The sequence below is a fragment of the Toxorhynchites rutilus genome, chromosome 2, assembly GCF_029784135.1.
Source record: "Toxorhynchites rutilus septentrionalis strain SRP chromosome 2, ASM2978413v1, whole genome shotgun sequence".
Classification (NCBI taxonomy): Eukaryota; Metazoa; Arthropoda; class Insecta; order Diptera; family Culicidae; genus Toxorhynchites; species Toxorhynchites rutilus.
Window position 1 is genome coordinate 136040978 of NC_073745.1, and position 144179 is coordinate 136185156.

The window sequence follows — 144179 nt, forward strand, 5'->3', positions numbered from 1 at the left end:
ACTCAATTCGTTCAATGCAATTCGAAGCGAAAAGGCTCTATGTAACCAAATGAAATCAGGTTTACGATTGAATGAGTAAGATTTGCAACTGTATGTTGAGGCGTAGAACGCATCGATAAATTTAATTGAGTTCAATGAAAAACTGAAAAACTTGTCAATATCTCAACTTTACTCAAAGTTATTGGAATTTCTTCCCAAAAAACATGCTCTTTTCATTTGTTTGTCATTCTTTCTGGGGCAAACGTAAACAAAGTTTATTGGCGGCATTTGAAAGAGCATATTCCACTCTATATAATATGTGATCTTCAAAACTATATTATTTTTTGTGTTTGAGTAAATTAAAATTGAAATCATGAGTTTTTGGGTAAAAAACCATCAATAACTTTGAGTAGGATTAAGATATAGACAAGTTCTGCATCGCGAAATGTTGGTATCGATAAGCTCTAAAAGTCGTACCAAGATAGTTTTTATGTAGAATTTGAAATATAAAAGTTAAAGCAAAAAAACACATTTTTTTCATGGTCACCCTAATGCAACATAGAAAAAAGCGTTAAATCGATTATTTTAAAAGATAGAAAAAAGCTTTGTTCTACAAAGTTGTATAAATTAACTGGGGCTACAACATTGTTGAACTATATTTATCTTTATCTATATAGATAAGAAAGTTAGATTTATCTTTTCATCGTCAATTTTGGTCACCCTATTTTTGATAACATAAAATATAGCGCTCTATCATATGTAACAACTTTGTCTAAGATAGTTTTTGTCTAAACAATAAATATCTCCCACAAAGTTGTTTTTAGCGCCTTCTATCTGAGTAGCAATAGGGTAACTATGAAAAAACGGTTTTTTTACTCTAACTTTTATATTCAAAACTCTACATCAAAATGGTCTTCGTATGACTTTTAGAACTTATCAATACCAATATTTTGCGATGCAGAACATGTCAATATCTTAATCCTGCTCAAAGTTACTGATGGGTTTTCATCCAAAAACTTATGATTTCAATTTTAATTTACTCAAACACAAAAAATAACATAGTTTTGAAAATCACATAATATACAGAGTGAAATTTGTTCTATCAAATCCCGTCAACAAACATTTTTATGTTTGTCCCAGAAAGATTGACAAACAAATGAAAAGAGCATGTTTTTGGGAAGAAATTCCAATAACTTTGAGTAAAGTTGAGATATGGACAAGTTCTGCATCGAAAAATGTTTGTATTAGTAAGCTCTAAAAGTCTTTCGAAGACAGTTTGCATGTGAAATTTGAAATATGAAAGTTGAAGCAAAACAAAAAACAGTTTTTTCATGGTGACCCTAACGTAACTTAGAAGAAAAGGCGCTATATCGGTTATTTCAAGAGATAGAGAAAAACTGTTTTTTCGTTTTTGGGTTATAATTGTTCAAAGTTAACGTGTTTTCAGTTGTCGTTCAATACTCCCATGCGACTAGAATCCAATTTTTTCGCAAGTTTGCATTATTTTAAAGAAGATTCACTCATTTTCCTTAAACTGATGTATCGATCGTCTGAATCGGCCCAGTCGTTAAAAAGTTATGAATTAAAAAAAGTCATTTTTGGAAAAAGTGAGGAAAAGTATTTTTTAGACCATCGGTTAGTTTTGAAGCTCAAAAACAAAAAAAAACACCTATCTAATTTTTGGATATGTTGTGTAAAAACCTCAGCTTTCAAGAAACAATATGAAAAAAATATGGCGTCCTTGGTCCCGAGACCAAGAGATGTGAACTATGAAAAACAAATAAAATCAATAATTACGAAAATAAAATCCATTTTTTTTCGCAAGTATAATATTTTTTCGAAAAAGACTAGCTAATCGGCTTCAATTTGATATGTCGATTATCGGAATCGGTACAGTGGTATTGAATTTCTGAAAACAATAATTTTAGGAAAAAAGTGGAAAATTGATTTTTCGGACCACCCTAAAATGGAAATGTGCACCGCATTAAAACAATAAAAAAAACCATGGGTCTAATATTTTGCGATAAAGAATAAAACAATCAACTTTCACGATAATCTGAGAATCACTATATCGGTTTGGCATGGAATGGCTGTTTTTCTAAACAGCATTTCAGTTTTCGTTTTTTAACATTGTAAAGAAACATATTTTCAACACTTCCAAACGATATTTATAGATGCTAAACATATTAATTCACGCCCAGCTGATTCTTTAAGAGTTGAAACAGTAATCAGATAGTTACAATTACTATTTAAAAAATTAGAAAAAAAAATTGACAAAAAACACAATGAAGACTTTTCTTTCAACCAGACAACCAATGAGCCAAATTGAACGCAAAATTTGAGTATCATTTGAAGGAAACATCGGTATCATTTGAAGGAAACATCGGATCGGTCCACGGGTTACGGAGATATGGTAGGAACATGTTGTGGAACCATAGATTCTAGAATCGAAAACTACAGAAACCCACCATTTGGAGTATCAAATTCCTGATTTTTCAAAATTAACCGGTAACCATTTCAATAATTTTGACGTTGGACTACGTCTTTCATTTCTATACCGGGGTCAAAGTTTCAAAGTCAAAGTTTCAAAACCGAAAGCGTTACGCCGGAGACCGAGATTTTGAGCGTTAATAGCTCCTATACAACTGAACGCAATGGCATGATGAACACTTCATTAGAAAGATAAAATGTCTACACGTTATCTACTTCTTACTTTGTGATCCAAAAACTCGTTTCAATAGCCTTAAAATTGCTTTCAAAACAAGCTATTGAAATCACCAATCGGTATATAAGCGAGCGCCGCTTGGAAATGCACTCAAAAAATTTCAAATAATACCATAAAGGTGATGCGCTCGTGCCAAATTAGAAATTAGGAACATTAGCACAATAGTATGATTCAAATTAACAAAAACAGTATCAAAGATGAAAAGCTCGGACTGTATCACTGTAAAAATATGTATTGCCAAAAACAAACAACTGAACAAAAATGCATTTAAGCTGTAAAAAAAAGAAAAGCACTCAGTTATTATTGAACATTGGAGCATGTTGTCGCTGTTGTGGTGAAGTTTACTTCGTTCATAATGAAAGCGCTGTTGAACGGTGTCACCAAGAGCCTGAAGACTGATGCCACTGAAAAGGCGACCAAGAGAATATCAGCATCGAAAAACGGTTCCGCTTGAGACATCGGAGCAGCCGCCACACACACACATACACGCGCGGAACTTTTTTCGTATGGTTGCCATCCAGTATCGAGAAGATTCCGGAAAGATGTCATCGTTGCTGGAAAATAATATGCCAGTTTCCCTTGGAATTGAAAATTACATTCAAGCGAAAGAATTTATTTAATGTTTTCCATCCATATAATACTGCGACCAAATACATTTGGTTTTGTGATTTTTCAATCAAGTGCAATGAACAGGTGGTTATCGAGTTAGCATTAACCACTGGTGGGCTTAGAGTATCGAGGAGAATCTGGAAAGATGTTATCGTTGCTGAAAAAAACTGCCAGTTACCCTTGGTATTGAAAATTACTTTCGAGCGAAAGAGTCTATTTAATGTTTTCCACCCAGATAATACTGCGACCAAATACATTCGGTTTTGTGATTTTTCAATCAAGTGCGATCAATGTAAGACCACATGCAATGAATCTTAAGAAGAAATTCCCGGTCTACGCGCACTGGCAAACGATGTTTACTCAACAATTGTGTAAATGTTGTAAGAAAAGATGAGCGAACGCAAAAATTATGTAGACTAATTTGACGCAACAGATATTTTGTCTATTGGAAATGGAATACAAATCATATCACAATACAAGCAATGTATTATGTATTATACAAATTTTGTGTTATTGATTCTTTTGCTGAATTTTGTGCTTTCAACGTAACGCTCTCGTTTTCGAAGTCCCCAAATTCATTCATTCAGAATTGATTCAGATGCAACTAAAAACAAATGATCACTAAATCAACGATAGTCCTATGTCACCCTTGCGGTTGTAACACAGATATAACCCACTTCCTGTATCTGGCTACATTAATATAACCCGGGTGGTCTCCGGAAGACCTGCAGATCAAACTTTAGATCGACATAAGAGAAATGCACGTTTATACCTTTAGGCGGATTAAACCAGATTTTGTATTTTCAAATCCTTGAATTATCATTAAAATGACAGTAGGTAAAGATATCAGTGAATTTCTATACATTTTTTTGCATATTACCCTGGAAAATGATGAGAAAATAGATTGATCAATTTCACCCTAATGCTATGTTTTGAAAATTCCCGAAAAAAATTCCAATCTAACGTTTAAGGGAATTTTTCAATTAAATATTTCATAACGTTTTGTGACCTCAGCACCAGTACTGATTTTAAAAATAATTTGGTAAAAATCTAACAGAAAATTTCGGAAATATCTAGTCGAGCCGTGAAACAAAGCGGAACAATGGAACATCGATGTTTTAAATAAACAAGGAGTACAAATACATCAAACAAACTAGACGACGACTGACCCCGACCGAACGGTCGAGTCAGACGAGCTACTCGTCAATTTTTGGTCAAGCTCGGCTTCTGGAACATGAAAATAAACAAGATGAGCACTCGTCTTTTGGAATATGACCCTATATGTATACTGGTTCTTGTATCATAGAAAACATTTTACTTCTATTGAGGACAGTTTCGGAGTTTCAAAGAAAAATGAACAAAAGTTCTGTACAAACTCTAGTTAACTCAGGACCATTTATTTAGATTACAAATTTACAAATTAGACAACGTTAATTAATTGAATTTTAGCTTCGGTTCTCCGAACATAAGCGAAATCCTTAAAAAATGAGAACATGTACGACCGTATCGCGTATCGTTACATTGTGAAGTTTTCCCATTGTTGACGGAATGTTGTTCCGGGATGAAGCCGCTGCCTCTTTCTTATTAACACGGTAAGTCCCGCGTCGGTTCATGTATCAATGAATAGAACATAAATTGAAGTCGTGCTATGACGAACACTCCGCTGATTTTCGTCATAACACGGTACAACGCACAAACCCCTCGGTCGCCTTCTTGTAGTTGGGGAAGGCCATCATCTCATTTCTATTCATAATTATGTTTATACTGTCTCGAATTCATCATTCATCATACATTGGACTCCTGTCTATGCTGTCTATGTCATTCTGAAGATTTTTTTTAATGAATTTTAAGGGAAACATACATGAAAATTATTCGTCAGCTGTTGAAGTATTTGATGGCTAGGATGCGCTGAATTCGACCCATGAAATTGGACTTTTCTACACGACAATGTGCCGGGTCACAAGTCACTGCTCGTGCGTCAAATTGTGTCTCGAAAACTCGTTTGTGCTGTATATCATCATGCCGTATTCACCCGAATTGGCAGCTTTTCACTTTTCCCAAAAATTAAAACATAATGAAAAATACTTTTTTCCGACGATATCAGAGCTATTCAAAAGGTTTCAACCGAAACGTAGGACGCAATGTCTCAAACTTAACTGACACACTGCTCATGGTTTCTTTAATTAAAGTTTTATTAGTTTTTTGAAATAAATCTGTTGAATTCCCACGTTCAACGGTACGTCTATGGATTGATATATGGATAACCGCCTCGTTGGTTCTGTAACGATCCACAACTGTGACTGTATTACTACTATACTACATCATCCACGGGCCTGCACGGGGTGCATTCTTCCGATGCTGTTCTCCGGGTTTGACACCTTGTACTACGCGTGGTCGAACTCAGAATTGTATTTTTCGCTGCACAGTTGTCGAACTGCAAGTTCTCCGTTACAACATAAGAATTCAGGGTGTTAGCTCACAGCATCGTCTGTAGATAATAGAGAAAGAAAGAGAAAATGGCCGATTAGTTTGTCACATTCGTAATAACATTTATTGCTGTATTTATTAAATAATATACACATACACATATTATTGGGCTTGGCTGGGGAGAAAGAAGTTCATTATCCAAAATGTCGATAAAATCAAAAGCCTCCCACTAATTGGAGAATAATGATTCTCTTTTTCTATTGCCTCAGCGAGAGCTACAATGACAAAACAAAAAACAGAAAAACAAGCAGTAACATCGAATTCATTTTTAGTGAATTTTGAAATGCTGTAGCTTCATGATGAACGAACTTTAGATGAAACATACAAAATACAAGCTACAATATTGGGAAAGAAAATAAACTTTTCTCTGTTATTTCATTGTTTTTGGAGACTATGACAGTATCTTTGTAACCAAACCGATAACGAATCCAAGAATTCAATAAAGTTCGATTATCGAAATAATGATCGTAGCTAGTATCGCAGATTAGAAAATTTGTTAATTTGATTTAATTATGTACAGTATTGCTTAGGCGAAAAAAAAAAGATTTTTTCATCTATTTTGAAAAAAAAATCAGAAATCTTATTTATCTTATTCATAATTCTTTCTCGTACGTTCAACGTTGTGCATAAAATAGAGGAGCAATTTATTCTCTCACAGGAAATAATGGTCATAATGGTAGCAGAATCACCATCCAATTAAAGGATCATATTCGCGGTCCATCGTAATAGTCCTAGGTGAGCAGAAAACAAAATACCTCAACAAAACAAAAATGCTCAACGAAACGACCTGTCTCTGCGGGGATTCTAGGTCGAGTGTCACGCCGGGTTCGTGTTGGATTGAACGTGAACGTAGCGAAACTTTCCAGTCAGCGTGGCCCGTGAGAATTACATCCCCAGCACTTCTGTCTGGACGATTTTCGTCGCTCCAACATCATGGTTGTTGTCACTGGCGACGACGCTTGATGAGTCGACAGAAAGAAGCGAAGATGAATGTAGATTCCGCACGAAAAATGCTGATGTATGCATATTTGAAAAAGCTCAGCTCAGTTGCATTCTGAAATCTCCATCTGCATTCGGGTCTACTACTGACCTCGTACCACACTGCTAGCATTGTTCGTCCATGATTGAAACGTTTGTTGGAGAAAATGCTCGGCTTTGCCTGTGGTGATAATGAAAAATTCACTCGGAAGTTGCATAAATGCCTGAGTTTCTCTGTTGGCATTTCACCTATTTGGGAAGCGATCTGGCGTAGTGGTAACATCCATGCCTCTCACGCTGAAGGTCACGAGTTGAATTCTCACTCCCGACATTCTTCCAAAAATGGAAGTAAAAGTGACGAACCAGCCAAATGAGTTGAAAGTCACTATAATACAGATATTAAAAAAAAAAAAAAAAAAAATTCACCTATTTGGTCAATCTCACTGGTTCGGTTGCGCTCGTATATTCCGTTGTCGACTTTAACTTTTGACCCACTGTTTAAGATGATCAAATGAGCCCATATTTATTCACGGATCAGAACAATTGCTCACAAAACATAAATAATTTTTTACGATGATTTAGATCAAAAGGGATGATTGTTCGATATTTCTTTCATCTTTCGTCGTCTTTCCAGCCGCACGTTCCTTCATTCCATCAGAATTTTATCATTGTGATGGCAAATGACCAAACGCAGGAAGTGTGTGGGAACAGTGGCAAATTAGAATTCAAATGATGCACACATCAGCTACTTCAATCACAGGCATTTTTCATTTTAATCGCTACCATTTGTAGCTGCACGCATCGGCTGTGATTTGTACATGATGATTTTTTGATAACGCTTCACATTCTTCAACTATTCAATAGTTTGCTTTGAACACTATATAATTTTCATTATTGTTATAGGGGCGTACAAATATTTCCGTTCGAATTTAAAGAGTTTGATTTTACACCTACCCCATTAAGCATAGTTCCTCATTAAAATCAAGATTTTGTGTCCGTCATTTGTGTGAGAAAGCATTTCTTTTGTACTTCAGTTCAATTTGATTGCCATTCGTTCTTGACCCAATGTTAGTCGAATTTCCCAAAGAACAGTTATCAATTGAATATAAATTGAACCATTCTATCCCCCCCCCTCGATACATCTCTTTATTTATAGCTGCGATACGCTATCGTATTGCAGTATTCAATTTGTCTTCCTGGAGAAAAAAAGTCTTTTTGTGGAAGGAACTTTTTTTTTAAATGGTAAAGGTTGCATTCAATATTAAATAAAGACATAAAACTTGTTTTACATGTTTGTGAGATGTGCGAAAACAAAGATACACGAGAATTACAAAGCAAGATGTTGGTTTTTTGCTATAATCTCGTTAATGTAAATTTTAATTAGAGAAGGACGAAAATTATTTTTCACGTTTAATTGATTCTGCTTAATTAAATCGGGCAAGAATAGACCATCGAACGGATCTTCGCCAGACGTGTTCATTCGAAAAGAGAGACGAAAAGGTCAACGGAAAGTTTTCCATCCCTTTTAGATTAGCTTTGTGGTTTTAATCTTACCATCATCAAGCCAAACCTGCTGATTTGCATTTCTTCCACGTAGGCAAGCGTGAAAGTGCTATTTCACGATTAATTTCTCTCAGTCTCTGAAGACGTTTTTTTTGTGAAACAACGCTCTATTTATGGTTTCTCGAATTCTTCATTAGAAACATTGATTGATATTTCGATTCGTACAGACTAAGCAAATTTATTTGAAAACTAGGTCTTATTACTATTCTTATTTCAAAAATGCTTTTCGTCAAATGTAAATAAAATTTGTCACAGACAACATTGCACAGGCATGTATTTATATGAGACGAATTTCATGCCAACTCGCCTAAAGAATTGGCAGCACCATCTCAGATAGCAGTGCAACGTTGTTGGTGTAAAGATGTTGGTCATTCAAGCAGCTTTGCATACTTGAAATATTTAAAAAGGAACTAACTGACCCACCCACGATTTTTTTAATTTCAAACATTCTAGCATTGACGATTCCTTCTTAAATTTCTTTTCTGATCGTACTTTTGTGAACAACTCGAATTTGATTCATAACAACGAAAAATTTTGTAAATTCACTCGATTTCAATATCTGTAAGAACAATGAGTAAGTAAAGAGGGCGAGGAAATTTCATGTTATGGGAATCCAATATGTGGACGAAAAGATTGACAAATGTTGTACATCGATAGCATATTACTCTTAAATTATTGCATCTCTCTATGGTACGAAGTCTTCGGGCCGCGGTTTGGTTTGATTGTAAATTAGACGCTCAGTCTCTAGGTTTGACATGCATGATGACCACGTTCTGTTTGAACAATCATCGAAATCGCAGCAAATAGTTATCCACATCCACATTCATCAAACAGTACCCGTTGAATTTCAGAGAGCTGACCTTCTTATTTGTTTCGTCACCTCAAAGCAGAACATGAACTTTGTTCTGAAGTTGGAAAAGAAAATGAATTACACATTTACTAACCTGTCGATGGATTGATCATCCTGATTTGAAAGTGTTGTCCATCCTATTCTTTGTAGAATTTTATTTTATTTTTTTTTCAATGCGGTCGTATGTGCGATGGGTCACAAAAACAATGCGCCATCATTACGCCTTCTTAGAGCTATATCACGGGATTTAACATTTCAACCAAAGATCACAAAGGCAATTGCATAAATCGTGGGCCAGTATAATGACGTTCACGACTAGGGATTGCATTACCGTGCCAAAATTTCAATTAGGGCTCTGCATAGTCATAGTCAACTGAGGATAGTCAGCTGACTATCTGACTGACTATATCCATAGTCAGTTAGTAATGACTCTTGGCTTCTTCACACAGTTTTTCCGCCAAAACGACTGAACAGTCAGTCGGGCGTTTAGTTGCTATATTCCTTCATTCTTCCCAGTCAAATTGTCCTGATTGCATTTTGAAGTGACTTCCCCCAAAACGAATTCGTTCCTCCCTTTCTCTCTCCCATGTACATGTGCATGCACCGATGTTTGAGTTCATGTCTGACTTACGCTACAGGTGAGCTAGATTCTTTTGTATCGTACACGAAAATTACTTCCGTATAAAATAACGTGCAATGTGTGTGCGCTATTTTGCACGCCTAATACTAACTAATACTAACACCTTTATAGCATACATGATAAATGTCTAGGTTCGTTGGTTTGAATTCACGATGGGTAGACAATAAACCGTCCATTGATGGGGTAACTTCTTTTTTGCATCAGAAATCATGTTTTCGTTCCTCTTTATATGGACGTAAAAATAAGATTGCGTACGTGGGTATAAAATTAGTGTCAGGGGGAAATGGAAGTGTGGATTGAAGTCAGTTGAATGAAGAGGCAGATTTGTTTTCATTAGTCGAATCAGTTAAAATAACCACTGACTGGACTAGTGTACCAGTCATCCTCGCTAGTCAACGCTAGTCAATTCATTTTTTAGTTAAGTCACTTTTTGTTGGCGGCGACTGCCGAAGCAGTTCTAGTCGAAGCGAAGCTGCTGAGAGTAGAGTCGGTCCTCATTTTTCACCTTCGAAGATTTCGGGCCCTGATTTCAATAACCGGTTATTCGGTAATGAAAATTTCATTCCCGGTAGAACCGGTGAATTACTGATAAAACCGGTAACTTACCGGTAAAAAAATACTTCAAAATTAAACGATTTTTTTGAAGTAACGGCTTTAATTGATAATCATTAGTTTACAAAAAGTTGGTTAACACGTTGAGTGCCACGGTTTTATAGCGATGGATGGACCTTTTTAAACGTATTAGGACCATCGTTTCTTATCGCAGTGGAAGGTATTTCCGATCGAAAGTGAATGCTTATGAGTCCTGCAATCCTTCCAATCATGGCTTCAAGCAGCTGTTTCGAAATTTCTGATGATTGCTCCGATAGCTGTTCTAGCATAAATTGCAATCTGACTTCAGCTTCATAAAGGGTGCATTTCTTCGAGGGCATCAACCAATTCCTTCATCGCTGGAACTTATCTCGTGTTTCGTTTTCAGATCGAGCGGCGATTTTTGAGCTGAAGTTCGGAGGTCGTAGAATCGGCGGAACACTGCCATTTGTAATTTTTCGATCTTATTTTCATTCTCGAGTCATATTTCAAAGCGGCATAAAGGCAAATTTTATTTATGGTGTAAAAATGAAAATTACCGAAATTACCGGTTAATGATTGTAAAATTACCGACAATTCGGTAAAGAAGAATGACCCGGTATTACCGGTTAAACCGGTTAACAATCCCTATTCATGACGGACAGTCGTACGTTTATTAGCGCTGATAATGACTTCACGATCGACAGAAAGCATATCTTCGAATTCCACTTTGTATAACGGAACCAAAACGTTGTGTTCGTGACGAATTGTTTTAGTTGTCCAATTTGGTCTATCTTTTCGTAGGGTTTATCGCATAACATTTTCGATTTGAACATGAACATGGTCGCCATAAAGCATATCTTCCAATTTCATCTGAATAACTGAACCAAACCGTTGGGTTCGTAAAGAAATCCTTGAAGATATCCAGTCCGATTTGTTTTTTCATATGGTTAAACGCACAACGATTTCACGATTTTCAAAATTTCCAACGAAAAAAATGTGAAAAATATGCGTTCTTCATTCGCTGACAGCAACAAAGATCTGGGTGGATGATGAATTTCTTTATTGCAAATATCAATGCCGAAAAACAAAATTAAATTTGATATTATATTAGAATTGTGATTAAAAAGAAAAGATCACCAAATGTTTTTTGACGCTAGTGATAGTGAAGAAAAGAGCACGCACGTGGAATAATCCACAGAGGCGAGTGTTATGGGATAAAAGTAACTCTCTTTCGCTAAGTGAAAATGAGTGAGTTTGTCTTATATACGTTTCCGATATAAATGATAATAATTATTCTTTTGTTTCAAGGTTTCGGCAGTATATCAGACTTAGTCGAGCAGCATTTCAAAATATTTCGAATGCAACCGTGTTACAATCAATTTTCAGAAGCACTGCTATTCATTCAGCTCTAAAATTAGTGGCCGTTTTTTAACTCTCTGGCTTCTGATCCTACTAAATCAATGTAATAAAAGAGGAAACTTCTTACTTGGTATGGCTCAACCAACAGTTTCATCAGTGTTCAATGAATTGATGCCACTTCTGGAAAGAAGCAAATTCAAGATACCTGGTGTATTGGTGGTACTCATATACCCATTCTAAGGCCTATGGAAAATGAACAACTGAATTGTGATTTAATAGTGCTGAAATAAAAGTATTGTATTTATACTCACATACTTGTACAAATAGACGTCAAGACCAAAAGAAATACAATTGTAATTTTCTTTGATGTAAAGTTTAGCATTAAAATCAACGGTTCACTAGCATTTTCCCATACGACGATTCAACCATATTTGTTCTGGTTTCGAGTTGAAAATTACTCGAACACAATGTTACGAAATGTCAAACTGTGCTCGAAGCTCTGCTACTTTCTTATTCATTTCGCTCGGTTCGAGCTCGCTTCGAGATTCATAATGGCAAAAGTGGTCGAAACGAACAAAAATCACTCGTTTCGTAATGCGAAATGCCACCCCTGTTTTGGGCACTTTTTTGAGATCGAAGCAAAAAATTTAAATAATGTTTTATCGTTAAAGTAATAAATTATCCTTGCACAGAATTTATTGGAGTTTTCAAAACTGCCTTTCGATTTGCGGTGCAACGATTATTTATTGAATCATCCATCAGCAAAGACGAAGGGGTAAATTTTCATTCAAATTGAAATATCCTTGTATGGAAAGGTCCTACAGGAACGTTATAGGAATCAAATGAAAGCTGATTGATGAGGTTATTTGAATTTGCTATTGAGTTGATTAGCAAAAAAATTGTGTTAATCCAAAAAATATTTGAAAAAACAGAGAAAAATCGATTTTTTATTTCTTCCCGATACTATTGCCCCCTACACCAACACACACCAAGATAAAAATATGTACGTAACATATTATAATACCTAAAAGTAGTAGCTTCAAAGTGATGTACATCCCATCGATATGTGTTAATTTTTCACAAAGTTACAGTATGGTAAAAATCGCCAAAAATCGTCAAAAACTTCCGACTTCGCACTCTGTTCCTCCAATTTTGTGTCGAATTTATTTAAGGTTAGACTATTTTTTTAATAGGGCCAAAGTTTGTTTCCTTAATTTTTTTATAAAAATTGATGTCCCTAAAACTATAATACCTACAAAATTTTGATCAAACCATGAAATGTAGAAAAAACTTAATTTCATAAAAAATACAAAAATAGTTTTAAAATTACACTTAAAAAAATATTTAAAGAAATGAATTTCATTTTTATCTCAAAAACGTATTATTTTTAAATTCACAAAAAAATATGAATAGACCTAAAAATTTCCAACAAGTCATCCATGCATCGGAAGATCTGTACTTTTACTGGGGAAAAGTTTTTCTAAGTTTCTTCCTTTTTTAATGATATGGCATATGAGACATTTCTGTATGGAGACTTCTGAAAAACTCCTCGTTACATTTTTTTTTTGTATAAATTCTCGCATTTGACTTGTTCTTGTAGTGTTGATAAATAAAAAAAAAATTGCAGAATATGTCATTCGCGATAATTCACACACCAAAATGATACGAGATATACATTAATGCATTCATACCTCGACATAACGTTTACATTTTTTTGTTACGTTAAATCGAAGCAGAAAATATAAATATTTATTAGAAGACTAGCTAACCCGGCACACGTTATTCTGCCGTTGTATTCCTAGTGAATATTTCGATTGTTAAGTAACAAATTACGAATACCGTTCCGAATCATATTTCGGACGCTTAAGGCATATGATGCAGAAAACAGATGTAAACTTTATGCACAGGTATTATTTGGTTGATATTTACAATAAATTAGTTCAATATGTATTTAAGCTTTCTACTTCGGTACCTATTTGATTGAAAACATAAAAAATCATCAAACAAAATGCTTTTCAAATGAAGCGAATAAAAATCAAACACCGGACAGATTGAATTCAAATTTCGAACACTTTATTTTGTGATTTTTTGGACGAAAATTACATTACACTGGATTCTTTTTATAATCTACTGCGAAACACTTACTATGCAATCACAGTAAACTATTAACGATGATGAAAAATGATGAAACATGGGAGAAATTTAAATATTCATGAACGGGTAAATTCTACGTTCTCACGCTAAGTAAACGTCAAACACAAACGATAATGAGTAGTGTTGTAAGATTTTTGCCGATTATGTTAAAATTCAAATGTAGTTCTCATATGAAATGATAGTGAAACCAAGGGAATACTCTGAAGAAGCAATTGTGATATTAATTTTATAGTTATATCATCAGTGCATTAAGCATTTCAAGATATTAGAACAAAGTGTCCGAAATATGATGTTGTCTGAAATATGATTCAGAACGGTATATTCGAGGAAAGTTAGAGTGTTTTCGTTCAGATCCATAAAATTGATGTGATTGGTGATTGTTTTAGATTTTTTAGAACTTCCCTCTTGATCTTTGATAATCTCCAAAGTATTCTATCATTCTAGTGGGAACAATCACAACGCTATATAGATGACTCAAATCTGATCAGCTGTTCTCTTTTGATGAACTGTCATACGTAAGTGGGAAAAACCTTGTTTTATATATAAGATTTTTTTTTCAAATCATTTGAGAGGATTTTATTGAATTAAGAACCACCTAAATTCTATGTTTTTCAAATACCATAGAGTAATTTGACAGCTAGTTCCCCGTTACACGCTCGAAATACTAACATCGACATTTTCAGCGCTTTACACTGCGGTTCTCGACTAAAAAATATGAAAATAATATTGAAAACTAAAAAAGGTAACACCAAGAAAGGTACTTGATATCGAGGAAAAAGTTACGTTATATCCAGTAATATACGTTTGAGAAAAATGGATTTAAATTTTTTAAATATTTCTTTTCAAATTATTTGATATTTTTTGATGAAAATTTAAATAAATTCCTTCATTTCATTCTTCAACCAACATTTTGTAGGTTTCATAGTTTTTGAATTAATTTTAAAAAAAATCAAAATTTTAAAATATTTCTCACATAAAAACCATAAGAACTACAAAATGTTTGTTGTAGAATAAAATGAAGCAAATTATTGAAATTTTAAAAACTAATTCCTAACAACAACTTTCTCATGTTTTCTGTGAAAAATTGCTTTTTTTTGTTCAGCTCGCAATATTTTAGTGTGTAAATTATGGCGAATGACATACTCTGCAAACTTTTTTCTATTTAGTAACACTTGACGTGTGAACATGTTTTACGAGAATTTACACACAAAATGTTTTTCAGGAGTCTCCGTAAAAATATGTCATATATTTTAGATTCCATAAAAATAGAGAGTTGACATCTTCAACAAGATTTCATATTTTAATAAGATTTAGAACTTTGTCGAACACACTATATCGCCATCTTGGATCAGTTGTATTATTTTCAAAGAAAGAAAGAGTTGTTGGTTTCCCTATAAAAGTGCTCATCTTCCGATGTATGGGTGACTTGTTGAAAATTGTAAGGGCTATTCATATCATTTTTATTTCAGAGATTAAAAAAACAGTTTTTGATGAAAAATTATTTGGATTTTCAAAATACTTTTTCAGTGTATTTCCTTTAAAAAACAGTATATTTTATGAAAATTTAAACAATTGCCTACATTTTATTCTTTAACCAAAATTTTTAGGTATTATAGTTTTTGAGTTATAGTTTTTTGTGAAAAATTAATAATAAAACTTTAACCTTTTTCAAAAAGTAGGCTAAACCTTTTTCGAATATTTCAAGCATTTTTGATTGTTGATCGAATGACCAATGTATTTGCACTCATAACGTTCCACTGTAATCTGAGATATTGCAGCCAACGACCCGTCGAGTCGACATGAAATTGGTCATGAATCGAAATGTCTAGAGTTTATTCTCTGATACGGGACTGCCAATAAAGATAAGTTCCGAAAACGACAGGACTGAATATTCAGAGTTCAGAGTTGTCAATTGATATTTGCATTATGTCAAAAATGAACATCCGCTTGGGACAAAACCAATCCTGTTAGCTCGTTGGAATATACAGGAATATTAGCTGCATGGTTCCATGAAACCATTCGAAACTGTTCCTGCTAGTTGAAATGTCAGATTGAATTCTATGTAATGGAAATCCATATTGAAGCAAACACATCATTTGAAGTGGAATTCAACTTTCCACAAGGCGGAAAGCCTGTAAAAAACAAATTCTTTAACTCAACACAACAAAACTTTCTTTAAATCAATCTCTTCGTGCTCATTCAATCTTCAATTTTGTGAAAGATACCTTTTATTTAGAAATTTCGTTCATTCCTATCGTCGGGTGTCTTTGTCGTGCTTCATTATCCCCAAAGTGGCAACCAAATGTGAATCGAACGAAGATGAACCAATTCACTCTCCGCTACTAAAGAATTCGATATTCACTAAATCGGAAACCATGCTCTTGGACACGGCATCTTGCTGATAATAGTTTACGTGAAAACCCACTCGTGAAGCCCAAAGACCGGGAAAGATTTGAGATTAGAACGCGACACCAAAAACAGCTGGCGCCAAACGTGACGGCATTCAGCGCTTCCCAGCCATGAAGTTCTTATCTTTTTCCACTATCAACGGATGGAAATGGCGAAAATGAGCCAGAGGAAATGAACACCGTAAATGCGTTCGCCAAATGCGAGTGCCAAATAACTCCCCCCCACCCCTTCCCACCATCCCTGGGTTCGTAAATCAACTTATGGCTGAGAACAGCACCGTGTGATGTAATCAATTCGCGATATACTTATATTTTTGTGGGCGAAGCAATATCTCATAACTACAGGATATAATATACATTTAATGTGGGTTTGTGATCTAGGTAGTAAACAATCACATACAATCACTTTTGTTAGACTAACTGTAACTCTTGTCATAAACTTATGTACATAAGCAACTGATAAAGTTGCACGTGAGCATTCTACATTTATTTCATTTGAACATTAAATGGTACAGTTACCCAAACGTTACCGCTACATTTGATGAACTATACTTCCGTAATAGCATGCCCGCAACTATTAAGACTTCACTGTGCATGTCACCGTCAGCTGGCACCAATTGTTGGTAATTAAATAATTCTCCAAGGTCGGCAAAGCTTTCGCCATTCGTCTACATCATTAAACAAATCTTCGTGACCAACGCTGAGATCGCATTCATGGCAGTATAAACTCAAATTCCAGCCCCAACTGGTTGGTTCACTGAAATGTGAGTATTTTCTACATTGAAATGATGAAAATAATTTGAACGATTGTGTTCATATGGTCGTAAACTTTACCGCTGGCAAGCACTGCTTCGCCACCGAACCATTAAAGCAGGCTAATTTTGCGTCTTTCACAGTTTTCCTCGAAGAGCTTAAATTTATGGCGCTAAATGAGAGAACAAATGCACTTCGTGAAGCTTAATTTCCACACATGGCGCGCTCATTAAACCTTCCAAATATTCTCCAGTGGGCAAAAACTCCGCAAGACTTTTCTCTAGTATGGTTACAATCATAAATCACATCAGTGTGCAGATATAATTACTCGTAATAGTTAAATATATGATTTGCATGAACATGCGCATTTTGTCTGTGCGCTTCGTTCGGGAAGATTTCTTTTGACGTAGTACTACGTCTTTGATTATTTCTATACAGAAGGTCACTCTATGAAAAATGTAACGAAAAAATAAGGGATTTCAAATAAATATTACGCTAAATCGTTATTGATATACACTCGAAAAAAAAATGGAGGAACAGAATGTAAAGTTGAAAGTTACGAGATTTTTGACATGCTATAACTTTGTGAAAAATCATCGTATATAGATGTAATATCCGACTTATACTGTGGTCTGCCCTATAGGAACGTTTCAGGAACCAACTGAAATCTGGTCGATAAGGTTAATTGGATTTGTCATTGATTTGGGTAGCAACAATTTGTGTTAGTTCACAAAATCTTTGAAAAAACCAAAACAAAATCTTCCAAATTGTTGTCCACTACACCTTCACACATTAAGATAAAAATGTGCACGTAAAATATTCTTATACTTGAAAGGAGCTTTAAATTATATAAATCTCATAACACCAAGAGTGAAGATAGTAAAAAAAGATAACAATTTAGCGAATCAGGTAGGTTTGCTTTTTAGATTTTACTCGCTGCTTGCACTGTGGGGGAAGAGCAACAAATAATATGTTTGCTCACGATTTGAGCTTTAGCTTCCGTGGATCATGTAGAAGTTGTCATGGAATCATTTGATGACCTGTTAGTAAGAATGCAGAAGATGATCGACGAGGGAAATCAGCGTATCGAGTCAAAAATTGACGCCGGTAACAAAGCTCTAGTGGAAGAAATTGGCACGGCACGTTCAGGTGCGAAGTGGAAAAGTTGAGAGTTGACTGCACTCGTGATATAAACCAGCTGAAGGAGAAGTGCACAAAAACTGAGTTAAATCAAACGAAGATGCCATCGTCAGACTCGAAAAATCTGCTGACCTTTTACTCACTAGCGTCCCATACAGCCCTTCAGAGAAAACGAGCACCTTTCTGTCCAAAGTTGCCATTACTCTTGGATACTGCGATTCCGATGTTCCCATCGCCATTTCAAAGCGGTTGGCGCGTATCCCCATTGCTGTTGGTTCTTCACCACCGATATTGCCATATATCCAGTTCACCGTTAGAGCGGCAAAAGATGACTTCTTTCAGCGTTATCTATCTAAAAGAAATTTGAATCTATCTCAACTTGGTTTTGACGTCAACCAGCGAGTATTTCTGAACGAAAACTTGAGTGAGTCAGCTCGGCAACTGAAAGGATACGCTCTAAAACTAAAGGACGGCCGAATCCACACCGTCTTCACAAGGAACGGAAAAGTCTACATTAAGCCAGATGCTGATCTTTCAGCTCAGGAAATCTGCAGCAAGGACCAGTTAGAGTTGTTAGATTCGAAAAGAAAATAACCTTTCTCTGCTAAATTATATTCCTTCCCCTACCATCCGTGTATCCGCTCCCTTATTTTCCCATGATCATTCCAGTTCTGAAAGTAATAAATTAATGCTACCCTATCCTTGAAATTGTTCTTTTTTCCCCTCATATTACATCCGTGCTTCCTTTTCCCCCGATATCCGTGTATTCTTCAGTCCTAAAAGCCAAATTATTGAATGTTCACTAATTGGTGCTGCTGTTGATGATACGACGATTGCTGCTGCTGCTGTTACCACCGGTGTTGTTTTGCGGACACTTTAGAATGCGTTTTGTTCTCGATGACAGCTATTGCTCGCACAAACATTGGTAATTCTGACCAGCATCGGCTTTGGTTCTTGGTGACATACATGAATTTGTAGACAAGAAAGGCGCAGTCATTCTACTTCTCATTGACTTTTCGAAAGCTTTTGATAGAGTGTCCCATGCCAAATTATTGAAAAAACTCTGAGATCAGTACAACTTTTCCCGGGAAGCAGTTTACCTTATTGGGTCATATCTTTGTCGGTGCACCCAAGTAGTTGAATCTCAAGGAGTTCTATCAAATTCGGTCAACATAATGCCAGGATCATCCCTAAACTAGACTAATTCAAATTTTTAGATCACAGTTCTAACTGTGATGTATTTTCTCTCTGTGAAACATGGCTTTGTTCAGCCGACGAGCTGAATTTTCACAATTTCAACATTATTCGCCTCGATCGTAACGACTCGTTTGGTGGCGTACTATTGGGGATCAAAAAACGTCACTCCTTCTATAGAGTCACTATCCCATCGATTACAGGCATTGAAGTTGTCGCTTGCCAGATACAAATCAATGGCAAAGAACTGCATTGCTTCGATATATATTACTCCCAGGACTACGGTAGGCCGCCATCAGTTCTTTGATATTATCGAGGCATTGCCGGAGCCGCGGTTAATCTTAGGTGACTTCAACTCCCATGGAACAGCATGGGGGTCACTCTACGATGACAACCGTGCCACGTTGATTTATGATCTGTGCGACAACTTCAACATGACAGTTTTAAATACTGGGGAAGCAACTAGGATAGCCAACCCTCCTGCACGGGCAAGCATGCTAGACATATCTCTCTGCTCTTCTTCATTATCCCTGGATTGCACATGGAAGGTAATCCAAGATCCCCACGGTAGTGATCACCTACCAATAATTTTATCGATCGCCAATGAATCAAAATCTAGTGAGTCAGTCGATATTGCGTATGACCTCACGAAGAATATTGACTGGAGAAAATTTGCAGAATTAATATCTGAAGCAATCATTTGGATGCATGAACTTCCTCCCCTTGAAGAGTATAATTTTATATCAAGTTTGATTTACGATAGCGCACTTCAAGCTCAAAAGAAACGTGTACCGGCTACCACTTTCCGACGTCGTCCTCCATCACTTTGGTGGGACAGGGAGTGTTCAAAGGTCTACCTTTAAAAATCATCCGCTTTCAAAAAATTCAGGAAAACTGGATTAGTGGAATGGTTTCGAAAGCACCAAGCTCTAGAAGCCAAACTAAAAGGTCTGATTAAAGCAAAAAAGCGTGGATATTGGCGAAAGTTCGTCAATGGTTTGTCAAGGGAGACCGCTATGAGTACTCTTTGGAATACGGCTAGGAGAATGCGTGGCTGGAACCATACCAATGAAAGTGAGGAATACTCTGACCGTTGGATTTTAAAATTTGCAAGGAAGGTTTGTCCCGATTCTGTTCCTGCACAAAGCGTCGTACACGATATTCCGCTCCAATGCGATTATGAGAATTTTTCGATGGTAGAATTCTCAATTGCCCTCCTCTCATGTAACAATTCAGCTCCGGGGTCGGACAAGATTAAATTCAACTTGTTGAAGAATCTTCCCGACTTGGCAAAACAGCGTTTGCTGAACTTGTTCATCAAGTTTCTGGAGCTGAATATTGTCCCGCATGACTGGAGACAAGTGAGAGTGATAGCCATACGAAAACCCAACAAGCCGGCTTGCGATCATAACTCGTATAGGCCGATTGCAATGTTATCCTGTATTCGCAAATTTTTAGAGAAAATGATTCTACTTCGTTTAGACAAGTGGGTCGAAACGAACAATTCGTTGGACAAAACCAAACATTTCGAAGTAAGAAAAATCTATTGTAATAATAAAATGAAATATAATAAATACAGTGCTATAATAGAAGTCGATGGAGATACTTATAATAAAATGATAGAGACTAAATCAGTATTTTGCGGGTTTGAAAAATGTCGAGTTATTGATAGATTGAGGATTCTAAGATGCTTCAAATGCTGTGAATATGGTCACAAAATTGTCGACTGCCAAGCAAAACACAGCGTGTGTCCGAAATGTGGCAAAAATCATGAATTCAAGAACTGTACATCCGAAGAAATTCAATGTTCAAATTGTAACAAAATTAAAAACGAACGAAGAATAGACATAGATACGAAACATTTCGCGTGGAGTACAAACTGCCCTATATTCCTCCGAAACTACGAGAGGAAAAAGGAACAGGTGGACTTCTCTATTTAGCCACCCAAGAAAGGAGAATTGAAAAAATATGATGCGCTTTATCTAAATGTGGCTGGATTACGGACACACTTCGACGAAATAGAAATATTGTTGTCCAATGAAAAACCGAAATTATTAATTATGGTTGAAACACATTTAACGGCATTGACTGATCTGAATGGATTCAATGTAGTTGGATACACAATGATCAATTGTTTGTCGAGATCTGCCCATACTGGAGGCGTATCTATGTATATTTCGAACATTTTATATTTTAAAGAAATTTTCAATGGAACATATGGGGACAATTGGTTTCTAGCCGTTGAAGTCAGAGGATGCAAAATTTCAGGAATATACGCTGGAATATACCATTCGCCTAGTGCTAGTGCCAAGGACTTCTTAGAATTTTTGGAAGATGCATGGCTACAGCACATACAAGTATATGAACAAAAAAGGATTGTCATAACTGGTGATTTTAACATTGATTGGAACGAGCATAGGAAATCTTTTGAACTAAAAGCAATCACCCAAGCCGCTGGATTCAGACAAAGAATAAATGATCACACTAGAATAACCAGAACATCTTCGACGACCATTGACTTAGTATTTACGAATTTCGACGATGGTGTGATTGAAATTTTTTACAATAGCAAAATCTCGGATCATGAAACAATTGGAATGGTCTACCATTTTTCTGATGTTGACTTTTCTGAAATAAAAAAGGAAAAATCATATAAGTGTTGGAACAATTATTCAAAACGAATATTGCAATCTGTTTTACAGAACAAAATAACTCCGATTGGAGAACGAATCTCTCTTCATGATGTTGCAAAAAATCTAGAAGAAGCGCTTTGTTCTTCAATGAAACAGATAATTGCCGGTAGTCAGACTGCCGTTCCAGTACTCAGAAATATTAGTAACAAAGCCTGGTATAACTCTACGTTGGCTAACATAAAGAGACGAAGAGATTATTACTTAATAATAGCTAAACGCACAAAAACTATTGGAAATTGGAGCACGTACAGAATATGGAGAAATATTTATGTACGTGAACTTAAGCATTCCAAGAATAAATTCATCCAAAATGAGATAAATACAATACAGCATGATCCGAAGAAGCTATGGAAAAAAATCAAATCATTATGTAATCCAGGCGGCAGCAAGGATATCGACATTGAGTTTGACGGTAAAAAGGAAAATAACAATATAACAGCAGAGAAACTTAACAATTTTTTCACTTCAAGTGTGGAAGAAATCCACAATGGTATTGTAGCTCCATCAAATCGACTGAATTTTGTTTTCCCTGGCCTGTCTTCACAATTGGGATGCTTTAAAACTATGAACATGGCAACTCTTAGGAAGGTAGTAATGGATTTGAAAAACTGTGCAGGTGTTGAGAATATCAATAAAACCGTATTAGTAGATGCATTTGATCTAATCAAAGAAAATCTACTATATATAATAAATGAATCTATGCTTCGGGGCGAATGCCCTCATACTTGGAAGAAATCTGTTGTTATACCGATTCCAAAAAATCCGAAATCGTCCAAGCCAGAAGACCGGAGACCAGTGAATATGCTGCCATTATACGAAAAGATCCTCGAAATCGTTATCAAAGACCAACTGTTGGAACATATAACGGAAAATGGAATTCTGGTTGAGGAACAGTCAGGGTTCAGGAAAAACCACTCTTGTGAAACGGCTCTCAATTTATTACTCCTGAAATGGAAACAGGCTATCGAAACGAAAAAAATAGTATTGGCTGTATTTATTGACTTGAAGAGGGCTTTTGAAACAATAGATCGAATGAAATTACTTGATTTGCTTTCCAATTATAATGTAACTGGACCTGTATTGAACTGGTTTGAAAGTTACCTGAACGGGCGAACACAAATCACTATTTACAGGGACAGTGAATCATCGGCGGGACCAGTGAATCTGGGTGTACCTCAAGGAAGTGTTCTGGGGCCGCTGCTTTTCTTGCTTTATATTAATGACATTAAACAGGTGTTAAATGACAGTGACGTAAACTTGTTTGCTGACGACACAGTGATATTCATTGTTGCTGAGACATTGCAAGATTGCTTCGTCAAGATGAACCGTGAACTGCAAAACTTAGACGAATGGTTGAGATGGAAAAAACTTAAGTTAAACATTAGCAAAACAAAGTATATGGTAGTATCGACACGCAATCTTGACAGTGATAGTCTTAGTATAACTATCGATGGGCAAACTGTGGAAAGAACGACTTCAATCAAATATCTTGGCGTTATTCTTGACGAAACGCTGCGCTTCGACGAACATATAAACTATACTATAAAGAAGGCAGCTCAAAAATATGGAGTGCTTTGTAGAATTAATCGATTCTTGACCTTTGAAAGTAAAATTACCATCTACAAAGCATTGATCGCTCCACATTTCGATTATTGTGCATCTGTGCTATTTCTCGCAAATAAGAGGCAAATGAATAGAATGCAAATTGTTCAAAACAAGGCCATGCGCTTGATATTGAGATGCGATCGACTTACTCCACGAAGATTTATGCTTGAATGCCTACAATGGATGTCAGTGGGACAGCGTATCAAATATTGCACTCTTACGTTCATATATAAGATGGTTAGCGGCATGACACCGAACTATTTACAAAACACGATAACGTGTGGAAGAGATATGCACCGATATAACACAAGGCAAGCAAGTGACCTCAGAACCATGAACTTTCGAATGTCATGTACCCAAAACTCACTTTTTTATAAAGGATATCGCCTGTATAACACATTACCAAATGAAGCAAAGACAGCAACAAGCCTTCGAATATTCCGTAGTATTTGTAAAGAGTTTTTGAAGCATGATTTAGATTTTTGATCCTGCATATAATTAATGTTAGTGTGTAAGATGACGAAGTTTAACGGATATTTGTATTTTCTTATCTTTAGACTATAATGATGATGGTTAACTTAAACAATATTTGTGAAATCTTCAATAGCTTGAGCCCGCGCACGTTAGCACACATAGACAACTTGAGATAGAACATATGCAAAAACAATTCTTTTTAATGAAAGCATTCAAATGGGTTTAATGTGGAAACCAGAGGTAAGCTAGGGATAGCTCAATCGGAATACTTGTAAATTCATCTTCTCAATAGATAATTATAACAAGATTTTTCTGTGTTGTGGCAGATCTTATTGCAGATTCAGGTTGACACGTTTATACCCCAGATTGAATGTAGGGCCTGAAGTATCGGCTGGAATTAGGCTTAGGTTTGCTCAGCTGTCTGGTCTCGAAAACGATTAACAGACCGTTGTCGGGTATCCAGTGAAGCGGGAATTCCTTTGTAAATTCTAGGCTAATGCTGACATAGGTATTGGGTTCAATTCCTGATCGGTCAAGAATTTTTTCGGGTTGGAAATTTTCTTGACATGCCTTGGGATATGTGAAGTGATGGGCCTGAAGTGTCGGCTAGAATAAGGCTTGGGTTTGCTCAGCTACTAGAACTCGGAAACGATCGCAATTGCAGGCCGTGGCCGGGGATCTGATAAAGCGGGATTTCCCTTGAAAATTCATGGCTAATACTGACATAGGCATTGGGTTCAATTCCCGATCGGTCTAGGGTCTTCCCGGGTTGGAAATTCTCTCGACATGCCATGGAATGAATACTTTAGACAAAGGCTTAAATTGTTCTATCGATTAGTAATCTATGTCTGCGGGATAACCAGTCCGTTTTCTTTTCAATTTAATGTGCTCACTGGTTAGTATGATGTAATAAACTCAGTAACTCAATTATTATCAATAAGATAACTCGTCCCGCTCAAGCCTTTGTAGGAGAAAGAGGTGGGACCATCATCATCATTCTATAAAAAAAAAAAAAAAAAAAAAAACAATTTGCTGTCAAATACGCAGTTTGGCTTCCGCCGAGGTAAAGGGACGAACGATTGTCTCGCGCTGCTATCTTCTGAAATCCAAATCGCATTTGCTCGCAAAGAACAAATGGCTTCCGTTTTCCTCGATATCAAAGGGGCATTTGATTCAGTTTCCATGGAAATTCTCTCAGAGAAACTTCATAATTGTGGACTTTCACCAATTCTGAATAATTTCCTGTATAATTTACTGTCAGAAAAGCACATGAATTACTCTCATGGCAGCTCAAAATCTTCTCGTTACAGTTTTATGGGCCTACCGCAAGGCTCCTGCCTAAGCCCCCTCTTGTACAGTTTTTACGTCAATGATATGGATGATTGTCTAACTAGAGACTGCACGCTGAGACAACTTGCAGACGATGGAGTTATTTCCATCACGGGTACTAATCCCGTCGCTCTGCAAAAGTCGTTGCAAGATACCATGAACAATCTGTTCACGTGGGCCTTCAAGCTGGGTATCGAATTCTCTACGGAGAAAACTGAAATGGTCGTTTTTTCTAGTAAGCACGAACCCGCCCAATTCCAGCTTTACCTATCCGGCAAAACGATCCAACACTCTATGTTTTTCAAATACCTGGGTGTATATTTTGATTCTAAATGTACCTGGGGGAGACACATTGCGTATTTGAAACAGAAATGCCAGCAAAGAATCAATTTTCTCCACACAATTACCGGAACATGGTGGGGTGCCCATCCAGGAGACCTCATTCAGTTGTACAAAACAACGATATTGTCAGTGTTAGAATATGGCAGTTTTTGCTTCCGATCATCTGCCAGGATTCATATTCTCAAGCTGGAGAGGATACAATATCGTTGCTTGCGTATAGCCATGGGGTGTTTGCATTCGACACATACGATGAGTCTCGAAGTTTTGGCAGGAGTACCCCCGCTTACTCTTCGGTTCACAGAATTATCCCACAGATTTCTCATCCGTTGCAAGATCATGAATCCATTGGTGATTGATAACTTCGAAAATCTACTACAACTGACTCCTCAGTCAAGTTTTATGTCTTTATACCATGAGTACCTTACCCACGACGTGCACCCTTCACCAGGCAACTCCAACCAAGTTTGCTTCCCATACTTTTGCAATTCCTCTGTCATCCATGCGACAAAAAATCCATGGAATCCCAGATCATCTACGGTCCGATTATATTCCGCCGATATTTTCGGCAGAATATGGGAAAGTTAGATCTGATAAAATGTTCTTTACTGACAGTTCATACATAAACGGGTCCACTGGCTTCGGCATCTTCAATGAAAATTCCAGTGCCTCTTTCAAACTCAAAGATCCTTGTTCCGTGTATGTCGCTGAACTGGGTGCGATATACTACGCACTGGGGATCATTGAAACATTGCCCATCGACCACTATTTTATTTTTTCAGACAGTCTCAGCTCATTAGAGGCAATCCGCTCAATGAAGGTTGATAAACGCTCATCTTATTTCCTAACTAGAATAAGACAACTATTGAGTGTTTTGGTCGAAAAATTATTCAAGATTACCTTAGCATGGGTTCCCTCTCATTGCTTGATTCCGGCGAATGAGAAAGCGGACTCGCTAGCTAAGGTGGGCGCTTCAGAAGGTACACTTTTTGAAAGGCAAATTGCTTATAATGAATTTTTCCACATTCCTCGTCAGTACACGCTCGTAAGTTGGCAGCGCATGTGGAGTGAAGATGAGTTCGGTCGTTGGTTACACACGATTATCCCTAAGGTTTCGACGAGTGCTTGGTTTAAGGGATTGAAAGTAGGTCGTGATTTCATTCGCGTGATATCTCGGCTCATGTCCAATCACTACAACCTAAACGCACATCTCTATCGCATTGGGCTCGCAGCAAACAATCTTTGTGATTGTGGCGATGGCTACCACGACATCGAGCATGTTGTCTGGTCGTGTATCCGGTTCCATGCTGCTCGCTCTCAGCTCTCTAGAGTACTGAGAGCACAAGGCGGACAATCGGATATCCCCGTGCGGAATATCTTAGGTAGCCGTGATCCTGATCTTCTGCTTCATCTATACCTGTTCCTCAGAAACGCCGATGTCAACGTTTAATGATGTTTCCTTCGTTGTGTCCCCGTTTCATATCCCTCCTATCCGAACGATAAACTTTTACTTAGTCGCGGCAATACATACACACACTCTTTACAGATACACGGGCCAAAGGTTGTGCAGTCCACTGATGATTCAACAAGAGCCAAAGGTTGTACCGCTCATGACAACTCTACACGAGCTGATGATTGCGCCGGCTAGTGACCATTCTATCCTGGATTCCTCGAGTCGAGAAGGCGCACCACGCTAGATACGGGGTACATACTAGGGGGCGTTGCTGATTAATGGTCAGCTGCATCCCAATAGGAAGTATCCCGTGTCGGGCACACGTACAGAGCATTGGAGACAGCAACATCTCAATTACGAGAACACTTGTAATACTAACCTCGAGCCGACCGCGAGTAATCGGTTAAATATTACTCACATTGATAATAAGAAAAATTGTCAAAATATTGAACTCCGGCCAGTCAGGCTAACGCCATATGAGCCTTGATAAAAATATATATTTCGGAAAAAAATGCCAGGTGTACCACAAGGGTCAGTGATTGGGCCATTACTTTTCTCACTATTCATTAATGATTTGCCCAATATTCTCAAATATTGTATGATCCTCATATTTGCTGATGATGTTCAGCTATATTTTTGCTCCCTTCGATAGCGCTGTCGATGAAATGGCACGGTCAATTAATTCTGATCTTGAGAATATCTGTCGGTGGTCAGAACGTAACCTACTCCCTATTAATACTTCCAAAACGAATGTTTTGTTCATAAGTAGACGTCAGAGACCACATTCATTGCCAAATATTCTTCTCAACGATGAAGTTCTAGAATATGTTGACAAAGCTTCCAACCTGGGAGTTGTTTTTCGGTATGATTTGGGGTGGGATGCTCATATTAATATACAGTGCTCCAAAATCTATGCTGGCCTGCGCCACTTGAGGCTTCCTGCAAGTATGTTGTCTGCCACGGTTAAAATAAGATTATTTAAATCTCTCCTACTCCCCTTCTTCACTTATGGCTTGGAATTAACATCGAATGCTTCTGTAGCTGCTCTCGAGAGATTGAGGGTTGCGCGAAATGGGTGTGTTAGATGGATATTCGGTATTAGTACGTTTTCTCGTGTTTCCCATCTTCACCATCAGCTATTGGGATGTTCTTTTCATAATTTTCTTAAAATGCGATACATCATCTTTCTGTTTAGAATAGTACATCATGGTCTCCTTTATCTTTTTAAAAAGCTTATTTCTTTTAGAGGCACGCGAACCCCAAATTTTGCTCTGCCAAAAGTAAATACCTCACATTTTAGAGACTCATTCTTCGTGCGAGCAATTATTCTGTGAAACCAGCTACCAGCTGAAATTTAAATCATTCGACCACGCGAGCGGTTCAATCGTGAATGCATAGATTGGCTAGAGGGAAGGAATTAGAAATTAGAATTAGAAAATAGCTATTCATCGAATTCTGATCCAAAATTTGAGAAATGGTCGTATTGAATCCAATTGCAGAATTTAAAAAAGGAGAGTCCTTACTCTGCAAGTATTTATGAATGAATAAAATGAAAATAAAATGAACTAGGCAGCCGTTCATGAACGATACGAAAGAACTGATTCGGAAAAAAAGATCGAACGAACGGTCGTTCTTTTTTTAAAAACGGCAATTCGCCATTCGAAATTATTCCGAGCGAACGAACTGAGAATTATTCTACATCTGCCAATGTTAAGCACTTATGAGAATCAGAGGAGATGAGATGACTTTGAAGATATTGGCACTCTATATCCCCAAAGCTTTGACGAGAATTTCGTTTAAAGGGTTAAACCTTGATAGTGATTTTATTAGAGAGGTTGTTGTCTAATCATATCGAACTCAATGCACGTCTCAATCATGTAGGATTAACAAAATAAAAATAGGCGACTGATCGATTAATATTTCTGGAGGTTGTTTTCATCAATAAGGATTTTTATGTACATTTATGAGCATCGGATACAAGAAAACCTGAGAATATCGAGTTTTGCATGTTAATCTTCGAGTATCTATCTAATATTTTCTCCAACAGTTTACGATTAAAAATATAAAGTATTAATAATTAATGGTTCAGGATTTATTCCACCACTACTACTTTTATAACCCCTTTTCAAATTCAGCATAACATTGATCAACTGCTATTCTCAATCATTCCCAATAAAACTGTCAAGTACTCTCCTTGCAAACCGGTTGTATAACGTAGTCATATATTTCAGCCACGCTCAGGAATCTACCAAATTAACTGCGATCATTTATGAGAATGCGGTTCGAACGCTCACCGCACTTCTTATAAACCCTTTGAAACTGCCGCCCAGTGGTGAGAGATGTGCATTGATTGAACTAGTTCCAATTGCTTCCTCTATTTCGCCACTTGATCTTTAGTCGGTACCTCAGCACTGTTCTCCATCGCACTTGTACATCTCTCCGAGTACTGACGAGATGCGGTACCATTTCCAGCCTACGTCAGTATGAGTGTTGTATCAAATTTATGAGCAATGCTGGCGCCGATGCTTTGAAGTCAACTTACAAAAGTGATCTATCGATAGATTAAATCTTCTGCAAACGGAGAGAACTCTAGGGCGAGGTCAATTTTTACGTCGGCTTCCACGGCTTCACGTTATAGTGTGTCATATTGATAAAATATTACACTCTGACTAATGCTAATACATATCTGGATGATTTTATATTAAAAAATAAATTCACGCGACTTGCGTGTTGTACAATGTCAAAACCCGGTCAACACAAACAAAAACGGTGAAAGCTTAACGGGTGGTTGTGTCAAACGATTTGTGTTATCGTCAAACGGCATCAACGGCTACTTCCGTTGATAATTATAGACTGTCAAGAAGTGTACAGCTCAATCATCTCAATCAAACTTTTTCACTAGAACAGCACTTCACTCGTATGATTGCCTTCGAGTGTTCTTTTTTCTTCTATAATATCTTTTGAATTTCCCTAATTCAGTAATAATTATAAATCGCTGTTACTGAATATCGAAAAATAATAGATACAGTGATACAAACTCGTAATCGTACTCCACCATGCTATCTTTTGAAAGTCGAAAACATGGTTTCGGAACATTCTATTTAGATGAAGTCATAGTGTCATATGGGAGTTAAAAGGTTTGCTATCTGTTTTCAGAATAAAGGTTTTTGTTTTTCTAGCGAATGCATGTGCGAATATATGAAAATTGACTCAAACTCATATTCGTTATTTGTTTACTATGACTCTACATCCCATTGAGATTAGATCTGATTCACCACTCTTCTCCAATAAACCCGGTCAATGGCTGCTGTTCTCCAACTCCCGGCTGCACCGATTCTTGCCAAGTCCTGCTCCACCTGGTCCAACCACATCGCTCGCTGGGCTCAACTCCTTCTTGTTCATACCGGTTGCGATACGAACACCTTCTTTGCAGGGGTGCTGTCCGGCAATCTTGCAACATGCCCTGCCCATCGCACTCGTCCAGCCTTAGCGACTTTCTGGATGCTGGGTTCGCCGTAGAGTTGCGCCAGTTCGTGGTTCATTCTCCTTCTCCATACTTCGTTTTCCTGTACACCACCGTATATTATTCTGAGCACTCTGCGTTTGAAAACTCCGAGCGCTTGTGAGTCCTGAGAGTTCAAAAGCAAAATATAAATGTTTGACTTTTGTATAGTTATTCGCTGAATAGAATGGTCATACATAGACATACTTGCGAAAGAATTTCACTTGTGGAAGAATTGTAAACAGTAAACTATAAACTAATCGGTAGCTTATACTAATTTTTAACAGTTACAGTTTCGGGGATATTTTTTTTACACAACAAGAAAAAGAAAAGGAATTTCCTAGAAATCCTTTTATATCATCTCTTTATGCCCCATTTAAAAAAGGCATTAATTCTTAGTTTACCAAGAAAACATAGACAAATAATATCAGAAATATGCAAATTTTATTTTCTAGAACCTTTATTATCTGGTAATTATGTGAAAGGTCATTATACATTCTTCTTTTCGATCAAAAACCCGAAAAACACGCAACAACTGCATGAAATGTAAAAAATATGTTTGTTTCGAGCATGCAGTTATGCTATGTTCTGATTCTTACTCCAATGAAACCACAATCGATTAATACGTTTTCATGTTATTTTATAGCTCTTTATACTTCCTTGAATTATATTCAGCTGCTTACTTTTAATTAAAAACAGTGAAAAATTCGAATTTCGTTATTTTCGTTGGAGTATCAAAAATTAATCTATTTTGAGGAAGCTGAATTAGATGACTATTAAAACATAATAAAGACGAAAAAAACATATGTTTTGGAGTTTTTTCATTCAATCATACCCTCTTCTTCAAATAAATGCAAACAAAGACTGAAAAATACACAATGACAACATTACAGAGAAGTTCAATTTTCGGTCTGTGACACCGTGCGCGAGTATTCGTGTTATGATTTTGCACGCGAGTACAGGATGGTTAAGCATCGTCCATGCTTAGTGCCCATAGAGAACAACCGGTCGAATTAGGAATTTGTACAGGGTACACTTCGTACGGGGTCGGAGCTTGTTGGACCTCAAGGATTTGCAGAGCCCATAGTAGGCACGACTTCCATTGGAAATGCGTCTTCGAATTTCACGGCTGTTGTTGTTGTCAGTTGTTATCAACGGGCCAAGGTAGAAAAATTCCTCCACCACCTCGAGCTCGTCGCCGTCGATCACAACACTACTACCAAGAAGAACTCTGTTGCGATTAGTCCCTCCAGCTAGCATGTATTCAGCCCCATGTCCCCAAGCCCAATCAGCCCTGCTTCGTGTTTCAGTCGGGTATACAAGTCGGCTACCGTCGCATGTGTTCTTCCGATTATGTCCACGTCATCGGCGAAGCAGATAAACTGATTAGACTTGTTGAAAATCGTGCCCCGCATGTTGAAGCCCGCTCTCCGCATAACACCTTCCAGCGCCACGTTGAAGAGCAGACATGAGAGTCCATCGCCTTGTCGAAGTCCCCTGTGAGTCTCAAATGATTCCGACAGCTCACATAAGTTCCGCACACTGTACCGTTCATCGTTGCCTTGATCAGTCTTGTCAGCTTTCGGGGAAAGCCGTGTTCGTCCATGATCCTTCATAGCTGTCGTCGGTCGATTGTACCTTGAAGCCTTGAAGTCGACGAAGACGTGTGTAGGGACCTGATACTCGCGGCACTTTTGGAGGATCTGCCGCAGTGTAAAAATCTGGTCCGTCGTCGAACAACCGGGCATGAATCCGGCCTGATAACTTCCCACAAATCTACTTACTATTGGCGATAGACAGCAGATAAGGAAATGAGACAAAATTTTTTTAGGCACCGTTCAGGATTGTGATGGCACGATAGTTCTCATAATCCAACTTGTCGCCTTTTTTATAGATGGGACAGATTACCCCGTCCTTCCACTCCTCCAGTAGCTGTTCTGTGTCCCAGATCCTGACTATCAACTGGTGCATACACTCTACAAGTTTTTTCGGACCTCCCTTGAAGAGTTTCGCTACGAGACCATCCTTACCAGCTGCTTTGTGGTTCTTGAGCTGATTAATGGCCTCCATAACTTCACCCATCGTCAGGGGTGGTACGTCGTCGTTGTTCATTGCACCGGTGTAGTCCTCCTCAACGCCGTCTTAGTCTCCTGTCTGCGCGCTGTTCAGGTGTTCATCGTAGTGCCACCTCCACCTTTCGATCACCTCGCGTTCGTTCGTCAAGATGCCTCCTTCCTTGTTTCTGCACATTTCGGCCCGCGACACAAAGCCTTTGTGCGAGGCATTTGGTTTTTTGAAGAACTTCCGCGATTCAGCTCCATCTCCTCACACTCTTTCTCATCCAGTCGGCGCTTTTTTTCCCGAAAGAGATGTGTTTGCTGCCTTCGCTCCAGTTTGTATCGTTCCACGTTTTGTCGAGTCGCTCGTTGCAGCATGGCTGCGCGTGCTGCATAGTTCTCATACAGAAGCACTCGACACTCGTCGTCAAACCATTCGTTCCGTTGTCCTCGTTGTTCATACCCGATGACGGTTTTTGATGTGCTGCTAATTGCTGCTTTTGAGGTGTTCCAGCATTCATCGAGGGGAACAGCATCCAGTTCGTCTACCCCCGGTAACGCAGCTTCAAGACGCTGCGAGTATGTTGCAGCAACGTTCGGCTCCTGTAGTTGTCGTAGGTGGTACCGTGGTGAGCGCTGGTGTCTTATGTTATTGACGACTGACAGTTTAGAACGCAGTTTGACCATCACCAGGTAGTGGTCTGAATCGATGCTAACATCGACCGGTTGTATAACGGCACGATAGGTTCTGACATCGATGATATCCGAAAACGACCGTCGATCAAAACGTGGTCAATTTGTGTTTTTGTTTGCTGTGTTTGCCGCAGCTCTGATGGATGGTATACCCATCATGAAACGATCGCGCCATCGAACCTTTCCAGCATACCTTCTGCAGCGCTACGGTGTTGAAATTGCGGGCTCTCAATATTTCCGAAAGAATTTGGGTACTCGCAAGAAAATTGAGAGACTTGCAGTTCCATGTTCCGAATTTCCAATCTCTAGTCCGTGTTCTTTGCGTGGGTCTAGTCCGATTGTCCTGTTTCATTGTGAATTTTCCTGTGCGTTTTATTTTTACGGATGGCTTGCAGGGCCTGCACCAACCTCCTGTCTCGCCGGAGGACCGTCTTGCACAGCTCTCTTTAGAGTCCCCGCTGGCACGAAGACAGTGATCAGCCGCCCCTAGCATGGGGATCAGACGCTGTTTTGAGCCGCACCTCCATGGTGAACAGACGCTCGGATAGGACCCCTTTCCTGTCACCATACGACCAAGATCCCATCGGGGTTGGTTACTCGATTTTCACTATGGTTACTCGTACCCCAGCCGGCACCACGGGGAGGTAGGGATAGACAGGAAGCTAAGGACCACGAATGGGGTCTACTTTATGCCTGCATGTACGCGAAGTACCGATGGTACGCTTAGTCCAGTCATTTACCAACCAAACTCATATTCGTACTCTGGTTAAAATTTCAACTCGATTTATAAGGCGTTCATCAATTCCAGGATTCCATCATTACTATGGTATCCCTTGTTCATTGCAATTATCTTTAGCTGTCTTTAGCCGTTATCTACGAGTTTTTTTGGTGTATTCGGAAGGAATATTCATCCATTTTTTAATCAAGTGGTTTTAAAATCGTTATTTTTAAGGGGGTCTCCGTAGCCACATTGGTTGCGCGTTCGCTTAGTAAGCGATCGATCGTGAGTTCAAAACTCAGGACCCTCATTGACCATCTTTGTGTTGTTACAGAAGAATAGCTACGTCCACGCAACAATCATCAGCGATGGAGATCGATCCACGGTCGAAATAAGATCGATTCATCCATACAACTGCTCTGCTCTGCAAGACACATCGGGCTGCTGTTCTATAAATAACTCAACAATGATCAATCAACTGTCTCCGCTGTCCGGTGGTGTCCAACTGGATAATGGAAGAACAGAAAGAATACTCTTACGCCTAAATGGCTACTGTGTGAATGTACCATATGTAATGGTAAAGAAGGAATACTGGCGAACGGCAACTGTGTAATGTGCTAATTATAGATATGATAACCATGTGACATGTACACGATTAAAATTCGGCTCTGTTACAGCTGAAATGCTAATGAGCCTTAAATAAATAAATGGGATAAAAAAAATCGTTATTTTTAGAAATTTGATGGTTTCTAAATTTCCTACACAGATAACATACATAGTTTTTAACTTGCCGGGAGATTGAGGAGGCGATCAATAATTTTTGAGTAATCGTGGGTCATTGTCTTAGTAAAACTTGAATCCTCGATTCAGACTCATTTTGTTCACACTTTGCTATATATTTTCCTTTAGGATGTTCAAGTAAACAATTAGATTGCATAACTACTGAGCTGATAGTTTGCATAAAGCTTCAGAATGGAATCAAGATACCTTCAGTGCTCTGAACCGATAAAAAATCTGAAGTTTATTAAATGCCAAGGATTCTGTTGTAAAGTTGTGCATTTAGAGTGCATTTCCTTATCTCGCCCAAATATAGTATAAATGGGCACCCGAATCTATTCTGATTTTGCAACAGTTGCGCAGGAATTATGAGCTCTAAACACGTTCGCGATACATTTACGGCATTAACTGATGCCATTTAATAAATTGAGCGAAACGCACCGATCAGCATTGGAAGGAGTCAGAACAGAGCTAGAAAACAACAGAGAACAAATTGAGGTTCTTACCATGAAGATAACTTCTGTATCTGTTACTGCTCCGATGACTCCTGTTGTCACAGTTCCTCCTATTAGCAGGCCTGGTCTGAAACGTAACACCAATAAAAGATCTTTTGATACTGCTGGTGCCTAGTTTGTCTTATGGCACAAAAAAACTACCGGCCATCAATTTCCACAGTCCCTCCCGAACCGCAACATTTGTTGGTTTATGATTTCGGATATTATTTGCAAATACGTCGAATTTTCATAAATAACTCTTTAGTAAAAAGTTCCGAGGACACTGAAAACGGTTTAATGGCTTGCGTGGTTTTGTAGAATCATGTCGAGAAGCAACGAATTTTCAAAAAGAGCAGAATAAGTGACATTTGTTGTTTCGGGCACAGAAAGTTTCTGAGAATTTTCCTCAGTGGAGATGCAATAGTTATATGCTAGCGACAGCCTACTCACTATGCAAGGGTGGTGTTCACTTCGACAATATTCTCTTTTCGCTATCCCCCTTCGTTGTTTCTATTTTAGCGGCTGCATAAGTTACCCGTTATTGAAATCTCTGTTCGGGGAAGTACACAAATGGACAGAACAAATGTGTGAGAAAATGGGAATGCTTCCATTTTTTATCAATTTAAACCATATACAGACTATGGGATTGTAATGTATAGCATGTCATTATCATGTAGTTTGGTATGCAAATCGTTACAATCCGTTCGCAGCAAAAATAGTTAGCAACGTTAACTTTATTTCATGAAAACGTGATCTGTTATCTGGCACCCTTGATGTAAGACGTAGTACTACGTCAAAAAATCAGAGAGAGTCGGGTCAGCGACTGACTGATTCTGCGTGGAGTTGCTCGATGTACAACCTCTATTGCGCTCGTGAATACATCGAAATGCAACAAAACTCTAATGAAAAAACCATGCTGGCTAGTAGAAGGAGGCCACATAATGCATCAACATTATATTTTTGTATGCTTGCTTTGCTCAAGTGCACCGTGAGCTACGTGTGCACTTTAACGGTGGGATGCTTTTATTCACTACTTTCTAGTATCACTCATTTCCATACGAATATTCGCGTCACCGATGTGATTCGTACCTGAGTATGAAGCTTGAGACCCATAAAACGTGAAAGAAGAAACTCTGACAACTGTCACACTAAAAAGGTGTGGAGACAGCATGTTTACTTATACCGGATGGTGTACTTGGTTCGCAGAGTTGTTGATGAAATTTCCACTTTTAACAGAAACTGTAGAAGGAACCCATTTGATTGGTAAGATTTGTTCGGATTCCGTTCCCCAAGCAGGTGTTTCCTTAGTATGTGAAATTGAATCACGTTGTCCCAGTTAGTTTCCTTAGTTGACGAACATTGAGTGTCTCTCAATAATGCTCGAGCTAAGCATATATGTTAGGATTTTTTTTTTTTATTTCCACAAGTGACGTGATTGTAAAATCATGACAATTTTTCATGACAAATCTGCCATAAAAAGAAAGCTGCACAGCATCGCTCGTATTTACGACTTGTCGCTTCCACTTTTACTCGCTCAACGTCAATGTTTCGATGATAGTCCCATGGATTTGTCGAGCTTTGTGATGGATCTAAGATATACTCCTAAGCAAGAATACGCTGACGCTACACTAGAACTGCAATGGGAATAATTTGGTAAGAGGGATTATGCATAGAAACAAAAAAATAATGTTTCCATTTTTGCCGCTAAGGATTTTTTACTGCAGAGATGTTTTCGATTGAATGTAAAAAACCTGATTGCCTCTCAAGTTCTGAAAACAGTAAATAAATATACAAAAATCGATTATCGCATTTACAGAAAAAAAAATATTTCAATACTCCACATATATTTCGAAAAACTTCCGAAGACAGGTGTTTATGAAAAGTTTGAGAAAATCGAGTGTAATATTGCAAGTTCTTACGATAACAGGTAAATATTTAACCTAGTGTTTTCCCAAAACCTTTCAAAAAGTTGAAGGAATGAATCCTACGTTTATAAGGAAGGAAGGAAGGTCTTGTATTATAGAGACTTTAAACTTTTGCAGTTCATTCGTCTCTAGCCTCGAGAAAGGCCCTTTGAAAACTCTACTCTACTTTATTACTCTACTCCAGCGCTACCACCTCCGCCCTCTTGCCTTGAGAAAGGCACTCGATGCCTCGCCGTCCAGCCCGTCCAGCAACGATGTTGTCCAGTCGGTGTCCACACAAAGAATGGTTTATAAGGCTTCCTACAAAAACAACACACAACAAAAACAAAATTTTTTGGCTTTTTGACATATTTCTATTAGAATTGTATAACTATCAGAGTCCAGGGTCCAAATCACTTTGTGTAAAATATTCATTAATTCGTCAAGTTTTTTATTTTTCACAAGAAAACAGTAATTTCTATTTCACATTGTTTTATTGCTCGGATCATCCAATAAAAGAGGAATTAGGAGTATTTTTATATTTTAATTATATTTTGAAAGACGCTTCAAGAGGTCAATATTTAATACGACATGTTCCGCACTCTCGTGATCGTTGTACACGAACACCATTTGTACAACTCAATAATCTGGACGATTCCGACATGTGCCACTCGACTACGTGCTTGGAACATACAAAGGATAAAGCAGGAGACCAGTTGAATAATTTTCGAGTGAACTGCAAATAACCACAAATTCCAGCGCATAAAAAGCACAAGAATGTAGAGAGAAGTACTTCAGCGAATCCCGCCACAAGCGGGAAGAAAAGAATGCTGACGGAGCTGATAGAAAGGCAATATTTCGAGGAAAATGCTAAGAGCTTAAATTGAGATGGAAATCACTTTTGGCGCACGGAGAAACAGAAGGAAACTGAGCTTCCTGGTCAAAAGGGCCCTTGGGTGCACGACAGTGACTTCTTATGTGCGATGGCTCATTTCAAAAGTAAGCACAACAGTTCCTGGGGACCGAGGGAGGTCATTTGCGTAAAAAATCGAATTCAAACCCTCGGGTTGAATATTTTCATACCATTCGTATAGAGGTTTTATAGCATTTTTCGTGAGGCAGTGAGCAGCAACTCTGCCACACAAATGGCTATTATCCTCGGCAAGACGAACAACCAATGACCCGAGTCAGTGAAACGACCTAACAGATTGCAGGAATTTCAGACAAACGCACAAACCACGGCGTGAGACGGACGAATGTCTCGCTTCACCCCGCTGTCGTTTAAATTAATGATTCGATTTCGATCGAAGCGAATTTTGAGCAGCTTGATGAATACATTCGAAGTTGAGGCTCGATTGGAATTATTTGCTGAAGGACATGTGTCTGTCGAGGAAGGTTTACGGTTAAGCACGGAGCGTGCAACAGATGGTTTTAATAAGGCGTTTTATCTCAATTTTCACAGACAGAAAATTAATTGAAATTTTATTTGTATTTCTTGACATATATTTTAAGGCACAAAAAATATTTTTTAATTGGAATATAGCATAAAATTTAGTTTCCACGAGTTTACCAATGACGTTAAAAATTTAATTCGAAGTTCTTGGTGTTTTAATACGTAGAACTACGTATTTCATTAAGGGTGCCAATTCAGAAATCAGGTCACGTTTTTATGAAATAAAGTTAACGTTAATAACTATTTTTGCCGCGATCGGATTTTTACGATTTGCATACCAAACGAATCTGAAAATTCCTAAGATTTGTTTGTTATGCTGGATATTTAAATCCCTTGATGTGCAAACGGTTTAAATTGATAAAACTAGAAGCATTTCCATTTTCCCATACATTTTTTTTCTTAAAAATAAGGTTTTCTATTTTTCCATACATTTGTTCTGCTCATTTGTGAGCTTTCCTATCCATGCTGCCAATAACGAGTAACTTATCGGCGATCAACGAAGGAGAAATTTGGTTAATTCCAAAAATTCTATATGGGGTAAGAATCTTCAGCCGAGGTGGCGAAAACCGCTTGAAACTATCGAACCGGTATATAATAAGGCATTTACAATTCCTACTTTCTCTGTTATGGTAGAGTGTGGGCAGCTACCATTCGATCGGCTCGTTACGAAGATTGTAACCGATAAAGCTATCCGTTACCATTCAATTCCTGACCGCATGCATGATGTCCCATTAAAATCTTAAAATCAGGATCTTCCCGATACATGTGTACATTCGACGGTTATGGAAAGGAATTGGAATGTAAAACCGCCGAATGTTAACCTTGATTTACTCAAGGAAGTTCATGCAGGAGATCTCCAATTCGAAGTAAAAGCCTGTTTCAATCACCTTGTAGAAACAAAATTCTAGATTAAACATCAAGTTTAAACTGATGGTTCAGTAAGCACTGATGGTGTCGGTTGCGGAATTTTCGAAAACCGATATACTGGCAATTTTTCGCTTCCTTCCCAATGCACAACTTTTAGCGCAGAAGCTTTTTCGCTTCTAATTGCTACCCAAGAGTGCACAAACAATTCTCTTCCTGTTATATTTTCTGATTCCGCGAGCTGTCTCCAGGCTCTTCAAAATGGTAAAAGCCTTCACCCATGGATCACTCAAATAGAAGAAGCAGCTTTTAATGAAAATATCACCTTCTGTTGGGTTCCCGGTCATACCGGAATTTCCGGAAATACTGCTGCCGAAAAATTATCCGGTAGGGGTAGTACCCAAGAACCCCCTAATATTCCCATTCCTCGCTCTGATGCGAAACTTTGGGTAAAACAGCAGATCCGCCAAAGTTGAGGCATAAAAACTGGAGAAACAGTAGAACAACTTTTCTTCAAAGAAATAAAAACACCACTCTTCCATGGCATGATAGAAATAACAGAAAGGAAAGACGGCTTCTCACCCGTCTTAGAATTGGCCATACCAAGGTCACAACATGAGGGGCTTAGAATGGAATAAAAAAGGGGTGTAAGTGATTTGATCGATTTCTCTACATCGACTCTCTCTTTTGGTCATAACTTAGCTGCAAATACATTCCCAGCTGTATTTGACAATGTTGAAGATAGGTCAGAACCTCATCTATCGGATTGTATAGCAAACTTAAATTGGATCGTTTTTGCAGTTGAGTTATTAACTAAATAAAAAGTTGATGAAGAGAAATCGATCAAGTCACTTACACCCCTTGCATTCTGAGCCTCTCACATATATTTTTCAAAGAAATAAAGAAAAACCTCAATGCTCTTGCAATGAGGCCCCCATTTCTGTAAGTCACTTACTACTTTCCCAACATACAAAGGACGCTAGAATTAAAAATAATATAAAGAGAGATTTAAAGTATTTAAAGTAATTTAAAGTATCCGTTAACAAAGAAAAGAAGAAGAAGAAGAACGATGGAGAATATTTGCCTAGAGCATAAATATTGGATCTCGCTAAGACAAACCTTAGAGGCGAATGAACTGCAAAGTTTAAAGCCTCTTAAAAACAAAGAAAGAAGAAGAAGACAAACTTTCAGTATCGTTCTAGATACGAAGCAAGGAACATCGCTTGTTCTTCCTTGTTTTGCGTCGTCACATATTTTCGTTTCGGATTGAGTTGTGGACGCGACCGAATTACTTACCCGCTACTTATCCGCACCGCGGATAATCGAGGTTCTACTGTATATGGTTTTGTATGCGTACTTGCACGCTTTATAACCCATATGTACAAATAGCACCTCTTCGCTAAGCTGAAACCCCATTTGTATCTGCTCCCGTGTGCGTTGGCCCTATTGCGATGCAACGATCACCTAATATTTTGATGTCTTGATGGACGATTCTTTCGTGGTGCAAATTATGCAGCCGCGATAATAGATATAAACAAAGAGGGAGATAGCGGAAGAGGTATATTAGCACTTGGGTATGAATAATGGATATCTGTTGAGGCAAATATTCAGACTTTTTCTTTCTTCGAAGCAGTTAACATCGCTTGTTTTCCGTCATCATAAGGGCTTTGTTGATGCATTTGACATTATATCAATGCATCGAAGTGACGCTATGGGGAAGCAGGCGTTATTGTTGTGCGCCACATAACTATTTGAGGAATATCAAGCTAAATCACAGTGAATGTAGTGCTGGAATGTTGTGAGTTATTTGGGTTCGCGTGCCAATCGCAAAACTGCATAAAAAAAAAGATGGCACTTTGTGCTAATCATGATCATAATGAAGAAATGCAACTTGCGATTAACAGACAGAACTTATTTCGTTCATTCAGACACCAAGAAAGTAAATGTCGTACTAGAGTTTTGTAGATGATTGGGTTTCGCTGCCCAGTAGCAAAACTTTCTCCACTAAGGATAACATCTGCGTTTACCTCGAGTATGAGAAAGTAATGCAACTTTTTTCGAGACCAGTAATATTAATAGAAGCGTTTCTTTTGAGAATAGTGCAAAATTATGAGAAGTGTTTATATTCCTAGTCGCTTCGAGCCACCAATGTACGGCTCTGTATGCATGCTATGTTGAACGCTTGTTTGATGCTGGTTGGTTTTCGTTGTACGAACGATGGCTAGAGGTGCGATTCCAATGAGACAATACTAAATAACATGTAGCATGATATTTGATACATGCAATTACTGTCATTGATGTTGTTCCCATTCGGTGCCAAAGAATGAATGATTTGGAATAATGATGCTGGAGCAACAAGTATATAACCACCTGTAGTCGGATAGCTCTCGAGGTAAATTTTTAATGCATTGACAGAAACAAAGTGTGACAAGTGATCAGTGACCATTTCAGGGCGACCGAACCATTCTATCAAACACTTATATCTAAAATTTCGCAGCATTTTAAAATAATATCTGAAGTTATAAACAAGCGACTTGAACAAAATAACGCCGTAGTTCTACGTCAAAAATGTGGTCGTGTCTTGGACACAACCTACTATAATTTTTTCATCAAAAAACGTACTATATAACGATATAAAGCATAAACATATTTTTTTCCAATCTGCTATTTTTTCGGCAGGAATAAAATTAAGTGAAGAGAACAATCTTTATTGTCTCTATTCTAAAATGTACTTAAGTTTTAGTTTGCGTAAATTTCTAGCCCGGCACAAATGTAGCGCATCATGTGATACCATGACTGACAACGTATAAATTTGCTACAGTTACAATTCTAGCAGATTTATCTGTGAAATTTATGAATACATTACATTGATACACTTTGATAACTAATGTTTCATTATTATATGGAAATTTATTTAGATTGAAAGTGAAATTTGTAAGGAAATTTTATTTCACATTCTGATTTTATGTGCACAACGTGCAATCAAAATAACAGACATTCCTTATAAAAATGTTCATAATTATTCCACAGTCATGAGATTAACAGATACGTTATACTTTGTTCAAACATTTCGAGCAATGCTTCGAAGTGTGTCTCTCAATCTAAAAGACATTGTTCCGACAATCTTTATATGATCTTTATGGTTATCGTAGTCATTAAGCTTGAAATGTCCAGCAAATATAGTGAAGTGCATAAAAAAAATCATTTTGTATTGTTTCCATGGGGCCTCCTCAATACTGTAGACATATACAACGAAGATGACTTTTTTTTTCTATCGATCATAAAAAAAATCTTAAAAAGCGAACGACATCTATCATCAGACGAGCACTCGACCCAACCTTTGGGGACGATGAAAATATTTTCTCCACTTCTTGCTGCGGAAGATGACGAGAACCATTATGACGAGCTGACACTCTCTGGAATGCCTGTCAAAATGAAGCACCGATCATTGCCTTATTAGGATTCCACTCAGACATCCGCCATCCCCCGGGAGGGACGACATTCGTTGCCCTGATGGGAACCGGGATGCCTTTCGGAAGTAATTGAGAGGAAGCGGAAACCTTCAAACCTTCTTTTTCTTATTGATGAGTTCGAGTGCGCAAATGTGTTTTGTGGGCTTTAATTTTGGTTTTTCAGAGAAGAAATATAACTAAAGAAAGGAGAGAATCGTTTCTTAGCTGTATCTTAACCTTTTATGGTCGTATGTCTGCCTCCAGCCACCACTGCCACACACTTTTTTTTTCCAAACGAAAATAAATTTTTCGGTACTCATTATAAACAAAAGTTGTCACCCATGATGCTTGATGAGAACTTATGAAACAATTCATCTACTGCGTCACTGAGTAGTTTGTTCTGTATGTACATAAAGGTATGAGGAAGCCGACAAACTTATTATGATTATGTTTATGTGTGACAACATTCATGATTTTATAATTTCTGGATATTTTACATAATTTGATGTCAACATTGACATCCTAACAAAACTCTATTAACTGGATCAATCTAATGATATACTGATACTGAACAACTTCTGAAACTAACGCAAACACTGCTATTTAGCGTTCGACAACGCACGGACCTGCCCAAAACCAGACACATTTCCATGATTTTGGTAATTGCAAGTTATAAGATCGTTATTTTGATCCAATTATCATTCAAACGGAATAACTTTCGTCAAAGGAAGATAATTGATATGAATTGATATAGTCGGAAAATCTTTTCCCCTCACAATCCGACGAATATAGAAACTTTAGCGCCAAAAATTATTCCCCAAGAAGTGATTTCAAATTTAGCAGATAATTATGTTTCGGGAATAATAATCCGCACTCGGGGAGAAATAAACATGAATTTTTATGCGACTCCAAAAAACTTTCTCCCTTTCTATGCTCCATAGCGCATCTTCCAACATTTGCTGATGATTCTATTGCACGCATCCTCGGGACAGTATCACCTCTAATCAACTGTGAAACCACCTACCAATTTTGAAGCATGATTTCTGTGGCTTGACAGCTAATCAACATTTCACGCTGAATTTCTCTTTCATCTATCTGTGTCGGTAGATAGATAAATAAAATCATAGAAATGTGCAGTGAAAACTTTATCTACAATGATATCGGGACACCAGTTGGTGTGAATGCAGTTTCGTCTCTAGCGCCATCAACCGTTATTTACACACTACACGGTCGGGACGTTATACATAGGGGAACGAGGGTAAAACTAACAGGTCGAGAAAAACTTGTTGCATTGAGAACTTATGTTTTCACAATAGTGAATGTCGTATGCTGCGGTTCCATATTCTATCAAACAAATACAAACACAAAACACAAAATGCCTTCAATGAGTAAGGAAAGGCGAACAGTCTATGTCTAGAGTCTTGAACGGAAGCATGACGTAGGACTGTGACTGTTCATGAAGCCGTTAATTTAACTTTTTAGATGCGCTAAATGGTGGCCCTGCAAAAATTCGTTTGTTATATGAACTGAATATTCTTCAAACAGATTGTAAGAATTAAGGTTAGAAAGAATCCGGAATAATTACTTATTCATGCTCCCTATTTTCATTAGTCTCAAAATCAGATGGATATTCCAATACAAATATGAGAAACTCAACATACTCTGGATTTTGAATATCAATATTCACAAATGTACATAAAACACTATTCATAAAACAGTTCCTACAGAAATCATAAATGATCAGTCGCCTTTTTTTGACGTGGGACTACGTCTAACCGGAATATATGGAGGGTAAAATGAAAACCTAAACACAGAACATGCAGGAAAAAATGAAAGATTTCGAATGCTTATAGCTCGAACATTTCGTACTGGATAGGAGAGATGTTTGCATCACTTGATAGGGAATATTTCTACGCATCTATCGCAACTAACAAAATGTTGTTTTTCATTAGATAAACAATTGAATAACTGTAAAATATTAGGCGTTATCTAAACGCCCTAACTGAATCGTTTTGATTGGCCCGATTTACGGTTTCCCTAACACAGCCATCAAAACCAAGCAGCCTTGGGGAAATCGGCATTGCAAATACATGAAAGTAGGGGGACTTTTGTTCTCATCGAAAAATGTTCCCTAACACAGACTTTAAAACCAAGCAGCGAAATCGGCATTGCAAGCACACGAAAGAGCCTAGAGGCGAGTGAACTGAAAAGTTTAAACCCTCTTAAAGCCAAAAAGAAGAAAAAGAACACACGAAAGTAGGGGGAGCTTTTGTTCCCACCGAAATGTGTTCCCTAATAGAGATTTCTAAACCAAGGTGCCTGGAGAAATCGGTATTTCAAATTCATGCAAGTCGGGGGTATTTTTGTTCCGACTGGAATGTGTTTCCCTAACACAGACTTCAAATCCATGAAGCGTGGGGAAATCGGCATTGCGAATTCATACAAATCGGGGGTATTTTTGTTCCGATTGAAATGTGTTTCCCTAACACAGACTTCAAAACCGAGGTTTCTGGGGAAATCGGCTCTGCAAATAAATGCAAACTGCGAGTACTTTTGTCCTCGCTTGCCTTTGTACAGAGTGAAATATGTCTGTCCTAACATGATCTTCTAAACTTAGGAACCTGGGAAAATCGTGCAGTCACTAGAAGCGAATGAACTTCCCAGTTTCAAGCAAATTCGAGATTCGAGAAGTATGTACACTTTTGGGATGTAAAATTCAGAGGGAAATGTAAAATAAAATAATCGTTTGATAATTTTTTTTTTGTCTTTATTGGAAAGATTTTCAGCCTTAGGCTGGTTCATCAAACGTTTGATAATTCTTCCGTACATATATTTTGTTCTAGTCATCATACCAAACGTAAAAGGTCCGTCATTAAATTTACTTGTAACGAAGAACAATCAATCACAATAAATGAATTGACTTTACACGGCATTTGTTCATTTTTTTCACTCACAGAGCAAATATATTGAACTCAATTGAATTTGGAAACTGTTTCATTCAATCAAGAATTTAATCAATACAAACGAATGATTGCTAAGCTAAGGTAGTTCCACGTGAACCTTGCGGTTATATCATAGATATAACCCACTAATATTTTTAATTTATTTTACTAGTTGACCCGGCAAACTTCGTCCCGCCCGTGCTCCGTAAAACCTTCACATGCCAAATTTAGCTCCATTTGCTTCATTAGCTTTCGAGTTATGCAGACATTTGTGTTTCATTTGTATGACAGCGGGAGCGGGAGGAGTGTCTCACCACCATAGAAACATTTATTGCATCCTAAAACCTCCACATTCCAAATTTTATTTCGTTTGCTTGATTAATTCTCGAGTAATTCAGAAATTTGTGTTTCTTTGTACGGTGCACCACATCCCCCCCCCTCCCCCCTTAGAGAGGGGAGTGGAGTGTCTAATCATCATAGAAACGTTTAGTAGACCCTTAAACCTCACCATGCCTAATTTGGTTTCATTTGCTTGATTAATTCTCGTGTAATGCAGAAATTTGTGTTTCATTATGGCAAGAGGGTCTAACCATCATAGAAACATTTATTGTACCTTAAAACCTCAATATGCCTAATTTGGTGCCATTTGCTTGATTAATTCTCGAGCAATGCAGAAATTTGTGTTTCATTTGTATGGCAGCCCCCCCTTAGAGTGGGAGGAGGAGTCTCAAACTATCACGAAATTGGTATGTAGGGATTTTTGGGGTCGGGGAAGGTTCTTATGATAGTGCCAAAATGGTTCGTTCCCTCCCCCCTTTCCAAGGGGGGGCTTCCATATAAATGAAACACAAATTTCTGCATTACTCGAGAATCAATCAAGCAAATGAAACCAAATTTGACATGCGAAGGTTTTAGGGGACACGAAACGTTTCTATGGTGAATAGACACACCTACCCCTTTTTTGAGGATATGGGGGCTACTGGACCCATGAACGTGCACTTAGTAAGAAATCGTGGAAGTGATAACGAAACATAAATTCTCAATAGTTTCAGGTTCTATAGAGTTCCGTCATTTGCAGGCGGAGTTTGGTTTCAAATAATGGTATACAAGTGTAAAGCCCCAAAGCTCATTTTTCCACAAAACATTTTTTATTTCAAGAAATAAGAATAATCAATTTTGTTCTCAAATCGTAGTTTAAATGGCGTGGAATAAACAAATTCACTACCATGAGAATCTTCTACTGTGTATGTTTCATTAATGCATCCCACGGTTTTCTTCTTCCATTGCTTAAATCGATCACAAACATAAACTGTAGAGCTTAAGACCAACTTCTGTTGGTGATTTTTTTAAGCAGTGGTAAAATGGGTGAACACAAAATTTCAATGCAGGTCCGAAATTTTACTGTGCGTCGCTTCAAACGAAACGAATCTTAACGGAAAATAGCTGAGAAGTATGGATAACTCATGGAACAGTTCAGAATATTATTCTGAAGCAACAATAGCAAAAGTGGTACACGAATGGAAAATCTGATCATCTGTGAGATAAAAGAAGAACCACGTGGTTCACGCGTTGCATACTTGACTCATCATCATCTCACATAACACATCTTTCCTTTGCAAGGAAAGGGTCCAACAAGCTGATGGTGTTCTGGAAGCTTGTCATCTGGTCGCATGAGTCAAAGCTCAAGCCGCTCGATAGGAAGCAACGATTAAGAGTTTGCAGGTATAGCGATGAGGGACTCTAGGACATCTCCAACCGGTAATGAAACACGGCGGTGGAAATAATAGTATGGTTTGGACTGTTTTCCATGGTTTATCGTGGGAAATATGGTCAATGCGAATATGACGGCAGAGGGATACTTCGAAATTTTATGAGAAAACCTGGATGAATCGATTCTTAAAATTGGGCCACTTCTGGCAGGATAACAATTCAAACATACATCGAAAAAACATAAGTATTTTTCCGATTGACACGCATCAAACCCATGGAATGGATAATCCCGATTTGGACTCAATTAATTTTTTTTCTGGTTATCTCCAACAGTAAGGTGTGATAACCAAACTTGCCTATTCTGCAGTTCTGCAAAAAGATTGCGACGGTTTGTACCTGCAGCATCTCCGGAAACTCGTCGAAAGCAGTTACATAAAATTTATAGCATTTCTGACGATGTAGCATTCCTAATTGAAAAGATTTTTTACTATTCTTATTAATTTTGAATTTCGATGATAGTAACGTATGTATGTTTGCATTCTACAATATTTGTTGACCTTACATTAATAGATGAATTCATGGATAAACAAAAAAAAAAGATTTTGTGAAAGTATCAATTGTGAAATATTTTGTGAAGGTCCAAGTAACACCATCTGTGCATCTGTGCAGGAGACAATTTATTCTAAACGGGTGCCATCGGCTTGAAAACATTATCACCGAGCTAGCTGTCTCCCCATGACACAATTTGTACACCAAACAATTCCGAAATTGTAAATTGGGCAGATCTACAGCATTAGCAAATTAGGCCGCTGTTCGGGGAAATCAGCATGCTGCTGCCCTCTGAACTCTTGATTTCCGTCAGCATCTATCATCGATGAACTACGACAGTGGAATGAAATTGAATTTACGATCCTTGGGGAGAGAGAGACAATAAATGGTAGGCAGGCAAAAAGCATCGAACTGAATAGATTCAAACAATTTATCTGATCAGATATTTCTCGAAGGGAAATTTCCGTTGCGATTCGGCTGCAAGGGGAGCGAAACACGGGAGATTTGATTGATTATTTTGCTTGATGATCCGAGCCCAGGGCTTCGCTGGAGAAAAAGCTCTCCAGATGGAAGGAGCAGTGAGCAGGAAACTTCATCGCATTAATCAGCAGTGAGTGAGTTTGGCTATGCGATACATAAAATTGGCCGTTCCAAATATGAAGAAAATCGTGCAGAATCGTAACACGAAGTAATGTTACTTCGAGAAACCATATGAACAAAAATTTAATGAAACATTGAATATTTTGAAAAATATAAGAGATATCCAAAACATGAAAGCTATTTTTTTCAAAACATTTTTTCTCGATACATTTTTTTTTCAATTTACTCTATATTCGCGAAATGGAATACGGCGAGACAGTTTATTATATCTATCAATTTAATCGGGTGATATCGCATGAATACACCTTAACACACGTTCATCGCGGCAAAAAGCTCTATTGTAAACGAAGTAAACCCAATATTATTAGTATAAGCTGTTAAGCATGAGCAACTGTTTCGAAGTATTTTTACGGTGTTCCCAAGATGTTGTGGGGTTACCGAGAGAGGCGAAAATAGCGGGACATCAATTCAATTTAGCCACAAGGCAATCAAAAAAGGAAAAGGAGACGAAAAAAAATCTTGGTAAATCATGGAATTAAACGCAGAATTTACTGCTGCTTGGTCGAAACGATAATAGAAGACTTAATATGCAGCCCTGAAAGAAATGGCAAATTGAAGCTCATCAAAAATCAATAAATGACAATAATTTATTCATGACTTAATGGCCGTTAATTAATAAAATATCCGTTGGAGCTGCCATTTCGAATAGGGAAGTATCTTGAGGAGTGTTGATTTCTTCGTAGAGGATTGAATGAATCAGTCGGTATTTATTGGTTAACGAATTAATCAGAGTAACAGTTGGTTCCAATGTTATTTAATGTGAGGAGATCGAAATAAATGGCTCTTCAGTACAACATTGTTCTGTGATTCATCATTTGCAGAATTTTTTTTGGAGCTTGATACTCAAATTCAATATCGTTACCGAAGAGACCTAGAGTGTCTTGCTTTTCATGGGATTCAATTCGAGCTCAAAATTTAATTCACCGTGTGCACAGAAGCACGCATAGCAGCGTGAGTATTAATCAAACACCCTATCATTTTTATTCCTATTCCACCAAGCGTTGCAAAGCAATGCTTAGTTCAAAGCACAGGTGAGAATTATTTCTCAGATTTTATTTCAACAAGATTTCCATTCAAAAGAGCACAACGATGTCGTACAATCCATACGTTGTTTATTTTAGAAAGCCTTTCCGATGTTTTCCGAACCGAAAACGCACCCAAGCGAATCGGAGCAGTAAATATTACAATCCTACGCAGAACTCGAATGCTCCGATAGATTTCTGGAAAATTCCGAAACGCTTGATATTATTTGGAAAAATCGAATACGTTGCGCTCATTTCTCGGGCAAAATCACAAAATAAATGAAAGGTGGGTGTTTTGGATCGATCCTGACTTTCGAGACGATTTTGTGGAGGCAGAGGATAAATGAGAGCTCAAAACGGTCTACGATTTTTAGGGCCGACAAAGTGAAAAATGAAAGCATCGATTATTTTTGTTAGGTTACGAAGCATTCTTCCCCGGAACAAAGTTTTACAATGAAATTTGTATCGCACCTATAGATTTATTGTCAAATTTCGAAGTGATGTTATCACAAATTACAGGTCGAAATCGATTATCCGGAGAATTTTATTTTTGATTTTCGGAAATTTTGAATAATTTGTATAATAATTCTATATTGAATAGCTAATATGGGTATCAAAAGAAAGGGATTGACTAGAAGAATGCAGTTATTTATGAAAAATGCAAATTCAAGATGGCGGCCACTACAAAATGGCGGATTACATATTTTCTCAGAACCCCATCAATATGGGTATCAAATGGAAGGGCTTGGCTAGTAGAACACAGTTATTCATGAAAAATGCCCAAAAATGTATCAAAAGAATGTTCTCGACTAGTAGAACATAGCAGATAATGAAAAATCCATTTTCAAGCCGCAGTCCCCAAACAACTAATTACTTTTTGAATGGTTTCATTCAGCTTGACCTGTTTCTATGTATGTTTGAATGTTTTTTGGGTTGTCCCACATTAATAGAAAATTGACCCCGTTCCTGTTGAATTATTGATCTGAAATTTGGAACATACATTTAATTCTACTGTCATTATAAAACTGCGTAATCCATGATCTTGAAAAATTCAAGATCGCAGAAAAATGGATGAATGGCTTGGTTTGGAGAATACACTACACTATGAACAACATAAATTCGAAAAGGTCGCCGCCACAAAATGGTCGACTATGTATTTTTTGCAATCCCCTCAATATTGGTATCAAATGAAATGATTTGTCTAATAGAATACAGTACAGGTCGGACTCGATTATATGTGTTTCTATTATATACAATTTTGGACTCGATTATATTCGTTTTGAAAAAAATATTTTTTTTTATATTTCAAATATGGCTTATTTCATGAAGAAATATAACCTTTCAACGTTAAGGTGATGTTTAAGTGGCTATTACATGTACAGTGGGGTAAAAATAGTGATTTTTGATGATTTTGCTTGAATTTTCACCAGGAATTGTTCATATCGGTATTGCAGCCAAATTAAGAAAGATAGAAGTTGTGCGTCAGAGAACAAATTGTGGAGCGGTTCAAGAACTTCATTTTAATTGATCGAAACAATCTAGTTTAATATAAATTTTTAGGATAAAATTAATAATAACACATTAAAAATTATTAACTTCCAAGTGTTTCACTTCTAAAATGTTATTAAAATTCACTAATTTAGTTGTTCCACTACTATATCCTGTACTAAATTTTCTCATCTTTCAAATGAAAGTATCATAATCGTCTTCTGTAGCGTACTTTTTAATGTAGAGCAAGTTTGAAATAACAGATTCCGAAACAAAAAAAAAAGTTCTGTAACTCTGTCATTGTTGAAATTCGATCATATGCGTAGGACAATTTTTTTCATCAAATATGATCGGGATGAATCAAAAATCAAATTCCTCTTTTATTTTCAAAAAACGAAAAATACATGCAAAAAAAACAAATAAAGAAAAAAAAGTCACAGGAGGGTTATGTCCGAGACACGACCCCATAGTTGACGTAGGATTCCGTTAGGCTATCTGTTGATTTTGGACATGTTTGAAGAATTACATCGTTATACTCTTTGATAACGATTCGGTGGCTCTGAAAAGGGCCGTTTTGTTTGGTTGTTGGGTATTGTTTGTTCACTCCACCAGTGTTTACCGAGTGATGATGACAGAAGCATAGTAAACAGTCGTTGGATGGTGCGTATCAGATAAAAGATACTGAAGTGGAACGAGATATGACGAAAACCTCTGTGATCCTAGACGAGCTGCCTCCTGTGTTATGTATGGATGAAATAAAGAGAAAATGTAGTATAAAATAATTACCAATACCGAACACAATTGTCAATTTTCCTCATTTTTAAAAACATGTTACTTTATTATAGAGAAAACATATTCAAAATGGAAAGGTAATTTTCTTTTATAATTTTTACTTTCCGAGTGTCTATTCAACCCAATGCGAATTTTAATTGGACTAACAACACCTAATACTATATGTAGAACATATGGGGAATCACTAATATTTCTTCACTTTCCCAATCTTTCTCGCCGTATAAACTTTCCTTGGGTGACAATGAACACAACAAAACAGACAGCTTAAACCAAACGATCCGTTCTCGAGCGGGAACACACCTAGGTTTTTAATTATGTACGTATCGTGTACTAGGGACAGTATTTATATAGCCTAGTGGGTATAGCGAGCAGCTGAACATCACCCACAAGAAGCGGGGTAGCTGCGATGGCCGCTCTTCATTGATAATGAAAATTAATACAGTGGAATATCGGACGTTGTGGTTGGCCTGTGATATGGTTGTGACAAAAACACATATTATGGTGTTCCACGGAACCATGAGCCTCCTATAGATAAGTAGCTATTGTACCATTAGATATTGTCCTGGGATGATCCGACATCATCCATTATAGCGCAAATGATTCACAGTTATTTTATAATAGTTCAGATAGAAAAAAATAAATTATGAACTCATCAACCCATTTACATTTTTCGAGCATCCCCTAATCGGAGAACGTGTGAATGTTGAAGCTAATGCACATTGAAGCTATGAAAAACACAAATTCAGAAGCAGAGAGCTGATACTCCAAACCGATATCGCACCTTTGCACCGACTAGCTAGGATCCATTTTGGGAAGAATGTCGGGAGTGAGAATTGAACTCTTGAACTTTGCGTGAGAGTTATGGATGTTACCACTACGCCAGATCCCCTCCACACCACACGGCATTATTCAAACTCAAAAAACCGCAATAAATTTTCAACCACATCACGCCGTTAATTTCATACATCAATTGCAAAGCACTAGCATCAAACTCAAATACGCATACAAAAACTGTATCACCCACTTTTACTACTGGTAAAACTTTATCTATCCATGGCCTGAGATTCAATTTCAATATTATCGTTGATTTTTGTCCAGCAACTTGATGACATAGTTCCTACTCGTAACATCCAAACCAGAAAGTAGAAGAAGTTGAATTGAACTCAATTATTGCCATAGGCATAAATTAGGGAATATTATTTATACCAAATTCGACAAATAAGTGTAGATTCAAAGTCAAAAATATCCAATAAAAATGAAATTCTTCTTTCACCTGCAACAATGAATGTGGGAAAATGGAAATTGAAGTGAGACCGACGTAATAAATATATGTAATTTTACTATAATTTTTAGTAATGTTAGTAATGTTCCGTATCACATACGGATTTATGACTAAACTTCCTCGGATTTTTTCCTTCCAACTTGAAAGAAAAACTTTTCCTCAGTCAATTCCCATAGCGCCTATTTTAGACCAGCTGCAGAAGAAAAGTTGATTCAAAACTGTTTCGTTTTCATCTCCAATCATTCCGATGCTGACGCGTGAAAGCAATGGTTACTTGAAAGGGAAAAACGATGTAGGAATGTCGTAAAACTATTCTCACCCACCGGGGCCGTTTCCAGTTTCGTTTGGCGTTGATTGTGCTGTGATCTCCAGAGGATGAAAACAATCTTGGATTTTAGTACCACTCGTATGCCTGTGCTTTACTGTCGGTCAGACCGGATGGGTTTTTTTAGTGTAATTTAATCGAAGAAAAATATTGAATTACAGAAGTGAGAACCAACCGGGACCTCACAGCGGAAGAGTCCTGCTATACATTTCAATGCTGAAGTCGAAAAAAAAAGATTTTTAGATACTTTGTAGTCTTCACAATTTGAGCGTTCGATTTAGGACCACCCTTATCTATTACTTATTATTATTCCATAATATGTTAATCTGCTCCGGCTGAAAATAATACTCAACCCTCATATAACCAGAACGGTTCGAACAGTTTCCATAAATTGAATTGCCCGTGCAGTGACGTAATTGCGAATGGGCGAATCGCGGAATTTATTACGTTGAGGAATTGTGAAGAGCATTAATTTTATCGGTTGACGTTTGTGTAACACACAGTTCTGGTGACTTCTGTCAGGCCAATAGCTCCACATTATAATTAGCTCATTAATGTTAAAATTGCGGTGTTTTGGTTCATTTGGTGCGGACATATCTGATGATAGCAATAAATTGGCGAAGATGTATTTTTGCCGCTCATTAGTGTCCCTGAATGTTCTGAGCTAGATTGCAAATTTGAAATCAATAGCCGCAATCTAATAATTAAAAATAAAATCGATTTAAGCTTGTATCTGTTTCACGCCTCACCGATATCAGATAAAAAAAATACATTATTCATCAATCAATCTGATTTACATTAACATGACATTCATTTCAAGGTTGTACGCACGTAACTGAATAAAAACAACATTGCAAACACATTTAGCAAAAATGTCATCGAATGAAATTAAAATCAGTTGCCCCATTACTTGCTCGAATTCAAACCCCGATTCAACCGTTTCCAACATAATCACAAAACGGGAAGGATAAAAGAGTATGGATGAATATCTGCCAAATTATTCTTTTGAATTCCAATCAAGGAAATTGAAAAAAGACACCACGACCAGAAAAAATTAGGATTTAAGTACACCATCATATCGACAGAAAAGATCAAACTTACCCAATATGAAATTAAATTATCGCCTCGCAGGTAGTACTCGGAAGTGGAAACTGAATGTTTTGCAAGAGCGAACCATCATCCCACACCGCACAATACGAAGGAGAAAGAGGGGCTTGCCGTACCCGGAGCACATTCATTCGGTAACTGAATTTGGCTAATCTTATACATTAACATGTCCTCTTGCTCTCTTTGCTTTGCTCTCATTGCGAAAGTTCGCCAGATTGACACAACACTTGTCATGTTTCGATGCAGGTCTTTCATTAACCCATTAACGACAAAGCTGAACAAAAATATTTTTTGACGAAAGCCATTAGTGTAATTTAAAGTAATGACAATATAGGTTTGCAGAAGAAATGAACGTGCTTTTAAAATTAAAAATATGAATGAAAATTATTTTTACCAAACCAAATTAGTACTCTATGTAAATGAAAACCACTTTCACAACCACAACCACAATCATACAAAAATTGTGTCTAAAGATAATTTTATATTATAATGGTAAGTTTTGGTGAGAATATCTGAAAATTCATAGAAAATAGTTTAAATTAGGGTCCGAAAAACGTAATTCTAGTAGGTAAATAACGCCAAGAAAAAAATTTCATACAAATTTTAGCAATTTAAAACTGCCTTAGGGTTGACTAATCTGATAGAGAATAGTTGGCCCCATACAAACTAATATCGTATCCAGATGTCGACACCATTCCGCCGTCAACGCGAATTGAAAGCTGGCAGATTGTCATTCAGAGACGTATAAACGTTATCTAAGTTTTTGTCATCAGTGAGATGGCAAAACGGACAGCTGGACGCGTAGATGCTGGTGGTATCGGTTCTGAAGCAACGGGGTGTCATAGAACAAATTCCAAAGAATATTTTGAATTTTTAGGACAATACCTAAAGCTTTACGAGGGGTTTTTGAAAATTCGAAAAATTACCAAAACGGCGGCCATTTTTGTTAAAAATTAGATATTTTTCATGAAAAATCTCTGAATATAGATTTTGAAAAATTGGAAAAATTAGATATCAAAAAACGGCTATGTAACGCCTTAGATAGTTCATTTTTACATGCTGATAAAAAAATTCAGCCAAGTCGGTTGAGTTGATCCTGAGATATCGACACCAGTGGAAATGACATGGTTTCAAGAAAAACGCGTTTTAATATCCGTACTGCAATACTATACCCCTTGAGGTGACATCATACTTTTGGATGTAACTTTCCAAGGAAATCAAATATCGAAAAATCCTTTTAGTACAACATTTCTGAGGGCAGAAGCTTCCTAAAAATGCAAAAAAAAAACATTTTTTTCGATGTTCCAGACCGGAGTCCGCCCCTTAAACTGTTCAACGGAGCAGAGCCATACAAATTAAAAACAAATTTCTGCATTACTGTTTTATGTTTTACGGTGGTTAGACACCCCACCCCCTCTCTAAGGAGGAGCTGCCATATAACTGAAAGACAAATTTCTGTATAATCCGAAAACTGATCAAGCAAATGGAGCCAAATTTGTCATGCCAATGTTTTAGGGGACACGAAACGTTTCCATGGTGAATAGACACTCCTCATCTCTCTCTGAGGGGGAGGGGGTGGTGACTGCCATACAAAAGGAAACATACATTTCTGCACAATTCAAGAACTAATCAAGCGAACTGAACCAAATTTGGTATATGGAGGTTTTAGGGGGCAAAAAACATTTCAAAAGTGGTTCAACACTCCTCCCACCTTTCTGGTGGGGGGAGGGAATGTTTCTACGATGGTATGACACCCCTCCCTCCTTTGGAATTGAGAGGGGGTCCCATAAAAATATTACACGTATTTCAACCAAAAATATTCCAACCAAACATGACAATTGAAAATTTTCGGAAAACTCCGAAGGAAAAAGGGAAAATTCGGAAAATTTAATTCCCATATGTTCTACAATTACATAGTGACAAGTGCTGTAAGTCCATTTGATGTTTGCGCTAGCGAAATTGATCTTTGTTCGAAACTGGGAATGGATTTTAATATGATGAAACGCACTCCTATACCTTCTTCTATCTATAGAGATGTGTCTAAAACGCGCCTGCCGGGCAATTTGGCCCACCTGATTTCCTCGTAAACCAGCAAGAACAGAAATGCAATGGATATAGGCAATCGTACTAGTGAATGATAGAATCCTACCATGCAAGTTTCACATTTGTAACATGCTTTAAAAAATAAGAAAAAACAGGAAGTGGGTTATATCTATGGTATAACCGCAAGGGTGACGTAGGACTATCGTTGATTTAGAGATCATTTGTATGAAGTTGAATCTGAATTCATTCTGAATGAATGAATATTTGGAGAACTTCGAAAACGAGAGTGTTACGTTGGAGGCACAAGGTTTTATGCATCCAATATTGGATACGGAAATATCCTACTGATGGGGAAGAATAATCTTCAGAAGCTATCCTGTTGATTGCGATTGATTGAAAAATCACAAAACCAAATGTATTTGGTCACAGTGTTACATGGATAGAAAACATTCAAATAAATTCTTTCACATGAATGTATTTTTAAATTCCTAGAGGAACTGGCAGATTATTTTCCGGATCTTTCTCGATCCAAACGGAAAGAATTCCGTGCGTGTATGTGTGTGTGTGTAGCGGCTGCTTCGAGATCTTCCCGGGGAACCGTTTGTAGCATCACTCTCCTCCTGATGGATTCCCTTCTGGCCTAAGGTGCACAAACAGGCTCTTGGTGACACCGTTCATCCGCGCTTTCATGATAAATGAAGAGCTTCACCACAACAGCGACAACATGCTCCAATCGCTGTTCAATTAGAACTGAGTGGATTTCCGAGCGGCACTCGCTTATATACCGATTGGTGATTTCAATAGCCTATTTTGAAAGCAAATTTAAGACTATTGAAACAAGTTTTTGGATCAGAAAGTAACAAGTATAGAACGCGTAGACATTTTATCTTTCGAATGAAGTGTTTATCATACCATTTCGTTCAGTTGTTTAGGAGCTATTAACACTCAAAATCTCGGTCTCCGGCGTAACGCTTTCGTTTTCGAAACTTTGATTTTACACCCCGGTATAGAAATGAAAGACGTAGTCCTAAGTCAAAAAAAAATCTTTGGAAGCATTTTTCGATGTAATTTTCTACATTATTTCTATAAGGTTTTTGTTGCTTGAAACCGATTCAGAGGCGATAACTGTGGGTCATATTTATTGAGTCGAGTTCCCAGTGAATATTTCAGATGAAGAAAATGGTAAGAAGGATTCATTTCCTTCTCAATTTGATATTTTCCGCATCAGTTTACCATCGGGCAGTATGACATACCCTCGATCGGGGCAATTTGCTCGCTTTCGGCCGTAAACATTCTCACGAGAGAAATAGCTTGTATGTGAGGATTTTTTTTTCTCCAAAATATATATTTTATTAAGGCACATATGGCGTTAGCCTGACGGGGCCGGGAGTTCAATATTTTGACAATTTTTTGACAAACTCAGTATGTTTTCACAAAATTAAATGTCTTCAAAACGAAAACATGTCTTCACATCTGGCATCTATATTATGTGCTCAGAGAATGTAGGAAAACAAGAGCGCGGACTGGAGAATTAATGCACGATCACGCTCACCGGAGGAACGGTTTGTTCTCTTCGCTGGTGGGCATGAAGGGAATAGATTGATGGAATCTCTCATTCATACAAGCTGTTTCTCTGAGCTTTATAGTCTCTGAGAGAAACAACTCATGGGCATATTATACTTCTGCTAGGCCATTTAACACCGTATGATTGGAAATTTAGAATTTGGGCGCCTTACAAAATAAAATTCGTAGCACTTGTGTTATTCAGTATCTAAAATACAGAACGAGTACATATGGCTGAGGGTTAACTAATCTACGTACTGACGTAGTTGTTACCTTAAATTTTGAGAGCACGGTCAAGATAAATCCATTCTCGCTTAGGGGGTGCGTATTACACACTTCTCTTATACCAATAAAAAAAGTATCGCTGAATGTGTCGATAAGAGCAGAACTCGAGGAAGGAATTGTCCGATTTAGGGCTGTCTTTATTCTATCATATTTTCTGTATAAAACATTTATTTCATGTAAGGGAGAAACATGTTATTTTCAAGTGGTTGAAAAATCTTGAACGAGAATTGTGTCTGAAAATAATCTGATATTATAATGATGAGTTTTGGTTGAAATACTAGGTATTTTATAGCAAAAGGTAAATTCAACAGGGTCGATTAGAAGATCAATCAATGAACAGTTCTGCGATTGGACCCATGAACTTTCTCATAGTAAGAAAACGTGAATGTTTGTAGATATTGATAACAAAAAACAAATGTTGAGCGGGACGAAGTTTGCCGGGTCAACTAGTAAACTATAAACATTCTTTGCATATCTATGCTTTACTATTCGTGCCGTCTATATCGAAAAACTAATGCAGCTAATGCATCACACCAAAAAAAGAAGGCGGTAGTAGAGGTGCATTTGTTACGATAAAACTTCAGTATTTTGGCTGCTGCTACTCTGATCGTCCATACGTAAACAGATCGCTTGAAATGCAAATACAGTGCTATTAACGCTGACCTTTTTTTGTTTACATTATAATATAACACTACATTTCCAGTGAGAAACCTTGGTCATTGTATAAATCTTCAAGTTGCGCTATCAACGCTGAAAAGAAGAAAAATATGGCAACTTAAGCACCACCCGCTTGCAACTTATTGCAACCAGTAAGAGTATGAAAGGTATAATTTGCGATTTATATTACAGTTTTGCTCCAGCCAACGGTAGGGTGGCCAGTCGTCCGGGAAAATAGGGAATTGCGGGAAAAATTCGGGATTCAAAATTCATCGGGAAAAAGTCGGGAATTGCTTCATGAAGTAGGAATTTTCTTGCATCTTTTCTTTCATCTTGTTTTCGTCGAAATTTGTTTCGAAATTTGAAGCGAAGGGACTTGAGGCAGCATGCATATCTCTATCGCATGAACCAATAAAAAAAAGAAGGTTTAAAACCACATTTTTTTCTTTAAACGGGAGCTATTTTGTCAGAAACATGTTTTGGACTTTTTCGAGGTTCATGAAATAGCGGCATCTTTACTGATTCAGAATCTGTTCGATTTTTTTGGTTTCAGATAACTAGAAGGGCTGGAATCGTGTACGATATGGAACGACTTTTTTTAATCCTCTCACTTCACCAGCTTGTAACTATTGTAATTATGAATATTTTTTCCCGTTCAAGTTTCGTTTTATTGTTAAAAGATAGATGAACAAATAATGGTGTAATGGAAACCCAAAATATTATTTGTTTTATTTTTACGGAGCTTGAAAAAGGGTCCGAAATTCGTTTCTCTACCACAGAATACCCCCTTAAATAAAAAAAAACTGAAGAAATCCTCATATCTTACTGAATCACATAATGAGTCTCAAAAACGGGGTTGCTTATTTTTTGTTTATTCTGTTAAAGGGTGTGTCACATCAAATTGCATCACGGAAAAAACGCTGTAGAAATTTAATTTTTAGGAATTATATCTTCAGCTTTCGCTTATAATCAGATAAAAGTGTATAGATCACGTTGGCCATGCTTCACTGTCAATTTTTCGTAAATTTGGAAAAATGTCGTCGAACGAAAAAGAGCGTCGTGAATTAATCCTGTACACTCATTTCGAGAATCCGGAGTTGTCACATCGGGACATCGGTAAGATGCTGGGAATCGTCCAATCCACGGTCAGCAGAGTACTAAAACGATACTTCGAGAACCTAACCATCGACCGGAAGGTGAAGAACGGCAAAAATGGATGCTGCGTCAGTGAAAAAGATCACAAGCGCGTAGTTAAGCAGTTTAGACGTGATCCGAGAAGTTCGGTCCGGGATGTCGCCAATAAGCTGAATTTGTCAAGTTCATTCGTCCAGCGGACCAAGCAGCGGGAGGGCCTGCGTACATACAAGGTTCAGAAGGCTCCTAACCGCGACGAAAGGCAAAACATGGTGGGGAAGACGCCAGCCCGGAAGCTGTACACCGAAATGCTGACGAAGCCGCATTGCCTGGTAATAGACGACGAAACCTACGTCAAAGCGGACTTTCGTCAGCTGCCGGGCCTGTTGTTCTTCTCCGCAGAGGACAAATTCAGCGTTCCGGAGGAGATTCGCAAGCAGAAACTATCCAAGTTTGCCAAAAAGTACATGGTGTGGCAAGCGATCTGCTCTTGCGGAAAGCGGAGCGCCCCCTTCGTGATGACCGGCACGGTAAACGGGCAGGTTTACCTTAAGGAGTGCCTACAGAAGCGCTTACTACCACTATTGAAGCAGCACGAGGGCCCGACCATCTTCTGGCCGGATCTCGCTTCGTGCCACTATTCAAAGGACGTGTTGGAGTGGTACGAAGCCAACGGGGTCACCTTCGTGCCAAAGGAAATGAACCCGCCCAACGCGCCGGAGCTTCGTCCAATAGAGAAATATTGGGCGATTATGAAGCAGGCCCTCCGGAAGAACACAAAAGTTGTCAAATCGGAGGCGGACTTCAAGAGAAAATGGATTTCTGTTCAAAAAAAAACTACAACCTGACGTTGTACAGAACCTTATGGACGGGGTAAAGAGGAAGGTGCGAGCATACGGGCTTGGGCTCGAAGTATGAATAAAAAGAAAATGCCAAAAGTTGTTTAATAGTTTTTATTTTACTGTCTAAAATTTTCAAAAGGATCGGTCTACTGGGTGAATTTCTACAGCGTTTTTTCCCTTTCCGTTTTCATGCGGATGAGATTTAATTCAGGGAACTTAAATACTTAAATTGATCTACATTGAATTATTGAAGAATTTCGATAGCATTGACAAGTCGCCTTATGGATTTTTGGTTCAACTCAGGAACTGATCATAGAGGGTATCCGGGACATGATCGATATATGTTTGAATGTGATGAGGTTTCGCTTCGGTTATTCTAATAAATGAGACCTTTTGAATTCTGAGTAAGTAGAGTTGAGGTGGATCTGATACGTTTTGAAGCGCCTCCGGTCTCAGCTGCATTCCAGAAAATTGACCTTTGTTTGAAGGTATTGATATATAAAATAAATTTATATTATAATGGTGAGTTTTGATAGAAGTAATAGGAAATTTACATTAATAGGAATTGTACCATCATGCGTTGTAAGTCCATTCGATATTTGCGCTGACGAAACCGATATTAATAATTCACATGTCAATCGAATAAAAAGTTTTCTGATATTTTTATTGGCTTTTAATAACAATAAAAAGTGATTTTCAAGTACATAAAACACATATTTGATATGTAGAAGTTGTTTTTAATTCCTTAATTTTTATTTTGAATGTGTGTTCATTCCACCTGAATATCCATTATTGTTGTTGTCGCTTCCCGAACTCGTGATGTGAAGTTCAATATCGATAACACGAATATACCAACCCGTACCAAAACGAAATATTAAGTTGGGGAAAAAGTTATCCATTATTTTCTCGTTGGCTGGTTTTAGTGATAAATATCTCGCGTAATATCGATCCTACAATTTCAAGTTAAGGCTCGTTGTAAAGGTGGCATTTCACACTACAAAAAAATTGTTTTGTTGTTTTTTTTTGTTCCATTCAGTTGTGAGTTACAGAGTGTTAACAATGAAGGTCAACAAAGAGAAAATTCTGTACATTTTACACTTTTCATTTTATAAATGCGAAAATGAAAGCCAGGCCGCTGAAGTTGTGATTGATGTCGAGACTGCAACAGTAAAATACGTGCAATTTAATTTATTTTCAAAAAATATTTTTATTTTTTTTGAATTTTTTATTTTATTTTTTTTAGTGCAATGAGTTATGATCTCTAGTGTCAACAAATGGACCGTTTGAAGCTAGCAATTGACCAGAAACGTTCAGAATTGGCCAACCGAAGAGGTGTTGTGTTCCATCAGGACAACGCAAGGCCACACAATTCCGAGAGCTTGATTGGGATGTTTTAATGCATCCAACATATAGTTCGGACCTGGCACCATACGATTATCACATTTTTCTCGCATTGGAAAATTTCCAGAGTGATAAGAAATTGGGATCAAGAAAAGATTGTAAAAATCTATTGGTAGAGTTTTTCGCCAATAAGGACCAAGACCTCCATGATAGAGACGTTATGAAGTTACCTTTATAATGGCAACTAATTTTACAAAAAAAACTCTTCATACCCAAAATACCCAAATCGGACAATCCGAAACATATTAAAAATAGTTTTGAATTGCACCAAAATAATGGATTACTTTTTCCCCAACCTAATATCTCCACCTCATCTGTGCCGCCAGTCCGTACCGAAATACCTGTTGGTCTGACAATATCAATGTACCAGGTATTTCTCGGCCCGTGTCTGTACGTATCTGATACGTTACATGCTGGATAATATAAAACCGCCTTTGACTATCAAATCAGCTAATCGTACTGTCAGATTTAATTCGCGATTTTAATTCGAGTCCAGTGGAGCAGTGAACGGTTGCGTTCCTCAAATCTAATAGTTAACTTTGAAAGATGATGAAGAAATTGAAATTAAACTTTAAGTTGTTAGAAAATCACACGTCAGCATTCTAAACGAATAATTTGCATTGAAATCCAATCTTTTCGAAATCTCAAACCCAAATTATTTTGACACTCAAATGGTCGTTGAAGAAATTATGGTTAACTTAATGTAGGTAAAATAATACTAATATGAAAAAAAATTCATCAAAACTATATTTGCATAACTTAGCCAGAAATGAAATTCTTAAAAGGAAAAGGGAAGGCATGAATCATTTCAAGCCATTTCGTAATTTATCAATAACGGTTTCCAGTCGAAGAAAAGTCGAAAGAAGATTCTAACCAATGTTTTTTTTTTCTATATTATAGTGACTTTCAACACATTTCGGCTGGTTCGTCACTTTTACTTCCATTTTTGGAAGAATGTCGGGAGTGAGAATTGATCTCGTAATCTCTGCGTGAGAGGTATGGATATTACCACTACGCCAGATCGCCTCCCTCTAACCAATTGAAATTCTATTATATCATATCACACCACTCTCACCGCACGTTGTCACTTCCTTAACACGTGCCTCATTCAAAATGAATCCTATTCTACTTCAACATTATCATAATTACGACTGGGGAAATTCATCTTGCACGAACTGGAATGTGTCGCATGGAAATGTGGCAGATGCCAGAGAAAGCATGTCAGTACGCGTTGAAAATTCTCGAAACGCAAAACCTAGGACTAGTAACGGATTCCATTTCACTGGGAATCTTTGAGTGTTCAAAGCCCAACAGTGAGAATGACCAAATAATGTTAATGGATATACTCGTCCTACTGGAATCCGGACAGAGGCCACATAGACTCGGGTCTGAAAAAATTGTAAGGGGTTGTATCTAGGACACGACCGCATATTTTCGACGTAGAACTACGCAATCATATTATGCAAACCACTTGTTTACCACTTCGAATATTATTTTAGAATGCATCGGATTCGCAATAATTTTGAAGTGCGTGTTAGGGAAACACAGCTCAGTGGGAAATATACCCGCGACTTGCATGTGTTGCACAGCGGATTTCCACAGGTACATCGATTTTGAAGTTTGTGTTTGGGAAACTGTAAATCGGGCCAATCAAAACTTGGCAGTTAAGGCGTTTAGATGACGCTTGACATTTTTCAGTTATTCAATTGTTCATCTCATGAAAAATAACATTTTATTAATTGTGAGAGATGCGTAGAAATATTTCCTATCAATTGATGCAAACATATTTCTTAATAGAAATTTTCGAGTTATAAGCATTCGAAATACGGGTAGGGTTAGCACACAAATCGGCAGAACAAATATATGGGAAAAAGGAAATTCTTCCAGTTTTCATGAGTTTGAACCATTTAGAGATTATCGTATTTCAATGTATAGCATATCAAACAAATCTTAGAGAACTTCCGATTCGATTGGTATGCAAATCATGAGAATTCGTTCAAAGTGAAAATAGTTATTAACGTTAACTTTATTTCATAAAAACGTGACTTGTTTTCTGATTTGGCACCCTTCCTGAAAGACGTAGTTCTACGTCAGAAATCTACCCGAGTGTCGTTCTGATTGTGACCCTGTGCATATTTCCAGGTGGGAGAATGCTTACACGTGTGTAAAAATCAGGAATCCAACCAAATGGAGAAAACGCCAGCTCGGTGTGGGAACGAATTCCGTCATGTAGACATGTAGAAAACGATGTTTGGCTGGATGGATTTCGGGAGAATCATAATCAATCTTTCATACTTCTTGAATCACAACTCTCGCGGTGGCGGAGTTGAGTGAGGGGTTTGTTCGTTTTACATATGTTATTCACTATGTATGTGCCGAATTTCCACGAGAATATGAAATGCATCAACATTGGTTGTAATTCTCTGCTATTGTACGAATATAATGACAAATGAATGAGTAGTGATGATGTGTTCAATTTTGCGGGAGATTATTTGTCAAGAAAAATACAAACACGTCACAATTCTCACAATTTGGTTGTTTTCATGCGAATAAGGGCTCTCAGATAATCGTGAGATAGCCTTTCTGGACAACCTGGGGTAACATGAAGTTATTGGGCGTTTTGTTAAAATCGAGCGGAGAGTTTATCAATTATCGGTTGATAAAATATAGCCCTGTATGCAGCTATCATTTTTATGTAAAAGATATAATATTATCCCTTCTACAAAATATCAACGGCTCGTCTTAGGATAATAACTATAGATGAAACGAATATCCGGTAACTATCCGGCCGGATACCGGATAGTGACTTACTACCAAATGTAAGGAACGTGATTGCGATCCAATCGAAATGTTTTCGTATAACAGTTGATTTCGTTAGCAATGGGATTTTTTTCTTTTCGCGACGATGACTATTATTTTCATTTGCCGCTTAGTTGGGACTGCCTCAAAAGGTGATGTGAGTTTCGCGTATCAGGTTTAATTCAGTTTCGTTTCTTTTCTTCGTTCAATTTGATTTGTGTCGAAATAAGTGTATTTTCCCTCAGATTGTCATCCCTTAAGACAGTTCCAAGTTTTTTAATCTATATATATATATATATATATATATATATATATATATATATATATATATATATAAATGGATTTCTGTCTGTCTGTCTGTCTGATTCTTTTCTGCATTACTCGAGAATTAATCAAGCAAATGAAACCAAATTTGGCATGTGGAGGTGAACACAATGAAACACAAATTTCTACATTACACGAGAATTAATCAAGCAAAAGAAACCAAATTATTATTGAGGTTTTAGGGTGCAATAAATCTTTCTTTGATGGTTAGACTCTTCACCCCCCCTCTCTAAGGTGGGGGCTGCCATACAAATGAAACACAAATTTCTGCATAATTCGAAAACTAATCAAGCAAATGGAGCCAAATTTATCATGCGTATGTTTTAGGGGACACAAAACGTTTCCATGGTGGATAGACACTCCTCCTCTCTCTCTCTCTCTCTCTCTCTCTCTCTCTCTCTGAGGAGGGGGGGGACTGCCATACAAATGAAGCATACATTTCTGCATAATTGCCCCCCAGGTTTTAGGGGGCAATAAATATTTCTAAAGTGGTTCAACACTCCTCCCACCTTAGTGAGGAGAAAAAATTGTCCGATTTAGGGCTGTCTTTATTCTATCATATTTTCTTTATAAAACGAATAATTCTGTATAAATGGAATAAATATGTAACGGAGAAACATGTTATTTGCAAGTGGTTGAAAAATCTTGAACGAGAATTATGTCTGAAAATAATCAGATATTATTATGACGAGTTTTGTTAGAAATGCTAGGAATTTTATAGTAAAAGGAAAATTTAACGGGGTCGATTTGAAGATCAATCAATGAATAGTTCTGCGATTGGACCCATGAACTTGCTCATAGTAATAAAACGTGTATGTCTGAAGATATTGATAACAAAAAACAAATTTCGGGCCGGACGAAGTTTGCCGGGTCAGCTAGTCTCTAATGAAAATAATTGATTGTTGTTCTTTGCTTATTTGAATTCGTAGTACTTGTCTTAACTAGACTAGTATTAACATTACTTCAATATATCCACAAAAAAATGCATTACCATCCTTGAGAGAAAAAATGTGTTCAATATTTCTTTGCAGAAAACTTGATACTTCATTAAGGGATGTTCATTCTATGTGGAAAATTTGATAATAGTTAATTATTGACGTAGGACTACGTCTAACCGGAAGATATAGGGGGTGAAATGGAAATCTAGGCACTGAACAAGTAGGAAAAAATGCAAGATTTGGAACGCTTATAACTCGAGCATTTCTCAATAGATCGCAAAGGTTTTTGCATCAATTGATAGAAAATATATCTACGCATCTATCAAAACGAATAACATTTCATTTTTCTTGTTATAAATAATTGAATAATTGTGAAATATCAAGCATTGTCAAAATGCACTATGTGCCCATTTTTGATTGGTCCATTTTGTGCTCCTCAAATCGTACCGACCAAAACGGGCAACCAGAGCAGCAGCGAAATAGGATGAAGCACGATTGGAAAGGAAAAAGAAAAAAATTAACGAAACATTGGTCGCAGTCTCACACATGCGTAATTCTCTACCAGCCAGTCAGCTTAAAAATCCCCGCTCCGCTGCCGTAACGATCATTCTCATTCAAACCGTACACCACATCGGTTCGCATCACAACACATCAACAAACCAACCCAAGCAGCCATGTCTGGACATGGTAAAGGAGGAAAAGTGAAGGGAAAGACAAAATCCCGCTCGAACCGTGTTGATCTGGAGTTCCCCGCAAGGGTAGCTAGGGCGAGCGCGTTAGTACCAGTACACCAGTCCACCTAGCCGGCGATATATAGTTTCGGCCGCCGAAGTGATCGAGTTAACTGGCAAAGCTGCTCGCGACGATAAGAAAACCCGCATTCGGAACAGAACACATTCGGTTCGGTGGACATCAAGACAACAGGGAGTTGCAGCGAGTGGCGAGTGGCAAACGCAATCGCAAAACGGCATCAGGTAGCAGAAGAAAAAGTTTGTTCTTTATACAAACTGATTTGGTGGCAAATCCAGAACAAGGCGGCATCGAGGGCGTTCGAAATGGTTTTTTTCAAAACCACGAGTACTAAGTTTTCTAAATTGGAACCATTCCATAAAACAAGGCGCTTTTCAGGGCCATTAAACCTTCCAAAAAAGAGTTTAGGAAATACAGTTCAATGCTTTCTAAAACATTATCCAAAATAATAATAAAACACAATTTGTTTTTTTATAATTTGTTTGCCAGGATCTGATGAGTATGTGAATTTGGCAGTTGTTCTGAGCTTATTGATTTTCACCAATTCTTAAATTGCTTCTAGATTGAAAGTACAGTAATTTACACTTATCTCGACATTTAGCTAATTGGACGGACCTGTAATGCGACATATTTAGTTGGACATTTTTGTAAACATAGAGTTCGGGGCCAAATTATGACCCCACATTGAAAGTCGACACTGTACCACTGTCATCGCAAATGTTCAATTACAGGTTAAAATTACCTCCAATCCAATACTGAGTGGTGGTAATGCGACGTGCCATTGAATGTAATTTACTGTAAAATATGTCACAAGCTGGAAGGGAAGAAATTTTCCAACTGTGAAAGCTGTGGCGAGTGGCAAATGCAATCGCTAAACAGAAAAGTTTAACCGAACAAGATGGGGATATCGAGTGATAACAAAACAATAAACTCTTTAGATTGAAGATAATTTTGACGTAGGACTACGTCTAACCGGAAGATATAGGGGGTGAAATGGAAATCTAGGCACTGAACAAGTAGGAAAAAATGCAAGATTTGGAACGCTTATAGCTCGAGCATTTCTCAATAGATCGCAAAGGTTTTTGCATCAATTGATAGGAAATATATCTACGCATCTATCATAACGAATAACATTTAATTTTTCTTGAGATAAATAATTGAATAATTGTGAAATATCAACCATTGTCAAAATGCACTATGTGCCTATTTTTGATTGGTCCATTTTGTGCTCCTCAAATCGAACCGACCAAAACGGGCAACCAGAGCAGCAGCGAAATAGAATGAACCACGATTGGAAAAGAAAAAGAAAAAAATGAACGAAACATTGGTCGCAGTCTCACACATGCGTAATTCTCGAGCCAGCCAGTCAGCTTAAAAATCCCCGCTCCGCTGCCGTAACGATCATTCTCATTCAAACCGTACACCACATCGGTTCGCATCACAACACATCAACAAACCAACCCAAGCAGCCATGTCTGGACATGACAAAGGAGAAAAAGTGAAGGGAAAGGCAAAATCCGGCTCGAACCGTGTTGATCTGGAGTTCCCCGCAAGGGTAGCTAGGCCGAGCGCGTTAGTACCAGTGCACCAGTCCACCTAGCCGGCGTTATATAGTTTCGGCCGCCGAAGTGATTGAGTTAGCTGGTAAAGCTGCTCGCGACGATAAGAAAACCCGCATTCGGAACAGAACACATTCGGTTCGGTGGACATCAAGACAACAGGCAGTTGCAGCGAGTGGCGAGTGGCAAACGCAATCGCAAAATGGCATCAGGTAGCAGAAGAAAAAAGTTTGTTCTTTATACACACTGCTTTGGTGGCAAATCCAGAACAAGGCGGCATCGAGGGCGTTCGAAATGGTTTTTTTCAAAACCACGAGTACTAAGTTTTCTAAATTTGAACCATTCCATAAAACAAGGCGCTTTTCAGGGCCATTAAACCTTCCAACAAAGAGTTTAGGAAATACAGTTCAATGCTTTCTAAAACAATATCCAAAATAATAATAAAACACAAATTGATTTTTTCATAATTTGTTTGCCAGGATATGATGAGTATGTGAATTTGGCAGTTGTTCTGAGCTTATTGATTTTCACCAATTCTTAAATTGCTTCTAGATTGAAAGTACAGTAATTTACACTTATCTCGACATTTAGCTAATTGGTCGGACCAGTAATGCGACATATTTAGTTGGACATTTTTGTAAACATAGAGTTCGGGGTCCAAATTATGACCCCACATTGAAGGTCGACACTGTACCACTGTCATCGCAAATGTTCAATTACAGGTTAAAATTACCTCCAATCCGATACTGAGTGGTGGTAATGCGACGTGCCATTAAATGTAATTTACTGTAAAATATGTCACAAGCTGGATGGGAAGAAATTTTCCAACTGTGAAAGCTGTGGCGAGTGTCAAATGCAATCGCTAAACAGCAAGGTTTAGCCGAACAAGATGGGGATATCGAGTGATAACAAAACAATAAACTCTTTAGATTGAATATAATTTTGTGATCCTGAAAAGGACCCTTTTTAGCCTGCATGTGAATCCAACGAGCGAACAAATCGTAATGAATGTATTTTTTTGCCATCGCTCCCTTTTAACGCTCATTCGTTCGTCTCGTCGACCCCAAATAAATATCTTATTTTCTTTCAAACCGTAAACCCGTGTGGTTGTACGGCATCGGCATCGTGGACGTAACAAAGGAGGACAAGTTAAGGGAAAGGCAAAGTCTCACTCGAACCGTGCAAGTCTCCAGTTCCCTGTTGGTCGCATTCACTGATTGCTCCGCAAGGGTAACTAGGCCGAACGGATTGGTGCCGGAGCACCAGTATACCTAACAGCGATTATAGAGTTTCGGCCGTCGGAGTGCTCGAGCTGGCTTGCAAAGCTGCTCACGACAATCAGAAAACCCGCATCAAGAACAGAGCAGCTTCGGTTCGGCGCTCATCAAGGCAACAATTAGTTTCAGTGAGTGGCAAAGTGTTTCTCCGGCACGTCGCATCAAATGTAATTTACTGAACAACATGTCACAAGCTGGATGGGAAGAAATTTTCCAACTGTGAAAGCTGTGGCGAGTGGCAAACGCAATAGCTAAACAGGAAGGTTTAACCGAACAAGATGGGAATATCGAGTGATAACAAAAACACAACACCAAAGGTTCTTTTCAGAACCATCAACATATTCATGAAGAGTAAACAGTTCACGTAGGAGAAGAAAATAAAACAATATATTTAAAATATATATTTAACAAAAGCTGTCCCCTTTGTATAGTCCTACGTCACTCCGGTTATGTCCCCGACATTACCCACCCGTCTTTTTGTGATCCTGGAAAGGACCCTTTTTAGCCTGCATGTGAATCCAACGAGCGAACAAATCGTAATGAATGTATTTTTTTGCCATCGTTCCCTTTTAACGCTCATTCGTTCGTCTCGTTGGACTCGCCCCTCTGGCTGAGTCTGCCGATTTGTCTCTATCCTGTGAGTGTGTACCGCTAGAGTATAAAACACGCGGACCCCAAAAAAATATCTTATTTTCTTTCAAACCGTAAACCCGTGTGGTTGTACGGCATCGGCATCGTGGACGTAATAAAGGAGGACAAGTTAAGGGAAAGGCAAAGTCTCACTCGAACCGTGCAGGTCTCCAGTTCCCTGCTGGTCGCATTCACTGATTGCTCCGCAAGTAACTAGGCCGAACGGATTCGTGCCGGAGCACCAGTATACCTAACAGCGATTATAGAGTTTCGGCCGTCGGAGTGCTCGAGTTGGCTTGCAAAGCATCTCACGACAATCAGAAAACCCGCATCAAGAACAGAGCAACTTCGGTTCGGCGCTCATCAAGGCAACAATTAGTTTCAGTGAGTGGCAAAGTGTTTCTCCGGCACGTCGCATTAAATGTAATTTACTGAACAACATGTCACAAGCTGGATGGGAAGAAATTTTCCAACTGTGAAAGTTGTGGCGAGTGGCAAACGCAATAGCTAAACAGGAAGGTTTAACCGAACAAGATGGGAATATCGAGTGATAACAAAAACACAACACCAAAGGTTCTTTTCAGAACCATCAACATATTCATAAAGAGTAAACAGTAAACTAATCCATTTTTCAGGTAGATAGGTAGGTATTCACGTAGGAGAAGAAAATAAAACAATATATTTAAAATATATATTGACCAAAGGTTTTCCCTTTGTATAGTCCTACGTCACTCCGGTTATGTCCCCGACATTACCCACCCGTCTTTTTTTATGTAAAGATGTATTTATTTTTCCCTAGAATGTAATCTTTTATTCGTTTCATGCAAAAATGTAGTTTCTCCCAGTTTCGTCCTCGCAAATAAAGAGCCGAATATCCTGCTCAATTTAGGATCGTGAAATTCATAATTCAATTTTGTTTATTCTAAAAAAGAAAAGTTCTAGTTTTGCGAAAGGGTTTTCGTTTATGTTTTGGTGTTACTTATCGTGTTATCGTTAGCTTATCGCAAGTTCGCGTACTCATGTTGAGTCATAAATTTTAAGAAAAACATGCATTTAATTTCTAAGGACAGAAAATAAAGCAGTCAGTTTTTGGACAAAGAAGAGAACGGTTACACCTCTCATACAAAAGAAAGCCAAAGACCGCTCGGTCGGCTGTGCACTACGCATAAAGGGGCGAACACGAAATTATTGCGACACATTCAACAGGGCATAACTTTTTTACCATTAGGTAAAAATCAACCAAATTTTGCACACTTTCTCATTGATGTGTATTGTCTACATGCTGTCAAACTCGAAGTCGTGTTTTTCGATTCAACGAAAATGGAGGTGAACCAACGCGAGTCGAGAGAACAAATTCTTTCCAAACACCTGGAATTTCCTGACCTGTCGCACCGACAGTTGGGAAAAATGTTGAACATTCACCACACTCTGGAGACGGTTGACGTTGGACCACGGCAAAGGAGCTGGAAGAAAACCGGTACCGGAGAACAAAAAGACGGAGGGAAAGGTGAAGCGGATGATTAAAGCAAATCCCAACGTCTCAAGCCGTGATTTGGCTAAAAAGATCGGCATGTCGCAGACGTCCAGAATGCAAAGAAGAGAGCTGGACTACATACATACAAGGTACAGAACTTCCCAAACCGCGATGAGCGGCAACAATCGACGGCTAAAACTCGGGCACGGAAGCTCTACGAGAAGATACTGACAAAATATGGCTGCTGTGTGACGGACGACGAAACGTATATAAAAGCCGATTTTAAGCAAATTCCGGGGTTGGAGTTTTTCACCGGCAAGAGCAAGTTCGATGTGGACGACAAATTTAAGAAGAAAATGTCGAAGTTCGCCTCCAAATATCTCGTTTGGCAGGCCATCTGCTCTTGCGGACTGAGGAGTGAGCCTTTCGTGACAAAGGGCACCGTAAATGGCGAGATCTACAAATCTGAGTGCCTCGATAAGCACCTTTTGCCGTTCTTGCAGCAGCACGACGAAGCTCCGTTATTTTGGCCAGATTTGACATCATGCCACTATTCTAAAAGTGTCCTGGAGTGGTATGAGGCCAATTCTGTCCATTTTGTTCCAAAGGACATGAACCCGCCAAACTGTCCGGAGCTGCGCCCGGTGGAGCAATACTGGGCAATAATGAAGCGGGAACTTCGGAAGAGCAAAAAGCCAGTCAAAGACGAGAAGGACATGTTAAGAAAATGGGAAAAAACTGAGAAACTGGTACCTGATGACACTGTAAAGACTTTTATGGAGGGCATCAAGCGAAAATGCGTTCAATTTTACACTCAAGGCTCCATCGATTGACTTTTTTTTATTTTTGAAGTAAATATATGTATAAAACTACCCTAAAATGTTGGTTTGATTCTAAACATTATAAGAAAATTGGCATGACATTTTCGGTGTCGCAATGATTTCGTGTTCGCCCTTTATGTTCGAATTTCAATGACAGAATAATATTTTTTTTCTGTTTCGGACTCTGTTGCCTCAAACTGGCTCTACATTAAAAGATACACCACGTAGAACGATTCTGTTGCTTCCATTTTAAAGATGAAAATTTTTAGTGCAGGATATAGTAGTGGAACATCTAAATAAGTGGATTTAAATAACATTTCGGAAGTGAAAACTCAAAAGTTGGTAATTGTTAATGTGTTATCCTAAATATTCATATTAAACTTGATAGTTTCTATCAATTAAGGCTCCTTCAACGCTCAACAATTTGTTCTTTGACATCCAACTTTTATCTTTCTTAATTTTGGTGCAAAATCGATTTAAACTGTTCCTGGTGGAAATTCAAGCAAAACGTTCAAAAATCACGATTTTTATCACACTGTAATAACTGTAATAACGCACTATAATAACCACATAAATTTTACTTTAACATTGGAAGGCTACATTTTTGCCTAAAACAAGCCATATTTGAAATGTAGAATTTTTTTTAAATATAATCGAGCCTGTATATAATCGAATTCGACCTATACTTTCCAAATTATTTTCTAGCTTTAAGTATATTATTTGTGTTATTATTATGTTTAATCACAATGAAACCGTTTAACTCAAAAATGTTTTTATTATTTTATAGTTTTCAGGACATTATCTTTATCATTAGTATATTTCTCTACAATAAAAACATTCGACCATTTTGTGACGGCGACCTTTTTTTAATTTATGTTGTTCATAATGTGATGTGTTTTCCAAATCAAGTCATTCAGCCGTTTTTTAGCGTCAGCCAAATTGGATTTTTCAAGATCATGGAATACGCAGTTTTAGAATGACAGCAGAAATAAAGATGTGTTTCAAATTTCCGATCAATCAGTCAACAGGAACGAAGTCAAATTTCTATGTGGGACAACCCTACAAACATTCGAACATACATACAAACAGGTCAAGCTGAATGAAACCATCTAAAAAAGTAATTGGTTATTTGGGTACTGCGGTCTTCTTGGATTTGGGTTTTTCATTATCTACTATGTTCTACTAGTCGAGCACTTTCATTTGATACCCATATTTATATATGTACAACCATTTTGTGGTGGTGGTCATTTTGGATTTCCATTTTTCATAAATAACTGTGTTCTACTAGTCAAGACCAATATTGATGGGGTCTTGGAAAAACCTATATTGATGGTGTTTTGAGAAAATATTTAATCCACCATTGTGTAACAGCCGCCATTTTGGATTTTCAGGATCATGGAATACGCAGTTTTATAATGACAGCAGAGAAAAAGATGTGTTCCAAATTCCAGATCAATCTATCAACTGGAAGGGGATTAAATTTCTATTAATGTGGGTCAGCGCTACCGACAAACATGTTACAAACATACAGATTACAGGGCAAGCTAAATTAAACCGTTTAAAAACTAAGAACTTCAGAACAAGCATCCGGCCGGATACCAAATATTGATCGGTTGGGTAGGATACCGAATATCCGAGAGAATCACGAGGAGAATCACGAAGACGTGATGGTTGTGATGTAATTTTCGCTTCTCTTCAGGACAAAGGATATTAACCCATTCACTTAAGATTCAATTTTCAACAGAGTGGATCAAAGAAATATGCTTCGGTCTGACACGCATAGTGCTATTTCACAACACTACTAAGCGTTCAAAAGCGCCCTATGATATGCAATCGCACAGCGTGAAAACGTGAGGTACAACTATAACATAACAAGGTAAGGTAAATGATTTTGGATTGTCCAGTCGAAAAAATGATCATGGTTTGTCCACTTTTTTGAATGCTCTAATACAGCGCACCTGTGTCAAATCAGGTATTCCAATGTTACAAGGTTTCAAAACATATAAATAAAATTGGCTTTTTCACGATTTACAGTTGTTTCATAGTATATTTTGAGGGATTCACAAGTTTTGAATGATTATAAAAACCACCTTCTATTGGTATTAATACGCCCTTCACTTGTGCTAACTTTTGATCAATTACCAGATGGTTATTTGGCACGTATTCAGACCATTTCTGGATTATACACTTACATCATGCCTGCACACCATTTGTATCAGATTTACATAGCTAAACCATGTAATTAATGCATTTCGATGACCTCAATTATGATCATAGTTGTCCGATTCAGTAATGTTGTTTTGTCCACATGTTTTCTATGGTAACCGCTTGGCGCGCTGCAGTTTGTTTATGGTGTCCTTCGCGCATAGCCGAAATAAAGTTTCTCTGTGTTGAGGGTGTTGAGGTGAACACTTTTAAAATGCCCAAGAAAAGGGAATATTCTGAAGAAAACCTAAATTATGAATGAATCAATATGATGGCAGTAAACTCAAGCAATAAGAAATGCAACATCTACTTGAAAATTCGAATTTTTGACGTAGAACTACGTCTTTCATTAAGTGTGCCAAATCAGAAAACAGGTCACGTTTTTATGAAATAAAGTTAACGTTAATAACTATTTTTGCCGTGAACGGATTTTGGCGATTTACATACTAAACGAATCGGAAATTCCGTAAGATTTGTTTAATATGCCATAAATTAGAATCCCCTGGTTAGTAAATGGTTAAAAATCATGAAAACTTTAAGCGTTTCTATTTTCCCATACATTTGTTCTGTCCATGTGTGTTCTTTCCCGAACAGAGCTGTCAATAACGAGCAACTTATCGACGACCAACGGTATTCCCTCCGTAGGATTTAAAGTCTCCGTGAACAAAGGAAAAAAAGAAGAATGAAGGGTAATACTTGCTTAGAGTATAAACAGTGGATCTCGATGAGGCAAACTTTCATTCGGCATCGGACTGTTGAGCAATCCAGTCTTCTCTTCTTTGCTTTCGCTGCGCTTCGATCTAAGATTGGACCCCACCAGTGATAATCCAACTTGGATATAGTCGTTTGGTTTTTCTGTTCGTTTTTCGCGTTATTCGTATCTTGTGTTTTTTTTTCCGCGTCATGAATTGGACGCTTGGCGTAGTGTGTAATGAGCAAGAAGAAGAGGAAGGCAGGCTCGAGCCCTGCGAAAAACGAACGTATTGCCAGGAGCAATACAATTTCGAGGCAAGCATCATCTAATGATGCACGCGATGTTGGTGCAGTGAAAAGCGCTCGCACTGAACCGAGCCTTCACGAGTGTGAACACCGCATCGAACAACAGCGAAGTAGGCGTTTTCGGCACGTCGGTCGAAAATGTAAACGCCGTTACCCAGGCAGCAACCGAAGAAATATTTGGGGAATACGAAGCGTCTTGAATGTCTCACTGGAATGTTATAAATTATTTGGGTTCGCGTGCCAGTCGCAAAACTGCCTTCAAGTAGGATTGCATTTACGCTAATATTGATCATAATGAAGCATTGCTACTGTTTTCGAGGTTGATATTAACAAAAAGAGCTTATTTCGCTTGTATAGTCACCAAGAAAGTAAATGGTGTTCTGGAATTTTGTATGTGGTTAGGTTTCGCTTGCCAGTAACAAAACTTCCTCTACTAAGGGTGACAGCTGCGCTTCTCTCGAGCATGAGAAAGTAATGCAACTTTTTTCGAGGCCAGTAATATTAACAAAAGCGTTTTTTTCTTGAGAATAGCGCAAAATGATGAGAAGTGTTTATATTCCTAGTAGTTTCAAGTCCCAATGTATGGCTCTGTATGCATGGTATGGCGAACGCTTGTTTGACGCTCGGTTTACGTTGTACGAACGATGCCTAGAGGTGCGATTCCACTGAGACAATCCTAAATAACATGTAGCATGATATTTGATACTTGTAAGTGTTGTCATTGTTGTTGTATCCATGCAGTGCCATAGATATATTGATGTAGTTATGAGATGTGTAATAATGGTGCTGGTGCAACATGTATATAATCGACTGTAGCCGAGTCTATGTCAATTGCGAAAAAGGCCACCGGAATAGCGTTCGAGTTAAATTTTCAATGCATAGACATGAAATAAATTGCGACATACGATCAGCTAGTGTATTGTTTTGCGAGAGCAAAAATGAATCATCAATCAATTATCGTCAACTGATTATACAATGAAAAAACCGTTTCAGAGATTATTCTACTAACCAGTTGTTTCTAAAATTTCACAGCATTATATAATGATATCCGAAGGTATAAACAAGCGACTTATATAAAATAACAGCGTAGTTCTACGTCAACAATGTGGTCGTATCTTGGATACAACCTCTTATATTTTTTCATTCAAAAATGGTGATTTCTAAAACCAGACAAATCATGATCATTTTTTGGACAAACCATGATCAAAGCTGGACAAACCATGATCATAATTTATGTTTGAGTAAAATCGTTAAAAAACATAGAAAAAAATAATAATTTCAACGCCTTATGGTAGTATTAGCAACTAGAGACTTGGGGCTTTTCAACAAAACCCGAACTGGTATTGAACAAATGTGATTTTCATGAAGAAAAATCGATTGGCATTTACTAGATGCGTGAAAACACCCTAAGGCTAAGGTTACTTTGGATAGGAGTACGCACGAAAATTTGATTGTACGAATAGAAACAAACAATTTTGTTCGATAGAAGCTGACGAATCCGAACGAAGCATGGGGGAAGCAATGTAACCACACCAATACAACTCAATGCGGTTGTTTACTTTCACTATTGCATACAATTCGTACGACCACTTTTCTGCATCCAGTGTCACCGCCGCCTAAGTCGGACAAACCAAGATCATTTACCCTACAACGGCAGTTTTTGATATTGCTATGATTGGCACGCAGATGTAAAATTGTACCAATTATGATAATACAAAAATATATGTTAAGTTCGATAAAATCCTATAAATTGTCACAACATCAAGAAGGTTGTAATGCATGCGTCTACACTGTGTTCGCATCAAAACAGCCACTTCACAGCATAAAAATCTCATTATTTTGATCGCATATTCCTTAGCAAAATGCTGAGAATGCACTATTTTTAAACCAAATTGTTCAACAAAAGAACAATGTTTCGCATGGAATCAAGTACCAAAATCGACAAAGAAGTAATTTCTGATGTTCAAAAATCATATTAGAGCCTTTAAAAATAAGATATGTTTTCTAAACTAACAAAAAAACTCACTCGTATTACCATAATAGGTACTATTGCGATGATAGGTACTTCTACCCTATATCGAAACCACGGTTGAAATTCAGATGTAGCGGCTCATCAAACATGGAACGATGATCGTTTGGTGTTGTATACATGTCGTTGCGAATGAATTATATACCAATCTAACCAAAATAGTCATTACCATCCCCCGCGTATATTATTAGTCACATGTAAGCATGTAAGGAACACTTCGAATTATCTCCGAATAAGCTCGTTCTATTCGACCATTATTTTCGCGATTTCCCCGCCAAACTAATGAAATGGGTATAAATCATGAAATAATTCCACGCCTCGTTTTCCTATAATTATTCAGTGCGCCTTACACCGGTTCTTCGAAAGAATGTGCTAATCTCACCTGGGCACCGAATAATGATCAGCTCTTACAGTTTTTCCTCTCCCGAACAACGCCAGCATCGCAACGAACAACAATGAACGCTTTTCGCAAATGGTGTACACCCAAGGCAGCCATTTGGAGAGAATTTCCAAGAACTGCCACCATTTTCAAGCATTAATTCCACTGCCAATTCCCAGCTCGCGGCGGCTGCTTGAGATTCTTTGTGCTTAAAAACTCGCGGAACCGTAAGCGGAAACTGTCAGCGAGTATTATCGTACGACTGGATAGAATAGATTTCCGTTGGTGTGTGTGTGTTTATTTGTGTATGTGTGTTAAAAGCTACAACAAATGGGAGCGCACTTGAAATTTAATCGGGAGATTACACTTGGAAGGGCGAAGGTATAAACAAAATGGAACGTGGAGATATCCGGGTTGGAGAGATGTAAAAAATGCACGCAACAACGGGATGAAACAAATTACGCTGTTTGCAAGGAGTGTACAATCTAGAATCTTGGATATATCCTTGGTTGTGGCAAAAGGAACAAGAATTTATGGTAGTTGTTACATTTGCGGAACTAACAAATTATTTGTGAATTTTATACTGGGATGGAATTTATACCAACGGATTAGGGAAGTACCGAAAGGATTCATATTTTTTTTCCTTATCAGCTTTAGTAGACTAGACACATTTCAGTCGTTTCTTCTTCTTGGATGAAGAATGAGGAAGAGACGTTTGGCTAGACACCACCATAGTAAGACACTGAATAATGGAGTGAAATAAACACCACTTCTTCAGAGAGTGTGAGAATCTTGTACACTACTTTTTAAATTTTGGAAACTGTTAAAAAATTGAATTTTGATTATGTGCACTTTCTTGCGAGAACATTAAATACTTTGAAACAACACTACTCGTATATATTATACTAGGCAAACCCAAAGAGGAACGCCTATGGGGGTGTAACCCCCTTTCAGACGATTTCCTTCCGAATGGGATGTCACTCCGCCGCTGCTTCGTATACTCCAAGCGAAGTGTTTGTTTTTCGCACTTTCGGATAAAACCCCTCGGGCGAGCCGCTAGAAAATAAAACACGATTCTGCTTTCCGTTTCTGTTTTCCGCTTGGGTGGAAAGCCACTTCCCCAGAAATCGATTTATTTCTGGAGCTTTACGGTTGTCGGGGATGGAATATTACTCCATGAAAAGTTTGCTGCTCATAACATTGATATTGAAGTTGATGCTGTAGTGCTTCATATGAAAACAGTTGAGGACAAGTGGGGAAATCCAAGCAGACTATATTTTTGAACTAACTTTTTTTCTGTGTGGATTACTTGATATGAACGTGTTGCGACTTGAAGTAAATTCGATGTTGATCGAAATAGGTGAGAAACGCAAACTTCTTTTGCGGGTATGATCTCAGAAAACAACATTAATTGTTTGCATGACTATGCAGAATTGAAGTGACCCAACATCATGCAATGTAGGCCTACAAAATTATCGCCGGTGAGATATTAGATTATAGAAATTTGAGAATGAAACTACACTCGACAAAAAAATAGAGGAACAGAATTCGAAGGCGACATTTTTAAGTGATATTTCACATTTTTATCCTGGTGGGTGTGTGTGTAGTAGATAAGAATATCGGGAAGAAATAATAAATCAATTCTTTTCTGTTCCTTCAAATATTTTGTGGACTATCACACTTTTTTTGCTAACTAACTCAACAGTAAGTCTCACCAACCTTATCAACCAGCTCTCATACAATCCCTAGAACGTTCTTGTAGGGCCTTTTCATTCAGAGATATTTCTGTTTGAATGAAAAATTACCCCTTAAGGACTGAATTGAACTTTCATGATATATAATTCAATTAACAATGATCGCACCGCAAACCGAAAGGCAGATTTGAAAATTAAAATAATTTCTGTACAAGTTTTATTTGTTGATTTGACGAAAAAAAAATCTTATTTATTGCATCGATTTGTGGGAATGCGAATGTACAGTGACTCAAACTCGAATCCGTACACCACTATGCAGATCTCTTTTCACTACTTTTGAAAGTCGAAAGCAAGCATCCGAATCATTCTGTTTAGATAATGGTATATACATCATTTTAAAGCTTGAATCTTCAGCTTTTGGAATACTTTAAAAACATATCGTTATCTTGATGTTTGTAGATGTAGTGGGAAAAAACATCAGGAAGAAATAAAACATTGATTTTCTGTTGGTCAAAGATTTTGTAGACTAACACATTTTTTTGCTAACTAACCAGCAGGTAAATTTTTAGTCTAGTCTATCTCCAAAACACCTACAAACATTTCATATTGATACGATCAATTATTTGGAGTAAATTAAAGTTTGGAGTAAATTAAAGAAGCACTTCAACGCATTTTGAACCAGAAGATCAAACTGCTATGTGTACTCTTTAGAATAAACGATTCGTAACTTTCGTTTTCATACGAGGATTGCAAGAAGTGCTGATATTTACACGTATACATACGCATTTCCACATATACATGCACTCCTCACCAGTTTTGCCACATTTGAATCTGTACCAAAGGGGTTTGAAAATCTTTCTCATCTGTACTTTTTCCTTCAAAAATCTATACCGTCGAAAATATTCGTTGTAGAGAAAAATCCATCTCATTAGCATAAAAAATACTCATTTGTTTGCACATTTACATTTCATTCATCATTCGTGTGTTTGATTATACTTATACTATCATTTATTAAAAATTTCAAGCTGCCGCATCATGCGATACTGTGGCGTAAAAGTAATCATGTACCTTGACGTAGCTTTGCTAAAATGTAAGAAATTTCACCCGCGGAAAAAATCTATACCAATCTGTACTTTTTGACGAAAATCTGTATTCTGTACCGTACAGAATCTGTACCAAAAATAACGAAAAAATCTGTACCTTCCCAGATAAATCTTTACGTATGGCAACACTACTCCTCACCCACAAACTCATTATTTATTAAATTATTCATCATCAAACACGAAGGGGATTTTTTTCTTTCAAATAAAAATATCTCCCTGTTGAAAGTTCCTACAAGATCGGTATAGGAAACAAATGAAAACTGATTGTTTAGGTTAAACGGATTTGCTATTGACTTAGTTGGAAAAAAGTTGTGTTAGTCCACAAAATCTTTGAAAAAACATAAAGAAATCGATTTTGTATTTCTTCTAGATATTTTTGTACACTACATCTACACACACCAAGATACTGGTAAAATATTCCGAAGACTGAAGGGTTAAGCTTTAAAATGATGTATATGGCATTATCTAGATAGATTGTTTCGACAGCTTGTTTTCTACTTTTAACTACAATCACAATCACAATTACGAAAACAAAAACCATTTTTTCGCAAGTATAATATCAAGTATCAATTTGCAATGAACTGTTCATCTAATTTTCTCAAAACTTTCATCGATCGGATAAAAATATTGCTAAAAATTGCAATATGAAGCATTCGCAGGTGTGTTGGTGATACACTATTTACCTACTAATATTAGTACTCATCGTAAATTTGCTAAATAATAGAAGATTTTCTAAAACACTTCATGAAACCTGTTTTTGGAACTTTTTCAAAATCGAACGGCTGAACGAAATGGTATGATAATCACTTCATTCGATACAGAAAATGTCTGCGAGTTCTATACTTGATACTTATTGATCCAGAAACTTGTTTCAATAGCTAAAACATCAATCAATCATTTGACTATATATATAAGCGTTCAAATATCTTTGCCAGTTAAGGGAAGTAGTATGACAAACATATCATTCGAAAGATGAAAGGTCTATAAGTGGTTTTTGTTACAAACGTATCCAAAAATTTGTTTCCATAGATCAAAAATGGCACTCAAAATAAAAGTCAAGAATCACAAAAAAAAATTCTATCATGCTCGTCCGATGGGACAATTATGCTCTTTCTGCCCAATCCTGTTTTTATTGGATCGACGTGCAATCTTTTCATCTCAGAATGTATTCGCAGAACATGCACAAAAAAAGCCCTTTACTTACTCGGACTTCAGAAATCATTCAAAATATTCATTCATTGATAATTGATTCAAAAGTAACTTCAAGAAAAGGTTATTAAGTCAAGGAGTAGTCTTACGTCAATCTTGCTGTCGTATCACGGATATATCCCACCCCTAGTTTTTGTCTTTGTCACTTTGTCTCAGCAATTGAGAAGAGCGCTCTCCCACTTGGGCACAGATCGCGAACCGATCAATCTACACTGGATTCTTTTTTTACGCGATTCTTTTGAAATCACGCGATTTACCCGAAATTATGCGATTTTGTTACGTAATTTTCTTGGAATTACGCGATTTGGCACGGTAAATTTCCGTCGCTTCGTTGGAAAGAGAAAGAGAAAAAGAGAAATTCTGCGAGAGCGTGTGTGAGTGTGGTTGTGTTGAGCGCGCGCCGGTGATGGGGAATTCTTTTTTTTACGCGATTCTCTTGAAAATATGCGAGTTTTTTACGCGGACTGCTCGAAACTACGTGATTTTTTGTGCGCACATCAGCCGCGTCAAAAAATTGTAAGGGGTTGTATCTAGGACACGACCGCATATTTTTGACGTAGAACTACGCAATTATATTATGCAATCCACGTGTTTACCACTTCCAATATTATTTTAGAATGCATCGAAATTCTTGTAATAGATAATGTTCTTCGTTACAAATAAATTTGATGAACATCCTTTTACGTTTGATATGAAGCCAAATATGTGAAAAAAATAATATGTGAACGGATAATTTTTAAACGTTCATTGTATTTTACATTTCCCTCTGAAATTATTGCACATCTCATGTTTACGTTATTCTCGAACCGCGAAAATTCATTCACCACTAGTATCTGAAATATCTATTTCCCAGGCTTCTCAGTTTAGTACGTTTTAGGGAAACATGTTCCGGTCTGCACAACGCAAGCGAGCACAAAAGTACTCAACACCAAAAAATACCCCCGACTTGCATGTATGTGCAAAGCGGATTCCCCCAGGTACATTAATTTTGAAGTTTTGAAGTTTTGAAGTTAGGGAAACACAGCTCAGTGGGGAAAAAATGCCCCCGACTTGCATGTTTTGACAAAGCGGATTCCCCCAGACACATTGATTTTGAAGTCCGTGGTTGGGAAACACAGCTCGGTGGGAACAAAAATACCCCGGCTTGCACGTATATCTGCAGAGCGGGTTTCCACAGGTACATCGATTTTGAAGTCTGTGTTGGGGAAATTGTAAATCGGGCCAATCAAAACTTGGCAGTTAGGGCGTTTAAATAACGCTTTACACTTTACAGTTATTTAATTGTCCATATCATGAAAAATAATATTTTATCAATTTTGATAAACGCGGAAAAATAATTCCTATCAACTGATGCAAACATCTTTCCAAACTATTAAGAAATGTTCGAGTTATAAGCATTCGAAATACGGGTAGAGTTAGTACACCAATCGACAGAACAAATGTATGGAAAAAAGTAAGTTCTTCCAGTTTTCATGAATTTAAACCGTTTAGAGATTAGCGAATTGTAATGTATAGCATATCAGACAAATCTTAGAGAATTTCCGATTTAATTGGTATGGAAATCATGAGAATTCGTTCACAGTGAAAATAGTTATTAACGTTAACTTTATTTCATAAAAACGTGAACTGTTTTCTGATTTGGCACCCTTCCTGAAAGACGTAGTTCTACGTCAAAAAACATCAGTGTACTTTTTACTTACAGTACAATTCGTGACGAAGCATTTCTTCCTTTTTTCAAAACTTTTATGATACAGTAACAAAAAACGGCTGCATCTATCAATATTAGAATGTGCATGGATTCTACGATAATATTAGACTTGAAAATTACTTGCTATTATAAGACCTTGTTGTGATATTTGCAACATTATGAAGCTTGCTTTAGTTCGAATCTTTACGCAATGCTCATTTTACAACTGCGTTCCTCCTTATTGGTTCTGAAATGTTTGGACGACAGATTATTTGAAAAGTTCTCCTCTTTTGCTGAAAGTTTTGTTACGACACATTTGGATTCTTAAAAAATTAACTGACGGAGCACCCAAAAATTGATGCAAATTATTCGAAAAACGCTCGCGATGGTTTTGTAACATTTACCCGTTTACACATTTACTCGTAGCACATCTACAAGAAGGTAACAATCACCCAAATGTCGTGTATATAGAGATATACATTCTTAATTTTCTGAATAAACAAAACCATTTTCATGTTCATCATAAACATATATGTTTATTGGGATGGCATCGTAAATGGTCATGTCAAATTTCGGAAACCGACCATGTACATTTTGTTTATTGTTCCAAAAAAATTACCTGTGCAAAATTTCAGCTCAATCCGACATGATTTAGGGGGCCATTTATTGCACCAAAGAGTATTTTTCTGTATGTTCAGGGGGACAGTTTCAAAAGGTATCATGCGAATTACAGCATTTTTTTATAACAAAACAACACTTTACAACTCATTGTTTAGTAAATACACGTAACTACGATACGTAAATACAATACGTAAATGAGAGTTTACATTGAAACTCTCGCTCCTATGGGGAAACAATGAGAAATGGTTTGTGTAATTCTTGACCAATCAAAACAGTGAATATATGCAGGCCAACTTAGACTGTTTCTGTGATTTGCAATTGCGAGAAAACCTGAACAGTATCGAAGGGATTAGAATTGCACGTAATTGGTTGTTACAGTATCGGGACCCTAAAGACTATTCACAAATTCAGTCATCTGCATTTTCCCCATAGAGAAAATCCATGCCAAATCGGCCGGCCGTTAATCCGATCCTCTCTGGTTTTTTTTTTTTTGAAACTTGGTACTTATGATGGGAACTATCTCAAATCAAAATTTTCATTGTCTTAAGACCAATTTGAATTACGACTGTTTTTTGGAAAGGGTGTATTCAAAATCATTGATCTTTCTATCCAAAAAACGTAACTCAAAATCAAGATGTTTGATTGGAATATGATGTTTTACAACTCACCAAAATAGGAATAAGATTTATTTTTAAATTTAAAATTTCAATACTTTATGAAATAGTGACTATTGGAGAAAAGTAACATGAAAAATAGAATCTACATGCGATTCAACATGAAAAACTAAATAGAACGTTTTATCCTAGGACTAACCGTTCTCGAGATAAAGGGTGTGTCACATCAAATAGCATCACGGAAAAAACGCTGTAATAATTTAATTTTTAGGAATTATATCTTCAGCTTTCGCTTATAATCAGATAAGAGTGTATAGATCACGTTGGCTATGCTTCACTGTCAATTTTTCGTAAATTTGGAAAAATGTCGTCGAACGAAAAAGAGCGTCGTGAATTAATCCTGCGCACTCATTTCGAGAATCCGGAGTTGTCACATCGGGACATCGGTAAGATGCTGGGAATCGTCCAATACACGGTCAGCAGAGTACTAAAACGATACTTCGAGAACCTAACCATCGACCGGAAGGTGAAGAACGGCAAATATTGATGCTCCGTCAGTGAAAAAGATCACAAGCGAGTAGTTAAGCAGTTTAGACGTGATCCGAGGAGTTCGGTCCGGGATGTCGCCAATAAGCTGAATTTGTCAAGTTCATTCGTCCAGCGGACCAAGCAGCGGGAGGGCCTGCGTACATACAAGGTTCAGAAGGCTCCTAACCGCGACGAAAGGCAAAACATGGTGGGGAAGACGCGAGCCCGGAAGCTGTACACCGAAATGCTGACGAAGCCGCATTGCCTGGTAATGGACGACGAAACCTACGTCAAAGCGGACTTTCGTCAGCTGCCGGGCCTGTTGTTCTTCTCCGCAGAGGACAAATTCAGCGTTCCGGAGGAGATTTGCAAGCAGAAACTATCCAAGTTTGCCAAAAAGTACATGGTGTGCCAAGCGATCTGCTCTTGCGAAAAGCGGAGCGCCCCCTTCGTGATGACCGGCACGGTAAACGGGCAGGTTTACCTTAAGGAGTGCCTACTGAAGCACTAACTACCACTATTGAAGCAGCACGAGGGCCCGACCATCTTCTGGCCGGATCTCGCTTCGTGCCACTATTCAAAGGACGTGTTGGAGTGGTACGAAGTCAACGGGGTCACCTTCGTGCCAAAGGAAATGAACCCGCCCAACGCGCCGGAGCTTCGCCCAATAGAGAAATATTGGGCGATTATGAAGCAGGCCCTCCGGAAGAACCCAAAAGTTGTCAAATCGGAGGCGGACTTCAAGAGAAAATGGATTTCTGTTCAAAAAAAACTACAACCTGACGTTGTACAGAACCTTATGGACGGGGTAAAGAGAAAGGTGCGAGCATACGGGCTTGGGCTCGAAGTATGAACAAAAATAAAATGCCAAATGTTGTTTAATAGTTTTTATTTTACTGTCTAAAATTTTCCAAAGGATCGGTCTACTGGGCGAATTTCTACAGCGTTTTTTCCGTGATGCAATTTGATGTGACACACCCTTTATATGACGAAGCCAAAAATTGATCAAAAACAAATTGGACTCGATAGACAAGTTGGTCCGCCATATTTTTCCACCTTTACACGAACATAATTTTACTAACTATTGTTGATAGAATTGGCTAAAACTTCGAATACTCATATTGTTCATTGTAACAAAAAAGTCACAGGAGGGTTGTGCCCAGGACACGACCGCATAGTTGACGTAGGATTCCGTTAGGCTATCTGTTGATTTTGGATATGTTTGAAGAATCACTTCGTTAAACTGTTTTGTTTGGTTGTTGGGTATTGTTTATTCATTCCACCAGTGTTTACCAAGTGATGATGACAGAAGGATGGTAAACAGTCGTTGGATGGTGCGTATCAGGTAGAAGAACGAGATATGATGAAAACCGCCCTCTGTGATACTAGACGAGACTAATTTATGTTATGTATGGATGAATTCAAAAAAAAACTCACCAATGTATTATAAGATAATTACCAATGGCGAACACAATTATCATTTTTTCTCATCAGTAAAACATGTTACTTTAATATAGAGAAAACATAACTTTAATATATTATGAAATGGTAATTTTCATTTATAATCTTTACTTTCTGAGAGTTCATTCAACCCGATGAAAATTTTAATTGGACTAACAACAACTAATACTATATGTAGAGCATATGGGAAATCACTTTGTCTAATATTTCTTCACTTTTCCAATTTTTCTCGCCGTAGAAACTTTCTTTGGGTGAAAATGAACACAACGAAACAAACAGCTTAAACCAAACGACCCGTTCTCGAGCGGGAACACACCTTGGTTTTTAATTTATGGAAATTCAAATGAATCATTTCATATATCAAGTCATTTTTAACACAACTGCTACCATATACAATTTTACACTTACACTCGTGCTAAATTTTTCACAATACACGATCGGTCATTGATATGAAATTTCACGAAGCAACCAACATTAAAGTTCCAAATTTAAATTTTATTTGCTAGAATTAATCGAATCACTTACCTTACCTGCAGTATAAAAATACCCCGTCTTGCAGATATTTGCAATGCCGATTTCCTCCGGGCACCTTGGTTTTGTTAGGGAATGCATTTCGGTAAGAACAAATGCTCCCCCTAATTTTATTTATTTGCAATGCCGATTCCCCCGAGGCAGCTTGGTTTTGATGTCTCTGTTAGGGAACACATTTCAGTGGCAGCAAAAGCTCCCCCTACTTTGATGTATTGGAAATGCCGAATCCCCCGAGTTATCTTGGTTTTGATGTCTCTGTTAGGGACCCGCCGCATGTGTCGTCAATTTCGACCAATCAGAAGTGGGTATTTCCGTTACGATAGGGGTTGAGATTTCTCAATTGTTCGATAGTTAGTTTCATGACATATATTATTTTCTTCAGTATTAAAAATTGTTATGGAGTACCGAAATCGATTGACGCAACAATTTCATCAATCCATCATGGAATGACTGAGCAATAAGCGTTTGAAATTGGACAATTTTCACGATGTGCTCGATTTTCGATTTTCAATTTGTACCCCAATATGTTCCCGAAAGACGTAATCCCACGTTAAAAGAGAATCTAATTTATTTATTTCTTTTTTCATAGAGTTGTTTGGAGGCGATCTGGCGTAGTGGTTAACGTCTGTTCCTCGAACCACCCAAAAAGACTGAAAGTCACTATAAAATAAACTGCGTTTCATAACTATAGAACCACTCCATTTTTCTGAGTTTCCAGAGATATGTCAGATATCGGTAGGATCGAAGTATATAGTGTAGTATATAATAACTATATTCATTTAAAAGACTGACCATTTGAACTTTATTGTTGTGTTCAGACACGAAACATTTAAAAAACCACAATTCCAGTATTTCAGAACTATAGAACCAGATGGAATGAATTTCAATAAGTTTCTAAATCGTAGATCAACTTTAGTTCTCAATCAGTTCAAATAACTCATTCGGGGTGGTTTCGACCAAGTTGCGCCATGTTGTAGTGTGTATCTCGTTCTGTTTACGCATGAGGATACTCTTCGTTTAAGCTCATCAAATCACTCATACTGCTTGTAAGCTGCATTTACTATTCGTAAGATCACTCTTCATAAGTTCTTTATAGGGTTTTAATATGGTAAACAAGTTGACCAGTCCAGAATCTCGAGCCCCTATTTATTGAACCATGCCATGACTTTCCGGATTTTATGAATTGATGCCAAATTACCCAATTATCACGGTGTTTTTGATGCAAAAACATAATTAAATGGTTCTTAAGTACTTCACTGCACTTCTGACTGTGCATTCGTGTTGATAGAAAGCTATCTGAACCAGGCCTTTTTTATAAATTTTCCCCAAAACATCAAACAGCCTCCTGCAAAGTTACGAGTTGAAAAATGACATGACACGATCCGTGAGTCCTTCTAGTATGAAGACATTCTATTCAAGCTGAATTTCTATTTATCATAAAAGTTCTCCTGAAATAGTGAAACCCAGAGGATTAGCTTCCACATTAGAATCATTCCATGAGGTTACGCACCAATGAACCAAATTTCAAATTTAGTTTTAGGAAAAATTTGAAAACGTAGTTTGAATAAGCACTAGTTATATAATAAATTCCTTGAAATGAATTTGATTTTTATGCGCCAACCTTTGAGAGAGACGAGTTTAAAAAACTACATAATTAAATTTAAAATATTTTAGGTTTTCAGTATTTTTAGGTTTCTTGAGATATTTCTGCACTTGCTTAACCAAACTTCAATGCCTATATACCATTGAATGGATGATTAAATATTTGTTTGAAGTGCCGTGGGTAGATCTACATTTCATTTTGTAGTTATGAGAAACAAGCATTTGAAAAACAGGTATTTTGAAGCGTTTATTTTTTTTAAGTCATTTATTTTTACAGGCTCAGTTACATAGGTTTAGAGGAGCCGAACTCTTAGCTATACTTTTATTAATATATATCAACATGTTTCCTTAAATCTAGGGTTAATAAAGTAGGAAACCGATTACTCGCGGTCGACTCGAGAATAGAAGGGTGACATAGTTTCTTTTGGAAAAGGAGGGGATATATGGATATTGTACAATGTTCACACTCGCATTCACACTCACGCTCATCATACTCAATTCTTAAATCTATGATCATATCTATTATGTATATACATTTCAGCTTATTCTATAGTTAGTCAGAAGGGAAACAGTCGCTCGCGAAGGAAAAAAAAGGAGAGGATAAGGGTGTACGGACAATCACACACGAAGATCGATAGTTTTAAGGAAAACATATATTAGGGACATGTAATCGAGGTCTAACCGAGCCAACACATCTCTCACCGGTACATTGGGCTGTCTACCTCGGGTCCGAAGGGAGTTTTCTAAATTCGATCTGGCAACAAGATACACCTCGCACGACCAAACAACGTGCTCGATGTCGTGGTAACCTTAGCCACAAACACAGAGATTGCTACTGGCAAGATTGAAACGAAAGAGTAGCGCATCTAACGAACAGTGATTGGACATGAGTCGGGAGAAGGTGCGAATAAAGTCCCGACTCAAGTCCAGACTTTTGAACCACGGTTTGAGGCTAACCTTAGGGGAAATTGAGTGAAACCACTGACCCAATTCATCTTCATTCCATTTGCGCTGCCAATTAGCGATGGTATTTTTACGGACTAAAGAATAAAATTCATTGAAGGCGATTTGACGCTGATAAATGTCGCCCTCAATCGCACCTACCTTTGCTAATGAGTCAGCCCTCTCATTACCTGGAATTGAGCAATGTGAAGGGACCCAGACAAAGGTAATGATATAACAGCGTCTGGATAAAGCACTCAAAATTTCTCGTATTCTCTCAAGGAAGTACGGCGAGTGCTTTTCCGGCCTCACTGAACGGATAGCTTCGACAGAGCTAAGATTATCCGTTACAATGTAATAGTGTTCAACAGGTCGTGAGGCGACGCTGTCCAGCGCCCAATGAATTGCTGCCAATTCAGCAATATACACTGAGCAAGGATTCTGAAGACTGTGTGAGGTGCTAAAAAATTCGTTGAACACTCCAAATCCTGTGGACTCGTTTATAGTGGACCCATCAGTAAAGTACATATTATCACAATTGATACCCCCATACTTTTCATCGAAGATCGTTGGAGCGATCCTCGATCGTTGGTAATCTGAATATCCATGGATATCTTGCTTCGTAGACAGATCAAAATGCACAGAGGAATTGATGTAGTCAGGGAAACAAACACGGTTGGAAATATACGAAGAAGGATCAACCTGCATGGAGATGAATTCATGATATGAACTCATGAATCTGGAGTGAAAATTTAGCTCGATCAGCTGCTCAAAATTTCCGATCACCAATGGGTTCATAACCTTACACCGGATGAAGAACCGAAGAGATAATAAATTGAAGCGATCTTTTAGTGGGAGTAGGCCTGCCAAAACCTCGAGACTCATGGTATGCGTTGAGGGCATACATCCCAACGCGATACGGAGACAAAGATACTGAATTCGCTTGAGTTTAATGAGGTGTGTTTTGGCAGCTGATTGAAAACAGAAACTGCCATACTCCATCACTGAGAGAATAGTTGTTCGATACAACATTATAAGATCTTCGGGATGGGCTCCCCACCAGGTGCCGGTAATTGTACGGAGAAAGTTTATTCTTTGTTGGCATTTTTTACTCAGATACCTAATATGGGCCCCCCAAGTACATTTGGAGTCGAACCAGACCCCAAGATACTTGAATGGCATAGCATGAGTGATCGGTTTACCCAAAAGTTGAAGCTTTGGTTTTGCTGGTCTATGCTTCCTAGAAAAAACCACCATCTCTGTTTTCTCCGTGGAGAATTCGATCCCTAGCCTAATGGCCCAGGTTGAAAAATTGTTCAAAGTATCTTGTAAGGGTCCTTGCAGGTCGGATTCGTTAGATCCTACGACAGACACCACTCTATCATCTGCAAGTTGTCTTAGGCTGCAATTTTGTGTAAGGCAATTGTCGATGTCGCTTACATAGAAGTTGTACAAAAGGGGGCTTAAACATGAGCCCTGGGGGAGTCCCATGTAAGAGACCCGACTTACTGCCGAATCTCCGTGAGAAAAGTTCAAATGTTTCTCACAAAGCAAGTTATATAACATATTATTCAATAGAGGCGGCAGACCCCGAAAGTGTAATTTGTCTGACAAAACCTCTATTGAAACAGAATCAAAGGCCCCCTTTATGTTCAAGAATACTGAAGCCATTTGTTTTTTTTCGGCGTAAGCCATTTGAATTTCTGAAGAAAGCAACGCAAGACAATCATTCGTCCCCTTGCCCCTGCGGAACCCATATTGTGTATCTGCTTTTTGAAGCGTTGTCACGTCACAAAAATGGAGCATTTTTTAGTTTATCAGCTGAACCTAAGTTCAAACCTTTTTTATTTGGATTTGCATGCAATGAGAGCCAACAACCCACAAAATTCGGTTAAGATCGGTCCACAAGTAGAGGAGTATCAACTGTCTTAAGAAATCGTTGTCACGTCACGCAAACTATACGATCCATTCCAGCGTGACGTGGTAATATTTTGACTCAATACATACATTACATACAATACATTTTTTTGCGATTTTTATGTATGAAACAAACAAAATTAAACGTTGTTTTAGTCCTTCTATGTTTTGTCCACAATAGATGAACGTAGATTCTACTATATATAATTGATTCTTGTTTCGACTTCTAGTTCGCTGGTAATAGTATTGAATGACAAAAAATATGAAAACCTCATACGATTTGGGTATTTCGCTGCAGGTGTCTTACCAGCGGAAGTAGAATATCGTATTCTGATGTTATTTTAAAATCGTGGATGGTGACTTCCGGTTCGTTAAAAACGGATCTAAAAGACCGCAAATGGCATGAAATTCCACAATACGAGGTTGGAGGTTGGTTAGGGACCAACCCGAATTTTCCCAAATAACGGCACACCGTGTATTACAGGTAACAGATAGATTCATTTTGATGAACATATCATAAGCAATTACAATTGCCATGTTTCGCAATGTTTCACAATCTAAAAGAACATTGAACTCATTTTGCATACAGGTCAAAAATATTTCGTCTCTGTTTTTGAAGCAATGAAAACACAAAATGGCGTATAACGCTAGAATGAAGAGAGCCAGAAAAAGGTCACCATGTTATCAATTGTCAGCGTTATGACACCTTTCATTTGACACTATTGAAAAATTCGATAGAATGTACCGTTCCTGAGATACAACGAGGGGTAGGTTCAGGATCACCGGTCGCGTTAGGACCACATTCCCATAACGGATGGTCCTTTGGAAGGGGAAAGGTAGATCTCAGAGGAAAGTGAGAAGTATTCAGAGTAAGAACAACATAAAAAAAAAAGTATATAGTATTTACAATACGGTGAAATTTTTATTTAATACAAATTATTCATTGTGTGACGTGACAAAGCTTCGTGGAGACTGTTTTTTCGCACAGAGTGCGTTGTCACGTCACAAAAATATTGTGCTGGCAACAACCGAATTGAACTGTAAAATATTCTCCAACTGAAGATTCTTGTAGGAAATTTTCTCTATTTTACTTTAATATCGTTTACTATTTGGAAATCGTGTGATTTATACATGAAAACGAGAAAAAAACCGTTTTGAGTGAGTCAAAACGTTGTTACGACACGCTGGAATGGGTCATTAGTTTTTGGACCCGCATATTTGGAGATAAGATTTTTATGATTTGGGGAGAATTTTCTCAAAAAGGCCTGGTTTAGATAGCTTTACATCAACACGGATGAACAGTCAGAAGTGCAATGAAGTACTTTAGTTCTGTTTTTCCATCAAAAACACCGTTATATTTGGGTAATTTGGCATCAATTCATAAAATCCGGGAGGTCATAGCATGGTTTAATGAATAGGGGCTTCAGGTTCTGGGCTGGTCAGCTTGTTCACCAAATCATAACCCTGTCAGGAACTTATGAGGAGTGGTTGTATGAATAGCCTAAGCACAACAATAAAGTTGAAATGGTCATTCTTAAAAATAAAGATAGTTATTATATCCTACACTAGGGAAACTTGGGAGAATGTGGTCACCCTAAGGAACATGACCATTTCCTGTGTCCACATACATACACATACATTTTTTATTATTAGAAAAAAGATTGAAAAATCGAACATTTTTTTAGTGAGGAGGTAAAGCGGTCACTCGCACTATCACGCTAAAAGAGATAGATTTATGCGTGTTTTCTTCACCAAATTTGTATAAATCATTATTGATATAGTAGGTATATATATGAAATGAGCTAGGCATATTCACCTAGAATCGTAATTGAAATTTTCTCATACGTACAAAAACGTAGTAGGAAACACATAACGTTTTTCAAAATGAGACTTGTTTTTGGTTGGGGTGGTATTTTTCCTGGGTCAAAATAACAAAAGGTACCCCTTTAGGAGCAGAAGATGATAAGGTATATCAGCTTTAGTAAACAGAAAATTGTCAGTAGTAATCCTCTACTGACCACTTTGCCCCCCAAACAACGAAATGAGAAATATGCTAAATAATCGCAGATCTGTTCACGTCCCCTAAAATATGTGAACAGTCGTCCAAACTGTTGATTTGTCGCAAATATCGGGTAAAACAAACTGAATTTCACTAGAAATTCCTCAAATTCGAAACGCACGAAACTACGACCGAATGGGTGACTCAAAAGTCATGAAATTCTTCAAACATAAGATGACTATCAATACGGTGTAAATAGTCAATAGTTATACTACCAAACAAGCAGGTGATTACTTTACCCCACGTGACCACATTACCCCCAATACCCCTATATACTTGAATTCAACCGGCTTCCTACATATCTCTGGAAACTCAGAAAATGGAGTGGTTCTATAGTTATGAAACGCAGTGTATAACCAAAATTTTACAGGGAAGGGATAGTACTCCCATGCATCTGTCCCACAAGAAAAGCTACGTTTGCTTCAATCTCATTACGCACATTTGTTTTCTTGCACTCGCTCTTTATGCTCATTTCTTCTAGCATTGAGAAAAGCAACGAATGATGAAAGCAAATGTAAACTCCATGAGATAATCCAATTCTACGCTACTCTCGCTTTCGGTTGATCGAATTTCCATTTGTTTAGGGAAGTGTAATGCAGAAAAAACATACACAAGCGTCGATTCATGCGGCGTATACTTCATTCCGAAAATTCCTTTTCCTGACTTCATTCTTCTGTTTTCCAGTTGAACCGTTTCCTATATTTACGTTGATTGGATGCTGAAAAAAGATCTATTTTTATACTAATCATATGCCGAGAAAATTTCACGAGAAAGAAAGTTTGTTCCTAGTTAATTATCTGAAGAATCGTAACCAGTGAATGAATTCTACAAAATTCATATTTCGGTTAAATCTTGACGTCCACAAGTAGACCATCCTCAACTAAACATTTGGCAGAGCCAAAATTTGTGGTAACTCAAGGGGTGAAGTGCTTCACTTCTAACCCACTCCCACTCCCAAAAGCACAGACGAACGAGATGAGTTTGCTGTATAACGCGACGGAACCCGGTGTGCCAATTTATGTTTAACTTTGAATTCTCTTTGTAGAGCGTTATTTAAAACTAAAGCTCTTCGCTAGGCCAGCAGGTGCCACTCAAGGAATAAGCGGATTGTGGTTGAGATTTCAGAAACCCTGAATATTGGGGGAAAATCGTGCCCTTCTCGGACGTATTGTTTAATTAACGGTCGAATGTTCTTCTGAAGCTGCTTGAATTATAACAAGTCTGCTATTTTCATAGCCATATTGTTTCTTACTGTTCTTGTTTTGTCTTATATTCAAATATCAAATTGAATAATCAACTAAATGAATCATTTATAATCGAATTTTACCTTGCTACTTTGCTTACACACATCCCTTCACATTCCACAGCTCTGTGATTTGAATAAACGAGGCGTTTCGATTTAAATGAATGTTTTCATTTTTCAGCTTATCCTCACGGTAATATTTTAATCGCGTTGACAAATGTATTATGCTTAATGAAATTTATATTGCAACTAGCTGACCCGGCAAACTTCGTTCCGCCCAACATTTGTTTTTTGTTATCAATACCTTCAAACATTCACGTTTTCTTACTATGAGCATATTCATGGGTCCAATCGCATAACTGTTCATTTATTGATCTTCTAATGGATCCCTTTGAATTTACCTTTTACTATAAAATTTCTAGTATTTCTAACAAAACTCATCATTATAATGTCAGATTATTTTCAGACACAATTCTCGTTCAATATTTTTCAACCACATGTTGAAAACATGTTTCTCCGTTACATGGAATAAATGTTTTATACAGAAAATATGATATAAAAAGACAGCCCTAAATCGGATAATTCCTTCCTCGAGTTCTGCTTTTATCAACACATTCGGAGATACTCCTTTATTTGTATAGATAGATAGAAGAAGATATGAGGGGCTTAGAATGCAAGGGGTGTAAGTGACTTGATCGATTTCTCTTCATCCACTTTTTCTTTGGTTAATAACTCAATTGCAAAAACGTTCCAATTTAAGTTTGCTATAGAATCTGATAGGTGAGGTTCTGACCTATCTTCCACATTATCAAATACAGCTGGGAATGTATTTGAGGCTAAGCTCAAATCACTTACACCCCTTTCATTCTATAAGAGTGCGTTTCATCACAATAAAATTCATTTCCAGCTTCGAACAAAGATCAATTTCGCTACCGCAAACATCAAATGGACTAACAGCACTTGTCACTATGTAATTGTAGAACATATGCAATAAATTTTATTGTACCTCAAATATTATTTATTGTACCTCAAAATCTCCATACCCTTGATTTGGTTCCATTTGCTTGATTAGTTATCGAGTTATGCATAAATTTGTGTCTCATTTGTATGGCAGTCCCCCCTTAGAGAAGGGGGGAGGAGTATCTGACCACCGTAAACACATTTATTGCACCCTAAAACTTCCACATGCCAAATTTGGTTTCATTTGCTTGATTAATTCTCGAGTGATGAAGAAATTTGTCTTTCATTTTATGGCATGGGTTAATTGCCAATGGTAGCCAAAAATAGGATTAGACATTTCCAAAGGATTTGAATGATCTCTAATAATTCGCCGTTCCAAACGGGCAATTGCTACTCCAGATTCAAAGATGAATTTTCGGAAAAAAATAGGCAATAGGAATGCAATCCAGTTAAACTGTGAATTTTGAAATAATTTATATTTATTATTAACATGTAGTCAGTTCAAGTATTTGGTATGCTATTATCAATGACAAAAATATACATTTTCTGCAGCCACTATAACGCTGTACAAAATTAAATTGTATGTTTACAATAGTTGACCCTAATTGATACAAGAAACTCAATTCAGCGTACCGTTTCCTTTCTCCAAAAACACAAATCAGACTTTCAAAAATTACGAAAAGCTACTTAAGTAGTTCAAAACCGTATATGTTTAATCAACTTCTTCCATGTGTGAGGCATCCTCGGTGTCATCCTCCACTAGGAGTATCTTCATCAGTAGTTGCGACTGGAGTTTCATTTGTGCTGATAGTTTCGTCCTTATCGATTTCAAGACCCAGATTGACCACAAGGTAGATGCGAGATGCGTGCACACCGGGCTCATCCAGTGAGAATCCAGACGATAACAGCGCAGTTTCGGACAGCACAATTACAAGATCCTTGACAGCTCTATCATTTTTATCGGCTCATTGTCTATGGACAAAATTTAGCTTTTAAATTTATTTAAATGCGATAGTAAAAATGTCTTACCTTGATGGCTTTCATGTGAGGCGACTATAAAATCATGTTCACTGCAATGTTTTAAAGAATAGTCAACCTTCCGATAAACTTTTAGCGTAATTATAACGGAATCAGCATCGGACACTAAGTCAAAAAACGAATGCGGATTCAAAACACGGATACGAAATCAAAACAATTGAAATAACATACACTCATATTAATGCAAAGGGACTATGCAAAAACAGATCTGAAAATATTTTTTTTGTCTTCTTATCCCAGTGATATTATTTTTCATCAATTAAAATAAGAGGAAAACATTTATAAAGATGAACGAAATTATTTCCTGTACATATTTGTAACAAGGAATGAAAATTTTTAAAATAAAAAACAAATATATTTTCATGAAACACATTGAACACATAGAGCCTTTGCAAAAAACCAAGCTTTGACATATATTTCAATTAACACTGCACCATTTATAATTCATTGGGTATTCTACTCCAAAATGAACCTCTCACGTCAGGGCAATACGGTGACCTGGGTCATGTGACTTTGAGGAGTTCATTGCTGTCACATTCCATTCGCGCAGAAGAATCAGACCCATTAGCTCAAAAATTTGACACATCAGTTACACTGTTACACGATTTAAAGGGAAACGATTCAAATATTTTTAATAAATTTATATTCTTTCAATGGTTTTTTTTTCTTAATATATCAACCCTATTAAAATTAATATGCCTTGTATTATCAACAACATCAATAACTTTGAATAGGATTACTAAATAGATACAAATGTAACTAACCTTCATTATATAGTGCCATTGGGTCCGACATACGGCATTCTTCCTAAATAAGTCGTCCGTGCTAGTCGGCGTGCGTGTTAGCGTAAGAACACACTGGACGGCTTCCCCGCGCGGATTTTGCAATGACAAACCGCCGCGGGGCCTCGATAATGGAATGTGAATGAGATAAAACACACAAGGCGGAGCGGGTACGGCCGGTTCTAAAGTCACTGTTGTAAGGTTCCTCATTCTCTGCGGTGGCTCGATGGAGATGATGCGCCGCAACGGTTTTGTGATAGTATTAGTGTTTATGCGGTGCACATGAAGCAAGGTAATAGTTAATGTACTATCGGTGAGCCAATACGTGAAAATCACTCTGCGGTCATGTAGCTGCGGATTCTCGAATACTACCCAAATTATCGAGAAATGCAATATTTCAGACGTTTGCGATCAACTTCTTTCTCCCTCTCGCTCAGGTAAACATCCCTCTTCCGTTTTCCACCATTCTGTCTTTATATACCTTCCCTCTAATCCGCTTACTGTCCAAACAGTTGTACCTTGTACCATAGACTCGTCTTGCATCCGTCTATAAAAATATGATAATGGCCGCTAGTGAAGCCGTCGAAAGCCGCTGAATGTGTTTTTCATCGAGCTCCTGCTGCGACTTGTCATTGCGAGAATCGCGCGGGAGAGCCGTCTAGTGTGTTTCCACGCTTAATCCATTACGATGAATATGAAAGACTTCGTCTTCGCCACTTACAGCTGATTGACACTGATGATGTAAATAATTATTTTAACTGCTTCTTTTCTGATTGCACTTAGTACCCTATCTACCCACGGAAACATTTCGCCACATTATTTGCTTCCTCCATCATATTTCTCTTCGCAGTAGCAGATGTATCGCTCTCGCTAATTTATGCACTCGCCACATCTCAAACTAAACCAAATTCTAGTTGGCTTTTCATCCAGAGTCGAGACATCGGCTCCTCGCTCACCGAAAAACGTCTCAGAGCCCGTTGCTATTTCGTATACACAGATCCACGAGAATCGGTACAAAGACCAGAGACACGACTTTCAAATGATTTCCGGGGGAGAAGTTTCAATCACTTTAATAAAGTTTCTCCATTTCTCTCCGCGCTATGGGCTCACGAAACTTCACTTGTGTTCATTTATGTTTCCTTATAACGCTACCATGCATTCACACTTAGATGTATACACACACTCCTCTGGTAGATTTAATTGATTAATACTGCACACTTTTTTATGCACTGTTCATGTACGAAGGAATCGATGGATGCTGCGGATGGTAAAAAAAACATTTTTATTGATTGTTTCGTTGGATTTCTTTTAAAATTACCGAAGGAGAGTCGCGCTTGCGCTTCTATTGTTTCGAAAAATAAAGTGTTAAATATATTTTAATTCACTGAAGTTGCTAAAGTACACCAGACACGCACAGAGTTTTCAAAAATTAAGGAACCACATCTACCAGGTGTATGAACATGAAATCGACATTTTTGACGTAGAACTACATCTTTCAGGAAGAGTGCAATAGTAATGGTACAATAGAAATTTATCTTATTCTAGAAATAGAAGCACAATCCATAAAAATACTAAGCAATCCCCCTATGGAAATCTCAAGAGAAAAGAATCTTGTGTTACCATGCTCATGCAATTTAGCATAATGTTCACCAACGACGGCACAAAATCTTTTCAATTGTTCTATACGAAAGGTGTAGCTAACGGGTGTTGAATGAAAAACGAGGATTATTTCAATACCATTCTGTAAAAAAGTAATGAGCGTATTTTTTGATGTAGGACTACGTCTTAAAATAAGGGTGTCAAACAGTGACACAAATTATCAAAATTTATTCACGAAAAAAGAAATTAGCTTTTTCCTAGTGTCGGATGAATTCTCTTCTGTTGAAACTCAACACCATATCTGTTATAATGAGTACACAAAAATCGAGATGCGTGAAATTTGTCTGGTATATTGAACGAAAACAGCATGAAAGAATTTCGCAAAGCCTGCATTCAGGCACTTTCATTACTGTCAATAATTTCAGGTGATTATCACGAACGCTAAGTTGATCTTCATCGCTTGCAGTGAATTTTTATTGAAAACGTGTTTGATTTTCATATTTAGAAAAAAAGAAAGAACCAGGAATCCGGAAAAGTCATCATTAGTTTTCGTTGAGCGTTGACCGTTGTGCGGTGTTGAGCGGCTGAGTGAGGTTTAGCGTTGAGCGTTCCGTTCCTTATTTTATACTGTATTAAAATGACTTTTAACACGTTTTGGCTGGTTCGTCACTTTACTTTCATTTTCAGAAGATTGTCGAGAGTGAGAATTGAACTCGTTACCTTTAGCGTGAGAGGTACGGTTCGTTTCCGTTTCCGCTTTCTATGCTCTTTTACTACCGCCATTCCGCTCAATGTTTTCAATAAACCGGAAGCCATCATCTTCTTTTTCAGAATGGCATCGGAATACGATATTCGACTTCTGCCGTTGAAGCCCTTCCATCCAATACCCATATCGTAGGGGCTTTATATCATTGCTGGTCATTTAGAGCCAGTATCATTAAACCGGAAATCAAAACAAGATTATGTTCGTTTTCTGCTCGCCTGTTCACCCATTGCCCATATAATTGGGGTGTATGAATTTTCGGCCAATCGGGAGTAGATTCATAAAACATAGCAAGAATTATGTTATACATTCCATTGCCGAAGTCGCCGAAAACATGAATTTCGTGTTATCGATTTCACTCTCAATTGGTTGACGTTGAATTTTATGCTTTGATTTTCACTAACACGCAATGATCTTCAATTTCGACGTTACGAATATCATGACCAAAATGAAGATGCAAATGAAAAATGAACTTCATGGCAAGCTGATGTTGTTGTTCATTCCACTGGTGTTCATTGATATTATTGTTTCTTATTTATCGACCCTCGCTTGAGCAGTAGGTTATCTATACAAGGCAGGCAGAAATTCACCGTATTTGAATATTGTGAACGTGAATATTTTCGGCACTGGTGCCAAATCAGAAAACAAGTCACGTTTTTATGAAATAAAGTTTTTATGAAAACGTTAATAACTATTTTTGCTGCGAACGGATTTTAACGATTTGCATACCAATCGAATCGGAAATTTTCCAAGATTTGTTTGATATACTAATGCCTTTTTTCATCAAATATGATTTTATATGGATTTTGTTCTATCTCGAGAACAGTTGGTCTTAGGATAATAATGTCTGTATAATGTTTCGTGTAAAATCAATTTTTTGTATTTCTTTTTCGTGGTAATTTTCTGCCAAAAATATCAACAAAATGAAGATCTTTCCAGCAAAATTTTCTCATTTTTCAAATGAATGCAATTAAATCGTTCTAAGTAGCGTACTTTTTAATTTAGGTCAATTTAAGACAAAAAATAGGTCGCAAGAAATGTTCAATAATTGTTTTCATAGTTGAGATTTGAGCTTGATTTCATAGTTGGGAATGAATGAATCGTAAGTTGTCTGATGTCACTTTTCCCCGCGAGCACTTTGAAAGTCATCTAGACACTCAAAGCAGAATGGTCGATAAGGACCCTTAGAAAATCCTCCGAACTATGGAGGAAAAGGTTTCGTATTGCGCTACCGACTAAAGGTGAATCGGAAATACAGAGTGAATATGAATCAGCATTTGAGTTGACAAAGCATTTGACAGACAAAGGACTGCACTCAACAAAAAAATGGAGGAGCAGAATGCGACATCATAAATTTTGGGAGATTTCTGGAACGCTGTAACTCTGTCATGAAACAATGCATTTGTCAAAGCAATGACTGGATATTGTATAGAGCATATTCATACTTTCACAACTACCCATCGATGTGCTCTGCGATCGTTATATCATGAAATATTCATAATCCAAAGGGAAAGGGTAATTTTTCATTCGTTCAAGAATATCTCTGTAGTAAAATGTTCGAATTAATCAGATTATTTGCATTATTACTGGCGAAGATGTTCATGGATTTCCAGATGGAATAAGCACTTTTCTGAAATAAAGCTGGTTGGAGGAGCATTTCCGTGCATGTTTCTCATCGAAATTTGTACCATTTCGTATAATTTAGCAAAAAATGTGAATTTTCGATACATTTTAGATTCAATTGTTTTATTTAGATTTTATATTTGCAATGAAAGTTTTAGCTTTTTATCTCATTTTATTCTCGAGTTTATTCTTGAATTTTCAAACGACTGACTGAACCTATGGCTACATGAAAATATTTATGAATGTTCACAACCAAAGCTTTCAACATCGATTGCCAAACACTCGATTGCATGTTGAATGTTTTCATTCTATTACAATTCATTTAAAATAACGACAAAGCAACAAACAAGTTTTTTTATAATCAAAGTACGGGAAAATCAAATATAGTCGAAAAAACTGTACTGTCCTGTTCAAAACGGTACTTTTGGTCAGCCAATCAGCTTTGTCAACTGTGTTCCGTCCAGGAAGAAAATGAGATGATTCAAAAGTAGTACTACGTGTAATCTCTGTTCTAATCTATTGATTGCAAACATCTATGTGTGATACATGAACATGTAAAAGTATAATAAAATATATTGAACGTGTAAAAATTAGTTTTCAATCAATCGAAATCGTTGAGTAAAAAACATTCTTTTCTAATTTCAACAGCCGATGAAGTAGTCTATGCTCGGAATACTCAAGTTGAAGGAATGGAATGCGATAGACAGTCAGAATACGTATTGTACTCGCAAGTTGAACACAGTAAAATCAGCCATTTTTAGCTGGTTCCGAAAAACTACGCAAACAAGATACTTCTCCTATGTGAGGGGCTCAAAATGGAAGGGGTGTAAGTGACATCATCGATTTCTCTACATCGACTCTCTCTTTTGGTCATAACTTAGCTGCAAACACATTCCCAGCTGTATTTGACAATGTGGAAGATAGGTCTGAACCTCATCGATCGGATTCCACAGCAAACTCATATTGGAACGTTTTTGCAGTTGAGCTTTTAACTAAAGAAAAAGATGATGAAGAGAAATCGATCGAATTACTTACACCCCTCTCCTTCTGAGCCCCTCATTTAATCTCAAGCATGAATAATATAAAAATTAATAAACAATAAAGAATTCCGTAGTCCAACGTCGACGATGCGGTTGAATCTTAAAAACCATCCTTATGATTCTTTTTTTTTTAATTGGTGTATTAAAGTACTGAATTGTGGTTGAAATAAACCTGATTGATACTACTTTTTATTTTTTCATACGTTTTTTTGTCTTCTTTTGATGAGTTTTCAACTAATACACAGCTAATTTTTGTACATGGTCAATTGCAAATATTTTGTCCAATACTGTGAATCAGTGTCCTTGAATATCAATAAATATTCTCGAGTAACGAATATGATTTTATTTCAGTGTAAATGACTTTTTTTCAGCTTGAAACACACTTCCCTCATTATATTAATGACAATAACAAACTATTTAATTTTGTTCATTTCGCTGATGCATGAACAAATTTGCTATAATGAATGAATGCGGCATTTTGTAGGGTTCATAACTTTGCTGTTATTTATACTTTGAATATCAAAAGCAGCAAATTGATATTCATTACATTCGAAACGATATTGGTTCTGGCATTGATTTTGAGTCAAAATTCAAAAATTAAAAAAATAGTTAGGCTGGACAATTTAGAGACCAAAATCGGCAGTTTTCGATGAAACGAACTTTGCAAGAAATCGCGCAGGATTTTGTTTGGCGAGACGGAAACAACGGCATAAATAAAAACCAACCGCACACAACTGCCTCAGGTTAAAAGTAAACAACAGCTGATATTTATTCATTTGGCTAAAATGAAATTCAATTCTTTTTTTATTAATCCGTTTATTTTTACAGGCTCAGTTACATAGGTTTGAAGGAACCAGACTCTTAATTATATTTTTACTAAAATATATTAACATGTTTCCAAATTCTATGGTTAATAGAAAAAGGGAACTGATTGCTCACGGTCGACTCGATTTCAGCAGGGTGACACATTTTCATTAGGAAAAGGATGTGATCACATTTACAATCTCATCCACACTCACATTTCATACTCAATTCTTAAAACTATCCTCACATCTAATATGTATTTGTAATTTAACTTATTTTATTGTTAGTAGGAAGGGAACCAAAAGCTCGCGTATGACGAAAAGAAGGGGAAAAGGATGTAAGAACAATCACACTCGAAGATCGATAGCTTTAATGAAAACATATATTTGGGATATGTAATCAAGGTCTAGCCGAGCCAACGGAATTCAATTCTGGCATCTCGAATAATCAAGGTGAAAATGACACTGGGTGGAAAAATAAACTTCAAAACTTATTGAAGAACAAAAGTTCATTCGCTCATATTCACTGGTTGTCTGGATCTATCATTTTGATTTTCGTTTGGAATATATAGGTTTTCGATGCAACCTAGCCCGAAAATCTATGCATTTGAGCTCAGCGGAGATGATTTTTTTCAACACTACTGTGAATACAATCCTGGCTGAAAAGTTTGCGTAGCGACATCTTTGTTCATGGATTCTCTACTAAGACTGTGAGCTGTGACAACAAACTGCAGATTGTTCAACTTCTATGTTAACTTTGCAACCAACCTGGTATATCCTTTCTTCATTAAGTATACTTTCTATATCCAACTTAAGACCTCTAGTATCGCGATAATGAACCAGTTCGTAAATTTGCGTTCTCCAGGACAAGCCAAATCTAAGCGGTCTTTCACAAGACCAGGCGTTTGAATTCGTGAGCTATCAATCTCGAAGCTTATTCAGCGGAAGATTCCACCAACCTGTCAGTGTCCAGAGTCAGCATATCACTGAAAGAAGCATTTCTCAACACCACAATCAATAGTTTTTGAGGCTTTTACAGCATGTTGCTTTGAACAGAATATGATTTTTGTTTGTGCCAACAAAAATTTGGTGTTCTTTGGCTGTAAACTTTCGTTTGAACACTTTTGTTGTGTGTTGTAAATACTGTTTTTGGGACAAGACTCCATCTGACACTATCTAAAGCTTTTACACTTAGTTATGTACCTAAAACATGCGCTACTATCTTAAATTACACGCACACGGTTCACGTAACGTTATCTATCAGAAAATAGCGAAAGCATCATCTTGTAGATTTATCAATTGTTACCAACCATCATTGCTATATCACAGAGTAGATTTGATTATTTATCAAACGGCAACATTTTGAACTTTGACACATTGAGCCCCGCGTCGATCCCTGGTTCATGGTGGTTGGACTTTTCGTTCGGAGATCGTCGGCACTTGGAACAACAGTAACGACGTTATAAAGTGATTTAGTGATTTTTAGAAATGTCCACTATCGTTCCACAGAGATCGACGTGGGCCAGACGGAAAGTTCATTGTAAGTGCCCTAGTTCGACAGGGATCAACTTGATCATCTGATTAAAAAACAGTGTAATTATTGGTCCATTGCATATGTTGAACAGAGACATGATTGTTAACCTATTGCACTCGTCTAGTATTGCCTTTTTCGCCAGTGCGAATCAGCAACTGGAGAAGATATTGCCCAAATTCGTCAAATATTTTACAAGTACTACATGGGCTGAAAAGTCCCGAGATTTTTAATGAATACAATCGTTTTTTGGGCAAAGCTGTATTCATTTCTCAACAAAGTTTCCTTCGAGGGAAATACACATGGTATAGCAAGTTTCCAACATTTTGATTCCCTTCCCGGTAATACTGCGAAATGTGCCTCAGTACCACTCTGCAGACTGCCTATTGGACTCAGGAGTGTGGTAATGGATCTACGTTTCATGCATTGTTACAAAACGTCGAAAGAGTCGATGTACTTGTTTTACGATTTCTGGATTCGTAGCCTCTTTTGGCCTACCAGAGCGTCTGCGGTGCACTAGACCACCGATAAACTGTTGTTCTCGAAGGAGCAGAAATGGGATAACATTTCGTCAACCACTGCATTGATTGTTCAGGAGTTTTTCCCACCAAAAACAATATTTGATCAAAATACGATATTCCTCGTTCTCCATTTTCTATAAGAATCTTTAGGTAGTGGCACTTGAACAACTATAGTTTGTGAACAAATAAACAAAATGTCATGAAACTTCAGCTAGTGACAGATGAACCCCTCGGAATGAATCTTGTTCATTTTTTATTGGCGCCATCTGTTGAAAAATCCCGGGACTTTTCAGCACATGTAGTACTTTCAAAATATTTATGAACAAACACAAACGTATACAAGTAAAAAAAATCACCGTTTTACGTGTGAATGGCACTGGTGCGGCGCACGAGTACAGAGGGTTGAATTGAAGATTACATCCTAATTCCAGTTCACATTTTATCCCAAATGAGCAATCCTTATGAACCATTCTCTGAAACCAAGCGATTTACGCACTTTACACACTATTTATTTGTACACGAAAAGACAATGCTAAACCTGGTAAGGAATTGAGGCAGGTTTCATCTAGCCACACACAATTTTGAACATAAAAATCGAGTTTCACTTCTTCACCTTCATGAAAATCGCACAGGCGAGCTCATTACCGAATTTAGTGTTTAAATTCTTCGAAAATTTTGGATTCATCCCGAGATGACGGTAATGTTGAATTGAGGATTCGATCAATTGTTCAACTGTACGAACATGCTGCACACGCTCCGTTGCAGACTCCTTCGGTTTCTATCGAAATGTATTCTGGATGCAATTACAATTCTCCATTTTTGTCTATCCTTCTGCAGCAGAACACTACCGTAGCAAAAACACGGTAGGCACACACGCGTAACAGATGGGAGGCGGTTACGATGAAGGGCTGAGGAAAGCGCCGATGATTCCAGGAAAACGTAAGGACGACCGCGGAAAATAAACAAAAATAAAAAGACGCCAAAAGCTTGGTGTATTAATAGCACACTATATCTTCTTTACTTTGCAAACACACACCCTAAACTCCTACACATTGGGTCCACGGTTGAAGATTCACCAAACCAAATCTCCGCGGTCCAGCTGTGTTTATCCCAAAATACAGGGCACGAATTCACGACACCGTGAGTCAGACGAAAGCATGCGGCGAACTAAACGAACAGCAACAGCAATGGCCTATGGCACTCTTGCTGAGCAATGTTTGCAAACAAACGACGAGAGCAGCTCTCACAGACCAGGAGCGGTTCCAAGTCAATTCGAAACCAGATTGACTAAGTTGTTCATTTTGATATGCTCCGAATGCGGTGTAATTCGATGAGAGAGGGCTTGAATGAAAAGCGCGAAAGTTCATGGAGAGGACTATTTCTCCAGCATAAATGAGCAACGCGCGGGCCAGATGTTTCAATGATGGCATGTTATCACGCGTTACGCGAGGCAGAGAAAACTGTTTAGCGTTACCGAGCATTTTCTTGGGTCCACAAGCACACATACAGTGAACGGGTCAAAGCTCGTGAACATAAACAGAGTTGATGCGGTAGCAACCAACCCAAGGATACATCAAACTCGAAAAATTGAGCGCCAACATGTGTCGCGTGAAAAATGAGATATGAAACATTTCCGGCAAAAGCGTGAATGAAGGGAACGAATAACAAGTCAGGTAAATTGAGTGAATAATGGTCCCATCATCGGGTATGGTACTGTGATCATCTTCTACCATTCATAATGATGTAACCACCCATATATTTTAAAATTCATGGAAAATGTATAATTTGCCGGCTTTTCATTCAATGGTTTATTAAATGTAGGGGAAATGAGGGGAAAGTGCTAAGGAACATGCCCATTTCCTGTGTCCACTTACCACTACAATTTCCGTTGTTCGAAGAATATTGTAGCTAAACTTATTGTTGTTCAAGATATCTAGCGGTTATTATTGTGAGAATTTACAATAGTACATTTTTCATTACTAGAAAGAAAAAAAAAGGGGAAAATCGAACCTTTTTTTAATGAGAAGTTAAAGAGGTCACTCGCCATATCATGCTAGAAGCGACAGATTTTTGCGTATTTTGCAATGATTCAGAAATCCATTAGGACTTCCAACCAAGCCATAAGTCGTAATCGATACCAATTTTTGTATTGGAAATCATGCTTTAGGGTCTTGGTCCTTCGTTAATAAAAATTTGTTAAAAATACATCTTTATTAGACATATCCTGCAAACACATCCTTTTAGATACACATAACTATATGGAATCAGTTGATTCGTCGAGTTGTAAGAATGCAACCGGAACACATTAATACTTTCTATCAGCATCTCATCCAAATTTGAACTTTCAGCTTCAGCTGTGTTTCTTGACAGCGACTTTTTTAATCAAAGCAATTATTTCAGATTCATTGTTAAAATTATCAAGTAATAATTCTCATGATGCAATAAAACTCTTTTCACCGTCTTCTACGCATTCAGCTGTCAACAGCATATTTTTTTTTATCTGTATTATAGTGACTTTCAACCCATTTGGCTGGTTCGTCACTTTTACTTCCATTTTTGGAAGAATGTCGGGAGTGAGAATTGAACTCGTGACCTTTAGCGTGAGAGGCATGGATGTTACCACTACGCCAGATCGCCTCCCGTCAACAGCATAATGATAATTATCCGTATATTAAACAATAACCAAAATATCCGAATATTTCACTTTATTCCTAATATCCCGAAAAAATAACGAAAATTCATTATTTTTCGACCTTCCAGAAAGGGGCCCACTCTTAAGGGGGTAGTACACTATGAACATCATAAAAAGTATGTTATTTTCGCGATTTTTTCAACGAGAAAATAAATTAGTATGATTAATCTGATACCACAGTTTTATCAGGTGTATATTACATAACAAACAAAAAATCAATTGGTGTCAATTGGACTGTCCCCTGAATAGCTGCAACCGGTTTATTGAACCCTTCCAGCCAAAACCTTGTAAGCTGGTGGGAGTTTTACAAGTTTTTCTAGTGGACCGACTTCGACCAATGATTTTTTCACGTAATCAATCATGAGCTTATAACTCAGGGCCCTCAACTGACCATCTTTGTGTGGATACAGAGAAATTTATGGAGGGAAAAATATAAAATCTTTTGGACTACTACTTAAACCCAAATTCTAAAAGAGATTGCAATCTCTTTTCAAATTTTGAAGCGGAGCTATTGGGGCTCCAACCCATCGAATGAGGCGTGAGGAACACAAGGGTTCCTTCCACGCATTCGTTATCTCCATGAGTGTGCAACAAATCTATATAGTCTGCCCCACAGTTCCCAGCAGACAGAAAGTCAATATTTTACGAAGTCGTATTTTTAAATGGTTTCATTTAGCTTGCCCTTTAAATCGTATGTTTGTATGTTTGTCGGTTTGTATGTTTGTAACATGTTTGTCTGTAGCGCTTTACCACATTAATAAAAATTATTTTTTTTTATTTATTTCATTGGAAAATACTTGAAGATTAAGGACTACTCCTTTTCAATTTCTGCAATCAGTTGCATGTTTGTGCGAAAAAGAAATTAACCTCTACTATCAATTCCATATAACTAAATTCTATAATCTATAATTTCAAGTGAACTAATTTCTTCCATTTAGCCAACCAAGACACTCAAGATGGAACCTTCTTCGAGACTGAATATTTTTAATAGCGACGGGAAGTTGGTTCCACAAAATAGTTGCTCATACACTGAAAGCATTGCGATAATTAGATGTGCTGAAATGTGACAGACTAAAATTTCTGGTTCTTGTATTTCTAAAAGGCTCAAATTTTTCTAATAGATACCGAGGGCCTTCTGAGAATAATATTATAGGTTGTCAAATAATAACGGAGTTTAATTAAATCATAAAATGAGCAACCAAGAAGTTTGCTCTGAAATGGAGTGATTCTTGAGAACCTCGATAAATTAAATACCCATCGAACACAGCAGTTCACAGCCACCCTCAGTCTATCTAATGTTGCTATTGATACATTGGAAATCAATTCCATGCCGTATGTAATATGGGGGAGGAGCAGCGATTTGAAAAGCATTATTTTTAATGGAATTTTCAACATCCCAGCCGTGAGCCTCAAGTGACGTAAACTGGCGTATATTTTCGAACATTGGCAATTGATTTGTTTATCCCATCCTAAATTATTTTGAAATATTACTCCAAGATTGGTAGCATTATCAATGTAGTCTAAAACATCATTTCCCATTTATAACTTTCGAAGATTTCCATATACGAGGATATTTCGGAGTTGAAATAATCAGGTTGAAGACGTAAGTAATAGGAGAAATGACATATGGCAAGATTAGCTTTACAAACTTCAAAGGTAACCCATCTAGCCCAACAGCATTTGAAGATATGGAAAAAATTGCAGAAGACACATCTAAATCATCACACATGTTGAATTTTAACCCATTGTCATTCATTGGAAGAATTGGCAAGAGCTCATCATCACGCCTGAAATTTTCACTGAAATGTTCATTGATCTCCTCACACGTGCTGGAGAGTTGTTCACTATTGATGGCAGAGTAGGAAACATTCATCTCTTTCAATTTTTTCCAAAGCACTTTGTTAGAATCAGTAGTCCTAAATACCGAAGATAGATAATCCGACTTGGCTTAATTGATCAGATGGGTAACACGATTGCGAAGTCTTTTATAGTGTGAGCGGTCAGAAGCATTTCTAGTAGTTAACCATTTTATGTATGCTATATTGCTGGAAATCATTGTATTAAGTATTTCATCATTCATCTGAAAAGTCGTACGTCTTTGTCTTAAAACACGTACAGGGATGAACCTATCAAAAAGGTCTTATAGACGAGAATTTAAGAAGTCAGTTGCTAGATCTTAATCGTTCATGCTGTATAGTGAGCTCCAATCCAATGAGTTCATGGCATTTTGCAAGGAACCGAAAATAATACGTCCATGATCACGGAAAAATGAAGGTTCAATTGAAGTTTCACGAGAAATGTTTATTGATGAAAAAAGTACACCATGCTTCGAAAATCCAGGTGCAGAAACTTGATTGAAATTGAGAATAAGATCACTGTTATTGGTAATCAGCAAATCAATTAACGAACATCCACCAGGATAAAAATGAGTTGGTCACGAAGGGGGCGCTCCGCTTTCCGCAAGAGCAGATCGTTTGCCACACCATGTACTTTTTGGCAAACTTGGATAGTTTCTGCTTGCGAATCTCCTCCGGAACGCTGAATTTGTCCTCTGCGGAGAAGAACAACAGGCCCGGCAGCTGACGAAAGTCCACTTTGACACACCACATTATGAACAACATAAATTCAAAAAGGTGTATGTATTTTGTTGTTATCCCCTCAATATCGGTATCAAATGAAATGATTTGACTAATAGAATATTGTAGCTAAAAATATTCCGAAGAATTTTTTGATAAAGATAAAGATAAAAACTATAGATGGGTTATACCTATGATATAACCGCAAGGTTAACGTAGGACTGCCGTTGGCTTACTAATCATTTGTGTTTCTTCAATTAGTAATAATCGCACCTCGGATGTTCCTCATTGGATACGATATCGCCGCTGTGCATAGCTATCTTTTGTGTGTATTAATTAAACTAGTGAATGAATGAAACAATTTACGAATTCAATTGCAAACAAATCCCAATTTAGGTCAATTCATGCATTATGGTAGTAGTTATCGCAGCAAATAATTATCAACACTTTGCCTAATCATCGAACGTATGCGTATAAATTCAGTGAGCTGGCGACATGAAAGTATATCTTTCAATGCAGTCTTGAATAACCGAGCAAAAGCGTTGCATTTGTACGAGCTTTTGTAGACCGTGTTAGCAAATGAATTCCGGAGTGTAAAAATGCATGGGGGTGTAAAAGTACTGCCGACTTCCATGTATCTGCAATGCCGATTTTCCCAACTTCTTGGTTTCGGAATTTGTATTGGGAAAAAACATTCCGGCTTGCAAAAATGCATGCGAGTACAAACGTACCCGCAACTTGCATCTATTTTGCAATGCCGATTTCCCTAGGCTGCATGGTTTTGAAATCTGTGCTAGGGAAACATTCCGATTTGCAGAGATGCAAGCGACTGCAAAAGTACCCGCAGTTTGCATCAATTTTGCAATGCCGATTTCCCCAGGTTCCATGGTTTTGAAATCTGTGTTAGGGAAACATTCCGATCTGCAGAAACGCAAACGAGTACAAAAGTACCCGCAGCTTGCATCTATTTTTCAATGTCGATTCCCCCATGCTCCATGGTTTTGAAGTCTGTGTTTGGGAAACATCCATTCATTCCAGCGATCGTACCTCAATCGTTGCGCAATCACAACTGAGTGGATTTCCGAGTGGCGCTCGCTTATATAATGATTAATAATTTCAATAGCCTGTTTTGAAAGCAATTTTAAGGCTATTGAAACAAGTTTTTGGATCAAAAAGTAAGAAGTATATAACGCGTAGACATTTTATCTTTTAAATGAAGTGTTAATCAGACCATTTCGTTCAGTTGTTTAAGAGCTATTCACGCTCAAAATCTCGGTCTCCGGCGTAACGCTTTCGTTTCCGAAACATTGATTTTACACCTCGGTATAGAAATAAAAGACGTAGTCCTACGTTAAACAGGTTGAATGGTTTCATTATAGAGAAGTATACTAATCATACAGATTAGTATAATAATGTACTAAAAACTAGAAAATAAAAAAAAAATTAAAAAACATTTTAAGCTAAACGGTTTAATGTATCAAAAGCTAAAAAATAATCAGTCAAGTAGCAGTTAGTAGTTATCACATCCCTTCTTTCATTAATCTAGGGCAATGATGAGACTAAAATAAAGTCGTGGGGCACATCGGATTTCCATTAGTTGTTTCATCATATACCCACGATTTTATTTTAATTTCATCATTGCCCTAGATTAATGAAGGAAGGGATGTGATAACTACTAACTGCTGCTTGCCTGATTATTTTTTAGCTTTTAATACATTAAACCGTTTAACTTAAAAAGTTTTTCTTTCCTTTTTTTATTTTAAGTATACAAATATAAAACATAGAATTAAATCATTCATGAATAATATTTTATCCTAAAATTAACCGTTCTCAAGATATAACAATTTTCATATAAAGAAAAATCAAGTTTGTACCATGTGAAGCCAGAATTCTCACATTAATAGTTACACATACTGAATAGAATTATGAATTTGTTGAAACCATCAGCATAGTCACATTTTTCTAATTTCCCCTCTCTTCCTGAGGAAAATATATCACTCTACTGTACTAGAGTCGACCGCGAGCAATCAGTTTCGTATCCAATTCACCATAGAATTAAATAACATCATTTTCAATTATTAGTTTAACAAAATAGAGTTAAGAGATTGGCTCCTTACAGCTTATGTAACTAAACCTGTAAAATTGTTTCTATACAAAACAAATTTTCAGCAAGTACTTGAAGCATTCCCCATTATTATTTATTGGTACGTTTCGAGCTTTTTAACGAATTTATTTCAATAATGTCGGAACAAGCATTCTTTGCAATCATCCACCCACTAGTCAGTGTAAAGGGCAGAATTTGAGCACTGAACGTAGTTGCTGTTGGTTGCTACAAACTGAGCGATATCATAAAATGACATCTGCATTTCGTAATGAAAAATTGAGATATTGCTTGAAAAATGATTTCAAATAGCAATCAGCGCCAACCTGCCTTATATTCCAAAGCAGCGGTGCTACCGTATCCCAGGTGAATGGTGGTTGCTTAATTAACATCCTATTTACAACCACGGAATTGGGGAAATTCGCTCAAACTTTCACTGGCACGCTCGGAAAAATGGAAAAAGTTTTCATCAGTCAATGAATTTAGAAATCCGAACGATTCTGACAAGCCCAACAGGAGAGATGGTTTAGTCAACAAGGTGTTACACAACAATACATACTCTACAACAACAAAAAACCCAAAACGCAAATTGGACTTATTTCAGTTATTAATGAAAAATTTTCCTTCATAACATCAAACTTTCATAATAAATTTCCAAAATTCAGACAGGTGTTAGTTAATTAAAAATGATAACCTAGATAATTAGTTAGCGATTCGAATTTTTGATTTACGGATAAATTGAAGCTGCTAGCATGACTATGACTAAATCGAATTCAAGGATAATGAAAAATAATAAACCTCGGTACAATTAAATGCTCCAGTATCATAAATCGTTCTATTAAATTGGCCTACCTTGCCTCTGATTACTTGCTCTCCGCATCAAAATATCGTGATTCAGCTGCATATTATTCTTCGATTGAATTTGTGTCTGATTTGTGCCTGATTGATACTACAGGGGATCACTCGATTCCCCACATAATCCCAGCATAAACAAAATCCTCTCACACATTTTCGACTAGCGATTCCAGACAGACCGCAAAAAGATTCGCGGTTGGGATTATTCAAAAAGTAAACAGTCCATTTGATGGTAGGATTATGCAATTTGTGTTCCGGTCAGTTGGAATGGCGCATGCAAATATTAATAATTTTTAATAGAAATTCTAACATGCAGACGTCTAAGGCCCAAGTTGTTTCAACAGTCGCTAGATTTTTGAAATTCAAAATCGTTTCTCTTAAAAATTGAGTACAACAGTTATTACAACTATGAAAGCTTGAAAAGATATTGCCGGATGTATCGTTCGGCAGTATTGAAGCCATATTATCCAGAAATGGACAAAAACGTTTTGCGAAAAATTTCTAATAAAATATTCTAGGACATGACAATACTGTGTTCTGGGCAAACAATGACGAGCTACGAATCGCTTGTTTCTACTTCTCTTTTCATCTGTCTAAAACTGATAAGCCGGAATTATTTTCCACGAAAACCAGCATCCATCGTAGCCGCCATCATCGCAATGTCATTTAATTTCCGCTTAGAAATAGAAAGTTACGGATATTTTCCGCATGCGAGCACTGTTTCATCCCACTGTTCGGTCAAATAAGCTGAAGCAAAACGCTTCCCACTGCTCCTAACTCGAGGGTAAGCTCTCACCTAATGGATCATGGGTCGATGATAGAGGCGCCCGGCTGTGATTTGCTTGAGCTGACTGTTCATTTCGGACAGTTTGAGAATGACACACAAAAAAACGGTTTCACCTCGGCCATGAACAAAATCAGAACGGACAGAAGAATATTTCGTTTGTCCTTGTTGGAGAATGAAGAAAAACTTTAACTAAACCGTTCCATCAAAAATACGCAGGCATTTGATGACTGCCCGAGCGAGAAAATCTATCTTCCATTATTCAGAAACTGTTAAATGAATTCAGTTGTAAACGTATGAAAGAATATACAGTTTGAAACCGTGAAATCTAAGATTCTTTCAATAAGGAACTGTATTGGAATACATTGTATTCCAAGATAAAGGAGGGAATTTCCGGCGTGACTTGTTTCGCTTGGATAGCAGAGATGAACCGATTTCTTCGTCGTCCGACAAAGCGGAAAGTGTGTTACAAATAAAATTAAGCCTAATTGACCTTCCGCCAAGAAAGTTCTCTGACGTGTTCATTCCTTGTGTTTTCTTTCGTATTGGCATTGGGAATTTTATGGATGTTCTGCCGTGAGAATATCTCCATTAGAGGGATACAATGTTGGTGTTAATTAAATTAGCGAATAAAACTTTCCCGTCTTCAAATTATATTGGTTCGAAGCATATTTTTTGGATATTGAAAGAAGATAAGCGATACGTGTCTAACGCACATCATATCTCAATTTGCCGATTTGTTTATTTTTTTTTTGTCTCATTCGTTTATTTTAGGCTAATTGGCATTTTAGCTGTAACAGAGCCGAATTTTAAGCGTGTACATGTCATATATGTTTATCATATCTATAAATAGCACATTACACAGTTGCCATTTTTCAGCGTTAGAGTATTCCCTTCATTGCATATGGTACATTTACACAGTAGCCATTTAGGCGTAAGAGTTTTCCTTCTGTTCTTCCATTATCCAGTTAGACCGGACAGCGGAAACAGTTGATTGATCATTGTTGAGTTATTACTAGAATAGCAGCCTGATGTGTCTTGCAGAGCAATTGTATGGATGAATCGATTTTATTTCGACCGTGGATTGATCTCCATCGCTGGTGATTGTTGCGTGAACGTAGTTATTCTGTAACAACACAAAGATGATCAAAGAGGGCCCTGAGTTTTGAACTCACGATCGATCGCCTAATAAGCGAACGCACAACCAATGTGTATCAATCTCTGTATCTCATGATTTTTTTTCATTGTACTATTTATTAAAAAAAATTAAATCTTTATATATAAAAATGGATTTCTGTCTGTCTGTCTGCCATACAAATGAAAATCAAATTTCTGCATTACTCGGGAATTTATGAAGCAAATGAAACCAAATTTGGCATGTGAAGGTTTTAGGGTGCAATAAATGTTTTTAGGGTGGTTAGACACTCCACCCCCTCTTTCTAAGGGGGAGCTGCCATACAAAATTCAACGGGGTCGATTAGAAGATCAATCAATGAACAGTTCTGCGATTGGACCCATGAACTTGCTCATAGTAAGAAAACGTGAATGTTTGAAGGTATTGATAACAAAAAACAAATTTTGGGCGGGACGAAGTTTGTCGGGTCAGCTAGTCTTCATTAAAAACATACTGAACGCATATTTTGTTTTGGCTGCCATGGCACTCCTTTTTCTTTAACCCACTCACTTCACTCGCTTGTAACTATTTTAATTTTGAATATATATATACAGCCATTCCATGTCAAACCGATATGTTGTTGTTGAATGGCGTTAACGTTCCCTGTGGAACTTTTGCCGTCTCAACGTATGCATTAACTAGCGTCATTCATTAATACTTAGTTGAGATTTCTTGAGCCAAATAACACGCCTTGAATGTATTCCGAGGGGCAAGCTCTAGAATACGCGTGACCACAGTGCAAGTCGAAGGAAGTTTCTCTGACGAAAAATCCCCCCGGCCAGAACGGGAATCGAACCCGAACACCCGGCATGATAATGTGAGACGCTTGTAGTTCTCAGATTTTCGTCAAAAGTGGTACTTTCGTTCTTCATCGCAAACTATTAGAAGCGTTTTTTTTTTGGTAGGGTGCACATTTTCATTTTAGGATGATCCGAAATATAAACTTTTACCCCTTTTTTTTTTTCCAAAAATGACATTTTTTCAAAATATGGCGTCCTCGGTCCCGAAACGATGTAAGCTATAAAAACAAACATAATCAATAATGACGAAAACAAAATCTATTTTCATTCAGAATGTAATATTTTGACGTAGAACTACGTCTTTCATTAAGGGTGTAAAATCAGAAAACAGGTCACGTTTTTATGTAATAAAGTTAACGTTAATAACTATTTTTGCCGCGAACGGATTTTAGCGATTTACATACCAAACGAATCGGAAATTCCCTAAGATTTGTTTAATATGCTATACATTAGAATCCCCTGGTTTGTAAATGGTTAAAATTCATGAAAATTTTAGGCGTTTCCATTTTTCCATACATTTGTTCTGTCTATTTGTGTGCTTTCCCGAACAGAGCTGTCAATAACGAGCAACTTATCGACGAGCAACGAAGGGGAAATCGTAGGATTTGAAGTCGCCGTGAACAAAGGAAAAGTAGAAGAATGAAGGGGAATATTTGCCTTGAGTATAAACAGTGGATCTCGCTGAGGCAAACTTTCATTCGGCATCGGACTGTTGAGCAATCCAGTTCACTTTGCTTTCGCTGCGCTTCGATCTAAGATTGGACCCCACCAGTGGTAATCCAACTTGGATATCGTCGTTTGCTTTTTCTGTTCGTTATTCGTATCGTGTGTTTTTCTTCCCGCGTCATAAATTGGACGTTTCGCGTTGTGTGTGATGAGCAAGAAGAAGAGGGAGGCAGGCTCTAGCCCTGCAAAAATAGAACGCATTGCCAGGGGCAATGAAATTTCGAGGCAAGCGTCATCTAATGATGCATGCGATGTTGGTGTAGTGATAAGCGCTCGCACTGAACCGAGCCTTCGCGAGTGTGACACCGCATCGAACAACAGTAAAATAGGCGATTTCGGCGCGTCGGTCGAAAATGTAAACGGCTTCTTTGGTGCCTTTGAGAATGCATCAATGCATTAAACTGACGTTATGGCGAAGCAGGCGTTAAGGTTATGCTCCAAAAAAATATTGGGGGAATACCAAGTATCTTGAATGTCTTACAGGAATGTTACGAGTTATTTAGGTTCGCGTGCCAGTCGCAAAACTGCCTTCAACTAGGATTGTATTTGCGCTAATATTGGTCATAATGAAGCATTGCTACTGTTTTCGAGGTTGTTGATATTAACAAAAAGAGTTTATTTCGCTTGTTTAGTCACCAAGAAAGTAAATGTCGTTCTGTAATTTTGTATGTGATTAGGATTCGCTTACCAGTAGCAAAAATTCCTCCACTAAGGGAGACAGCTGCGCTTCTCTCGAGCATGAGAAAGTAATGCAACTTTTTTTGAGGCCAGTAATATTAACAAAGCGTTTCTTTTGAGAATAGCGCAACATGATGAGAAGTATTTGTATTCCTAGTAGCTTCAAGCCACCAATGTATGGTTCTGTATGCATGCTATGACGAACGCTTGTTTGGCGCTTGGTTTACGTTGTACGAACGATGCCTAGAGGTGCGATTGCTTTGAGGCAATACTGAATTTGTTGTTGTTTCCATTCGGTGCCAAAAATGTATTGATGTAATTATGAGATGTGGACTAATGGTGCTGGTGTAACATGTATATAATCAACTATAGCCGAGTCTATGTCAATTGCGAAAAAGGCCACCGAAATAGTGTTCGAAGTAAATTTTCAATGCCTTGACATGAAATAAATTGTGACATACGATCAGCTAGTGTATTGTTTTGCGAGGGCAAGAATGAATCATCAATCAATTATCGTCAACTGATTTTACAATGAAAAACCATTTCAAATATTATTCTACTAAGCAGTTGTTTCGAAAATTTCACAGCATTATAGAATAATATCCGAATGTATAAACAAGCGACTTATATAAAATAACAGCGTAGTTCTACGTCAACAATGCGGTCGTATCTTGGACACAACCTCCTATAATTTTTTTCAAACAAGGCTAGCTCATTGGCTTTAATTTGATATATCTATCATCTGAATCGGTCCAGTAGATCAAAATTTATGATTTTTTGTAGTGATAAAAATGGAAAAAAAAAGATTTTTTGGACCATCGGTTAACTTTGAAAAATCATAACTCAAAAACAAAAAAAAACGCCTGCCTGGTATCGAGATATGTTGTGTGAAAAAATACTCAGCTTTCCAGAAAAAATATAAAAAATATAGCGCCTTTGGTCCCGAGACCATGAAAACTAAAAAAAATACAAATACAATCAATAATAACGAAAACATGATTCAACCTTTCTTTCGTATAGTTTCGTATAAACTTTTTGTCGTATAGTTCTTGGGCGTCGTGCACAAATTACGTAACGCGAGAAGGGGGGAGGGGGATCGAGATTGTGTTGCTTACTGTGTATTAATGACATGAAATTGCGTTACGAAGGGGGGGGGGGGGTCCAAAATTCGGATTTTTAGCGTTACGTAATTTGAGCACGACGCCTTTTTGAAAAAAAACTAGTTTCGAGAAAAACGCAATCAAAGTTTTGTATCAATGTCGTGCTAGATAAGATGCCGTATCACTTAAATGGCTATAACTCGGTAAATGATGGGATTTTCGAAAAGTTTTTTTCTAAGGCATATCTTTGAATGTCTAAACTTCAGAAATATGAAGAATAAAACCTTTTTTTTCAAATTTCTAGATTAGAATACCCCCGTAAGTATAGTGGCATGCTCAATAATTAATTATATTTGAAATTTTCGAACGATGGGTTGAATGTTTTGCTAGTTCGAAATCAATTTTCATGGGGATTTTCAACAGTTTGACTATTTATATTATTTCCTCCAGTTTGTTATTTCAAAAAATTGCATGAGCATGAGCATTTTTTTACGATTTTTTTTAGATAACAGTAAATATCGACGAGTAATGCAATTCTAAGTCATTAGGCACCAAATTTTTTTTTTGGAAAACCCCGATTTTCGGTGATATTTTGTTTTGCAAAAAAACTCGAATTTTAACGTATGTGACACTAAGGGGCTGTCCACATACCACGTGGACAGAAAAAGCACGATTTTACACTCCCCCTCCCCCTCCGTGGACAAGCGTGGACATTTTCATACACCTCCCCCTGTTGTCCACGTGGACATTTATTTAATTAGAATAATTGAGGAAATAACTGGATTGCGCTTACATTAAATTTTAAGTCCATTTAAGTTTTTTTTCAAATTTTACTAGCTGTACCCTGCCACGCTTTGCCAACACGGAAACGCGCAATATACAGTTGAACAATCCGCACCCGAATCTACATCACACAATTCCAAAGATTGATCTTGATTAACGCCAATCGAATATAATTAAATGGATTTAAAATCATTATCGGATACAATTTTAGTTCACGATTGTTTAAACACTTGCAAAAAAATGTGTTGCTACCACATAGAATACGTATTCAATAATAGAAAGTTGATTTAAGCTCACAGCTTTATTTCAGAAGTGTGCTTATTCCATCTGAAAATCTTGTAGCTTCCTGAGGGGTTGGCAGTAGCAACAACAATCCTTGAAGTGGATTTTATATTGTGTCTTAATATGAGCTCCATCAGTGGCGAACTTTTCGAGTTTATGAAGCGCACAAAAACAAACAGAACAATTTTATATGCATGTATTTTTTTATCAATTAAAAAGAATTTCAAGAAAAGAAAAGATGGCATAGAGACCATGCACTGATATCTTAAGATCTTCCTGAGGTAAAGTAAGCTCGAGTATCAACATCTATACCAACTGTAAATATATGATGAGCTCATACAATAAATCCTAAAAGTCCAATAGCTAATATAGCATAAATTATTGATAAATTATGATAAAGGATTGAGGAGTAAAGGGTCGAAATTTCTAAGCGATTTCGAAACGCCTGTATTTTCGATATAAATCATGAAATGAAGGAAAAAAATTCGGCATTTTCAAACTAAAAATTTCTGGTTTATGGATACCGTACGTACATATCTTAGTTCAATGTGTATATGCGTTGTAGACAAAAGACATTGCAAGAAAAAATAAAGCGTTTGCTATCAAAGTTTCTATAAATTTTAAAAATATATTCACAATAGCAATCCAATCGACCTGATTATTTCGCTTTCATTTGACTCATAGAAAGTTTCAGTATAACTATTTTCTACAGAGGTATTCTCTATTGAATGATCCGTTTATCCTTTAATTTTGAATCATAAATATTTCATGAAATAATGAACGCACCGCAAATCGATGATCAAATCTGCCCACTGCAAACTTGAAAATATTCTATACAAGGTCCAGTTGTTGCTTTGACGAATGCATTATTTTATAACATAGCTATACCGTTTCAAAAATCATTCAAAATTTTCAACGTCGCATTTTGCTCCACTATTTTCTTTTTTTTTGTCGAGTGTAGTTTTTTGGAGAACTCCGGAGTACGATTGGTCACAGAAAATGTATTCCGTTCAAGTTGTTCTTGCATTTCGTTCAATCTGCCTTCTTCGAACATTAAATGGGCAAAGAATAGGGAGTGCAAAATTATATCTCGAACGAAATAATGGTTTCAAACGGAATGCAAGTCCGACGGAATGCAGAATCGGTGTATACATCAGAAAACTCACGACTCATTGATTTTTTTCACTAACCTTGCCCGAAAAATTATTTGTATTGCTCTTTGGGTTTCCTCCGCTAAAATCCTTATCAAAACATCACTTATCAAATTCAAACAGTTTACTAAAGAACAATTCAACGCCAAATTAATCAGACGCTGGCCCGATCCTCCCTTTTTTTTAAATTTGCACATTTTTGGTTTGAAATATCCTGGCCGATTGAAATAAGTTTTTGAGAAATCAATTAATTTAATAGAAAGTTAATTGATTCTTCAAAAACATGAAGAAATGTTTAACTCATTTCAGGCCAAGCGTTCGAAAAATCGAACAGCATCTTCGATAATTGTTCATGGCTTTGGAAAGCTGCCATATGGTAAGGTTTTGGCATCAAATGATAGCTATAACTTTATTAACTTTATCAGCTATAACTTTATTAGCTATAACTTACCATCAATTTCATTCAATTTTGTATAACTTTATTGGACAATAAATTCAGATTAAAGCAACTATGTGCGAAAAGTACATAACCTCACATAACCTAATGAAAACATAACCTTCTAAAATGCAAAAATATTTAAACTTTCTTACAGTATTACTTTGATAAAAGAACACACATTGTGATGTTGAAAAAAAAACAATTGGGTTGAACCTCCTACAGGATCATAAATGTAAGTTTTAGCCATTGTTTTTGTTTGGCGATTTTTCGGTTTTTTGTCATTTTCCGGAAAACGGAAGAACGGAAAAAAATATTTCTTGAAGATTTTTTCTGTAACGCCAATAAACAAAATAACTCCAATGGAGTTCGTTAAAAAAATAATTTTTACAGCTTGGTCATTATTGGGTTAAACTGCTGAGAAAATTTTCTCATAAATTGAATAGAATATCGAATACTGTTATATCTGTTCGAAATATTGTTATATACAAGTTGTTAGGTAACTGATCCGAAATATTTCAGGTGATACAAGATCGTATTTGATGAAAAAAATCTTCCACGCTTATGGTCAAATCTCATCTACGAAAGAATTATTGAACTTTTCCTTGAGATCGTTTTTTTGCCACGTATTCCACGTATATTTTTATCAGAACACAGGTGGTTGTATTTAAAAAAAATATTCTTCCTGTCCACGTGGACTCGATCAGTACCCCCTCCCCCCTCTCCGTGGACAAGCGTGGACATTGTTTTACCCCCTACTCCCCCCCTAAAGTTGTCCACGTGGAATGTGGACAGCCCCTAATAATTGAAGTTCGAATGAGCTATCGTGCAAATGAACATTTCGCAGCAAGTTCCGAATGAAAAATCGAGATAACTATTTTTATTGGTACCCAAAATCATACGTTTCGTCTCGTATTCCGAAAAAAAACCCAGAGTGTCGATTTTTGACAAAATTTTTTTTTTCGAAATGACACTAGATCTCGATGTTTCATGCAATATCAAGACATTCGATATAAAAAAAAATAAAACCCCGATTTCCTTTATGATATGGTGATTTTCAAAAAACTCAAACTTTGACCGCTTTGCGCCACTCTCCCTTAAGTCCGATTGAGCTGATATTTTGCATAGGGTGTTTTTTCGAGGTGGTGAACACTTTGTATAGGGCAACTTTTTGAAATTTTAGGGTCGATTTTTTCCCATACATTCATTGGCACCCTAATATATAGACATTTTAGATATAGAACATACTACATGCTAGATATAGAAAGGTTCTTTTTTCATTCATAATTGAGGGGCTTAGAATGCAAGGGGTGTAAGTGACTTGATCGATTTCTCTTCATCAACTTTTTCTTTAGTTAATAACTCAATTGCAAAAACGTTCCAATTTAAGTTTGCTATAGAATCTGATAGGTGAGGTTCTGACTTATCTTCCACATTGTCAAATACAGCTGGGAATGTATTTGAGGCTAAGCTATGACCAAAAGAGAGAGTCGATGTAGAGAAATCGATCAAATCACTTACACCCCTTTCATTCTAAGTCCCTCAATTATCATCTTGAAAGTGTGTTCATTTCGCCTGAAAATTAATTATATTCATTGTCGCTTCCCAAACTCGTGATAGAAAGCTCGATGTCTTCAACGCGAATTTACTTTTTCACTCCAAAAACAAATCTCCGATCCATCTGTGCTGCCGGTCCGCCCTGTTATGTTACCCGCTATGTTTGACAATATAAAGACCCTTATTCCATTCAACAACTATTAACTTTTACACTGAATATTTGCACTGAGCTGCGCGAGTAAAAATATAGCCTCTCTCTATTCCATTCTTATATCGAGCTGTGTGTGCATATGTTTGTGAAAACAGCATTGAGCATGAATGATGCCCGTTATGTTGTGCTTACTAGCTCGCTCGCAACTATGGTTTCATTCTATTCCATTCCATTTTTGTTTTAATAGGCTATAGACTTCCTCAGTTCATTCGCCTCTAGTCCTGAGAAGGGCCCTTGTGGAAAGAAACTCTACTCTATACTCCTTCTTCACCTGTCTTGAGAAAGATAATCCGTTCTCGCTCGACGCTCACTGGCAACGATGTTGCTTCGAAGACCACCAAACGAGAAGTTGTGTGGTTTCAGGGGTTAGGTTAGGTTTTGAATTAAAGAGACTTTGAACTCTGAGAGTTCATTCGTCTCTGGTGTGGTTTCAAACCGCGGATGGCTTATTTATACCAAACTAGCTGACCCGACAAACTTCGTCCCGCCCAAAATAGATTTTTTGTTTTCAATACTTTCAAACATTCACGTTTTCTTACTAAGCGAACGTGCTGGATTGATGCATCGCAGAACTATTAATTGATTGATCTTCTAATTGACCCTTTACAATTTCCTTTTAGTATAAATTTCCTAGTACTTCTACCAATACTCATTATAATATAAAATTATTTGCAGACACAAATCTCGTTCAAGATTCTTCAATTGCTTGCAAATAACATGTTTCTCGGTTACATTTTGCTCTTATCAACACATTCGGCGATCCAATGCAGAAATTTATGTTTCATTTGTGTTTCACTATGTCAAATATCAGCTCAATCGGACTTAAGGGAGAGTGGCGCAAAGCGGTCAAAGTTTGAGTTTTTTGAAAATCGAAAAATCACCCAAGGGGAGAGTAAAGGACATCGGGGGTTTCGAAACATTTGGTGTTCCGCTAAGAGAAGGAAGAGGGTTCTCGAACCATCATAAGAAAAAGGAAAAAGTTGAATGATTGATCGCAGAAGGTCACTAATAGGAAATGTTTATGATTTTGGTTGATCATTCAAAACAATTTCGATACGTTATTGCTGCTGACGTATGATTTTCCAAATCTGAAAAATGTGGTCTGCAGCTCGAAATTCTTAACTTAACGCAACCAATAACTCGAAATTTTGAATTTTTTTTACCCTTCCTTGGCCCTCTCTGACTCAACATCGACCAATTATGCTTGAAATTTTACAACTATTCGATTGATTATATCAAGAAAAATATAATTATGTTTTTGGTGATAGAAATATTTAAAAATGTTTTCAATCAATTGATGCAATTATCTTTGTGATCTATTAGGAAATGGTCGAGTTTCGAAAGCATTCAAAAGCATTCCTTATTTCCTACATGTTCAGTCTTCAGATTTTCATTCTACCCCCAATGTCTTCCTGTTAGTTGTAGTGTTACGATAAAATTAATTTAATGAATTTAAAGGGATCTTGTCAACAATTTTCATAACATTCATGGACAAAACTGATTAAGGTAAATAATACGTATATGTGCTGAACTAAGATTGTCAGTAGTCTGTGTCCGAAAAAGAAAGTATAGTGAAAGCTAAAATTTCATCCTAGGAAGTAGCATGATTCGGTAGTAATACAAGTCAGATATGTTGTGGCACACCATAATTAACAATAATGTTTTGACGTAGGATTACGTTTTTCGGGAACATATTGGGATACAAATTGAAAATCGATGATCGGGCACATCGTGAAAATTGTCCAATTTCAAAAGCTTATTACTCAGTCATTTCATGATGGATTGATGAAATTTTTGCGTCAATCGATTTCGGCGCCCCCTTACATTTTTTTATATTGAAGAAAATAATATATGTCATGAAACTAACTATCGAACAATTGAAAAATTTCAACCCCTATCCTAACGGAAATACCCTCTTTTGATTGGTCGAAATTGACGACACATGTGGCGATTCCCTAACAGAAACATCAAAACCAAGCAACCTGGGGGAAATCGGCATTGCAAATACATGAAAGTAGGGGGAACTTTTGTTCCTACCGAAATGTGTTCCCTAACAGAGACATCAAAACCAAGGTGCCAGGGAGAAATCGACATTGCAAACACATGAAAGTAGGGGGAGCTTTTGTTCCCACCGAAAAGTGTTCACTAACAGAGACATCTAAACCAAGGTGCCCGGGTGAACTCGGCATGGTAATAATATGCAAGTGTGCACGTGTGTGTGTTCATTTTCACCCAAAGAAATTTTTTACGGCAAGAAATATTGGAAAATGTGAAGAATTTAGAAGAAGTGATTTCCCATATGCTCTACATATAGTATAGTATGTTGTGTTATTGTTAGTTCAATTAAAATTAGCATTGGGTTGAATAAACACTCAGAAAGTAAAAATTATAAAAGAAAATTACCTTTTCCATTTCAAATATGTTTTCTCTATATTAAAGTAACATGTTTTTACTGATGAGAAAAAAATGATAATTGTGTACGGTATTGGTAATTATGTTATATTACATTGGTGAGTTTTTTTTCCCTTTATTTCATCTATTCATAACACAGGAGGCATCTCGTCTAGGATCATAGAGGGCGGTTTTCATCATATCTCGTTCCACTTCGGCATCTTTTTTTCTGATACGCACCATCCAACCACTGTTTACCATCCTTCTATCATCATCACTCTGTAAACACTGGTGGAGTAAACAGACAATACCGAATAACCAAACAAAACGGTCCTTTTCAGGGCCACCAAATCATTATCAAAGAGTTTACCGATGTAATTTTTCCAACATATCCAAAGTCAACAGATAGCCTAACGGAATCCTACGTCAACTATGCGGTCGTGTCTCGGACACAACCCTGCTGTGACTTTTTTTTGACATAGGACTGTTTGTTTGATTTCTATATAGGGGGGTGACTCTACGAAAAAATGTAACGATTCATTAGGAGTTTTCAAACGCATATCACTCAAAATCGTTTTTGCAACATATGTTGTGTTATATATCATTAGACAGGAAATTTATCCAGCATTTTTTTTTGCTCAAAACATGAACAGTGAATATAGTAAAAAAGTAAACAATTTGACGATTAAAATGGATATGTTTTCTTTCAATTACTCCAACCACTCGCTTTCCTCCCCAACGCAACGAGCAATATTTTTGCCTAAATTCGGGCGTTAGCTCACAATGTGAGTTGATGCGTATAATGAATTTATTTACGATAATAGGGTTAACAGTTATTGTATTGTATGTTGCACACATTCGTGCTAAATTCATGTTTTTATCGCGTAGGTCTTTCTATTAACAATTTATGTAATTGTGGTCCAGGATAACATAATATCGAGCATGTTGTTTGTTTATGTAAAAATGTAATTGATGCATTTAACATTGGCGAGATGGTATACGCACGCATGTCAGATTCTGATAGCTTTAGTAGTCGCAATCTTCATATTATGCTTCCCATATACGTCTTCCTAAGAAACCCGCTTCACATCCTCGAATGCACATGCCCATAAGCAGCACTTAGCACCCAATGAGATCAGTTGACTACAATAGGTACACGAACTTCCTAAGAGAGCACTCATGGCCATAGAATACTCAATATACACCACCTGGCTATAAAGTTATTACAAACAATGTTCCGGACAACGCGGCGACGAAGTAGAAAATGCTAGTATTATCTATTAATATATTTCATAGATTTGGTTGACATATGCTTATATATGTAGATCTTAACTATTTAGACTTGCGTTTTAAAAATAATACGTGGTGACTCTTTGGCTTCTTCTGCATTATTGAATAAACAGAAGAAAAGGGTAGTAATTGCTTTAATGCTATTTTTGTGTACATTAATTTTGTTCCAGCTTCTACCACGTTATCTCATCTAACCCATTGGAGGATACAAGCTCATACAGAAAACGCTTTTTTCCAGGACTTTTCAGAAAAAAATACAGATTTTGACCAATGAAAAAACTCCATTCAAATGCAATTACTACATATAATCACAGTCCCATGTCAAGATCCCGTCCGTGCCCCTAGACCGAGGCTCATCAACTTTTTCAGATGGCACACTGAGGCGCTTTCCCCAGAAACTATGAATAATATGTGCTCCTATTTTTTCCCATCGTAGCTATGCGAAATTTGAAAACAACAGTACCAGCATTTTCATGCTCGACGAACGAACGACAATTCACATATTTCAAGGATAATATCTGGTTTTTTTTGTGACACATTTCCAACATCATCACTCAACTTCAGTCTTTATGATAGAAAGAAAACATGCTCCCACACTTCTCAGTATGAACCTTCTTTTACATACGCGTTGTTAGGCCTGTCAGGCTCATGCTTCATAGACATTTATATTTACTTCTTCTTCAATGACACTAACGTTCCTAGACGAACTTCGCCGTCTCAGCATAGTATTACTTGCGTCAATTTTACTAATATTTAGTTGAGATTTCTATGCCAAATAACACTTCTTGAATGCGTTCTGAGTGGCATGTTCTAAAATACGCGTGACCACAGTGCAAGTTAGAAAAAAAATCTTTAACGAAAAACTCTCCCGACCAGAACGAGAATCGTACCCGAACTCCCGGCCTGTTAGGTGTCACGCTAACCATATTTTTTTTTTATATTTACTTCCTAAATTCAACTCAGAAACTGGGATCTATTTTCTTTTCTCGATACTCATTTCAGGAAGCTTGATTTGAGCGCCTTTGAACGGTTATCAGCAATTGATTAACTTACACTACAATATAGGAATACGCGATTTGGGATATATCCATAATGTGTGTCATTTTCAGAAATAGTCGCTGGAATCAGGACTCATTCCTTTGCGTAGGTTATGAGCAGAATGCCTGACCATATTGATCCCGATGGGTTATACAGGGTGATATTTTGGAAACAACTTCAAATTAAATAGACTCAGACTTGCATGGAATGACTCCCACACAAACCGTACACCACACATGACTTAGCCTAATTTTGCCAGGTAAACATAAACCGGAGACGCATGTCAATTAATTTTGTTCTAATCTCACAATCTACCACGTGTCTCCATGAAATTGGAGATTAGCAACATGCAAAGCAGCTAAAAAGTATGTTAAAAAAATATTTAAATAATTTGTTTACCAATGTTGGATATGTAGGAAAAGCAAAATGCATTTCTTATTGATACCATAATACAATTTATAGGATAACAAATATTAGGTTGGGGAAAAAGTTATCCATTATTTTTGAGTGAATTTCGAAACTAATTTTTATATGCTTTGGATTGTCCGATTTGGGTCAAATATACACCGTTTTGTTGGAAAATGTGTTGCCATTCTAAAGGTATCTTCATAAAGTCTTTATCATAGAAGCCTTGGTCCTTATTAGCGAAAAATGATAGCAATAGATTTTCACAATCTTCTCTTGATCCCAATTTCTTATAACTCTGGAAATTTTCTAATACGAGAAAAAGGTGATAATCGTTTGGTGCCAGGTCCGGACTGTATGGTGGATGCATTACAACATCCCAATCAACCTCTCGGAATTGTGTGGCTTTGCGTTGCCCTGATGGAACACAGCACCTCTTCTGTTGGCCAATTCTGGACGTTTCTGGTTAATATCTAGCTTCAAACGGTCTATTTGTTGACAGTAGAGAGCTTAATTTAGTGTATTGCACTAAAAAACTATTTTTTTAAAAATTAATTAAATTGCACGTAGTTTACTGTTGCACTAATACTATGAATGAAATACCACCCATGGTGCTTTTTTACAAGTTCTACTTGAATTTTCACTGAAACTTTCTGAATTTATTTATATTTCAAAAAGTATCGATTGTCGATATGCTTTGCGATTATTATTTCATGAAGCATTAATTTTTTTTTTTTATTAAATCGTTTATTTTTACAGGCTCAGTTACATAAGTTTAAAGGAGCCAAACTCCTATCTGTATAGTTACAAGTATACATAAACATTTTTTATTAATTCTAATGTTAATGAGGTAGAGAACCGATTACTCGCGGCTTACTCGAGTTTAGAAGGGTGACATTTTGTTTCAGGAAAAGGATGGGATATAAGGATATGTTGACAATGTTCACACTCACATTCGCACTCACATTCATCATACTCAATTCTTAAGCCTATCTTATATCTAACATGTATTTACATTTCACCTTATTCTATTGTTAGTAAGAAGGGATTTGATTTCTCGCGAAGGAAAAGGAAAAGGAGAATATAAGGATATAAGGACAATCACACACGAAGATCGATAGCTTTTAGGAAGACATATATTTGGGACATGTAATCAAGGTCTAACCGAGCCAACACATCTCTCACCGGCATATTGGGCTGCCTTCCTCTAGCCCGAAGAGAGTTTTCTAAATTCGATCTGGCAACAAGATACTCCTCGCACGACCAAACAACGTGTTCGATGTCGTGGTAACCTTGGCCACAAGCACAGATATTGCCATCGGCAAGATTAAAACGAAAGAGTAGCGCGTCTAACGAACAGTGATTGGACATGAGTCGAGAGAAGGTGCGAATAAAGTCCCGACTTAAGTCCAGACTTTTGAACCATGGTTTGAGGCTAACCTTAGGGATAATCGAGTGAAGCCACCGACCCAATTCATCTTCGTTCCACTTACGTTGCCAGTTAGCGATGGTATTTTCACGGACTAAAGAATAAAATTCATTGAAAGCGATTTGACGCTGATAAATATCGCCTTCAATTGCACCTACCTTTGCCAATGAGTCAGCCCTCTCGTTACCCGGAATTGAGCAATGTGAAGGGACCCAGACAAAGGTAATGACATAACAGCGTCTGGTTAAAGCACTCAAATTTTCTCGTATTCTCTCAAGGAAGTACGGCGAGTGCTTTTCCGGCCTCACTGAACGGATAGCTTCGACAGAGCTAAGACTATCCGTTACAATGTAATAGTGTTCAACAGGTCGTGAGGCGACGCTGTCCAGCGCCCAATGTATTGCTGCCAATTCAGCAATATACACAGAGCAAGGATTCTGAAGACTGTGGGAGGTGCTAAAAATTTCGTTGAACACTCCAAATCCTGTGGACTCATTCATAGAGGACCCATCAGTAAAGTACATATTATCACAATTGACACGCCCATACTTTGCATTGAAGATCGTAGGAACGATCCCCGATCGATGATAATCTGGAATTCCATGGATTTTCTCCTTCATGAACAGATCAAAATGTACAGAGGAATTGATGTAGTCAGGAAAACAAACACGGTTGGGAGTATACGAAGAAGGATCAACCTGCATGGAGATGAATTCATGATATGAGCTCATGAATCCTGAATGAAAATTTAGCTCGATAAGCTGCTCAAAATTTCCGATCACCAATGGGTTCATAACCTTACACCGGATGAGGAACCGAAGCGATAATAAATTGAAGCGATCTTTTAGTGGGAGTAGGCCTGCCAAAACCTCGAGACTCATGGTATGCGTTGAGGGCATACATCCCAACGCAATACGGAGACAAAGATACTGAATTCGCTCGAGTTTAATGAGATGTGTTTTGGCAGCTGATTGAAAACAGAAACTGCCATACTCCATCACTGAGAGAATAGTTGTTCGATACAACATTATAAGATCTTCGGGATGGGCTCCCCACCAGGTGCCGGTAATTGTACGGAGAAAGTTTATTCTTTGTTGGCATTTTTTACTCAGATACCTAATATGGGCCCCCCAAGTACATTTGGAGTCGAACCAGACCCCAAGATACTTGAATGACATAGCATGAGTGATCGGTTTACCCAAAAGTTGAAGCTTTGGTTTTGCTGGTCTATGCTTCCTAGAAAAAACCACCATCTCTGTTTTCTCCGTGGAGAATTCGATCCCTAGCCCAATGGCCCAGGTTGAAAAATTGTTCAAAGTATCTTGTAAGGGTCCTTGCAGGTCGGATTCGTTTGATCCTACGACAGACACCACTCCGTCATCTGCAAGTTGTCTTAGGCTGCAATTTTGTGTAAGACAATTGTCGATGTCGCTTACATAGAAGTTGTACAAAAGGGGGCTTAAACATGAGCCCTGGGGGAGGCCCATGTAGGAGACCCGATTTACTGTCGAATCCCCGTGAGAAAAGTTCAACTGTTTCTCACAAAGCAAGTTATATAACATATTATTCAACAGAGGCGGCAGACCCCGAGAGTGTAATTTGTCTGACAAAACCTCTATTGAAACAGAATCAAAGGCCCCCTTTATGTCCAAGAATACTGAAGCCATTTGTGTATCTGAGAGTAGGCCATTCGTTTCAACCCATCGATCAAGGCGAAACAAGATCATTTTCTCCAACAATTTCCGTATACAAGACAGCATTGCTATTGGACGGTACGAATTGAAGTCGGATGCGGGTTTTCCGGGTTTTTGAATAGCTATAATTCGCACTTGTCTCCAATCATCTGGAACAATATTATGCTCCAGAAACCGATTGAATAAATTCAACAAGCGATGTTTCGCCACATCAGGGAGGTTTTTTAACAAGTTGAACTTAATTCTATCCGTTCCTGGAGCCGAATTGTTACAAGAAAGGAGAGCAAGAGAGAATTCTACCATCGAAAACTCGGAATCAAGATCGCACCTATCTTGTGGTATATCTCGAACAATTTTTTGCACAGGAACGGAATCGGGACAAACCTTCCGTGCAAAATTAAAAATCCATCGATGTGAATATTCTTCGCTTTCATTCGATGAAGAGCGATTTCTCAAGTTTCGAGCCACTTTCCATAATTTTTTCATTGACGTTTCTCGTGACAAACCTCCCACGAAATTTCGCCAATAAGCACGTTTTTTCCCTTTGATCAAGTTTTTAAATTGATTTTCAAGGTCCAAATACGTTTGAAAATTCTCAATGGTTCCACGTTTCCGAAAAGCTTTAAATGCGTTCGATTTATCCTGATAAAGCTTGGAACATTGGCTATCCCACCATGGATTGGGAGGCCTTTGATGAAAAGTGGAGCCTGGGATGGGTTTCGTTTGAGCGCGAACCGCGCTGTCATATATCAAACGAGAAAGGAAGTTATACTCTTCCAATGGAGGCAAACCATCTCTGGAATTGATGGCTAGAGCAATCGCGTCCGCATATTTTTTCCAGTCAATGTGTCTTGTGAGGTCATATGCCATGTTTATAGATTCAGAAGAATTCGAACCAATGGTGATGGAAATTTTGATTGGCAAGTGATCACTACCGTTGGGGTCCTGGATTACATTCCACTTGCAATCCAACGATAGTGAATTCGAGCAAAGCGAGAGGTCAAGAGCACTTGGGTTAGCAGGAGGTTTAGGAACACGTGTTGTTTCCCCAGTATTCAAAACGGTCATATTGAAGCTGTTACAAAGGTCATATATCATCGATGAACGATTGTCGTCGTACTGTTCCCCCCAGGCAGTTCCGTGAGAGTTGAAGTCTCCCAAGATCAATCGTGGCTCAGGAAGGAGTGAGCACATGTCAACAAGTTGCTTGCGGCTAACCGCAGCTCTCGGAGGCCAATACAAGCTGACAATACAAAGGTCTTTGCCTCTGATGTTTGCATGACAAGCAACAGCTTCGATCCCCCCAATAAGTGGAAGGTCAATTCTAAAAAATGAGTGGCACTTATTGATCCCCAATAGCACCCCTCCGTATCTGTCAACACGGTCCAAGCGTATAATATTAAAATCGTATGAAGCATTAATGATCAAAGACAAAAAAGGTAATCTCCCCTTATCATCAAACATCTTCCTTTAATAAAAAGTCTTACCAGAATGTTAGGGAAAGCAATTTATGGCTGATAAATTATGCTAACTGTATTTATTATTGAATCGATTAGAAAAATATGTTCTATGCTAAAGTCTAAGTCTAAAAAGAAGTCTGAAAAGTAGTATTGAAGAAACGAAACTAAATTGATCATTTCATCCCGATATTTTTATTCATAACTCATGTATACATAAAACAGGAGCAAGATATTCTAAAATTAGGAACTCATAGATCTGAAATGGTGTACAGGGTTTTCCAACTTTAAATTCCGAAAGTAAATTGAAATAAAACACACTTAGAATTCGAATTTCGATGAAACTTTTATTTCAAATTAAAGTTTGGCTTATGCCATTATGTGTGAAATACAACATCATTCAAATGTCCACCTAGGGCTTCCTCAAACACCTTGATCCGGAACAGGTAATTTTCAATGACTTTTCGGCACATATGGGGCGGTATCTCGGTCATAACTTCACGAATGTTGTCTTTCAAATGTTCAAGAGTTTGCGGAGAGTTGGCATAGACACGGTCTTTCGCATAACCCCACAAAAAAGTCTAGCGGGTTCAAATCGCATGATCTGGACGGCCAATTGGCATCACCAAAACGCGAAATTATGCGTCCCTCAAATTTCGTTCGCAATATGGCCATGTTCGGTCGTGTTGTGTGGCACGTGGCGCCGTCCTGCTGAAACCACATGTCATCCGTATCCATATCTTCAATTTGTGGCAAAAAAAATCGGTTAACATGCGGCCATAGCGCTCACCATTCACAGTTACCGTCTCGCCGTCCTCATTTTCAAAGTAATACGGCCCGATGACTCCACCAGACCATAATGCGCACCAAACAGTGACTTTTGGAGGTTGCAATGGCCTCTCAACAATCACGTGTGGATTTTCTGAGCCCCATATACGGAAATTTTGGGTGTTCACATAGCTACCGAGCTCGAAATGTGCCTCATCACTGAAGAAAATTTGATGCGAAAATTCAGCATTTTGCTGCTGTTGCTCGTTCACCCAATCGACGTATGCCCGACGCATTCCATGGTCACCACGCTCTAATTTTTGTACCAGTTGAACTTTATATGGATGTAGGTGCAAGTCCAAATGCAAAATTCGCCACAATGATGTGTTTGACAAGCCCAATTGCTGAGCACGCCGTGGAATCGAAACATTCGGGTCATCCTCCACACTGGCAGCAACAGCAGCAATATTTTCGGCCGAACGCACATTACGATGATGCACAGGTTTCACAATATCCGCTACGGATCCAGTTTGTTCGAATTTACACACTATATTAGCGATTGTGTGCTCCGTAGGCCGTCCATGACGACCAAAATCCGTCCGTAATGCTCGAAAAACATTTGCCGGTTTTTCATCATTTTTATAGTATAATTTAACAAAATTAACACGTTGTGCGATGCTAAAACGATCCATATTGTAAAATGGCAGACATTCAACTAACGATATGACGCTTTGGTTGACAGCTATGTCAAACGGTTGTCAGCGCAGGGCTGTATACTTTTGGAAGCCCGAAATGGAAAACCCTGTATATGAGTAATTCCAAATGAAATCGACAAATGACAAAACATGAGTATTTTTGATTCGAATGAAAGTGTGCATTCCGTTTGGGCTAGATGAAATATGAGTTTTCCACAGCAATTGGGAATTTTTTGACTCAAGCGTAACTTTTGAAAAGGGCGTATCGATTTGAGTAAGAGAAATCTTTGATAGTTTATATCTCAAAAACTATGAGTCGTACCGAAATAGTGTCTTAGAAAGAGTTATAGAGTATTGATGGTTGAATATGAAAAAAATGTACACTGAGTACAAGATGGTAAAACTGTTTTTGACAAACTTTGTGGAACATTGAATTTTTAGGAATTTTCGAAACTTCGAATTTTTGTATGTTTTGTATGTATTTTGTATTATAAGCGAATTCATAAAATTTCATGAACATGACGGTATAACACGACAAACATATTAAAAGGGATTATTTACTATAAAAAAGATTATGAATTAGAAATATTTTTTTAAATATCTCGAGAATGGCTACATTTAGAAGGAGATTGATAATAACCTTTTTTGTTTTAAATAATATCAGGATTCATAATTTGTGATTAAAAATGACTGCTAACATACAAAAACTCTAAGTTTCGAAAATTCCTAAAAATTTGATGTTCCACAAAGTTCGTCAAAAATAGTTTTACCATCTTGGGCCTATTTTTTAAATTTTCTACATGGCTTCTTTTTTATATGAAAAAATTGAAAAAAATATAAAAAAAAAACATATTTTTTGATATCGCAAATTAAAATTTTATTTTGTAAAAAAAAAAGAGCACTAATTTTTCTTCGCAGTGTATATTTTGTCAAATTAAGACAATACTCTATAACTCTTTCTAACATACTATTTCGGTACGACTCATATTTTTTGATATATAAATTATCAAAAATTTCTCTCACTCAAATCGATACGCCCTTTTTAAAAGTTACGCTTGAGTCAAAAAATGAACCATGATGATTAGGTTATTAAAAAGGGTTATTTACTATAAAAAAGACAATAAATTAGAAATATTTTTTTAAATATTTCGAGAATGGCTACATTTAGAAGGAGATTGATAATAACCTTTTTTGTTTTAAATCACATCAGGATTCATAATTTGTGACTAAAAATAATTGTTAACATACAAAAATTCGAAGTTTCGGAAATTCCTAAAAATTCGATGTTGCACAAAGTTCGTCAAAAATAGTTTTACCATCTTGGGCCCATTTTTAAAATTTTCTGCATGACTTCTATTTTGTTTGAAAAAAGATAAAAAAATTAAAAAATTATATGATTTGGAATTGCAAATTGAATTTTTATTTTGTAAATAAAAAAAAAAAGAGTGCTAATTTTTTTCTCAGTGCACATTTTTTTCATATTCAATTATCAATACTCTATAACTCTTTCTAAGACACTATTTCGGTACGACTCATAGTTTTTGAGATATAAATTATCGAAGATTTCTCTTACTAAAATCGTTACGCCCTTTTCAAAAGTTACGCTTGAGTCAAAAAAATCCCAATTGCTGTGAAAAACTCATATTTCCTCCAAACCAAACGGAATACACACTTTCATTGGAATCAAAAATACAAGTTTTAAAAATCTGCATTTTTAGGACGATTTCATTTGGAATTGCTGATATATAATTTATATTCATCACAAACGTCCCAAGAATCACTAAAGCTTTGTTAACCATTTCATTTGCTGAATGTATTAGAAAAAAATGCATACTAAGCTACGAAAATCAGTAATGAAACATTCAAGAACAATTAAGAATTAAATGATTTCTTAATTTGGTTCAGTGACACCACGTGCTCTTATGCCTATTTATTTTGTGGACCCCGGGTCTATCATTCCTCGAAATGAGATATTGGGTTGTCCTTTTTGCAGGTTTGAATCATCCGTTTAAAAATCTCATTCTATTCAAAATCGTGTTGATGTGTCATAAGGTGCCGTTTTCAATCCAGTTCGAAGAGTCTCCATATCATTTTAACGATAGCAAATATAAAAAGAAGCTTCATACTACAGCAATGAAGGTAATTAGTCGTAATTACTTCGTTGTGCCATTAAAATGCACTCAAAACATTCATCCAATAGTGTAAGTAATCACACTCAACAAGACTGGAAGGAAGCTTTTAATGCTACGGAACTGAACATCAACCTGTAATTAGCATTTATCTCTCCCACGCTAAACCGTGATGCAGAGAACACGGTCTGTTTATTGCTGGTTTTGCCACAGAATGCTTTTTTTAAATTTCTAAATACCACAAAGGACTGATGTACCTTCGTGACATTGCGCACTAGAGATAATCGCCATAATTTTTCGGGCTGGGGTAATTATACCTAAATCTGTATCCGAATCACGCTAAATAATTCGATTCGTGTTGTATCATGATAATACTCAAAACAAAAAAAAAAACAAACAGAGAAAGAACAAGAATAGGTAGGATATATGCTTGGTATCAATGATCATGTATTCATGAAACGACGTAAATTGATATTTGCTTCTGCCCCGTCGATTAAGTTAGCTGTTAGTAATTCATCGAGCATCCCAACAGCTACCATAAATGAAGGCAAACACGGTTCAAAGTAAAGTTTGCCTTGAACGACCTAATTTGCATGTTTATGTACACAGTGTCAGATGGTTGCGAATAGTCGTCGCTCCAAACTTGTGTTAACCTGCTGCAATCAATCCCCAGAGGGTATAAAAATTGGCAATCAGCTTTATTTATCTTCCGCAGCATTTGCTCACGTCGATACGTGGCTCAAATGGACCCATCCCTTGTGGTCAGAGAAAACAATCGTTGATTCGTTGCAATATATTTATTGTCAGCATCGTTTTACGTTTACAGCTTCCCCAGTGCCGTTATGGTGTGTGCTTTTCGAAATAATTGTTGATCGATATGAATGGAAAATGTTTCCCGGTGTAACCGAGATTTAAATAGATTGATACTTGCAATGTATCGTTGGGTGAAGAACTGTGTTCAGCAGAGCAAATCAGGTTCAATGTGATGTGCATTTAGAAAACAAAATTACTGTACTATTACTATGAATGAATAGAAATAATGGCAACTAAAGTACATGGAATGCACATTGTGAAGGGTGTAAAGACATAGTTTTGAACTGAAATGTAACACATATAAATCGATGAGGTTCAAATTAATTGTTCCGATGGACGATAGTGTGCAGATCTCGATAAAAATATCCATCAGTAGATCAATTGGATTATCAATTGACTCGATTCAAAAAACAAACGTTCGATTACAGGAATTCCTCGCACCGTGTTGTGTTTCCTCTGTGCATCCATAATTAACTCGAGCTGATAATAGTCCCACACAACAGTCCCACAATGCCAACTTGAATCGTTAGTGCACCAGAGACGATCCCGAAAGTCCACTAGATTGTAATCAAAATTCTAATTATCCTACATTTCGCACGCGTGTGCATAATTTGCGGTTGAAAACCGCCGGGTTGAAAATTTCAGCTTTATGTGCGCTGCTTGTTCATGGGGAAACTATTTTAGGGATTGGATTTTGTGGGAAAACCAATGATGTACAGGGTGGTTCATAAGTCACGCAACGCTCTCTGGAGGAAAAAAAATAATGTTGGTTCCTAAGCGGTTCAGTTGTCGACTTTGTTCGTGTTTTTTTTATTCGAGAATAAAGATTTTGTATCGTGAGACATTTTTTGACTTATGCGCCACCCTGTATATGAACTCGAAGTTGATCAGGCAGATTTTGAGTCAATTTTAAGAAAAAAAATTGACGGTTTGAAAAAATCTCAAAATCAATTACAAAACATGGTACATCAATTGGAAACTAATGTTGACAAATCTGATAAAGCTTCAGTAGGTAATAACATTGTAGTCTGGGGTATTCCGAAACTTTCAGATGAAAATGTATCTCAGATTGTTGATAAATCGTTTCCTGTTCAGGACTAAATGATAATAATAAATATCTCGCTTCTGCTGAGACAATAGTAGAAGCAATAATGCTCTGATTCCTATAAGAATTGTCTTTCAAGACAGAAAATCAAAAGAACTGGTGCTTAACGCGAAGAAACAATTTGGAAAAATGTTATCAACAGTTATTGATTCAAGATACATGGTGAACGCGAGAGCAATGAATGTGACATTGTGTGCTGAGCCAACCCCATTATCTCTGGAATTGCTCAGAGATTTTAGAGATTCAAGAATTACTCAACATAAAATACGATTGGGTGGGCAGAGGTGATGTCATTCTAGCTACGAAAAACGAAGATTGTAAGCCAAAACTAATCAGAACCAGAGAAGATCTTAGTCGTATCATGAGTCAACTTTGGAAGACGCATGATGTGTCTGTTTCTGAGTTAACCCCGGCCACTCTCCTTCGCTTAAAAGGAAGAAAAATGTAAATTAATCTGATTGGTAATTGAGGATTGTGCAAATACAGGTCGGACTCGATTATCCAGGATTCGATTATCCGGAATTTTTGACTTAGAGAGGCCATTTTTGATTTGCATTTTTCATAAATTACTGTATTTTACAAGTCAATCCCTTTCAATTGATATATATTGATGGGGTTCTGAGATAATGTGTAATCCGCCATTTTGTAGTGGCCGCAATCTTGGATTTACATTTTTCATAAATAACTGTGTTCTACTGGTCAAGCCCTTTCATTCGATACCCACATTGATGGGGTTTTGAGAACATATGTAATCCGCCATTTTGTAGCGGCCGCCATCTTGGATTTTTTAGACCATGGAATACGCAGTTTTATAATGACACCAGAGATAAAAATGTGTTCCAAATTTCAGATCAATCGGTCAACAGGAAGGGGATTAAATTTCTATTAATGTGGTACAGCGCTTCATACAAAGTTACAAAGTCACAAACATACAAACGGGTCAACGCAGATAAAACCGTTTAATAAATAAGTGCAAATCATAATTATAATACGTTAACCAACAGAAAATTGTTATTTTTATGACTCGATTATCTGGAGGATTCGATTATCTGGAGTGATAAAAAAATCAATACTCCGGATAATCGAGTCCGACCTGTATATCAAATGAAGGGGATTGACTAGTAGAACACAGTTATTTATGTAAAATGTAAATCCAAGACGGCCACCACCACAAGATGACGATATATATATAGTTTTTCAAAACCTCAACAATAGGGGTATTAAATGAAAGGGCTTGACTGGTAGAACACAATAGATCATGAAAAATCCAAACCCAAGATGACCGCAGTTCCCAAATAAACAATTGCTTTTTAATGGTTCCATTCAGCTTGCCCTGTTTGTATGTATGTTTGAGTGTTTGTAGGGCTGTCCCACATTAATAGAAAATTGACCCCGTTCCTGTTGACTGATTGATCTGAAATTTGGAATATACATTTAATTCTACTGTCATTATAAAACTGCGTATTCCATGGCCTTGAAAAATTTAATTTGGCTGTCGTTAAAAAATGGTCTCCGACTTCAATTCGTACCGCCCAATAGCAATGCTGTCTTGCATACGGAAATTGTTGGAGAAAATTATCTTGTTTCGCCTTGATCGATGGGTTGAAACGAATGGCCTACTCTCAGATACACAATATGGGTTCCGCAGGGGCAAGGGGACGAATGATTGTCTTGCGTTGCTTTCTTCAGAAATTAAAATGGCTTACGCCGAAAAAAAAGAAATGGCTTCAGTACTCTGGGACATAAAGGGGGCCTTTGATTCTGTTCCAATAGAGGTTTTGTCAGACAAATTACAATCTCGGGGTCTGCCGCCTCTATCGAATAATATGTTATATAACTTGCTTTGTGAGAAACATTTGAACTTTTCTCACGGAGATTCGGCAGTAAGTCGGGTCTCTTACATGGGACTCCCCCAGGGCTCCTGTTTAAGCCCCCTTTTGTACAACTTCTATGTAAGCGACATTGACAATTGCCTTACACAAAATTGCAGCCTAAGACAACTTGCAGATGATAGAGTGGTGTCTGTCGTAGGATCAAACGAATCCGACCTGCAAGAATCCTTACAAGATACTTTGAACAATTTTTCAACCTGGGCCATTGGGCTAGGGATCGAATTCTCCACGGATAAAAAAGAGATGGTGGTTTTTTCTAGGAAGCATAAACCAGCAAAACCAAAGCTTCAACTTTTGGGTAAACCGATCACTCATGCTATGTCATTCAAGTATCTTGGGGTCTGGTTCGACTCCAAATGTACTTGGGGGCCCATATTAGGTATCTGAGTAAAAAATGCCAACAAAGAATAAACTTTCTCCGTACAATTACCGGCACCTGGTGAGGAGCCCATCCCGAAGATCTTATAATGTTGTATCGAACAACTATTCTCTCAGTGATGGAGTATGGCAGTTTCTGTTTTCAATCAGCTGCCAAAACACACTTCATTAAACTCGAGCGAATTCAGTATCATTGTCTCCGTATTGCGTTGGGATGTATGCCCTCAACGCATACCATGAGTCTCGAGGCTTTGGCAGGCTTACTCCCACTAAAAGATCGCTTCAATTTATTATCTCTTCGGTTCCTCATCCGGTGTAAGGTTATGAACCCATTGGTGATCGGAAATTTTGAACAGCTGATCGAGCTAAATTTTCAATCTGGGTTCATGAGTCATGAGCATCATGAATTCATATCCATGCAGGTTGATCCTTCTTCGTACATTCCCAACCGTGTTTGTTTCCCTGACTACATCAATTCCTCTGTGCATTTTGATCTGTCTATGAAGCAGGATATCCATGGAATATCAGATTATCTTCGATCGAGGATCGTTCCAACGGACTTGAGTCGGGACTTTATTCGCACCTTCTCCCGACTCATATCCAATCACTGTTCGTTAGATGCGCTACTCTTTCGTATTAATCTTGCCGACAACAATCTTTGTGTTTGTGGCCAAGGTTACCACGACATCGAGCACGTTGTTTGGTCGTGCGAGCTGTATCTTGTCGCCAGATCGAATTTAGTAGTCACCCTTCGGGCCCGAGGAAGGCAGCCCATGGTGCCGGTGAGAGACGTGTTGGCTCGGTTAGACCTTGATTACATGTCCCAAATATATGTATTCCTTAAAGCTATCGATCTTCGTATGTGATTGTCCTTCTACCCTTAGTTTTTCCTTTTCCTTTTCCTTTGTGAGAGATCGGATCTCTTCTTAAGAATAAGATGAAATGTAAATACATATTAGATATAAGATAGGTTTAAGAATTGAGTGTGATGAATGTGATTGAGAGTGTGAGTGTGATCATTGTCAACATATCCTCATATCCCCTCCTTTTCCTGAAGAAAATATGTCACCCTTCTAAACTCGAGTCGACCGCGAGTAATCGGTTTCCTATATTATTAACATTAGAATTAAGGAAAAATGTATATATACTAGTAACAATACAGTAAGGAGTTCGGCTCCTTTAAACCTATGTAACCGAGCCTGTAAAAATAAACGATTTAAATAAAAAAAAAAAAAATGGTTGAATGATTTGACTTGGAGAACACGAAACATAATAAACAATATAAATTCAAAAAGGTCGCCGCCATAAAATGGTCGATTATGTATTTTTTGCAATCCCCTCAATATTAGTATCAAATGAAATGATTTGACTAATATAATACAGTTCATCATGAAAATATTCCGAAGAAAATTAGGTAAGAAATAAACGTTGGATTCTCATTATCCACAGTCAGTTGTTTCATCATATACCCCACGGTTTTATTTTAGTACCATCATTGCCCTTAGATTAATGAAGGAACGGATGTGATAACTACTAACTGTTACTTGTCTAATTTTTTTCTATATTTTAGTACATTAAACCGTTTAACTTAAAAAGTTTTTTTTTACTTATTTTATTTTCCAGTTTTTAGTAAATTATCTGTATCATTAGTATATTTCTCTACATTAAAACCATTTATTTTATTTTTTTAATTTTTATTTCGTACCTAACTTT

The 144179-nt window shown here is 37.4% G+C and overlaps 1 long non-coding RNA gene and 1 pseudogene across 7 annotated transcripts; both read right to left on the reverse strand.

The window, feature by feature from the left end:
• Positions 1-4690: 4690 nt before the first annotated feature.
• On the reverse strand, positions 4691-108301 carry LOC129764360 (uncharacterized). Of its 7 annotated transcripts, XR_008741115.1 has the most exons (4): positions 107615-108301; positions 107433-107549; positions 99179-100454; positions 4691-5801 (listed from the first exon to the last, which is right to left on the reverse strand). It is a non-coding gene; the product is annotated as an uncharacterized LOC129764360 (long non-coding RNA). The 7 variants fall into 7 exon arrangements; XR_008741119.1 differs by lacking the exon at positions 107433-107549 and having other exon boundaries at positions 107722-108297; XR_008741118.1 differs by lacking the exon at positions 107433-107549 and having other exon boundaries at positions 107690-108297.
• Positions 108302-112593: 4292 nt separating this feature from the next.
• Positions 112594-112662, reverse strand: LOC129772413 (U4 spliceosomal RNA; annotated as a pseudogene).
• Between the last annotated feature and the right edge of the window lie 31517 nt (positions 112663-144179).